The sequence below is a fragment of the Ochotona princeps genome, chromosome 13 (genome assembly GCF_030435755.1).
Source record: "Ochotona princeps isolate mOchPri1 chromosome 13, mOchPri1.hap1, whole genome shotgun sequence".
NCBI classification, from domain to species: Eukaryota; Metazoa; Chordata; class Mammalia; order Lagomorpha; family Ochotonidae; genus Ochotona; species Ochotona princeps.
In genome coordinates, this window is record NC_080844.1 from 60,101,503 (window position 1) to 60,245,681 (window position 144,179).

At 47.7% G+C, this 144,179-nt stretch overlaps 1 protein-coding gene across 2 annotated transcripts; it reads right to left on the reverse strand.

Moving 5' to 3' along the window:
• Positions 1 to 29,401: 29,401 nt before the first annotated feature.
• Positions 29,402 to 99,938, reverse strand: CACUL1 (CDK2 associated cullin domain 1). Of its 2 annotated transcripts, none has more exons than XM_058672062.1 (9): positions 99,153 to 99,938; positions 72,464 to 72,590; positions 69,794 to 69,896; positions 44,858 to 44,953; positions 41,168 to 41,270; positions 39,123 to 39,212; positions 35,347 to 35,485; positions 29,990 to 30,033; positions 29,402 to 29,629 (listed from the first exon to the last, which is right to left on the reverse strand). In XM_058672062.1, exons 1-9 carry the CDS (start codon positions 99,511 to 99,513, stop codon positions 29,442 to 29,444), a joined length of 1,251 nt encoding a protein of 416 aa, XP_058528045.1. In that variant the 5' UTR covers positions 99,514 to 99,938; the 3' UTR covers positions 29,402 to 29,441. The 2 variants fall into 2 exon arrangements, with proteins under 2 accessions (XP_058528045.1, XP_058528046.1); XM_058672063.1 differs by having other exon boundaries at positions 29,402 to 29,633; positions 99,153 to 99,935.
• Between the last annotated feature and the right edge of the window lie 44,241 nt (positions 99,939 to 144,179).

The window sequence follows — 144,179 nt, forward strand, 5'->3', positions numbered from 1 at the left end:
TACAGAGTTCCCAGAGATGTTTCTTCTGCCAGTGTCTTCATTTTTTTTTTTAATGAAAACACACAATATACAAGGCATCGCCTAGCTCTCTGAGTACTGTCAGATATTTATATAACTGGCCATCCTGGGAGAGGTCTAGGGGTCTCCAAGAAGTTCATGGAAGACATGTACAATTAAAACAACTCCACATGGATTTCATGGGAATTCACATGGATTTCACAATTTTTGTCATCTAAATAAAGTCACCTTTTAATTCTATTTTCTACTGTCATACCAGGACGCAAGGCATTCTGGCTTCTGTTTCTTCCTTTCATGTTCTTAATCCTACTTACTGCTGTGACAGCCAAATCCAGATGTAGCCATCTCAGGGGCTCACTCTGCTGGGTGCAGCCCCTGGCCAGCGGCCTCCCTCCTTCATGAGAGCAGGTAGAGACGGGACTCCCAGGCCTGGCCAAGCTCCTGGTGGTACCAAGCCCCTGGCTGTGCTGGAGGCTTCTCCATCTTTCCTGCATCTAGGTGCTCAGATGGATTCTTCCAGGCACATTTAGGCAGATCCGTCTGTGTCATTCACAAACTCCCCTGGAGGGAACCCAGACTGTGTAAACGGGACCACGACGAAATCATCTTGATTTCTTCATGGAAATGTCACCCGTCACAGACAGCATCTTGGTCGGCCAGGTTCCTTTTTATTTCATGTTCTCCCGTGCATGGTATGCATATGTGCCAGGAACATGCACACGTATTCATGTGTACGTGTCTGTGTGTGCGTGTATAACTTCAAGTGTCAGGTGGGAAGTGAACCAAACACAGTAGTTCATGTCCTCTTTGCAAATGTCTGTTTCCCTCTCCTGTATTTCCCCCTGAAGGCGTACACTCTGATGGCCCCATGCACATCCTTCAATAGCTGTGCATATCCTTGACATTAAGTGATGCAGGCTTGGAAAGAGGCTGTATTTACATAAACATTATGGTGTTATAAATCTTATTGTGAGTAACCATTTTCTCATTCAACACCATGTGTTTAAAGTCTTCTCCATTTTTGCAGCATGTGCTTCTGGCTCATAGTCTGTGACAGAGGCTTTGCACTCCGGAGAAGACAGGATGAACCATGAGGAACGTGGCACTTCCAATTATACCACAAAAGATAAGTTGGATAAACTGCTTCCCTCTGTCCTTGGACACGAGTTGTTGTTATAGCTGAATCTGTGCTAAGCTGCTTTTCTAGGCAGCCCCAAACCCTCAGTGGCCTCATAAGGGTAGTTTCTTGACCTTCATGAAACATCTTGGAGGGGCTCCCTAGGCCAGGGAGGGCCCTGCCATCCTCCACCACTGCTCTCAGATGTCCCTGAGAGCAGGAGGAATGACAGGGCCTAGGTAGCACATTCCCAACACTATCCACAGAAAGATACACACACACAAAAAAAAGACAGCGGGGTGCCCATGGCCCAGCTGGCCAGGGTGCTTTGGGAATACAGCCCCATCCATTCAGCTGCAATGTGTTCCAGGTGGAAGAAGGAAAGGGAGGCTGCATGGGGACTGCTGGGTGGGCTGTGCCTCTCACCCCCTCCCACAAGCCAGTGGTCAGGCCAGGAACCGTGCAATGGACAACACAGTCCCCTGACCACGCGGCCCCCAAAGCCCTGTCAGAGGCTGCCGTGTGAGTGCACAGGGAAGAGTACTGCACAAAGGTCATGGACAGACAGGCTTATTTGGGTGCAAAATTTTTCTCTTAAGGTTTATTTGAAAGGCAGAGTTACACAGACAGATCAAGATCAACATCTTCTATTTCCGAGCGGCTGCAACAGCCAGGGCTGGGCTAGGCTGACATTAGGAGTCTAGAACTCCTTCCAGGTCTCACAGGTGCGTGCAGCGGCCCAAGCACTTGGGCCACCTTCCACTGCTTTCCCCGGAGCATTAGCAGGGAGCTGAATCAATAGTAGAACAGCCAGGATTCTAAATGAGACTCATATAAGATGCCAGTATTGCAGGCAACAGCTCAATCTTTTGCACCACAATGCCAGCTCCATGGTCCAAAAAATTCTTGAAACTGGGGCTGGCATGATAGCTCTACTGGCTAATCCTCCACCTCCATGTGCCAGGTGTCCCAGCTGCTCCACTTCCCATCCAGTTCCCTGCTTATGGCCTGGGAAAGCAGTGGAGGATGGCCCGAGCCTTGGGACCCTGTCTCCATGTGGGAGACCTGGGGGAAAGCTTTTGGCTCCTGGCTTCTGATCAGCCCAGCTCCGGCCATTGTGGCTACTTGGGGAGTGAACCAGCACGTGGGAGGTGATTCCCTCTGTCTTTCCTTCTCTCTGTAAATCTATTTTTCCAATAGAAAAGAGGACTAATTTTTATTGGAAAGTCAGATATACAGAGAGGAGGAGAGACAGAGAGGAAGATCTTCTGTCCACTGATTCACTCCCCAAGTGGCTGCAATGGCAGGAGCTGTGCCGATCCAAAGCCAGGAGCCTCCTCTGGGTCTCCCATGCAGGTGCAGGGTCCTAAGGTTTTGGGCCATCCTTGACTGCCTTCCCAGGCCACAGGCAGGGAGCTGGATGGGAATCGGACAGCCAGGATTAGAACTGACACCCATATGGGATTCTGGAGCTTGCAAGACAAGGACTTTAGCCACTAGGCTACTGTGCCAGGGCCTGAGGAATACTTTTTTAAGTGGAGGCTTAACCTGCAGCATCGCAATGCCAGCCCTTCCTATGGATTTGTTGGCAATTCCTGGACTGAGTTTTCAAGTTTTTGTTATGCTAAAGTAAAACTACCTTTTAATTTCATTTTTCCACAGGCCTTTTGAAATTCCCTTGTAGCTGGCCCTCCGCCTTCCTGGGTTTTTTCTCTTTACTTCCACCCTGCTTTTCTCATCTAATCTCTGTGCCTTAGAGAACAGATGTTATGCACAGTCCTCTGCATCTTAAGTACAAGGGTTCCTAAAGAACAACTGCTTGTTTGCTCGATGGAGAGAGACAGAGGAGAAGGAGGCTGGGAGAGCAACTCTTCTAGACGTGATGGAGATGGAGAGGGTGATGGGAGGAGCCTTAGCAGGAAGGAGGGAGGCTGTCGGCACTGACCTGTTCCCCACTTCCTGCCCTCCCAGAAAGCCTTGCCTTTGCCAAGTGCAGTTGCCATTTAGACAGCAGGGGTGCGGGAAAGATGGGCCACACACAGGGCACTGAGCCCAGGGGGACTGTGGGGTAGGGGCAGAGCTGTCCTGGAGACCCATGGATTGGAGTTGGAGATTCCTCCTATTTGCAGAGTTGCGAAGAGAGAGTTGCTGGCAACACGGGCTCCTAGGTGCACTGGCTGCTATGAGCGCATCCATGGCACCCAGGCAGATCCCACAGAGAAAGACAAGACCAGCACAGGAGTTAAGGCAAGAGGCTACTGACAGAGGAGGAGCCTGAAGCCAGGCTGGACCCCAGCCAAGGTCACCCTGTTGCTCAGTGGCAGAGCCCGGAGAGAGGCCCATTCTCCTGGTGCTTTTCAGCTGTGCCCAGGGCGTCCCTGGGACACTGACGGCCAGCAGCATTCAGCTGGGTCCCCGGATGTCCGTGACGTGCCTCTTTGGCCCCCTTAGAGAGTCCCAGGCTGCTGTGCAGGCACAGAGGGAAGGCTGTTTGGAACCCACCGTCAACTCAGCAAACCCAGATTAGCTCACAAAAGCAGCAAAAAGCTGAGCAGAGCCTCTTGCTCTGTCCCCTGGGCCGCCTCCTCTCATTTTCGCCTAGTGCTTCAGGTTTACCTTGGGGGGTGGTTACGTGTTTGGCCTCCTTGTCCCATCAGACCGCCAGGAACAGCACTCTATCCTTGCCCTGCTGCCCAGGACATCCTGTTCCTGCTGCTGAAATGAAATCCGGGTGTAAATGACCTGCTGACTTACAGCCGCAGGCAGCTGCTCGGAGGAGCAATCCAACCCGTGGGAAGGAGGCCCAGCAGGCGCAGCTTCTACAGAACAGATCTGTGTAACGTTTGTTTGCTTTCCCACTTGATACCCTCAATGGCTTTGGCACCCAGGCCAACTCCGCGGGTGGAGGAGTTTGGCTGTGACCAGTGAGCTTGGGTTGTGTATTCCAGGAGAGTCCAACTCAAGAGATCAAAGGAGCTACAGGTTTGGCTCTGTCTTCAGCCCCGCCCAGGGCCCCTCCACTGAGCTCATTCCCACCAGCACAGCTGGCTTAACGTGGCTCAGGCAGCAGGCTGTGCGGCTAAGCGTGCTTTGAGCCAAGAGAGCTCCGGACAGACCCAGAGCTCAAGACTGTGCAGCACAGACCCCAAACATCAGACCCCACACAGGGTCCCAGGACCCAACCCGGAGAAGCGGCAGGAGTGGGAAGCTAACTCACTGCCACCCCTGCCAGTGACACAGAATGTGATGCCCAGAAGACATGAGGAATGCCTGAGCAGGGCTGCTGAATGTGCTGAGTGTGGGCACAGTTTTGGTGGCTGGAAAGCAGGGGGTATTTGGGGGTTGGTGGGCACTGGAGAGGGTGACTTGGGAAATATTCTTCAAAACCTCTTGCTTTGGCGTGTGTGTGGGAGCAGCAGGCCAGGGGCTGGGAGCATGACCTCCAACAGTATGACCCCTTCCTGCTGGGTTACGCTGGGGGAACCTCTGGCCACTCTGAGCCTGTAGCTTGAGGTGTCTAATAGGCCTTGCATGCCAGAGCTGCCGTGAATCTACAAGCAGCCCACGCAAAGGGCTGTGTGCAGGTTCCAGCCTGGACTTCGAGCTCAGTTAGTGTTTGCACCAGCTTTTCTGGGTGCCCTCACAGCTGTCTGCCTGCCTCATTTCCACCTCATCGCAGCTCTAAGAAGAGATCTTTACACCCACTTTACAGATAGGCAAACTGAGGTTTTGTGAGCCTGAATGAGTCACCAAAGGCTGGAGGCAGGGAGCCTGGCTGAAACAGGGACCATGAGCACCTGCATGCCTCATGTGAGGGCATCCAGCACTCTAGGACATCACAGCAGGGCGCCCGGCGGCACAAGTGGAGGCACATGCCCATCTCAGGTAAGAGTGTGGATTAGAGTCAGGTTGCTGGGCTCTGTCCCAGGGTCACCATGTAATTCCTGCTCCCACCACCGGGCTCCTCTTAAACTGCTCATTTTTTGTTTGTTTGTTTGTTTCCTGAAGTTTCATCGCTTTTTAGCACAGGATCGCAAATTAAAAGCCTGGAAGACAAGCAGCAATGCAATCAGGCCAGAATTAGAATCAGTCTTCAAGGCTGGTTTTGACAAGTGCCGCAAGCAATGAGTTACTGAGCAGGTTGAGAGGGGGCGGGAGCATTGGCCAGCCCTAGAGTGCTTCCACATCCCAGGAAAAGCACTGTGTGGCAATACAAAATGCTTTCCTTTCCAGTGGCTCAATGGCAAACTCTGATCCAATCACGGGACTCACCAGAGAAGCATGTGACAAAGCCACAATGAAGACAGCCAATCCCGCACCAGGACACTGGGTCGCTGCCAGCTCCTCCTCAGCTGCCGTTCATGCTGACCCTGGCAAGCAGTGCTAATGCCTCAAGTCGTTCTAATCCTGCTACCCATGGGAGGACCTGGATTGTGTCCCTGGCTTCCTGCTTTGGCCTGGCCCCACACCCCTACACCTTCACCCCCTAGCCACTGAGGGCAATCTCTCTAGATCCATATGTGTCTTTAAATTGATGCCAAGCACACACCACAAAGATAGCAAGTGTCAGCAAACTATACAAAAGTACCCAATGCTTCTGAAGCAATCTTAAAGCTTCAGCAGTGTGGACCAACTCAGAATACAGAGATGGGGGGTCCCGCTTTTATTTTTCAAGGGTTCCAGGTCTGAGGTAGAGAGTCTTGTCCCTGGGCTATCAGCGAATTGCATGGATGTGTTGCAGGAGAGGGTTGCAAGCCCAGCAGGACCTGCTGTTCAGAGGTTGGAGGAGGGGTGCCAGCGGGGAAGGCAGAGACACCTGTACAGCCACGTTAGCAATACCAATCCTGAAGATTGTAACGGTTAAAAACATGACAAGGAAGGGTCAGGCTTTGTTCCATTTCCTAGCCTGGGGCTCAGACTGACCTGGGACCAGTGGGGTGAAGTGTGGGAATATCACACAGACGCCAGGCAGGAAACTGAAGGCACGCACGGTGTGTCAGTTAGAGAAACAAAGATTAACACAGGAGACTTGAGGGCCCAGGAAAACAGATGAACAAGATGATCCTGATTATGAAGATTTTCTTCATTAGTTCAACATTTATTCATAAGCAGAGCATAGCCCAAGTAATTGTTTATACCCCAGGTTTCTCTGTGCTAGATGTTTACTTCTGAGTGGATGATATTCAATACCTCTTGTCCTAAGGCCATCGCTTAGGCTACATCTGTGCCTCCCAGCCTGCCCTCCCATCCCCCGGGGATGCCCTCCCCACCCCTGCCTTCCCTTGCCAAATTAGGCTGGTGCTGAGTTATACGGAAGAAAAATAAGGCATGGGAATTATTGACTGGCTACCCGCCCAGCTGGCATTCACTGCAAGGGGTGGTTAATAATCAGGAAGCTAACTCATATGCGGACAACATCACCAACAATAATGCCCCTTGCCCTTGACCTAAGCTAGCTCCAGAATTCTCCCCAAAGACTTCATATTGGACAAGGAAGGCTTCCTGGGGTTAGAAGCCTTGTCGGGGGCTTGCTCCCCACCACAGGGAAAGAATAGCACCGCCCACCAGAGAACACAGGACAGAGAGCCAGGGCAACGCTGGCCACTGTGCAGGTGCTTGGAGTCCACTCTTCCTGAAGCCCTGAGCAGGAAGTGGCCAGGTCCAGCCCGCAGCGTGGCGATGCAGGTACAGGCTTGGAATGAAAGAGACAGGAATGCAAAGACCTAACAAACCTGAGCAGCTGCTCCAGAAGAGCCTGGACAAAGTCAGCCATGAGGAAGGACAGGTGTGCAGGGAGGGCAGCTGGGGGCAGGGCCAGTGCTAGAAGGAACCTGTCACAGGACTAAGGGATCTGAGTTTACTCCCTAAGACCTGGGGGATTTCCAGCTAGCAGAGTAGACAGGCTGGAACCTGTGGTGTTGCTCCACCCTGGGACAGGTATGTGAGAGTCACTGTCACTCAGCTGAGTGGGACAGAGGGGAGCTTTCCTACGCAGGTGGCATGGACTAAGCGGGCTGCTGCACCATGAGGGCAGAGAGAGCCTAGGTGCCATTGGGCTCAGCCCATTCTAAGCAAGAGAAGGAGGGGGAGAAGGGTGAGCCCCAGAGTTTTGCAAGGGACACCAGCTGAACACCCTGCATTGCTACCCTTCCCCTGCAAACAGGCAGCAGAGCCAGCTGCCTACCAGGTCACAGTGACCTCACATGGTTGCTCTCCACACCACAAAGAGGGCTCCCTGGAAACAACACCGCCATCATGTGGTCAAGCACTCACCGAGTCTGCTGCATGGAGACCTCACGGGTGAGTGGGCAGAGGGAGGAGGCCACAAGAGATCCAGCTGGAGGTGGAGCTCAAACAAACCAGCCACCCTGACTCAGAAATCTCCCTGCCTGCTTGACACATCAGAGTCCCCTCCTCCTGCCTGCCCCCCCACACATATACTGACCCCTGGATTTGTCAGGGCACAATGGGAGCAGCTGCCCAGGCCACCCTGGTCTGAGAGTCAGCCAGGACACGAGGAAGGCCAAGCAAGACCAGGGACCATGCGAAGGTCACTGGAACCCGCAGCTCCCCTAGCCTAGCAGACCCTCCTGCGATAGTGTGGAAAGAGCAGAGAGAAAAAAAGGCCTGGGAACTGATGTCACATCTGATCCACGTGCTGTGTGACCGTGGGCAAATCACTGCCCCTCTCTGGACTTACTTCTTCCTGAGATGCCCCAAAAGCCGGTTCACAGCAAATGCTCTGTGAATATTTTAAGGAAGAAGATGATAACAGTGTTAAATGAGCTGACCCATTTCCAAGGTCCTTTCCTTGGATAAACAAGTCACCTATTTCTAGCACACTGATGAAATAGTAAGAGCAGATGTTTGCATCACCCACTGTAGTCACAGCATTTCTTATTAAAACAAACAAACAAAAACCCTGCAAAGTAGATATATTGTCCCATTTGGGAGATAACACAGGGAGGCCCAGAGAGGTGGAACAGCTTCCCAAGGTCACCTAGCTCATTGGGGTGAGCTTGGATGGAAAGCACATGCTTTCATTAAACCACAGAAGCAACTCCCCAGAAAGAGAGGCGCCCTGCTCCACTTAACTCACAATGCAAACCAAAACATCCAGAGGGTGACCAGCTGTCCAGCTCACCCAGCCAGGACCAAGTGTCCAGCCAAGGGACTTTTTAAAAAGATTTATCTATTTTTATCTGCAGGGCGTCTAGAGAGCTAACAGATTTACAGAGAGAAGGGGAAACAGACCCAGAGAGGTCTTCCATAACGTAGGCACTCCACAAACGGGTGCAAAAGTTGGAGCTGAGCCAACCTGAAGCCTGAAGCTGCTTCTGCGTGTCCCACTTCGGTAGAGTCCCAAGGGCTTAGGTCATCCTCTACAACCTTCTCAGGCTATACGCAGGAAGCTGCACAGGAAGTGGAGCAGACAGCATTCAAACCATCACCCATATGGGATGCCAGAGCTACAGGCAATGATTAGCTTACCACGCCATCATGCCAGCTCCCAAGGGACTTTGAATGACAAGACTGGCGCAGTCCCCCCAGACAGAAACAGTGGGTCACTCTGCTTTTGCAAGTGGAGGGCACCCTATTGTCATTCAATTTCAATCACTCTTTGATTGTCCTTGTGATTTCTTCTTTGGCCAATGAATTGTTTAAAATGCCACTTCCTCATTTCCAAGTATCTGGAGCTGTTCTGGCTCTTGTTTTTATTTCAAGTACAATTCCACAGTTGGGGTGGCATGAAGAAGACGCTGTATTGCATTTTTAACCTGTTCATATTTCTTGTTGAGATTTGTCTTGTGGTACCACCCTCCAGCCATGTGGCATACACTACACATGCACATGGAAGGGTGTTGTGTTCTGCTGTGGTTGGCTGGAACATTCTGGAACATTTCACAGATGTGAGCTAGATCATACGGAGTGCATGCATTGTCCAGCTCTTCTCTGTTCATCAAAGATTCTTTGCTCCATCAATCGCTGGAGCAATAGGGAGAATTTCCAGCTCGGATGGAGTCAGCTCTCTCTCCCCCAAGTGCTGTCCATCACTGATATTTTGAAGCTCTGTCGCAAGTCCAAGCACATTGAGAAATGTTTAGTATGCCGATGATTGATCTTGGATTTATTTTTAGTCCGAATGAAAGGTCTCTCTGACAATGCTCTTTGTCCTGAAGTCTAGGTTAAATCATTCATGAACTCCTTTCCACCTCTCCAAGCGAGAAAGAAAAGGAAGTTTGCAGGTCCCTGCATTGCCTGACTTCCTTAAGGCAAAGATTTTCAAGCCCCCTCCCCTGCCCTGCTCCAGTATCTAGAGAGCCTTTTATACATCAATGAATTGTCTACAAGGTTCAGTCCTTCCCAGATGTGAGGCTGGCTCTGCTGCAGGGGAAAGCAGCTGTTTCTGTCAGCTCAGCTGAAGAGGCTGAGGTCTGGGCAGGAGGTGACAACCTGTCAGCTCCCTAGCCCCAGACAGCTGGGCTCCTGATAGATGATGTATGCCAGCCAACTCTATGCTAATGCTGCCATTTCAAAACCTCAGGAACACAGGCAACCTGCTTTCTTGTGTCTGCACGGGGGTATGGTCGGATAGGATGGGGCCCTGAGGTTTTGAACCTGCGGGCACCAAATCATCGATTTTTGGGGGGGCTCACTGTGATGTCAGAACTGACAGGGGGAACGGCCCTGGGGGAGAAGTGGCAAGAAGAGGAGGTGAAGGCCTCTGTTTCGCAGACAGAGAGGGAGGGAGGGGATGGTCATCGGGAGGAATGGGGAGCGGAGCCTGGAACACCACCAGAAGCCATCCCTTGAGGACTGGCACTGTGCCTTCTGCTTCCATCAAGAACGGAGGAGGCAGAAAGAGACCTCTGGCTTGGGGGTCCACACCATGGCTGATAGGGGTTCATATGCACGAATGTCAAGATCTTTGTGCACCAAAATAAGCTGAGGGAGAGAGAGAGAGAGAAAGAGAGGGAGAGAGGTTCATACCCGAAAGACTGCAACAACCAGAGCCAGGCTGGGCCAGGTCAAAGCCAGGAGCCAGGCACTCAATCCAGGTCTCCTACGGCAGGAACACTACAACTTGGGCTATTATCGCTGCCTCTCAGGGGCCGCATTAGCAGGAGACTAGAGTCAGGAGCCAGAGCGGGGAATTGAACTTGGGCACTTGGATGTGAGATTTGGATGTCTTCACCTCTGTAGGAAACATCTGCCCCACATCGGATTCTCTTTCCTTCCTCACTCCACAGGTTGGAAGCACCCAGGGCAGCCTCCATCCTAGCTCTCCTCTCGAAGTAAACCTGGAGCAACTCAGATCATCAGGACTCGGCTTCTATTGCCAAATTTATTATTTATTTTTTTCTAAGTGTGTTAGAAAAGGGAATGTTAACGGCTTCTACATTTAAGTGGAACCAACGTGAGTACTGATTACATCCTGTTTCTAGTTTTCTGTGCAATTTTGTTTCTGGAAAAGCAGGTTTCTTCAGAGAAGGTGAGTGATTCTGAAGTGGTGTTTCACATTGTGTCTCCTGCTGACACATCTACCTTTGCCTCCCAGGGGGTCCTGCCTCTCCTGAGGGCTAGGCAAGCAGGGGCTTCATCTCAGTGGGATTCGCAAGGAGAACAGCCCTGCCCCCTCAGCGACAGCAGGGAGCAGGTGGTAGCCTGCTGGGCAAGTAACAGTTCCCCCAACTCCCAGCCCCTGGAACCTGGTTCTCAGGACCAGAGGCCCCTCCAGCCTCTCCCCCAGGGTGTTCCCTCCCACAGCTGGGAGTGAGGCAAGGAGCTCAGAGGGAGAGACAGGTCCCCCCACCCTAGCACAACAAGCGTCCACACTGGCCTGCTGCAGCATGCTATCTGCTCTGCGACGTGTCTCAGGCTGCCCCGCCACTTGGATAAACTGCCCACCACACAGAGATAAGTGGGCAGTTCCTGGCTGAGCACATGCCAGCTCCCGGGCAGGTGTCTGGTGCTTGCAGTCTCCATCTCAAGCCTCCACGGGACATAGGGCTTTTTGCACCCCTGAATGTAAGCCAACAACAACTGGGAGGAGGAGGAGGATAGTGAGCCCAGCACTGCAGAAATGGGGTCAGGAGAGCACCCAGAACTAGGAAGACCCTAGGGGCTACACAAGAGTGACTGCTGGGAGTCCCACAAGGGTATGACACCCCCAGCCGGCCCCAGGGCCCCTGGGATCATCTTGATGGCCCAATTTGGTCACAATACCCACCTCCTCCCCCCGCCCCGCCCAGTGGATGAGGGCAGGGCACTTTGAAGAAAATTCGCCAAAGAGCTGCAGAGTGACCGGGGAGACACCAGTACCTCCCAAACAGATAAATGGGTTGGTTTTCATCATGACCACTTCATAAATAAGAAAATTAAGTCCCAAAAGGTTAAATCACGATTCCAGAGCCATTTACTTGGGGTAGAACCAGGGTCCCAGCTCCAATCTTTGGGCCTCAGAGTTTCTCTCATTGCACTGGTGAGTCTCCCTAATCAAGGGACCGCACAAGGCCTCCACACCCCCACCCTCCGCCCCAGGACAGGCCCTGTTTGGCAGATCTGAGAGCAGCAGCTTCCTGCCATGTCCGTGTTCCCTCAGCCCAGAGGGAAATTAGGGCTGTGACCAGGCTCAGGACGTGCTGCTGTGCCATGGGACACGGCTGGAATAATTGTCCTATTACAGCAGGTCCAGAGATGTAATTTCTCAGACCGTCTGGCTGCTGTACGTGCTTGGGAAGAACAAATTAAGATGCCCTTGGAGAGACTAATCAAATAAGAAACAGCGGACACACTCTTGAGAGCGCTGGTTCATGGACAAGCAGCCCTGGAAGCTGTTAAGGCCCCGAGCCCAGGACACGCAGGCTGTGTGCACCTGCCTGCAGCCCTCTGTTTCCACAGGCATCAGCTCCCCAGGAACCAGTGGCGGGGGAGGCGGCGGCAGCGGGAGGCATCGGGAGGCAGTGGGGGGAAGGGAGGTGACAGGAAATGGGGCTCCAAAAGGGAAGCTTTCAGCGTACACAAAATGGACACATCTGTTTCTCTCCTCAAGAGCCCAACTGATCACTCGTGGAAGAAAACACGAAGCAACCCCAGTCATTTTGCGACCGTGAAAGTAACGGGTATTCAGGCCATACTTTGCTCTTCCAGAAAGCCGAGAAGGCCTCACATCTGCAGGAGATTCGCCCTCTGAGTAGGAGCAGGTGACGTGGATCATCAGCTCCCAGGGTGGAGCAGCGGCAGTGCCACCAGCACAAGCATGGTACAACGCACGGGGCAATCCTGACCAAAGCCCAGGAGATTCCACTCCCTGCGCGACTGTCGGGCTGGGCTGGGTGTTGCTTTGTCATGGGGCTTCTCTGTGTACCGCAGATGGGCGAGCAGCATCGTGGGGCTCCGCCCGCCAGAAGCCGTAAGCATCGACATGACCCGCCCACCCCACTCTGGCCACATCCTGCCGAAGCCAGCTGCTCAATCATTGCCTGTAGTACCGCAGGTTGAGTTATCTCTTGGGACACCCAGATTTCATGTCCAAGTCCCCGGCAGCGAGTGTCCTCTCCACTTCCCAGTGAGCTTCATGCTAACACGCACCCAGGGAAGCAGCAGTCCCCAGGGCCCTGCCACCCATGGGGAAGACCTGGCCTGAATTGCTGCCCCCTGCCTCCATCCGGCCTGGCCCCTGCTATTTTCAGGGCTTTGTGCGGTGAACCAAAGGATGGAAAAGCTCTCTCTTTTTTCCCCCTTTTTCCATCTCCCCATCATCTCTCTATTTCTGTTGTTTTTTTTTTCAAACAAATTTTCAAAAATGCTTTATAGAAAACTAAATTGCGGGTGGTCTAATTTGCTGTGGGTTTTTGATACCTAAATCGTCTGCCCTCAGGATGAATCTAGTTTCCAGGCTAGACTCCTCAGCTGGGGCAGACTGGGTTGGGACACCTGCTCACCATGGCAACCTCAGTAAAATAGCTTCTGCGGGCATGAATTTCCCTCCACAAACTACTCAACAACCGATTAGCAGGATCAGTCAGGAAATCGGGTCGTCAATGACCCAAGGGCTATTAGGGAGAGAGCTCTGGGGCTCCACCCCAGGGTCAGAATTGGTACTGCAGCAATCAGTACCAATCCGGTGTCCGAGCCAGTCCCCCACTGCCCTCCAAGGACGCCTTGGGAGCAGTGGGCTTGGGCCACATTATCAGGGCAGGAGGGATGGGCAGAAGATGATCGGCATCAGGTGCCATGCCCTGAAGGTCCTATTTCCAGGCCCGGGCGTGGCTTAGATGCCAGGTGAGCACCGGCCATACTGGCAGCAGCATCTCCCCACCCCCGTTCCGCCGGCTTGTCTGTGGTTCCTTCATCTTCTCTTGGGGACCCTCGAGCACCAGCTCTGCAGACAGCCCCGCTGGGCCCTGCTGGTTGTCATCAAAGGCTGACAGTCATCACAGCAAGTCGGGAAATGCATCCCTTCCAAAGCCACCGACTGGCAGCTGGTCCAGGAAGCCTCCCACGGGGCCAATTACTTGCAGGAGAAGAACTCTGAGGGCTCGCAGGGACAGGTGCACCCAGCACCCCACCAAACACCTATGTATTGGTCTATCCCGAGTGGCTGAGCAGGTCTGGCTAGGAGGGCGTTGTCCGGGCAGAGATCCCAGGGTGGCCTCTGAGAACACCGGGGACCCCCAGACTCTGTTGGCTCCTCACTGGAAGATGCCACACAGTGCCATACTCTCAAAAACAAACAAACAAAAGAAACGCCACTGCCTCCGGGAAGCAACTCCACCTGCAGCCTGGGAAGGGAGCCTGAGCTACCAGATCTTTTGTTCCCGGAACCGAGCTGTCACCAGCATGAACCAGCAGGGGTGTGTCTGTGCCTCTGGCCCTTGCAGGGCTCAAGGGCAGCTGACCCAGTTCTCACACATTACAGTGAAGGGGATGCTAGTGACATTGCCATTTTCCACAGCAGGGAATCTGATCAGAGTTCAGGGAATTGTCCAAGGTCACATGGCCAGGAAGGGATGGAATCTGCATTTGAACCCTGGCTGCTGCCTCCAGGGCCTCCCCGTCACCCTGTTCACAGCCACCGCACTGCTGGGGCCTCAGGCCAACAGCACAGGCTGATGGCTGTGTCTAGCAGGATCCTTTTTTTTCCTCCCATGTCTGTAGGGGAGGAGGTGGGCGGGGCACTACGTCAGACCCAGACATGGAGGACAGTCACTTGCTGATGCCTTAAAGACCCCAGTGTGGGGAAGAGCATCCTGAGGGTATTATATGAGTGGTTTGGATAGTTTTGAGATATTGCTGGTTTTGTTGCTTCAGGCTGAGAAAGTCTTTCCAAAGTCCATTGGTTGACAAAGTTCACCTTAGTGTATCCACAGACCAGGAATATGCTGCAAAGCTTGGCCGGGAGAGTTGTCCAACATGTTCTGCTTTCTATCTTCTAACAAGGCAGATGATGTCTCCTGCTGGCCTAGATGAGCTGGCCATCATGTCCCCTATGTACATCTGGACATGCTGTCCACCGCCCAGTTGTCAGCAACTGAGGAGGCCCCATTCCAAAACCTATACACCAAGGACCACACATCCTATCATTTTCCCTGTGGCCAGGGTAACAGGATCTCGACACACTAATAGGACAAAGTTCTTTACAGTGAGGGACTCTGCAACCAGACTGTCCAATAGCCACTGGCCATAGGTGGCCTGGACAAGCAGGAGGGACTTGGACTTGCGCTAGCCACCTGTCAAGGTCTCCACACCCACAGGTGGCTGATGCTACCCATACTGGCCAGTGCAGATCTAGAACATACTCCTCCTGTTGGATAGCAAAGCTCTGGAGCTCTGTCCTGTTTTTCATTGTGCTTCCCTATATTTTACATCTTTCCCATTCTACAACCAAAACTGAATTGGAGTCCACTAGATTGTGTGTCACTCTACCCAAGGGTTGAACACCTGGTTGGTCCATGGTTTCCCAACCCTGACTTGTGATAAGCCCTCTGGGAAGTGGTGAAAGCTGGTCCATCTGTCGTGTTTCACAAACAAAATTGGGACCTTTCTGCCTGCAGGCACGAGGACCAGAGGCTGGACCAAGGCTGTGGCTGAAGCCCTGGACCCATGCTCGGAAGCTTTGGGACCTGCACTACTTGCAAGGACAGTCCCTGGCACATGTCAGATGCTTGGTCAGCAGCTGGTTTAGCGGGTGTGGCTGCCAGAGCTGAGGCACGCACTCTGGGGGCGGTGTGACACTGGACTTGTGCCTCACAATTCCAGGCCTCTTAGAGCTGCTGGGAGGATGAAAGGAGGCTCCAAGGACAAGGATGGAGCTTAATATGGCTGTCAAGGAATTGCAGGGGTGTGAGGTGCAGACCACTGATTCTGGAAGGACTGGGTTCCAATGTCCAAGCTGAGCCAGCCATGTCCTTAGGGAGGACTCTAGCAGCTGGCTACACAACTTGGAGCCTCTCCAGGGTCCGCTGGCCAGAAGTCCTCCCTCCAGAGTATCCAGGCTCGCCTGTCTGTGCACTGCCATCCACCCATCCCTGGCTCCTGCTTTCCCTGGGGTAGAAGATGGAGCCTGCTGCGCAGCACCCTGGAAGGTGCCCTCAGTCCCAGCCAGTGCCCTCCTGCCCAGCTTCCAGCTCTCTGTAAGTCATCCCCACGTTGTCCTCACATAACTGATGAGGCTATTTCTAACATTCAAGGCTCCGGGTGACCTGTCCCACCCTCCTGTCCAGCCAGGCACTTCATGGGCTAAGGCCCTGGCCTGTCTATTCACTGCCTATTAGCTCATCCCAGACCTGTTCTATCTCCCCTCAGGCCTGGCCTGGTGCCAACATGGCAGTGGCAACCCTTTCAGTGTCATCCTGTGCCCACACACTCACTGGCATCCTGCCGTGTCTGGCCCCGGTCCCTTTGGTAAGGAAGGGATCCAGGCTTTGTTGCTAGAACAGCCACCACAAAGCCGTGGCTTCAAGGAAATCAAGACTCCCATTCCCACCCTCAGTTGCAGAGGGCGCCAGAGGCTCCACTCCAAAGCTCACACACGATGCCAGCAAGCACTCAGCTCTCCTACCACTACCGGGCTATCCCCCAGGTTTCCATCATGTGAATCTGCAGGAGGCCAAGGAGCACCGTGGTACCCAGTAACCCCCAACCCAGGCCTGCTCCACAGGAGGACTCAGCACGGAGTGGCAGGATGGAAGAAAAAGGCCCATGACTTGGAGATTCAGACGTTGGCCTGCAGATGAGAAAAGCTCAAGATGCTGTAAGAGCTAGTCTGCAGTCTGGTGCGGGGATTTGGCACAATGGTTCTGTCACTGCTTAGGACACCTGCATCTTCTGCTGAGCTACCTGAGTTCCAGTCCCAGCTCTTCCACTGTTCACCTGCTCCCTGGAGAAAGGGGCTCAGGCAACAGTTCAGGTGCCTGAGTACCCACCACGCACATGCTGTCATGAACTGAGACCTAGACTCAGTTCTAGGTTCTTGGCTTCTGTCTGGGTCAATCCTGCTGTTGGGGGCATTTGGAGAGTGAATTAGCAGAAGGAAGATCTCTGGCCGTGTGAGTGTGTGTGTGTGTTTGTGTGTGTGTGTCCACCTTTCAAATAAAGCTGAGTCTCAGGGGTTTTCTGACCAGCAGGCCCCCGCGACCACCGAGGGGACAAGGCAGCGTGTTCCTCAGCACAAACCACCAGAGACAGTCTGATCAGGCACATCTGTTTATTGTAAAACAAGCACAAACTTATATGACTAAAAGAGGGGGTAGGCAGAAGGGTATCCTCCCACCCAACAATGTCACTAATTGGCTAGAAGGTACGTCTATCTCTCTGGACCCTCCAGTCAAGTCACAGGTCACATACAACATGTATGGCAGGCAGGTATGCTGCAGGTCAAGTTTACCACGTGTGGCTGTGGGTCAACTGAAGCTCATGCATACCATGTGTGGCTGGCAGGCAACGTGGGACCACACCAACTTCTCAGAGTTGCTTATCAAGGAAGTCCCAGCACAATTTGTCCAAGGACAGAGGAGAGATTGGGGTGCAGCCCACCACTCTCGCCTGTATGGCCAGTGATCAGACCAGGCTGAGGTCTCAGTGAGCCAAGATCACTGTCAGGGGGTTTCCACACAGGTCAAATAGGCAGGGACGACCTTCCACAGCTGAAACTAATTTTTTTTAAAACAGTTAGTCTTCAACTAGACAACATGGAAGCTAGAACCAGAGACCTTGTCCAGCCCACGTGTGCCCACAAGCAGCAAGTGCCCCTATGCACAGCTGTGTCTACTGGAGCATGAAGCTAAACAGCAGGTGGGTCAGAGTCCACGTCCACTGTGCCACCCCTAGATCAACCAAGACCGCAGCCCTTGGGGTCAGCCCCGAGTTGGATTCAGCTTTATCCCCTGGTGTAGGGACCCCCTCAACACTGCTGGATTTCTCTGGACTCCCACTGCTGGATTCCCACTGATAAGCTGGAGTGGAACCTGCTAATGTGCCTGGGAAATGCAATGGAACATGGCCCAAGCCTGTGGGCTCCTGCCATCCTGGTAGGAGACCAGGAAGAAGCTCCTGGCTCTGATTTGGCTCAGCCCTAGCTATCATGACCTTTGAAGAGTGAACTAGCAGATAGATGAAAGCTCTGTCTCTTAAAAAAAAAAAAAAGTGGGGGTGGGGAGCTGTGTGGGGAGAGGGACACTTGGGAAAAGGCTCCTGACTTCCTTCAGTCTTAGCTTCTGCCCTAGGTATTGGTTACTGGCCCCAAGCTCTATCACACTGATACAAATCACCATGGACCCAACGTGTTGATTCTGCATCTGTCCCGATTAACCCAGCACTTTCCTTGTCTAACTACCATACCTCTTCCGCGTCCCCTTCCCCAACTCCTGTAGGCCCCAGTCTCCTCTTCATTGTCCTATATGACTGATAAACATGACTTGGGCCCCCTGCTTACTGACTGTCGCTCTAATTAATTGGATCTCACAGGCAAGAGGGTTGATCAATAACAAGATGTTGCCATCCTTGTGTCTTTGACACCAAAGAGTGAAGTCACTGGCTCACCACCTTGTCTTCTCCCATGGCTCTAAATGCTTCTCAAAGCCTGCGCTCTGGCCCATTGTGCAACTCAAAGGCTTCTGACAAATCAAACTCAAATTTGGATGACACCGACAAGAAGCCTGGTCCTGAAGCCTCCACTGAGCCTCTTGGAAGGCCCTATGACATGATTTTACTGTCCCAAAACAGCAGCCCCTCTACCCAAAACTTGGCAACATAGTTACAGAGACAGAGGAAGAATTTTTCATATGCTTTTGCTCTCCACATGGAGCCGCTGGTTGGGGCTGGGCCACACCAAAGTCAGGAGCCAGAAGCTTCCTCCAGACCTCCCCCATGGTAAGAGCCCACGCACTTGAGCTGTCCTCCGCTCTGTTGCTTGTGCCAGGACATTAGCAGGGTGCTGGACCGCAAGTGGAGCACCCAGGACATGCAATGCCAATCAGCCCTGGGACAAACCTCTTCAATCAGGCTTGCCTGAGAGAACCGTAGTTCAGAGGCACCTAAGCTGTAGCCCACTCTTGGAACTCAGCTGAGCAGATGGCTGGAATGGCCAGGGGCTTCCTCCCGTCTCCTACCTAGGTTCAGGGGCCCAAATGCTTGGGCCATCCTTCACTACTTTTCCCGGGCTACCAGCAGGGCCTAGATCCAAAGCAGGGAAGCCATGCCTTGACATGATCTGGTACCCATATTGGATATCCACACAACAGGTTGTAACTTTACCTAGTACAAAATGATGGCCACTCCTTATTGTTTTTAAGATGTGTGTAATGCACCTGTCACACTAGGCAGGAAGAAATGGAGTCAACAGCAGCTGTTTTTCTATACACTCGGGTAAAATCTATTTCCTTTTTCTATCTGATGTATCATGTTTCGTTGATAACTTCTTCAACAAACACTGCCGCTTCAGTCCCTAGGGTGGTCCCATGGCCCTATGAGACTTTGTTACGGGTGTGACTAGACATCCCCAGGAGAGCTGTTCCCAGCCAGGGCCTTTGCTGCCACTGGTCTATGTCCTGCTAAGCCAAGCTCTGCGTTTCATTTCAGCTCTCTAGAGTTACTATGTTCTTTGCTGTTTCTGGATTCTAAAATTGTTCCACCACAATTGTGACATAAAAGTACACTGGTTCAATGTGAAATAATGAGAGCTAGAACTCTGTGTGTGTGTGTGTGTGTGTGTGTGTGTGTGTGTGTTAGAGAGGGGTGGTGGTAGAGGTTCACAGTTGACCAGAGGCTTTTTGGCTTCTTGTTGCCACCTCCCAAAGGTGCCCGCTCAGCACAGTCCCATGCATTGGACTCGCAGTGCAACCAAGACCCACCACCAACCACTGCTCCTGTCCTCGGGAGTGAGGCCCGGCTTCACTGAGCCATCTCTTCCGCCATTGTGAGGCTGAGCCCGGCAGCTGAGATCTAGTCAGACCTCTTCCCTCTACCATGGGGTCTCCTTCTCCTTCCCAGCTATCAATCTGAGGACATCCATGTATCCCAACTTTACCCAAAGTGAGGGAAACTAGGCTGGTAGCCTTCAGCTTGTCTTCGTCACATCTGATAACTACAGCTGCCAGTCGAAGATCCTGAGGCCAACCATACAAGGACAAAGCTAAGACCATGAGGCTGGCAGAGCAGAAAGCGGGAAGATTCTCATTGTCCTCCATGCTGTCCATTAGCTGCTGTACTCTTCAACCCTTGGCCCTCGACTTCAGGATTTCCTTGAGCTGACAAACCTCCCTGGTCATGTAAGTCAGTGGTTCTGGCACAGTAAACAAGATGATCCACAGTCACCAATGCTTCACACATGGGCCCCAAGTCAAGTGGCAGCAGCACCCGCAAGCAGGTCAGGATCCCCAAACAGGGGGTGTTGGGGAGAGCGCCCCACCACACAGGGTCGTGTGGCAGCAGCGCATCCTCTCCAGGTGTTGCAGTCTGTGCAGCCCTGGAAGCCCACTGAGTCCGAGGTTTTATTAACTTAGGAGCAGGCATCTTTACAATGGTTTCTAATGAGATGAGGAAACTGAAACTTCAAGAATGTGTTCATTATCTCATATTCTTAAAAAATACTGTCAAACCTTAAAGATGTATGTATTTTTTATTGGCAAAAAGACAAATGTTTGGACTATCCCAACCTTTCATGCAGTGAAAACTGCTTAGAATAATTTGTAATCTAGAAGGATTTTCCAAAGAAATGAAGACTTCATGTCTTCATTTCAAAATAAAGAAGACATACTAACAATGAGTAAGGAAGTGGTCATGTTTTGCGGGGAGATTCATGAACAGTATTCTGAAATGTGTAGACATGTTTACAGCTTTATAAAGAAAACCTGCTGCCAAAAACTGTCATTCATAAAGTTTCTTCAAAGTGTACATTTAACCTTGGGAATGAAATCCAAAAATAAATTCTAGCAGGTTTTTAACCCAAATGTTAGCAACGGTTAAAAAAAAAAATCCTAATAACTCAATAACAAGTTACTGACACTGGTAAAGACGGAAATTTATTATAAAGATTCCAACAAACATTTTTGTAAAATTCATGGAAGTAATTGAAACTTTTTTTTCAGTAAGTTTAGTCACTGGGATCCACAAATCTTAATGAAGTAGTAGCTTTTCAGCTACAATAGGCATTTAAAACCAAGCATTCTGAAAGAAACTTACCTGAAACCTGAACAGTTGTTTTTATGGTGCTAAAACTAGAAGTTCCAAAAATCACAAAAGCATTTGTAATCAAATGGCTGTCACTAAGGAAAACTTTTTTTTAGAAAGAACAAAATGTTTTTAACCACAAATACCACAAAAAAATATTTTTGAAGTTTTACTTCATCTTTCACATTTTCTATTTCTCCTGCCTCGTATATATTAGTAGCACATGTCCACATTTAAACATCCAAAAATATATATGTATGTATGTATGTATGTATACACACACACAGACACACACACACACACACACACACACACACACAGACACCTGCTGCAAGGGGTGCGATCTGTGGCGTTCAAAGGCAGATGGGCAGATTCACACCAGGTTTTCTGTTCCTTGCCAATGCTGGCAACCTTAGAAAATCATATTGTCTCCTGGTTTTTATAATATGTTCTTTGATTTTTTTTTTTAAGTTCATCTGGAGTTTCTTTTGGTAGATGCTATGAAAGGAACCAATTTAACTTTTTTCCAGTGAGACCTTCACTGTATAATCCATTATGGCAGGAGGGAATTCAAAAGCTACCCTTGATGCATTCTAAATTCTTACAAGTAATTTGAGTTCATTTCTATTTTAAAACTATTTCCATTAATGTTTACACCAAAAGAAAACTTTTTAAACTTCCCTTTAAAAACACAATTATTTTTGATGCAGCGGATTCCTTCTGTTTTTTTCCTTTCAAAGACTGCTTTATTTTTATACTTCCTTTGAGTTTTAAAATCATACGAAAAATAGTCTTGGTCTCTGGTTGGCTCTGCATCAAATCTGCACCCAGGACAGCAGTGTTCAAACACGATCAAAACGCTCTCTAGTGTGTGAAGGCCCCGGCTCCTCTCTGCTCACTCCCATCCAGGAACCAAACAAACTGTGGCCTGAATGTTGCTTGTCATTCTGCTCTCAATGTTTCCTCTTATTGAACTCACCCGGTCCCTGTTTTAAGTCACTCTGCCATTCATGCACACCACTGCCCAGAGCTGCATCACGTTAGAGAGAATGCTGCTACACACGTCCCTGTGCGTTTCCAAGCATCCACGCACACAAGTTTTTCTAAGTATAAACAACAGGCATTTGTTGCAAATGTCTGCATTCAACCTCACTAGATAATACTGTTTTCCCAAGTGATGCTATTTATTTGCCTGTTAACAGCAACAGATGAAGGTGCCTGTTGTCTTACCTCCCCAACTGTTGACTATTTTCTTGCTACAATTCCTGCTAGCTTGGTAGCTAAAAGACGGTATGTATACTTTCTTTCTCTCTCTGTCTCTCTCTCTCTCTACCCCCTCCCCGCTACCCCTTTTAAAGACTTATTTACCTGAAAAAGCATAATTACAGAGAGAGGGAGACTGAGATCTTCCTTCATCCCTAAATGGCCACAACAACCACAACTGGGCCAGGCTGAAGCCAGGAATCAGAAACTCCATCCTGGTCTCCCCCACATGGGTGGCAGGGGCTCAAGCACTTGGGACCATCTTCCACTGTTGTAACAGGTACATTAGCAGAGAGCTAGAGAGAAAGTGGAGAATGGATCCATTTGGGATGTTGGCACTGCATGTGGTGGCTTAACATCTGTGCCACAACAGCAGCACCTACTTAGGATGTTTAATGTCAGTTTCCAGGGTACCAACAAGACACCCTCTTGCCACATTTCTGCTGTCCACACGGAGCAGCCTTCTCTCCCAACTGGTTTTCCACAGGGCTTTGCATTCAGGTATTAACGGCAAAATGGCTACTAGGAATGTATGTGTCTTCATCCAGATTTGGGCTTTTATTATTTTTTTACTACACAGCATGGTGGGTAAACAGAAGCATTTAGAAATGAATCCAAATTATCTTTTCATCAGAGGCTTGCAGTGTGTCTTCATTACGAAATCCTTCCCTCCCCATAAAGCTAGTGTCTCCACCCTGTACAACAGAATGTTGGATTCACACAACGCCATGCCCTTAGCACCTCACTCCTGCTGTAGGAATATATGGGTGCCCTTGACCCTTGGCCCGCCCAGTATTTCAGGACCATCTTGTCAACTTCCAGAAAGAAAATCTTTGGGATTTTTATAGGAACTACAGTGATTTATGAATCAATTTAAAGAAAGAGTATCATCCACTATATCCTCTCCTTTTATTTACATCTATATATAAAGTTTGATTTTCTTTTTAACACTGTCTTCTTACTGAGGTCTAAAACTTTTTATTGTTACATATTTTCCTATTCTTATTGTAAAGTTTATTTCTTAACAACATTAAAGCTTTTAACTCATTACCATAAGTAGCTGGCACATGGAAGTGAAATTAATGTTTGCACCAGCAACACTGACAGAGTCTTATGCTTTCTAATTTGCCTTGCACATTTTCTGGCTTTTCAGCAATTCTGAAATTTTCATCTATTAGTATGTGTCTTATTATTGGTCTTCTAATAATAATAAACAAAGCTAGAATTCCTACAAAATGGATTTGGTCGGTATCTGCTATATTTCAAATACACTGTTTTGCAAAACAAAAACAAAAACAAAAACAAAAAAACAACAACCAAAAAAACCCAAAACCAAACCAAACCAAAACCCATTTATTTCCCTAATGAAGGGTGCAAGGTAATATAATATGTCTTTTGTCTGTATTCTTATGTATATATACATATATTCATCAGATTAAATTGATTAGCTGTGCTACATCAATCTATGTCCCAAATAATTTTAATAATTTGATTTTCTGAATGATCTATTAAAATATACGGCAGGTGTACTGGAAACACTCATATTGCTCTATTACACTATTTCTCCTTGTAGATGTGTCCATTTGTTTTACAGACATACTGAGGTATATTATCAGACACAATAGGTGCAGTATTTGGAACCGTTACCACCTTCTGAGTCTCCACCATGAGTGTGGGAGAGGACTTAACATTGATACAGGGAAGTACTGGGAAACAAAAAACCTACTCAAGACAAAATTACTGCTCTCAAATTTCATGCAAGACACTCTACTACCAAGCTTTTTGAAACTGAACGTTTTAGAATTTGTATTACTACGAAAAAGGACAGTAGATGGATAAATGCACATAAAACACACATAAAGCTGGTTTTAGTAGCAGAGTCCTGTAACAGTGAAAAACAGAAAACAATTTACTAAAAGATGAGGCCACATGTAAATAGCACCCTACTTGGCCAGGGCCAAAGAGAGGAGAAGAAAACTACCAGACGACTTACATGCAAAGAAAAGACCAAATCCCTGCCTGGCATGGTCTGTGGTCACCTTTCAAAAGCGGACATCACCACCACACAGCATCCAGGACAGTCCAGCCACAGACAGATATCAAGAGATCCTAAAGTTGTCAAGTAAGGCTTTAAAAAACTTACAGGGAGGGCCTGGCATGGTAGCCTAGTGGCTAAATCCTCACCTTGAATGCGCCAGGATCCCATATGGGTGCCGGTTCGAGCCCTGGCAGCTGCACCTCCCATCCAGCTCCCTGTCTGTGGCTTGGGAAAGCAGTGGGGGATGGCCTCACACCGACATGGGAAACCCAGGAGGAGCTCCTGGCTTCAGATCAGCTTAATTCCACAGCCTTTGTGTTCACCTGGGGAGTGAACCAACAGATGGAGGATCTTTCTCACCATGTCTCTTTCTCTCTGTATATCTGCCTTTCCAATAAAAATAAATCTTAAGAAAAAATCCAATGTAGATTACTAATTCCACAGCGAGAGAAAACAAACGATTACAGAAAAAACACAGTATAATCAATGAAAAAAATCCCACATCAGTTTTAGGTAAAAAAAAAAAAAAAAAAAACAAAAAACAAAAAACTATCTGAAAAACAAAACCGCATCAGCTGAGCAACAGGAGAGACCGCACATGGCTGTGTCTCTGTCCACTGCGTCTGTCGGCAGGCCCTGTGACTGCACATGCGCTTACACACAGTCTGCCTTTATCATTAGCACAGGGGTCAAGATGGACACTCACCAGCAGCCTGACTATGACGCTGAGGGCGATTACCATTGAGGAAATCTCTCAACCTTCTATAGTGTAACAACATGCCAGTAAATCACTTATCAAGGCCTGGGACAAGACATACAAAGTAACAAGGCCAAAGAGATCGGCACAACATTTCCTTAACCACAAGGTTTTAGAGTGACAGCACACACCTTAAAACAGAGGATGATTCAAAACCTACTCAGAGTCCAAGGTCAGAGCCAAAGGCAGTGGCTTGGTATACCAGGTCAGTGGGAGTTTTCACCCACCATTTTGTTTTCCTTGGTATGAGTAAAAACAGCTGATGTCCAGAACACTGAGCTTACCAGGCCTCTCTCTCTCTCTCTCTTTCTCTCTCTCTCTCTCTCTCTCTTTCTCTCTCTCACCCCTGAGGGATTATACTGCAGCACTTCCTCCCTGTGCTGGCCATGCTGGTGGGTGGCAGAACCTCTTGCCTGCATCTGACCTCCAAGTCACTCGAAAGCATCCCTTCCTACCACAGCTACAACAGTGACAAATGGGACTACTGAGGGCAAGTCAACCGCCGTCTGTGTAAAACAGAAAACCCCAAACCCTCCAAACAGAATATATCTACAGCCAATTGCATTTAGTACATAGTCAAAACATGGGAATGACATGTGAGAATCAATACAAAACATTTATTTTTCCAAACCACAGAATTCTTAATCCCAGAGCCACACTATAAATTTTCCAGAAGTAAGTCGTTAACATTTCTCTAAACAATGCAGTCCAACCAACCGAGTTATTTCCAGCCAGCGGGGAAGGGTGTGATCTTGCCAGGATGGAGTCTGTTGGATTCTGCAGCCACCCAGCTCTCACAGGAGTTCTACCAGGGTCTTGGCTGGCAGGGGAAGGGAGGTGGCAGCAGCTGGAATCCACAGTGGGGACAGAAGAGGACTCACTTTCCTTTGAACAGGGCTCCCTTCATATGGCCTGGTGGCCAGAAAGAGGGTGATGGGGAGGAATTCAACAGGAAAATATTTCTGTACCAATTCTCCTAATTTCATTATAACCTCTGATAAAAGCCAACTTCATCTGAGGCAATGTTATTAAACCGTAATCATACCAGAAAGGTCCTGTGAGTCTCTCAGAAGTATCAGTCAAGGGACCCACATTCTAACCTTGAATTCTCATCTCCTTCTGAGACCTAGACATAGATTAAAGTAAAAAAAAATTTGCAAGCAAAAAAGTTCAATGAGATACTCTAGAAAAAAATCATGTCAGAACACCCCACACAATGAGCGGGCGGGTAGCTAACCGTGGAGTCTTTGCTTTGCTTTGTAGCTATAAAGTTTTCTAATTTCTCAAGTTAGTGTATATTCATAAAACAATGCTCAGCTATTTTAGTAATAGCTGCTTATTAAGAAGTTAAATTTACCTCAAGGGCAATGCCTCCTGCATAATAATCATTAAAAATATGGGGGGTCGGACTAGGGAGAGGGGGAAGCAGATAAAGAAAACACTGCCAGCCTCAGCCACAAGATAAATCTGGAAGGGCCACTGTTCACAGGGAAAGGAAAGAGGATTATCTTACTGCTATGCTACAGGTGCTCCTGCTCACTCTACAACTGCAGAAACCAATTCTGCTTTCTGATCACCATCCTCTCTGCTTGTATATGTACAGCCCGCAGCTCTGCAGCGTTCCTTCTGTGCCGAAAAACCTTCAGATGCCTTGTGTGGTCAGTACAAATACTGCAAGGTGATCCAAGTGCAAACTCTTCCTGAGCAACTATTCATGTGTGCAAATCTGCAAATGGACAGAAAGCATAGTGTGCAGCCAGGGGACAGCAGGTGCAGGTGTGAGCACTGGATATGGGATTGCAAAATCATGGCCACAGACATCACTCTCCAGCAACCTCCTCTGTCCTAGACCCCACATGAAGGAAACAATTGCCATGAACTTGGAAAAGGGACAGAAGTAGGTATTCCACAAAATAATACTCAACACACGTATGCAGGCTTCTGTCTTTTCTCTACCACTAACTCAGACTGGGAACTATTACGCTAAGAGTCACAGCACAGGTTTTTGCTTTCTGTCCGGAGATGACAAAGGAGTAATTCTTTTGGATTAGGGCATGGCTGGTGACAGCAGAGGTCATGAGGTGACACCATGGCAGAAGCTTAAGGTTGACCTTTAAAATCCATAGCATCTCTCAAAACAATTATCTATGCAACATTATTTCACGATGACTGACCTGGTCTTCATTTTAAGGGTTTAGTTTCAGGTTGAACATAAATAGGTCAGTCAGCTAAGCCAAGTCAACTGCATGTGTTAACTAACCAATCAACCTACAGGCATAAGATTCTGGCTTTAGTAACCTAGGCCTTCAGTGACTGGGTACAGCAGCCAACAGCTAACAGGGATGGGTAACTGCACACTATGTCGGCAACAATACAAGTCACAAAGGGAAGCAAACACCTCCGGCCAACAGTGCTCCGACAATACAAGGCAGGGACGCAATTGATCCTCTTTTATGTTGCAAAAGAAGAATTTTGGCAAGAATCCCAGTAAATAAGGAAAGTCATTTTCAATTTAAAATAATTTTAAAAAGTGGTCTTTATACTGTCATGTACTTCAAGGAGGCAAGGTGCTGGGAGAGTTACCTTCCAATCACAGCTTAGTGGGAGCAAATCCCAAATCATATCACAGCTACTCTGCAAACATTTAGGAAAAATAAGTTTTGCAAACCTTACTTCATCCACTTTTTGTTAACATAAATAAGAAGAACATAAACTATTTCTCTATTCACTTGATGCAAAAACATTCAGATTTCAATGCCAACTGACAAACTATAACGCTTTATGGGGAAAATTTTGTTATTGACCAAAAAAGACTGCTCTCTCTGAGAGAAGATATTTGGGTGTGAGCATACTGAAGGAGTCATCTGCATTTAAAGGAACATTAAATTTAACCTCTTTTCAAAACAATATTTGCACAGCAGAAAATTCTGTGAGGGTGTTATCTGTACGTGTGCAGAAAGCATTCCACTGGGAAGTGAACTTGGAGTGCATGACAAAATGAGATGCTTCTTGGTACTACGATGTTAGGGATGCAGCAAATCGAGCTGCAAAGGCGTAATGAGAACTTGCTATGTTCTCCCAGTTAAGTATTTCAGAGTTCATCAAAACAATGCAAGACGCTCATGTACTTAATGAGTACAATTCAAGTCCTTTGCCACAACTCTGGGTGATAAATACTTAAACTGGACAATCTTTACTTTCATTTTTTTTTTAATCATTAGATGTCCCATTCCCAGTTCTAATTATTCTACCACCCCCCTCCCCCAAAACACTCAACAGAATGGGCAGCGGCAGTCAAGAACCCACCACCTTCTGTGTGACAATGCTCCTGGTCTGTGCCCTCACCCCAGTCCTGAGGAGATGGACAGTACTAGTCTGATGGAGCCCCTAGGAGTGAACCCTGTGTTTCACTCAGATACTAAGAAAATTTCGAGCAGTATGTTTCTCCCTTTCCACAGCTTCCTCTTTTCCTTTGTCTTTCAAAAACCCCCGGGATAATCTTCAGTGTCTTCTAAGGAGACTGGAACAGCACTGTGGGTGTGGGGCAACAGGAAACAGCTCAGCTGCAACGGGAAGGCAGCCTGCAAACAACAGAGCTACTACTTCCCCATCACAGCCAAACATAACATACAAAAGATGCAGACTACAGACCTGCCGTAAGTACTCAGACCATCCATTTAAAATACAAACTCTCAGGAACCCTGCACCGCTGCTTTCGTCTGGATTTAGGAACTATAGCTGCTTCTCACAGGCCACAGGAGACAGTTCTTACTGTTGGATAATTCCCAGCAATTTTGAAAGGAACATTTTCATGCTGGAGTACCATCCCCTAAACATGAGTCCCATTCCCCCAAAACTACGACAGCTAACAGAGGGAATGGAAATGCTCTGGTCCCCAAAAAGACACGACCTGGCAAAGCACAGGGACACCTGATCACTGTGAAACACCTCTCTATTTTCTCACTTAATGAGCATCTTGCCACAAAGTCATACTTGACATGTTAGTGAGTCTGGGATGCCACAAACTTCTCCAGGAAGCATGACGATACGGTCACACAGCTGCAAAGTGCACAAAGCTCAAGGCACAGAGTAGAAACAAGTTGTGAACTGATGGGGGGAAGTAGAGAAAGCGGAGTTAGCATTTTCCTTTTACAAGGCTTCCTAATGCTGAACAAAGACCAAGTCTTTGAAAAGCAATTGCTTTGAGTATGGGTATTGTATATCTACAAATACTGTATTGTAATAACCGGCTTGGTTTTAAAGCAAAAAGTATCCGTCATGGGAAATCAATACGCTGAAGTGCCAAGTCCACACATGAACAAAACAAGTGCTTAACAACAACAACAACAACAAAAAAAAGAGAGAGAGAGAGAGAGAGACAGAGATTCTTCCACTCATATTCTCATATTTTTGGAGGAAGCTGCTGAATTTGGCTGTCAGATTTCACTTAGCAAGGGTCACTTTCCAAGATGCTTGCTACCACACACTCTGTAGTAAAGTCATGAAAAGATTGTCCTATTTCAAAATCACCCCCAAGTCTAGCAGCAACTGTTTTATGTTTTTTGTTAGTTTTTTTGTTATTTAAAATTGCAAACCAAAGTAAGAGGTCCGGCATCTTCTTCCGACAGCAGTTCTGCGCCTGTGCGCCTGAGCATGGCAGGCCCCGCTGTGCTCTGAATAGTCTCCAGTGTGTCCTCCTCAGGACGGGAAGAAGGCTCAGGACATTCACTATCTGTAACCCCTGGAACTTGCACATGCTGACGAACTGTCTGGAAAAAAAGCACAGCAGACACGAAAAAGGATGCATGGCAGATAGCATTTAAGACGGGCAAGGCGCTACTCAGTCAACACCCAGGCCCCTCGCAAAAGAATCTGGAGAAAAAAAAAAAAAAAAACCTCAAAACCATGTGAAAACGCATCAGGATTATCAAGAATCGAGTCATTAGCACAGTCATTATCCCTTCTGGGTGGGAACAAAGAGCTGTGGTGGCCTCTGGCCTCTGCCTGGAACCAGCATGACCACACTGATTGCAGGGCAGCCTGTGCTTGACCGCCACGGTGCCCCAGAAACTCTACACACCCATCCCACCAAACACTCAAGGACAAAATGAACGCCATTACTTACTATAGGCCAACTCATCCCCAGCTCTCTTCCGGGACTGGTCACCTCTAGGGGTAGGAAAACAAGTGGCCGTCAGCAAAGCGCCAATCTGATTCTGCACACACCAACAGCACAAGGAATGACATCATTGGTAACACAAACACAGTGGCCATCTTAGTTCTAACCCAGCAACTGTTTTAAAGCAGTTCAACCTGAGCAGAGTCATTTATCGCCTGAATAAAAACAGTGTGGTTTTTGAAGTATGGAAAGAACATCTATACAGATGCTTTATAGTAAGAGGCAGAAATGGGTTTGGACTAACACACGCCTGAAGATAAACCAAGTGCTGCTATCAATACTTGTAGGCAATTGCATACGGTGAAAACCTCAAACACGGAACAGAAAGGACAACATCAACTGTTACCCTAAAAGCTCCAATGGAACCAAAACTGCTCAAAGTCTTTCAAAATTCCCAGAACTTCAATGCCCCGTAACACCTTTTGTGGATGAGGAACATGAACGTTTACATGTTATTAACCACTTCACCCTCAAACAAGGACATGCGACTCTGCTTTACAGTTAGGCTCTGTGCTACGTGTCAACCGAAGCTTTGTCTCTCTGGCTTCTCACCCACTAACCAACTGATGCGTGAGTGAGTGCTAATGATCGTGTCACTAGCTCTCCTGGCGGCTTGTATGCAGCTGATCCCTTCCTCTGAATCACTGTTTCCCCTTCAGGCTCCCCCTGTGGTGGCTCTGCCAGTACTCTGTGTTGGGCCAGCCAGCCTTCTGCATGCACGTTCCTCTTCAGCCCAAGACGGGAGTGACACCAGACCTGCAGCTTTAAATGCTCACCCACGCCAGTACTTTCCAGGACTACATTTCTGGCGCTGACCTGTAGGTCCTACTGCTACATCATCGGTTCCCTGCAGGATTTAGATACACTGCCAACTTTTCATGGTCCAGAAAACAGGGTTGATTCCACTCCTTGCTCAGTGCTCCACTTTCAACCAATGGTATCACCATTTATCCAGCTACTCAGGCCCAAACACAATCCAAAGACAACCAACCCCTCAACTCCCCAGCTACAGGCCCAATCTTCATCCGACTGCACATGCCTCATGTTCATCAAAAGCCCAGGAGATCCTATACAAAAACACTGGTGAGATTAGCTCATACCTCTGATAAAAGTCCTTTGGTGGCTAGCCATCAATTCTAACTCATCTTCCCAGCCCTGACCCAGCTCCCTGTTTCTCACCAACCTCATTTCTTCCACTCTCTACCCCTACTCACAACCAAGCAGCCTCCCTGGCTCTCGGTCTCAGCATCCTTAAACACCATTTCCTCCACTTGTGATGCTTGTGTCCCCCAGGCAGCCACTTGACTCTATCATCATCTTCTATGTGTCCCCAACCAAACTCAACTGTCCCCTCCTAAGAAGCCTTCTTATTAAGTTAGCTAGACCAGCACTCACTCATGCCCACACCACACACTCACTATTTTAGTTTTCTTCACAGCACTTATTACTAGTATTTATATTTTTACAATTACTGTCTCCCAGCAATATGATATAAATTTCATGAAAACAGGAACTCATCTGTCATATTCACACAGTGCCTCCCACACTACCAGACATTCAATAAATATCTTGCGAATTAAAACAATTACTGAGCAGCCTACATTATGGCGCAGTGAGGCTCAGCTGTTGCCTACAATACCCGCAACCCACACTAGAGCACTGGTTCAACTTCCAGCCGCTCCACTTTGGATCCAGCTCTCTGCCAAAGAGCCTGGAAAGGCAGTGGAAGATGGCCCGAGGGCTTGGACCCATGCCACCCACAAGGAGACCCCAATGGAGCTACCGGCTCTTGGCTTCAGATTTCAGCTTGGCCCAGCCCTGGTCATTATAGACATCTGGAAGGTGAATTAGCAGATGGAAGGCCTTTCTCATTCCCTCTAGCAACCTGACTTCCACTAAGAGTAACACAACTCCTTAATTTATACCAAAAGTCCCAGGCATTTCCTTGACTACAATCAAGTTGGCTTTGGCTGGCCAGTGCCATGTTAACCAGCTAGTGCATGTCAATCTTACAAAGATAACGTTGTGTAAGGTTACTGAGAGAGTCATTTACTCATCTCATCCCAAGCCTGACATAAGAAGGACTATACACAAATAGACCTGCCCTCTCTTCTTTCCTTCCAGTTCTGAAATAGGATTAGAACATCTCTGGACATGTTTAAACACGGTTTGTTCCCAAAGGTATATTAGGATGCTCAGAAAGGTGCTAAGCTACATTCCTAAGACTTCTCAGAAATATCTATTAATACACTCAACTCTAAAATAAAAAAAAATTCATATAAAATATGGATAAAAGCATAAAAGACTTCAAAACAATGGCAAGCCTAAAAATACCAGTTATTTCTGTTATTTGGATTTTCCACATCCCCCAAAGGACCAGGTGTTAGGTTTGAGCTCCAAAGTCTTATGTTAATGGAACTGGGGGTGAAGGAAGGAACTAAAACCAGTGATGGTATTTGGAGATGGGCCTTTGGGAAGTAACTTAACAGGACAGGAATTAAACCCTGGTGGCTTTCATATATATATATGAAAGTCAGATTTTCAAAGAGAATGAAACACAAAGATCTTCCATCTGCTGGTTCACTCCCCAGTAGCCACAAATGGCTGGGGCTGAGCTGATCCAAAGCCATGAGCAAGGAGCTTCTTCTGAGTCTCCCATGCGGGTCCCAAGGCTTTGAGCCATCCTCAACTGCTTTCCCAGGCCACAAGCAGGGAACCAGAAGGGAAATGGAGCAGCTGGGATATGAACTGACATCCAAATGGGATGCTGGCATATGTAAGGCAAGGACTTTTAGCTACTAAGTTACCATGCCGCCCCTCATCACCAGCTCTTTTTTTAAGTTATTTATTTAAAGATTCAGATTTGTGACAAAGGCTTTTAAAAAAAATTGATATATTAAAAAAAAAAGATCTATTACAGAAAAAGACAAAGGGTCAGAGAGAGAGAAAGAGACAGAGACAGAGAGAACTACCCAATGGTTCATTCCCCAAATGGCCACCAGCCAGAGCTGAGTTAGTCTGAAGTTATGAGTCTAAGCACTTAGGCCATTTTCCACTGCTTTCCCAGGCACTTTAACAGAAAGTTGGAATGGAAGGGAAGCAGCCAGGACTTAAACAGTACCCCACTTAGGATGCTGGTGCTGCAGGCAGCTTCACCCACTATGCCAGCCCCCGCGGTGGCTTTCTAACAGACCCCCACCTGGAGACTGCCAACAGCACAGCCATCATCAGGGCCCAAGGCAATAGGATCTGCCCAATCTTGGGCCAAGAACCTCCAAACCGATGAGCCAAAACAAACTGTTTCTCTTTATAAAGTTGGGTACCTCCTAGTTTCATTGTAATATTTCATTGGGTGCCTCGTAATTTCATTGTAATAGCAAAAAGCTGGATGACATGGTTATATGCAAATTACTTTGAATTTAAAGTAACTCGAACAGCTTTTAAATATTTAAGGAGAAACTCCTGACTATAATTCAAAATACATAAGCCACACAAAAAAAAGCCCTGGAAATCTGTTACAGTTGCACAAAAACAAAAGTACTTCTGCACGACTCAAAATAACTATGCAGCCAAAGTCAAAGGCCAAGCTGAGAAGGTCTCTGGCCTAGAGTAGACGATCAATGGCTTCATCGGACAACGCTCCTGGAATCAAGGAAGGAAGGAAGGCTGTAAACAGGAAGATGAGCAAAGCACAGCAACAGTTTGTACAAAAAGAAATGAAACAGAGGAAAACATGCCAAGTCTCATTCATAACAAGAGAAATGAAAACTAAACTAATTTGATTACATCTGTTTGACTGGCAACAATCCAACTGCTGTAACAGTCTGTGAAAGCAAGGGCAGGCAGACAACCACATACTGAAATTCTGCTGGTGGATGTGCAAAACGCATCACCCCTGGAGGGTAATTCGGCAAGACTGATCAAAATTACAGCTGCATTTGCCCTTGACCTAGTCGGAGATAGTCACACAACAAGTGCAAAATTACGTATTTTCAAGGTAATTAACCAGAACATCATCTCTAATAGCACAAGACTAGAAACAAATCATGAATGATTATTCAATAGGGTAGGGACGGATAGGAAAATAAGCAGGAACCATAATTCTCATGCACTTTCTTCCACTTTTTAAGTACATATTATTCTTCAAAACTGATTAAGTAAAATTAACAAGGCATTAAATGGCTTCCCTCTGTATATGAAAATAATATACTCCATTTCTGCAGGAAAACTAGCTGTTTCACACTATTTCCCATGTTCTTCCCAACCACAAGAAAGTCAAGTATCCACGGCCACCAATACAGCTTCTCTGAGCCTTTCCAGGAGGTTGCCAGTTCCAGGTAACTGAGCCTCCTATCACACAAGTACAGATGCTACCACAACAGAAGAAGAATAAATGGTAATTTCTGGACCAAAAGCACATCACCTGCTTCTGTCATGCTCTGTGCCGAAACTGGAGACTTACTGACCCGAATCTGGTCAAGGCTAGCTTTCTCAAATTTAATTTGGTCTGAGAAACTTTGAATGACAAGTGTGCATTCTAGGTCCTAGCCAGGCAACTAAGTCAACACTCAGCCTCCTACATGTGGGAACAGACACGCCCAAACAGCCCAGGTGTCTTCCTTCCTACAGTTTGCTTCCATGATGCCAAGAACACAAATAGATCACATAAAAGTGCCAAGAGTCCAGAATCTGAAAATACATGACATTACTGCACCTCCACTGATTTGGTGACAAAACAGGTGTTTTTTTCTACAGGGAATCACAGGGATTTTACGTTTATTACAGTTGCAAAATGTATTTTGCAGGATTTTCTGGAATGTGACCAAGATAACAGATTACAAAAATTTTACAAAATTGGCAAACTGAAACAAGGGGGCAAATGTTCTAAACAAGTATGCAGAACTACCCTATTGTCCCAATAACAAACAGCTAGAAGTTAGGGGAAATTTAAATCAAAACAAAACAAAAATTAAATCCACTTTGCTATTTTCCTCCCAAAGGATAACTAATCATACAGCTTCAGCGCATTCTTCCACACGCAGGCCTAGAGTACAGGACAACCACACTGACCACACTGACCACACTGACCACACTGGAGAAGCCCCTGGAGGTCTGGGAAGCACACAGATGGAAGCGCACGTCACAGGATCAAACCCCAGACAAGGAGCTCACCAGCTCTGCCCGCAGCTCAGACAGACCCCTGAGGACCCAAGCCTATTCTAAGGACCGAAGCCTCTCCCCCTGCACGCCACACTGGGCTCAGGAAGACATGCTTTGTCGCTGAGGAATGAAGATCCACTTGCCTTGTGAAACCGTTCTGAATGAGTTCTCTTTGAAGCTTCTGGTCTTGAGCAGCATATTCTGAAAGTTCAGACTCTACCGCCGGAGGGAGGATATTGGGAATAAATTTAGAAAACAGAGTTGGAGCCATCTGAACCCACTCTGTGAGGGAAGAAAAAAAGATTCACCAGAGAAATTACACACATTGAATTAAACGCTAAATAGAAAGTTTCAGTTTTACTCAAAGACAAAAATATTAATTAAACTAAATCTAAAGGGGGCAGGGATAAGCACTGTCATTCTAGCACAGAAAAAAAGCTAAATTTCCTTTCTGAAAAGAGTTAACTGTATAAAGAAAACAGACATTTCTATATTTCACAGGTTTAACAACTTAGTGAAAATCTTTAGGAAATTTTTCAATCTGAACATGGTTAAAACATGAATGAGTTCACCAAAGAGTTCTGAGTAGGAGAGGTCCTGATAACCAAGAGGACCGGTGGGAACAGCAGCCCCTCAGCTAGCCATGCAAACACGGCAGGAGCCTAACCAAGAGAACAAGTAATACAGTAGATCTGCATTAAAACAAGGAGGGTGGGGTGAACATTTAAGTGAGCTAGAAATAAACATGTTTCTATGTTTCTATGTTAAACATGTTTCTATGTTAAACAAAAGCAAACTAAATGTATATCATCACAAGAGAATTAAATATTTATCAAATTAGTAAGAATAAGATTCACATGATAACCTATAAAAAGGGCAAACAGAAGACATGGGAAAATATGTGCACCAGACAAGACAAAAACAAGTTAGCTCATTTATTATAAAGAATTTGTGGGCCCGGCGGTGTGGCCCAGCAGCTAAAGTCCTCGCCTTGAACGCCCCAGGATCCCTTATGGCCACCAGTTCTAATCCCGGCAGCTCCACTTCCCATCCAGCTCCCTGCTTGTGGCCTGAGAAAGCAGTCAAGGACAGCCCAAAGCCTTGGGACCCTGCACCTGCATGGGAGACCTGGAGGAAGCTCCTGACTCCTGGCTTTGGATCGTCACAGCACTGGCCATTGAGCTCACTTGGGGAGTCAATCATTGGATGGAAGATCTTCCTTCCTTTCTGTCTCTCCTCCTCTCTGTATATCTGACTTTGCAACAGAAATAAATAAATAAAGCTTTAAAATAAAAAAAAAGGAATTTGTATAAACCAATATAATTAGGTAAATGCGTGAAGGCAGGACTCAATAGTTTACAAGAAGAAAGTGAACAGAACTAAGTTACCCAGTTAATATTGAGAACAATTCAAACTGAAATTAGCCCTGTGAATGTTGAATATACACACCGTCCCTTCACATGGGTGCAGGCTGCACCCAGCACTCCCTCCCTGCTACCTCGCTACCATGCTCTCCCCTCTGAGTTGCTTTCATCTAGCCCTTTCAGATTGGAAAATATTTTGGCTGGACATATCAAAAACTGTAAAAAGAGGGGAAAAAGCCAATGCTAGCCCAGTAAACTCACTTTAAAAAAAGTTGTAATCTGAATAAAAAATGTAAAATCTGGATATACCACACTCACTGCTGTGTGTTGGAACAATGAAAGTGCAAGAGCAAACATGTCGTTCAGAACATGAGGTACCACGCATGGCACCACGGCCAGCTCCCTCCCCGTGCACGCGCTCCCAGCCAACTGCTCCCAGCAGCATCAGCTTAGCTCAGGAAGAAGCTCAACAGCACGCTGACAGCAGCAGAAGCCCAACCTTCCAGTCACCTTACAGAACTTGAGTCACTCAAACTAAGATGCAGAAACAAGCAAATGATGTGTTTTTCCTAACTGAATCTCTAAAATCCAGACACAAACACATCCAAAATTTATTTTGATGACCAAAAAGTCATCAGAGTCTGCACAAGGTGAACGCCCAGGAATCTACAATTTAAAAAATGCTCTGAGGGCCCGGCACGGTGGCCTACCAGCTAAAGTCCTTGCTTTGCATGTGCCAGCATCCCATATGGGCACCGGTTCTAATCCCGGCAGCTCCACTTCCCATCCAGCTCGTTTGTGGCTTGGGAAAGCAGTAGAGGACGGCCCAAAGCTTTGAGACCCTGCACCCATGTGGGAGATCCGGAAGAAGTTCCTGGCTCCTGGCTTCAGATTGGCTCTAGCGCTCTGGCCATTGCAGCCACTTGGGAAATTTATCAACAGACGGAAAATCTTTCTCTCTGTATATCTGACTTTCCAATAAAAAAAATAAATACAAATATTTTTTAAAAACATTCTGAGGCAATTCAAATGAAATCACACAAAGACCATCACCTGAGACCCAGGGCAACAGAAGAGATTTCTTCATTTAAAATTCATCTCTTAAAATACTCTAACCTTAATCTGTTAAGTGAATGAAACTGCTTTTACAAGCCAAGAACATAGCAGGTACTGGCAAGACATGAAAATGTCAAAATATGTTTGAAATACCTCTGAAATTGCCCAGGGGAGCAAAAGGTTAGTCTGTGATCGAATTCCCTTTTCAAAGTGACAATTCCCAACTACAGATTCTCCTCACAAGTAGTGTAAATCCTAGTACTAGAATTTGAACGTAGACAAAACAGCGTTTAAGTGAACATGTTTTCTGCCCTTGGTAATCTTGATTTTGCTATTTTATGGCTTGGGAGTGTGACACAGCTGCCTTTCTGGGAGGCAGATTGGTTACACTGCACTTGAATACTTTCTAACATAAAAGAGAAAACCAAATTATCCATAACCTAGCATCAAAAAACTGTCAGCCATTTTCACCGCAATTCATTAAAGTAAAATTCAAAATTCTAAGAAACTAGTTTATTGGACACGTGCAGGTATTTTCGTTATTTTATAAAAGCAGTTAACTCACAGAAGAAATTCCCCAAGATCTGACTCAAATTCAAGTAGCAACAGTTGACTACTCTAGAAGTCACTGACTGCTTCTAAAAGCCCAACAGAAAACAAAGAATGTCTCAGATCTGGTTTCTATTGCAGCAAGTTAAATTTTGACATACCTTTTAAATTTAGCAAAGAAACAATCAAGCTGTCACTGAAACCATTAAACTTACATGTAATAACAGCAGTCAATATTTGCACGGTTATTTTGTTATCAGACACTGTGTTAAGCTCTTTATATCATGTTTTGTTTCACATTTAGCTCTCAAACAACAAAATTTTCACAAAAAAGCACTTGCTGCGGAAGGTGTCCTTCCTGCTGCCAATGCGCTAACAGCCTACCCTCAGAACTTCCACCATCTGTCCACACATTTTTTTTCAACTGGTAGACAAGTTTGAGGTTCTGGCTTATAAACCAGGAAGAAACACACAAAAGCACTTTTGGATTCCTTTAAATTGACCAGTTTTGAATCTACTACTCTGAACACTGCGATCTATGATTTTTGGTTTGCTCGTGATTCTCTGTCCACCAAACACCCTGATGAAATGAACCCACCTTTACTAACACTCCTGACTCCGCGAGCCACAGCACAGACCCAATGGGGCCGAGACTGTGCTTCACAGTGCTGCCATGTGGGATAAAGCAACATTTTATACAAAGTGCACCCTACAATTTGTTTTTTATTTCATTCCCAGGTACAGTAAAAAACAAACCAGCTGATTTTCACCAGAGGAGAAAGAACTCACAGTGAGTGAGCTTTCTGTTCACAGTTCATAGTAATGAGTACCTTTCTCTCTCTCTCTCTTTTTTTTTTTTTGCTATAGCAAGTCCACACCTGTGTCCACACCACCATCTGGGATATGACTGTAACGCTGTCAAAATCCAGAGACAAATGCCAAGTGTTTACCTGGTCTGAGAGTATACAGGCCTTTCACAATATTCGCCATAGTTGAAGGTGTGACCTGAAAGGGTGTTGACTGGGCTTCTAAAAGTAAAGCTGAAAAGGAAGAGAAGACAGCTTAAAAAGCAGCTAATACTTGTTAAAATTCTTCTGTTCCTATTTCTCCAAAGATTAACGGGTAAACAAGTGCACAACAACAACAGTTCAGGAACACAAAGCATAAAATCAGATTTCTTCTTTAAACAAAGAATGTCTGCTACATTTGGACTTACATCAGAAATCCACTGCTCAAGTTTATCTGTCAGGCTTATCATTCATAGATGGTTATAATTTTGAACAAAATAATACATTTCAAAGAGGACAGATGTCAAACACATAAAATCGCTAAACGGCAACATTTGAAAGTTGAAATTATAAATGTTAAGTTCAGAAAGTCTCTTCTGCTCAGACCGTTTTAGCACGTAGTCAAATCCAAGCTCTCTTTTCACTAACCCAACTCGCCCCAATCTTTTTCAAAATTATACTTATGTGAAAGGCAGAGTTCACAGAGAGAGAAGAGACAGAGAGATCCATCTCCATTTGCTAGTCTGATTTCCAAATGGCTGTTTCAGCCAGAGTCAGTCTGGTCGAAAACCAGGAGCTAGGATGTTCTTCCGGGTTGTCCAGGGTCACCATCCACTATCAGCAGGAAGCAGGAAGCAGGTCACCATCCACCATCAGCAGGAAGATGGATCAGAAGTGGAGCACCCAGGGCCGGCAGCCCTTGGGAAAGCAGGTGCCCACCTCACCTGGCTGTTCCACTTCAGATCCAGCTTCCTACTGGTGAGTCTGGAAGGCAGACCATGGCCCAAACTCTTGGGCCCTGCCAGCCATGGTGGGAGACTCTTGGATGGAGTTCCAGGCTCCTGGCTTCAGCTTGGCCCAGCCCTGGCTGTTGCAACCATCTGGGGAGTGAACCAGTAAAAAAGTATCTCCTTTTTCTCTTCTTTCTTTCTTTTCAAAATGGCTGTGTGCTATTGCACAAAGAAAGTAAAAGCATGATGTCAACAATAGAGAGCATCCTTAAAAAAAAAACCAGCCAGAATATGCCATAAATATGACATAAAAAGGCAGATCATATTCCTAAGATTCTAGGCTTCTATTCTACTTCTGGGATCTTTTGGAAACTTACTAACAAAACATATATTATCTTCATCTATATTATTTCCCTTCTAAAATAAACTGACTCACTATTGAACAATTATTTTTCTTCATTTAAAATGAAGAGTTTGTGGTCAAAGAAAAATTCTTTTGTAGATTCTGGTAAAAGTTTATTGTGATAGAAACTAAGATTAATAAGAAAGCAAGAAAAAAACAGTCTGAAAACTCAAAAATGGGCTAAGTTCTTAAAACCTGATTTGATGACATACTGCATAAAATATGAGCTTTGAGAACATACTAAAATTTCTAAACCTCATTTGGAGAAACATAGTCCTTTAGCGAAAAGAAGATGAAGTGCAATCTACTAGGAGGGAAGCTGGGAATGGGGAGGAAGGAGAAACCTACTGAGCTGGCACTTAGATCAGCTTACTTCATTTTCCACATGGCCACATGGAGCAGTCTAGAAATCTTAACTCAAAGAGAAACCAATATAGTTCTACAAAAGGTCATGATGCTTGCCTAAAATACACACTTCATAAATGATGAAACCGGATTAGCAAGTGGCTTCTGAGCTACAGATGGAATCTGTACCAGCACTGCAAAGACAGAACACTGTCCTCCTAAAGCCGATCTCCTAAGGCGGCAAGGCTGGGCCAGGGGACAAGCATTGGGCCAGACTCAAGGGCCCTATCTGATAACGTGGCTACACACTGCTCCTAGCTCACTGGGCAGCCTTCAGTCAGATTTACAATCCCTCAATGTTTCTCCTTATAGCAGAGTGAACTTCAAGATTTCCAGGCAGAAGATGTTTATATCGCGGTTTATTTATATGCCAACACTCTCAGAACAAAAGAAAAAGGAAAAAATATTGCCAAGTGTCATCACAGCCCAAAGTAGGTTGAGTTACTTACGCATCAGGCTGTAAATGTGCTTTTCTGCAACATGTTCCGTAAACAGCTTTATAAGGTCATCTCTTAAGTCTCTGTTAAGCTTGGTTTCGATGTAAAACTTATTCTGAAAAAGAAAAAGAAAAGATTTTGTGTTTATCAGGTATGAAACAATTAGTCTAACAAATCGAAGTACAAAATATTTCAGGAGAAAATGCAAAAAGGCATCGCATAGGACCAAAAAACCCACCATCAGACAACATGAACCCCGCCAGTCTTAGTTACACATCCTGAATGGAATTAACAGTATAAAAAGATCAAATGCCTCAAGAGAAGACTGTACAAACATTAGGCAATCACACCCTGCATGTCTGCACCTTCTACAACATTCTACCACAAGACCACCATCCACAACCCTGCTGTTCCAGATCAGTGTCAAGAGAGCCAGTGTTCCAGTTCTGTCCTAGCAAACTCATAACTTGCTTGGGAAGACAGCAGAGAATGATCCAAGTATGTGGGACTCTGCCACCCACATGGGAGGCCCGGAAGGAATTCTCGGCTCCTGGTTTTGGCTGGGCCCAGAGCTGGCTGTTGTGGCCATTTTGGGGCATTAACCAGTAGATGGACAAACAATTATTAAAAAGTAAAAATACTGTTTCATCTAAAGACAACATCTGGAAACTCTAATAAAAAGTGTCCCCCATTTGTCATGATTTTGTCCGTGCTCTAGGCTCCCACACACGGTTCATCTGCGGGTACTCAACAGGGACCATCTTTGGCTCACAGATACAGGGTAGCCCAATCAAAATGAAACCTAGACTTGAGAAAAACTTTCCCTTTTCTTCAAATTTACCCATCCTCCAGTTTACTCCCAAATGGCCAAAGTGACCAGAGCTGAGCCGGTTGGAAGCCAGGTGCTTCTTCCGGTCTCGCAAGGTGGGTGCACAGGACTGCGCACTTGCACCATCCTCTGCTGGTTTCCCCGGAGCATTATCAGGGAGCTGGATCAGAAGTGAATAGCTGAGACTCAAACGAGCACCCATACGGGATGTCAGCACTGCAGACGGGGGCTTTATTCACAACACCACAGTGCTGTTTCTGGACTAGTTTCTTATATAACGAAACACACGTGGAAAGCAAAAACAAAACCTGGGTCCTAACACCACTGCTGAATCATATACTCCAACAGCCTGGAAACTGTCTTGTTTCTGCAGTTTTATTACAGGAAACAAGACTTTTCCTTACTATCTCAAATCACTTTAAATCCAGTTTTTAGGGCCCGGCGGCGTGGCCTAGTGCCCAAAGTCCTCACCTTGAATGCACCGGGATCCCATATGGTCGCCTGTTCTAATCCTGGCAGCCCTACTTCCCATCCAGCTCCCTGCTTGTGGCCTGAGAAAGCAGTCAAGGACAGCCCAAAGCCTTGGGACCCTGCACCCGCATGGGAGACCTGGAGGAGCTCCTGGCTCCCAGCTTCGGATCAGCGCAGCACCGGCTGTTGTGGTCACTTGGGGAGTGAATCATCGGACGGAAGATCTTCCTCTCTGTCTCTCCTCCTCTCTGTATATCTGACTTTGCAATAAAAATAATAAATCTTTAAAAATAAATAAATAAAACAAGTTTTCTGTCTCTGTTGTGAAGGTATTTCACCTAACATGATTAGCCAATCAAAAGAGCTCGAATTTCTTCACGCTTCATTGTTAGCTCAATGTATGAATAGAAAACACAAAGGGAATATGAACCAGTTGTTCACTTAATTTCTCTTACTTCTTAATAGTTTTTCTCTCTAAAAAATTATGGAAGAAAGAGTCACATGGCTAAAAAATAAAAGCAAGCAAAAGGATACACAACTAAATGAACTCCTCCACTGCAGACTAGCCCTTATTTCCCCTAGAGGTCCCACTGTTCTCTGGGGGCTAAAATGCTCCCTGCATTCACGTACACGCTTCCCCTTCAATCCCCACAAGAACAGACACTTGCTTCTGCATCTAAAGTTGTATCCTGGAAATTTTTTCACTTAAAGACTATGGAGGGCCCAGCGGCATGGCCTAAAGTTCTCGCCTTGAACGCCCCAGGATCCCTATGGGCACCAATTCTAATCCCGGCAGCTCCACTTCCCATCCAGCTCCCTGCTTGTGGCCTGGGAAAACAGTTGAGGACGGCCCAATGCCTTGGGACCCTGCACCTGCGTGGGGGACCCGGAAGAGGTTCCTGGTTCCCAGCTTCAGATCGGCACAGAACTGGCCGTTGTGGCTCACTTGGGGAGTGAATCATCGGACAGAAGATCTTCCTGTCTCTCCTTCTCTCTGTATATCTGACTTTGTAATAAAATAAATAAATCTTTAAAAAAAAAAGAATATGGAGACATGTCATTATTTTAATTATGTGGTTACCTACTGTATTTTCCGTAAACTATTTAAATTCCAGTGGCAATTTTTCTGCATTTATAATGTTCTTCTCTCCCAGCATCAAGTGCTATGTAAGATCTTAGTGCTTAATGTGCCCTTCCTATGCTTTAGTAAACAACCAGAACTGAATCTCTAACCTGAAACTCTAACCTGACTACACCTCTTCAAATAAGAGGGCATTTAACTATTCAGTGACAGTAACATTAAGTTTCAATATTCTAAACAAAACACATGTATCTGAGCTCTGTATCTTTCAAAAAGAATCTATTATGGCAACAGAGTCTCAATTTATTCTCTAGTTTAATGACCTAATTGCTAAAATTATCGGAGCCATATTTCCAACAAAAATATGTTCTTTGATAATACTTAAAAATATTGTTCTTTGGTATCTGTGACTACACAGGACAGTTTGATTATACCCATGATGGTCTAACATTTCAAAATATGTTTTAAAATAATTTATTTTTTCAACAATGTAATGCCAAATTAAGTCTGTCTATCTTCTGGACAATAAAAATAATTTAAACAACAAAATTTCACAAGTAATTCAGAGGCAAAGCCACACCCTTGATCTAAATGGAAAGTTGCTGCCAAACTTCTTTTCACAATCAAAGGTCCCCTGGAGATTTTGCTAGGTGCAAGAAGTCCAAAGTTCATTTGTTGTTAAATAACAAAATCCCCAGGATATTTCCATAAAGATTAAGAGAGTAACAATGGCACTACAGGAATGTATAAATCACTTCGCTGTCTTATTTTATCTGAATTTTGTTTTTACAAATTAATCAGTTAGCTTCTTCCTTAAATTCAAGCCATGACAATCTGGTCTTTTTCATAGGGAGCCACCCACCCAACCTGCCTCCTGGTAAATGCCGTGAAATGGCAGACAGAGAAGACAATGGAAGGGTATTTCATTGTTCTACTTATCGTGGGAGGACTTACCTGCATTTGTCACATGGATATTTTTAGATACACTGCTTTCTGATGACAAGAAATACATATCTTACATATCTTTGTTGTTCCAGAGCCACGGAAAGCATCATGCACATGGCAGAAACGAAACAAGTGCTCACTGGGTGACTGCTAATCATTAATGTCTACTTGTCTGCTTAGCAATTTTTACTTAGGACATTTTAAAGAAGGAAAAAATAGATAATTCGTCAGATAGATGTAACTATGAAACATTATTGAAATAACTTACTTCATAAAATGCAAATCACATAAAATATAGAAAAGGAAAAAAACAGACCATGCTTAACTTTTAACCACTCCGCCAACGCTTAGAAAGAAGGAAACCCCTCTAACTTACCATATATATGAAAAGAGGCACAATGCTCTGCAATGCTCCCATGTACTGTCCAAGAGCTATATTAAATCTTTCAATATAGAGATCTGGTGGGCTGGCCTGCAAGAGAGAACGCAGGGTCATCACTCCAGGGTGCCAAGGAGAAGGTCTCCCACCTCAATCTGTAACGCAGACTAACAGGAACCCCAAATCCACACTGATGCACAAGAAAAATGGGGTGCTTATATCCAGACGACTTCCTTACTTCAAAATCTTCTACATAAAAACCAAGGTTTAGTTATCTATCATAAAAACTCTGTAACTTTAACTCATTACATTCAGATCTACCTTCTTCATAAGTAAAAAGATGCATTCAAATTTTAAGATAAACTATGTGTTTTTAACATTACTACTGAATTACACTGACACCCTCTATGTGAACCAAACTACATCTGGGCCTGGATTGGAGGCAAAGGGAATCCAAAGAAGTGGTACAGGGTTACTATGCTAATAAGCTGGTTAATAAATCTTTATAATCACTTCAGGCACAGCAACATTCTGAGTTCTGTGCTAACTTGATTTTTTTTTTAAAGATTTATTTATTTTATTACAACCAGATATACAGAGAGGAGGAGAGACAGAGAGGAAGATCTTCCGTCGGATGATTCACTCCCCAAGTGAGCCACAACGGGCCGGTGCACGCCGATCCGAAGCCGGGAACCTGGAACCTCTTCCAGTTCTCCCACATGGGTGCAGGGTCCCAAAGCTTTGGGCCGTCCTCCACTGCTTTCCCAGGCCACAAGCAGGGAGCTGGATGGGAAGTGGAGCTGCCGGGATTAGAACCGGCGCCCATATGGGATCCCAGTGCGTTCAAGGCGAGGACTTTGTGCTAACTTGATTTTAAACTACTCGTGTAGCTAACCAATCACTAACATCAGCTAGAAAGCAAGTGCCCAAATGGTCCACAGCTACCTAGAACAGTATAGTACATGCCTCAGATTTAAATTATTCTTACAAAGTACCATGTCATAAGACCATCAAAAGAAAACACTTCTGACCTCACTGTGTGTCTTCTACTCAATGGCTAGGTTATGACCTAAAATTAATGCTCAAACCATACCTCCTCGTTCAGCCATATTGAGATGGAAGTAATTAAGATTACATAAAGTCATATGGTATGGCTCAGATCCCACAGGATTAAGAAGAAACATTCCAACTAGGTGGTCAGCCTAGCTGTTAGGGTGCCTGCACCCCACATTGGAAAGCTCCACCTTCTCTCCAGTGCAGGTCCTGAGAGGCAAGCAGTGATAATAACCTCAGTATTTAGGTTCCTGCCACCTACAGGGGGAGACCTGGATAGCATGCCCGGCTCCTGGCTCAGTCTGGTCCTGGTCCAGTCCTGTTCACTGTTGGTGTTACGAAGACTGAACAGATGGGAGCTCACACTCTGTGGGGAGTGGGGTGCTGAAGCCGCTCTGGGATTGAGAGCGGCCATTGCAAGATGGCGGCTGGCACAGGGCCAGGAGGCGGAGTTGGTCTCACCAGCAGGTAAACAGGAAGTCACAGGGATAGGCTAATGCCCTCGCTGTAATTACTGGCCTATCACGTAGCACCAAGTGGACCCACGGGGAGAAGTGATTGGTGGATAAAGATATAAAAGTAGCCGGTAAAAGCTAGGCGTAGACGACAGACTAACGGATGATGGACGGAGGACGGACAGACGAACGAATGAACAAGAGCAACGACGACGAAGACGGGACCAGGGGAAGAAGGATGGGCGGGAAGAAGGCTGGAAAAGCGGGGAGGAAGTCCAACAGGGACAGGGGCAGCGGAGAGAAGGATTTAAACGCAGCCACTTTGGGCAGTGAGGGGTCCGGTTGCAGTTCCGGATTTTCCCAGACCCTCAAGAGTGTACATCGTCATTTTAGTGTCACTGCTGGGCGGCGACACTCTACGTAGCTCACTCTCCATTTCTTTAAGACATCAAAAAAATTATTTGAGCTCTCCCCTGCCCTCATTGTGTGGCTCAGAGAAAAGGCTGCATGGAGACTGCGAGTGAAGATGGCCATCCACGAGCCTGGAGGACAGCTCTCCCCAGGAACTGGATCGCTAGTTCCTTGACCTGAGACACACATTTCTGCTGTTTAACTCATCTAGCATGTGATATTTCATTAAGGCAACCAAAGCTAAAACACTGAGTTTTACAAGTGAATTCATGTATCATTTCACTTTTTCTCTAAAGATCAATCGAGTACCATTTCAATATGAAGCACCTAAAAGGGCCAGTGATTTTCCTAAGATTGATAGTGTTAACAAATGAAAGACTCAAATCTTCCAAACAAGAATGTGTTGTTGGGCCAAGGTTTTGTGAGATGAACTTGGTACAAAATATCATGCAAACACAACTGGTTATACAAGGTCTGATCTGTAGCAGTCTCCTAATCTGATAATCACATCTTACACAGAAGCCAAGATATTAAGAAATGCCATAATGAAAGATTTCTGAACCGTAAATGAGATTATGAAACTATAGCTAAGTAGCCTTAGAAATTTCTAAATGTTCCAAATATTTTAAAATCAAACTCCATTTTTTCCAGTAGCACTTAGCAGCACAGAACATATACAGGCAACCATCTTCCCATGGCTAGTCTCCTCAACAACACATGAGCCCCGCAGCCTGTAGGGGGCACCACTCTTCCTTCCCCAGTGGGAGACTGCCACTAACGTCAAGCTCCCTGAAGGCGAGACCATGCGTCTCACCTGCTTATCTTTTTTTTATTATTATTATATTTTGACAATCTTTACATAGTAAATTATGGTAAAAAAAAAAAAAAAGGTTCAGGGGCTATAGGGAAGTGGGTAAGACTATTATGTTCATACTGTTTCCTTCTTGTATATGAGGTAAAGGGGGATACTAAGGGAGAAGCCCCACCCAGTTTCCCACCCACCCCAAGTCCCGGATGTGGGGCATGCTCTGAGATACTTGTTCAAGTGGTTTTGATATTTCACCAGTTATGAATCGCTGCCAGTCTCGCCACTCTAAGCACGATGAGATCATTGAAGAATCCACTGATTGACATAGTCCATCATAGAGTCTCCATTTGCCCAGTATTTCATTGCCAACATTTAGCTGAGGTGGTTGATTGACTTGTTCTTTCTTCTGTGTTTTCTTGGCTAGGGTTCTGAGTCCAGCAGTTCGATTGGGGAGATCCCCAAAGAAACTTTGAGGTAATCCCAGACTAGATTCTTGTATGTTCTAGCAAGCACAGGGCCCGGCACAGTCCATCTCCATGATCAGCAGCTGGTGGTTGCAATTGCTGGGTTGGTTCTATTTTCAGTCCCGACTTCCACTGGAACCAATGGGTGTTTCAGTCCATCCTGGTTCTGCCCAGCACATACTAGGCCCTTATATCAACCAGTGGGAGCTGCAGCCTAGTCAGAGCGACCCACAATAACCCCCACCAGGCCCGCCCTCACCCTGGTTTGCCAATATGTGTAGCAGACTAGTCCAGTCTGTCCCATATCCCATTTGGCTCTTGCACATGTCAATGGGTATTAAAGCTTAGTTCCATCTAACCAGCTCAACTATCCAGCCCTCACGGATGTTGTAGAGTGCCTCTCTGTCTAGACACCCCAGCCCCTGTCCTAGTTCTCATGCCCTCCCGCGGGAGTATAACCCAAGAGGGGGGAACCCACTATTTCCCTCCCAGGTCTCTCTATCCCGGCTTATGCACTCTTCGGGAGGTTCTATGGTTTGACTTGACAGAATTAGCCCCCAGTGCCAGCTTCTGCCAGCTGATGCTGCGGGTAAGCCCAAACAACCCTCACCACTCTAATTTATGCTTGCACCAGCAGGAATAATCCGCCCAGCCTGGCTTTTCCCTGATCTAGTCCACATGGGGCGCACATCACCTGCTTATCTCCAATGTAAGTGGAGAGCCTGCAGCAGGGCAGATACACAGATAAAATTATTTTTCTTAAGGACAGACTGTTATCCAAATCTAAATTTTACAATTTAAGCCTGGCATTATAGAAAAGCAGGTAAAACCTGCAGTGGTTTGAGTTCTGGCCGTCCCGCTTCTGAGCCAGCTCCCTGCTAACAGGCTGAAAACCAAGTGCCTGAAGACCTTGAAGAAACTCCCGGCTTCGGCGTGACCCAGCCCCAGCCTCGGCAGTCATTTGGGAAGTATCATAGCCCGCCTGTTTTACTACTTAACAAGGCTGTGGATTAATTAGCTTGTTTAGCCCTCTGGATTTCAATTTCTACAATCTAAAGAGACAAAATACTAATTGTTCTACTTTCAAAATCTACTGCTAGGACATGGAAAATGTCAAATAAAAATAATATACCAAAAAGTTCACAGAATTAAAGATTTAACAAATAAAGTTATTTTACATTAAGTCTCATCAAATTCAAGCTATTTCCCTAAGTGACGCCACCAGCCATTTAGTCCATCCCTGAAGAACTAAGGGCCCTCAGAATTTCACCATGACACTGCAGTCTGCTTTTCACATTACTAAAAAAAACGGGTGCCCTTTCCCATCAACACTTTCATAAGCTCACCCCCATCTGGAATCAGGAATGAGCGACAGCACTGTTAAGTAGACAAAGATGCTGTAGAATTTCCAAAGTTTTTGTGCTAAAGCTCTGGCCTTCTCACAACATTCTCAGAACAAGCAGATGTTGTGCTTCGGCCCTCCAGAAAGCCAACAAGGACAATGCTTTAGGCATCACAAGAAACTGTGGCCGGGAGCCTCACCCCGACCTTCACATCGGCTCTGCTTGCCCCATGGCGGCCGGGAGCCTCACCCCCGACCTTCACACCGGCTCTGCCTGGATGCTGCCGACAGCGGCCGGGAGCCTCACCCCTGACCTTCACACCGGCTCTGCCTGCCCCACGGCGGCCGGGAGCCTCACGCCCGACCTTCACACCGGCTCTGCCTGGATGCTGCCGACAGCGGCCGGGAGCCTCACCCCGACCTTCACACCGGCTCTGCCTGCCCCACGGCGGCCGGGAGCCTCACGCCCGACCTTCACACTGGCTCTGCCTGCTGACAGCTTACTGCTTCAACTGCTCTTTGTCCTCAGCATCACACTGCTTCAGCCACGCTCCAATTCCTCTGACTATCCTTGGGGAAAACATTTCAGGATCTTGAACCTACGGGTTAAAACTGCATCCTAAGTTCTTGGTCTGGTGCACTTGGACAGCCACTAAGCAGGAAGCTTGCTCTGCTCAGTTAGAATTGTTCAAGAATGAGCCAACTGAGAAGATGCATGGCATTGTTTCTGCTGTTAATGACCCAGCTTCAACGACCAATAACCGTGACGTGAACGCTCAGCCACTGAGGGCTTGCTTCATTACCAAGTCAGATCATCCTTTCCCTTTTTTGTCTTTTTCTTTTTTTAAAATTTTCATTGGAAAGACAGATATACAGAGAGAAGGAGATACAGATAGAAAGATCTTCTATCCACTGGTTCACTCCCCAAGTGACCACAATGGCTGGAGCTGAGTCAATCCAAAGCCAGGAGCCAGGAGTCTCCTCCAGGTCTACCACAAGAATGCAGGGTCCCAAGGCTCTGGGCCGTCCTCGACTGCCCTCCTAGGCCACAAGCAGAGAGCTGGATGGGAAGTGGAGCAGCTGGGATTAGAACTAGCACCCATGTAAGATCTTAGCTACTAGGCTATGGGTGCAGGGCCCAGCTCATCCCTTCTTTAACACAGGTTGTCCACTGGGGGAACTGTCCCCATAAGCAATGGTTTTACCATTCTCCCACTCAACCTTCACTGTAAACTTGATATTCATTCTCCCTCTCGCAGAATTCACGTTGCTCTGAAAGGGTCTCTTTACTGCCATCTTGTACTTCTCTGGATCCTAACGAGATACATTATAGCAAGTTAATGCTTTCAGTGTGAAAAAATCATTTTGCTGTGAAAATTTTTTTGAAATCTGATCTATATTCATTATATATTTTTTCATAAATGCTTCGAAGATTGGGTATACATACATATGAATCAATTAACAGTAAAAATTCCTTTCTGAATTAACTACTCATTTATCTAATATTTAAACAAAAATCCGCAAGTTTATTTTTACTTGAAAGGCAGATTTATAAAGAAAAGGAGAGATGGAGAGAGGTTATTTTCCATCCAGTGGTTCATTCCCCAAATGGCAGGAGCTGAGCTGATCCAAAACCAGGAGCCAGGAGCTTCCTCTGGTTCTTTCATAGGTACAGGGCCAAATACCATGAGCCATCCTCTGCTGCTTTCTCGGGCCATAAGCAGGGAGTCAGATCCTTAGTGGGACAGATGGGACACAAATCAGCAGGTCCACATGGGGTGCTGACACCACAGTGGAGGATGAGCCTGCTAGACTACCTTGCCAGCCCCCAAATCCAATACATTTTAAAAAGCATACTTTGCTAGCTAAAAAGTTGGGAAAAATAAGTTACACATTATAATCACAGTTTTAAGTACAACTAATGCACAGGATCATATCTAATATCTTCCTCTAAACTGCTTCACAGATCACTGGAAATGAAAACCCAGCATTCAAAGAATAAACTTTGAAGTATTATTAAAAAGTTATTGCACTAACTTTCCCCTTAGACATAAGAGACATATTATCCAAAAGTTTTAAAGTAAGAACCTCACGGCCAACATTGTGCTATATAGCAGGTTTAGCCAGTCGCCCCATACAGACCCAGGTTCAAGTCCTAGCTGTTCCACATCTGATCCAGCTCCCTGCTAATGCACCGGAAAGCAGTGGATCAGAGTTCAAGTCCCAGGACCCCTGCCACCCATGTGGGAGACCTGGAAGAAGATCCCGACTCCTGGCTTTGGCCTGGCCCAGCCCTGGCCATTGCAGCCATTTGAGGAGTGAACCAGCGTATCTCTTTCTCTCCAACCATACCATCCCTTTTCTCTGTAACTTAGCCTCTGAAATAAATAAGTCTTTAGAATAAAATTTCTCTTTCTTCACAAGGTCTCAAAGGTTATAAGAATTAAAAGTTACTCGATGTACTGAATCAAAAGTCAGAACACTTAGCTTTTTTTTACTTTTACATTTAATGTAGTACTTATTCAAAACCTTTTAAATGATGGGTCTATAAATTATGTAAGTCTTCTAAGACAAATCCAATTTCTTTCCTAGGACTCTAGAAATAAATGTCATTTTCAAAACCTAGCTAAATTATTCCTCCCTAAATGTTAAGTCCAGTATACTCTGTGCCTCAATGGGGAAACCAGTACGGATTTGATTATTTCAAGACAATAGTATTTAGCTTAGATATTAAATGTAATAGTGACTATAAGCAAGATTCCTTTTTTCTCAAACAAGGGGGAAAAAAGCTACCAGAAAAATATTATTACACTACTCTTGTTTTAACTTTTCCTCAGATATCTTGAAATTTGCAATAATGGCAGAAGGACATATTTCCATTCTTACTTGTGACAAATAATGAATTGACTGTGGCACAGTGAGTTAAGACACCACCTAGGACACTGGCATTCCATGTGGGCACCGGTTCGAGCCCTAGCTGTTTGCTGACCATCCAGCTCTCTGTTGATGAGCCTGGGAAGCAGCGGAAGATGCCCTCCCCACACAGGATATAGGGACAGAGCGCCAGAGTCTTGTCTTCACGCCAGCCCAGCCCCAGCTATCAGAGCCATTTGGGGAGTAAAAACGGATGGAAGATTTCGCTTTCTCTGTAACTCTGCCCTTAAAATTAAAATAAATAAATAAATAAGAAGGAGAAGGAGAAAGTGTCAGATGAGGTGGGAAGTGAGTACTGTGGCACAGAGTGTTAAGCTGCTGCCTATGACGCTAGTGTTCCATAGGAGAACCAGATTCAAGGCCCAGCTCTTCCACTTATAATTCAACTCCCTGATAATGTACCTGGGAAAGCAGTGTGAAATGGCCCAAGTACTTGGATCCCTGCCACCCAAATGGAGGACCAGGATAGAGTTCCAGGCTCCTGGCAAATGTGTGACCGTTTAGGGAGTGAACAAGCAGACAGAAGACTCTAACCCTGCCTTTTTAAAAAAGATTTATTTATTTTTATTGGAAAGGCAGATAGACAAAGAGAAAGAGTTACAGAGAAAGCTCTTCCATCTACTGGTTGACTCCCCAAGTGGTTGCACTAGCCGGAGCTGAACTGATCTGAAGCCAAGAAAGAAGAGCTTCTCTCGGGTCTCCCACATGGGTGCAGGGTCCCAAGGCCATCCTCTCATCTGCCTTCCTAGGCCACAACAAGGGAGCTGGACCTTAACATTGATATAAAAACTATAAATGAGAGACCTGTTTTCACTCATAATATTAAAACCTTACCTAATCTGTTACTTTGAACAAATCTTTATACATACATTTTTTTAAAGATTTATTTTATTTTTACTAAAAAATGAGATATACAAAGAGAAGGAGAGACAGAAAAGATCATCTCTGGTCCGCTGATTCGCTCCCCAAGTGGCTGCAACAGCTGGAGCTGAGCCGATCTGAAGTCAAGAACCCAGAGCCTCTTCTGGGTCTCCCACACGGGTGCAGGGTCCCAGGACTAGGGCCGTCCTTGACTGCTTTCCCAGGCCACAAGCAGAGAGCCGGATGGGAAGCAGGGCTGCCGGGATTAGAACAGGCACCCATACGGGTTCCTAGCACATTCAAGGTAAGGACTTTAGCCTCTAAGCTACTGCATCGGGCCCTGTGCATAAATTTTATAACTTCATACATGAGTCATTAGGAAAATGCTAATTCACCTGAGTTAAATCCCAACACAGCTGCACAGAGCAACACCATCTCAGGTGAGGAGACTAAGTGTGTTATAGTAGTTGACACAAATATTCCTAAATCCTAAAACCCACTGCAAAGTTTAAATTTTATTTATTAGTAACAAACCTTGTCAGTTGAAGAAAGAGACTTAATTTCACTCGTTTCTGAGCCAAAGCTAAATCTCTAGATCAGTTTGTCAGTCATTCAAGTAACAAAAGCGTTTCAGTGTGGGTGGGGTACTCAAATGAAAACTCACACAGCCATGCAAAGTGTTTCTCAAACAACCACTGCAGTTTGGTATGCACTTGCCCTTCTTGAGAGAGTATGCAAAGTCACAATTTAATATCACCGCAGGAAGGCGGCAGCTCTTCCCACTGCAGCTCAGCACCGGAGCTAACAGCGACGCTGTGACAATATCAGCAATTTCAGAACCCAGTCTGGATTTTCAGAAACCCTGCAAGGATTTCGGGAGTGCTCACAAGTTCATAAACAACTTAGAGAACATACTTCAAAGACACTTTTTCTTCTAAATTCAATATCTTAATTAATGTTTAGTCAGATCCCATACTGGCATCTTGTCACTAATCTAGTTACTAGTCAATGCTGCAACGAAGAACTTCATAGAGAAGTTATTTTGTGAACAGTAAAATTTTAGAAAATTTTTAACCTGAAAGAGAATGTATTTATCTTATTCATTTTAAAAGAAAACATATCTGATGTTATCTATATACATATATGTAAATACACACACACACCAGGGCATTTTTACACTTCTGTTTTCCTGTGTGTATGTGTTTTTAACTAATATGGATTACACCATGACCTCCTCTACCTTAGCTATATGTGTCAACATCTCTCTCAGACCAAGTCTCTTTACATGACATAAGCCTAACAAGTGTCTGGCCGTGTCACTGCCCACCTCGCCAGGCTCCCACTACTGGCCCTCAGGCTGCACTTGGCTGTTTTCTACTCAGAGCTGCAGGGTCACTTTGAATCCCGATAAGCACTGGGATTCAGCAAAACACCATCTTACTATATTTACCTTAAGATGCACTGTGCTCCTTTGGTCGGAACAAAAATTCCAGCCTCTGGAACAGTGTGGCATTTCCACAGGCTCACAGCCCTCAGGGAGAATCGTTTTCCAGTTCTCACCAGGGTCTCCTTAGCAGCTGCACAATCTCTGGCGGCATTTCAAGGCCCCGCCTGGGAACTTTCTGGAAGTGTTTAATGAGAACTCCAGGGGCTTCAGAGAATAGCTGAGCTGGCCCAGCAGCTACAAGGCCCTTCGAGACCTGTCCCTTAGGCTTCTTTTTAACTCGGAAAGGAGACAAGAGGAAGGAACTGCGCAGGGGTCAAGAAGGATGACAGGCGGCGCCCGTCCACCTACCCAACAGAGCACACGGACTGGATGACAAGAAACAATTTAGCACAAACCACACTGGAATTAGTAAAAAGACCTCACATCACCTGATGTCAGACTACAGTGAGTTTTCTCCTAAAGTCAACAGCTTCTCGCCTAGTGTAAAATTTTTCTTCTAAGTCATTTAAAAAGCTGTGGAGTTTCACCCAGCTTAGACTACAGAAGCATCAAGACATCATCACTTCCACCTTTATGTTCAGAAAAGGCTGGGGAAGCCTAAATCATCAGGTTTTGAACACAAGTTTCTTTCTTACCCTCACAATGTCCAAGTGAAATGAATTTCAATGAGTAGGCAGCCCCTCTAAGGCAAGAAAGGCTATACTATTTCACTACTGGTACTGGCGACCGCAAAAGCAGGTGAAAGGGGGCGACCACAGCAGGTTAAGCCATGGCTTCTGATCTTGGCATCATATCTGGGAGCCCCCGATCCAGCTCTCTGCTAATGCATTGGGGAAGGGAGCAGCAGGCCCGAGTAGTTGCGACAGGATGGAGCTCCGAGTCACTGGCCTGTCCCAGTCGCAGCTGTTGCAACTATTTGCAGAGTGAACCAGCAGGTAAAAATTCTCTATCCCTTCCTCTGTCACTCTAACCTTTCAAACAAATCAATATATATAAGTAGGCAGGAAAAAGAGACGATTCTTAAAAGCCAAGCGTGAACCAAGAGTATAGGATTCCTAGAAGCTTCAACACGGGAAGGCCCCAGCTCCTCATCAACTTTCCCACAGGCTTCCAAGATCCTGGAGAAAGCTGGGGTGGCAAAGGGGAACTGAGAGCACCAATTTCATGGACAGACGTGCTGGGTCTGTCTAGGAATGAAGATGATGCAGGACTACTGAAGAAATCCACGAATGCTACACTCGGTCCACCACTGGTTTAAAAACAAAAAAGGTGGTGAGAGGCTGCCAATGCCAAACACACAGCCTGTGTCTTAGAACCTTCTGTTCAAAGCAAACGCCATTCACTGCAGGGAAGGGGGAAGACAGCCCCTGCACCCTAGTGACCCTTCTGTGATCCGAGGTGAAAGCTGTCACTGCTGCAAGATGGGCATACCCAGCAGTCCTCCTGGGCTCGTATGATCAGCAAGGTCAAGAATGCACTCCTGCTGCGTTCCTGCACTATTCAAACCAAAATTACACTTCTGTGGAGACAAGAGCAAGAAGCTGGCTCACTCCCAAGGGCCATCGCAGGCAGCTGTTTTCCCAAGAAAACACCAAATAAATTTGGTCACCACAAGAAGCACAGAAAGGAAAGCGTCTTAATGTAGGCCAGGCACCAACAATCTAGAGCCTGCAGGGCCAATCTGGCCATCTAGTTTTACAAAGAAAAATTGTATTAAATCAGAGCAAAGTGCACTCATTCACATGGTACAACAGCAGCCCCGACTATTCTGACAGAGGCTTGTGAGACCCATCAAGACATTTACTATCAGTCCAGCTAACTCCTGGACAGACCTTCAACCAAGAAGGAAGAGACTACATGTAAACAGTCTAGGTGGATGGGAACACTGAGACAGCCCCACTCCTGGCCTCAGGGAACAGGGACTACCTATGACTTAGGCATGTGCAAGACAGCCCCTCAAATATACACACAACACCTGCCCCGCCTCTGCCACCTTCATGTCACATTAAGCATGTAACAATGACCATTCACCACTAACGCGAGACAACACAAAGGAACAATCTCTGCCCCCTCCCTATGCAGCCAAGGCCTGTAAGAGCCGAGAGCAGAGCAGAAGCACCGAAAAGAATCCACCTAAATCATACTAAGAACAGGGCAAAGACAGCCCACCACTGGCAATATTAGCGTAACACAACAATAACTCCCAATCCAGCTCAACACTGTTGTACTAGCTCAACTCCTCATGCTAACAACCTGGCAGAACAGTGTAGCCCTTTCTAGGCATAAACATTACCCATTCATCTCAGTCTCTACTTTCTATACACAACGTCCAACAGTTAAAAACTAAGAAACACCCAAAAAGGCAAGAAAATACAACCCTCTGTCAAGAATGAACATGGGACAGGTGCTTGGTTTGGCACATAGAGGTTAAGATACTACCTATGGGACCCCCTGCACAACAGCCTACTGGCTAAATCCTCTCCTTGAATGCACCAGCATCCCATATAGGTGCCGGTTCATATCCTAGCTGCTACACTTCCCATCCAGCTTCCTGCTTGTGAAAAGCAGTGAAGCATGACCCAGAGCCTTGGGCTCCTGCACCCACGTGGGAGACCTGGAAGAAGCTCCCAGTTTCGGATCAGCTCAGCTCTGGCCCATGCGACCACTTAGGGAGTGAACCAGCAGATGAAAGATCTTTCTGTCTCCTTCTCTCTGTAAAATCTGACTTTCCAATAAAAATAAAATCTTAAAAAAAAAAAAAAGCATTCCATTAAAAAAAAAAAAAAGATCCTACCTGGGACCTTGTCATCCCAAGCAGAGTCTGGTGTGAGTGTCAGCTCTGCTTCTGATCCAGCTTCCTGCTGATGTGCACCCTGGGAAGCAAGCAGATGGTGGCTCCAGGACTTGGAGCCCTGGTACTAGTGTGACAGACATAGGCTGAGTGCCAGGCTCCTGGCTTCTGCCTGGCCAAACCCCAGCTTTGTTGCACTTCTCGGGAGTAAACCAGCAGATGGAAGCTTCAGATGCAAAAGTAATCCACATGATGACACTGTCTTACGCAGACTTTAGAATAAGTACACTTCATATTTAAAGCGACCCAACAGACAAAGTAGACAACACGAGCAAAAAGATGGGGAATTTAACAGAGACAGAGTTAAATTTTTTCACTTTTTTCACTTTTTTCACTTTCTTCATGATCTTTCAGCATTTATTACTAAAGGACCTGGTCTCAATCTCAAGGATCCTAACACTATTTTCCACATCAAATTATTCGCCTCTTCACGACTGATTTAGCACAATCAACTAGCGTTCGCCATGGCTGAGTCTAGCCAGCTTATTCCATGAGTCTGGAGCAATGCAACATTGGACCCCCTGTTGAGGCCCCAGCAGCAATCCATGCCATCTGGGTGCATCAGTGTGAATACACACAAGTGGAATTCCCTCCCAAAGAGACAAATACATCTAACATTCCATTGCTACTCTTGCTGTGCTGATATTATTTCCATAACAAAATAATACCCAACGTTAGTAAGCTATAGACAAGACAGCTTAATCAAGGGCTTTTTATTCAAGATTAAAAGAGAGAAGGTAGAAGACAGAGACAAGAGTTAACACTAAGATTATCTACATGTGCGTCCCGTCTCTCAACGGCTCCTCGGGCCTGGGGCTTGTAGTGGCTTAAGCAACACTTGAGATAACATACACCACACAGGACTGCCTGGTTCAAGGCCTGGCGACTGGACTATGGCACCTGAAACGATGTCCCAAAACCCCAGGTCCCTGCCGCCCACAGAGGAGACCCAAATGGAGGTCCCGGCTCCGGCTTCTGTCTGCCCCAGGCCCAGCTGCTAGGGTATCCGGAGAGTGAGCCAGTGAAAGGCTGACGACTCTCTTTGTGTGTCTGCTTCCCAACCTTTCAAGTATAAATAAATAAGGAAATCTGTAAAAAGTTAACTACTACTGTAACTTCTACTGCAACCACATAAAAAACTGCTCCATGTATTTCTAAAACAAGGCTTTTCTCATTTCCCAAACACTACTGAGGCTTGAACAATGAACTGACCTTTAGTCTGGCTTCTGGGATCCTTTCTCCACATACTCATGAGCTGTTTTGGGTTCTAATTCTAAATTTCTCTGAGTGGCCAGGAAACACTGAGCAGCTAAATAAAGTTTAAGGACTGAATGGATAAAATATCATCAAAAATCAGATAAATCAGGATAACTGCTTGTTTTTCTAAACAGCTCATCTTCTAATACCTAGCAAACACTGCAACATATCACTACTTGCTTATTTTTTTAAAGATTTATTTACTTTTATTGGAATGGCAGATTGACAGAGAAAGAGAGGGAGAGACAGAAAGAGATCTTCCATCTGCTGGTTCACTCCTCAAATGGCCACAATGGCCAGCGCTGGGCCAGTCCAAAGCTAAGAGCTTGGAGCTTCCTCTCGGTCTCTCATATGGGTGCAGGTGCCCAAGGACTTAGGCCATCTTTCATTTCCCCAGGCCATTATCAGAGGGGTGGTTTGGAAGTGGAGCAGCAGAGCTTAAATCAGTGCCCATATGGGAAGCAAGCATTACAGGCAGAGGTTTAATCTACTGTGCCACAGTGTCATTCCCTATTTGTTTATGAAAGGAAAGTTTCCCCCTTTCCTAAGTATATAGTCACTTCAAAGCACATGGTCTATTTTAAAAAGAACACAAAAAATAACTATACTCTTCATACTATGATAATAAATGCATAGTAACTGGCTATTACTAAATGATTTTATTCCCCTGCTCTTTACACATTCTAGTTCCTAATTTCATGATGTTGTTTCTGCTGGACTGTGTGATGTGGATGCTTCTCACAATCTCATCTGCAAAGCAGGAACGTGCTTTTCATCAACTTCGACGCACTTTTTTTTTAAATTATTCTTACACAGTTGATTAAGGTACAAAGGGTCAAGGGCTACAGGAAAGTAAGTAAGACCATTGCTTCCACATTATTTTTTTCGCCTATATCTGGGGGTCAGGGGAGAAGCAAAGAGAAAAACCCCACCCAGCCTCCTACCCATCCCATGTCCCCGACGTGAGGCACGCTCCGAGCAGTTTTGATAGTTCAACAGTTCTGAATTGCTGCCAGTCTCGCCGTTCTAATCGTGATGAAACCTATTCAGGATCCACTGGCTGACAGTTTCTTCATGGTTGGGGTTCTGAGATGAGCAGTTCAGCTGGAGGGATCTCCAAAGAAACTTCGTCTGAGATGATCCCAGACCTGATTCTTGTATGTACTTGCCAGTACAGGGTCTGACACAGTCCACAGCCCAAATCACCTTGTGCACATGCTGGTGGTTGCAATTGCTGGGTCAGTTCTGTTTCTAGCCCTGTCTTCCATGTGAACCAACGAGTGTTGCAGTCCAGCCCGATCCTGCCCACTTCATACTCGGCCCTCCTGCAAACCAGTGGGAGCTGCAGCCTAGTTGGGGCGACTTCCCATAACCCCCACAAGCCCTGACCCCTACCCTGGTTCCCATGTTTGCCAGGATGTACCGCAAACTTGTTCAGTCTGTCCCACATCCCATTTAGCTCTTGTACCTGTCAATGGGCACTGAAGCCAAGTTCAACCCAACCAACCCTACTATCCAGCCCACACACATACTGGCGGGTGCCTTTCTGTCTAGCCACCCCTGTCCCTGTCCTGGTTTTTGTGCTCTCCAGTGGGAGTGGTAACCCAAGAGGGAGGTGCCCACTATTTCCCTACTAGGCCACTCCCCCTCCCGGATTATGCACCCTCCAGGTGGTTCTGGAGTTTAACTTGACAGACCCGAGGGCCAGCCTTTGCCAGCTGATGCTGCGGCAAAGCCCAACCAACCCTCACCCACTCTAATTTTGGCTTGCACAAGTCAGAACAGTCAGCCCAGCCTAACTTTTCCCTGATCTAGCTCACATGAGGCCAACAGGTGTTGCAGTCCTACCTGGTCTGGTCTGCCCCCATTCCAACTCACGCTCTCCAGTGGGAGTGGTTGTTCAGCAGGGGAGCCCACATTCCCCCTGCCAGCTTTGCCCCCTCCCTCCCTGGTTCTCACGTGTCTGTTTGGGCGCTGCAGCCACATCTGGTATGGCTCACCTCACGCTGGCATTCCGTAATGTGCACTGGTTTGTGTCATGACCGAACCTGGCCCGACCCACACTCTATTCTGGTGCTTGGATTTGCCAGCGGGTGATGTGAACTGGTTCAGCTTGGTCTGCCCCCGACCTATGCCAAATGTATGCCAGTGGGTATCTTTCTCTGGCCTGGTCTGGGTTGCTCCCTATCATGATTCTTGTGCTCACCTACAGGGACTGTGTCCCAACAGAGGTATTTCCCAAGCTCCTCCATCAGAACCTCTCCCTATGCCAGATCGTGCGCGTACTGGTGGGTCTGGTCCATCGCCAGCCCTCATTGCTGGTCTTCAGTCCATTCCAATTTTTCCTTTTGGATGATTCAGCCCAGCCAAGCTCGTCCATACCCAGACACTGCTCACACATGGCTCAGTAGGGGCAGAGACCTAGCCTAGTCCATCCTACATCTACCCTGGTTCTCCAGAGCACCAGATGGTGCTGGCGTCTAACCCGACTAGGTATACCCAGCCCCAGTTCACACTTGTGCCAAGGGAGATTGCAGCCATATCCAGACCAGAACGCAGCCCCCACTCCAGGCCCACACTCACCAGTGGGAACCCCAACCCAGCAATGGTGTACTATCACAGCTGAGCCTATTCCCAGCACTAGATTACACGCACGCCAATAGTTGCTCTGTCCCAGTTGGCTTAGCCCCTCTCCTGTCTCAGCATTTGCTTTCGATGCTGTGGCCTAGTATCCCTGGCTCATGCAGACCAGCCGGTGTAAGAGCCTAGGTCAGCATGACCTGTGCTCTATCCTGACTTCTCTTCTTCCTTGTGAGTTGAGGTTTGCTCCACCCTGCCCGGTCCACCCCTTCCAGTTGCAGCTCGGCCTACCCCACATCCTATTTTAGGATGCACATTCGGGTTCTGCTGCCTTGACCTGCCCAGACTGTTGTCGGTTCCTTTACCCATAAGTAATGGCAGGTTCCATGGTCACACCTAGCTCAGCCCATCACCACCCAGCTCATGAGCTAACCATTGGGACTTATATTTCCACAGGGTTTGGCCCACACTTCCCCCACAGAATCGACCCCCGGACCTGGTTCTCTCACATGCTGAATAGTGTCTGGACCCTGCCAAGTGTGACCCGTCCACTGTTCCACCACCCAGTCAGGTACTGGTACCTAGCCCTACCAGACAGGCCCCCATCCATAGCTTTGGTGTGGACTGGCATGTGGCAGTCAGTGATGCTCTACACTAACAGCCCATCTCAGGATTCCCATTTGGGCTGGTGAATCAGTCTGGCCCAAACAGATCTTATGGACTCTCCCCTCCAAACCACCAGGTCTCAGTCCCCACATTTATCAGAAAGTTCCGTGACGTTGCTGCTGGGAATCACCCAGAATTTATCCGTCACCTTCACTCACGCTGGCCTTATCCACGGGTGTCCCTAGGCAGCAATTAGATATCCTAAAAACCCCAGAGCTCGATGCCCAAAGCCTAGGACTTTTGGCCTGAGTCCCCAGCATTGAGTCCGGCCTGGCTGGGGTACCCCACAGCCACCACACTGCAAGGAGCTGCTTTGGCCCCAACCCCACGGCCGAACTTTGAAGCATTTTTACCAGCTCTCTGTCCAGGCCCTGGTGTATGTGAAGCCCTACGAGGTGAATGAGAAGCAGATAGGGTCCCTGTCTCCCGAAGATGGCAGTGAACTTTACAAAAGAGGCCTACAGCATCACAGTTACAATGTCTCACTGCTAAATGCTGAAATAACAACAACTTGGATAACAACAAGTGCTTTCAAAGTTCTGGTTTCAACTGAAAAATAAATCCCCAAGGGCCTGCAGTGGGGCATAACAGGTAAGGCCTCAGTGTGCCACCTATGACACCAGCATCATGTGGGCACCAGTGCATGTCCTGGCTGCCTCTTTGTGACCCAGCTCCCTGCCTACAGTCAAGTAAAGCAGCACAAGGGGGACCAAGAATGTGGGCCCCAGCCAATCACAAAGCAAACCCAAAGTTCCACCTGACCTAGCCCTGGCCACTGCGGCCATCTGGGAAGTGACACAGCCAGTGGAGGGTTTCACTCTGGGTGTTTCTTCCTCTAACTCTGACTTTCAAACAAATAATCTCCAATTAATTTCTCAGAAAAACTTCCAGTAAAATATACATGTGAAACTGAAAAGCTGTTTCATTTTCATTTTACTTAAAATTAGGAAGATCACAAATAACAGCAATTTGTAGGAGGATAGCCTAAAAAAATTCCATAATCCAAGATCACAAATTATGTGCATTTGAAAAACATACATAAAACTTCAGATCACCGGTTGAGTCATGCTGCCACCCACAGGACATAAAGCAAATAGCAAAGCAACCTCTGCCCTGGTTGTAAGCACCAGGACTCCGGCTCGGCTCATGAGCAATCCTTCAAACTGCAATTTGGTGTGTGTGAAGAGAACCAAGGCTAAGTATAACTGATCATGATTCAGCATCCACCCATTTCCCCTATCAGAATTAGTTTCAGAGAAAAAAAGGATATATTAAGCCTAACACAAAGTTAGCAAGTTACCAAAAGTACTTGTTTATGAAAAGGATAGTTTAGATGTAATTGGTTAACATTTTTATTAAATTTATTCATTAATTACATTGTGTTGTAATTTCATAGGAACTGGGATTCTCCCCACACTTCCCCAAACCCTCCCCCCATGGTGGGTTCCTCCACCTTGTTGCATAACCATAGTTCAAGTTCAGTTGAGATTCCCTCTTAGCAAGCATATGCAAAGTATAGAGTCCAACAGGTTAACATTTTTAATAAAACACAGTTGACAATTACTCAAACTACTGTAAATTTGTCCCTATCTGAAGAGCAGGCCCAATAAATGGCCCACCTCCTCCCGGGACTCAGCCGCGCCCCCTCCCAGGATGGGTCGCTCCCTGGAATGTGACTGTCCTGGCTTCAGAACCAAAGCTGGGCTCACGCAGGGCTTGCAGGGGGTGTGCGCAGTGCAAGTCCCAGAGCAACACCCAGAAACCAAAGCACTGCAAAACTCCTCGGCAAATGTGCCACTGAACTGTAAAGCCACTCTACCAAAACAAGACACTTTCACTTAGTGAAAGTGAGAATACATTCTTAATAAGCAAATTAACAAACACATTACTTGGGGGAAAAGGCCTCACTAGGATTGCCCCGGGGTATGGATGCAGTCAAAGGAAGTGGCACCTAAGACAGTTTCAAGAGCTAAGGATTCACATGCATTCAACTCAATCTCCACATTCTAGGGGGCAGAACAAAATACTGGGATGTCCACCCAAACGCTTACTGCTACGTCAGAAAAGAACAATTTCCCCATGATTTAAAATAAAAAACTTAGATTAACAAAATGTTCCATATCCACCTACTAGAATATTTCACCATTAAAAAGGAATCAAGTATTAATGATGCTGTAACTTGGTGAACCTTGAAAGCATTATGCAAGCTAATGGAGACAGGTACATACACCCCACATGTTAAGCAAAACAGGCAGTGGAGATGGAAACAACAGGCCGCTATTTGTGGGAGAAAACGTACAACTATTCCCATGAAGTTCCTCACGAATTCAGATTACGTCATGTTATCACATCACTTCCTCTAACAGAATTATGAGCGGATAAGAAACCATCCTAGGCCCTCGAAGCTCGCGCTGGACCCCGGCACTGCAGGAAGCGACTGGCACTGTAAAGCCCTACGTCTGCAGACTCGCTGCCTCACGTCTCATCCTTTCCTACTCCCAGCAACCTCTTCACCCCATGTCATCTTGAAGCAACCCAAAGCATTAAAGGGCTTCTACAATTTATCTCCAACCTGCTTTTCACCTTTTTCTCCCAACCTCCCTGTAACATCGCACAACCCACATTGGCATGATCACTCCTGATTAGCAGTGTGTCCCTTTGCTCAGCAAGCCCTTCCAGCCCAATACATCTCCGCATCCCCCAAACTCACTCCTCACACTTACATAGTTATAGCTGCATTCCCCTTAATTTCCTGACTCTCATCATTCCACACTTTTTTTTTTTTAATTTAAAAGGCAGAGTTACACAAAGGAGAGACAGGAAGATCTTCCATGCATTGGTTCACTCCCCAAATGGCCACAACGGCTAAAGTTGAGCCAACTCGAAGCCAGGCGCCAGGAACTTCCGCTGGGTCTCCCAAGAGGGTGTAGGGTCCCAAGAGGCATTGGGTCACCCTCCACTGCTGCCCTAGGCCATAAGCAGGGAGCTGGATGGGAAGTGGAGAAGCCCAGCATAGAAGGTGCTGCACATGTAAACTAAGGCTACCACGCCAGTCCACCTTCCTACCATGCTAGCGGCACCTTCCCTACACTGCTTCAGGCTCACAGTTCCCTATTTTTTGGCCTGTCTACTACTAACAGAAATTGTGAATTGTGACTTTTAATTTCATTTGTTAATCTTTGTCTAATTCCTTGAGGCACCCCAGGAAATAGCAGTCACAGATGAAGATGCAATCTAAAACCTGAGACAGAAACAGCTTTGAACGAAAGGGCATCGAGTCAGATGTCAGACCTTCACAAGAAGCTACCTAAATGCACAGAGAGGGAGGGGGAGGGCCGAGCCCGCACCACGCAGTGATCCCCACAGGCTTCAGCTCAACTTCCAAAACTAATCAGTGTTATTTACTCAACTGGAGCCCAATTTTCTCTCCATGGTCACCCATTTCCATTCATCTGTACACTGAAAAATAGAAAATTCGTGCTTTGAGGTTCTGGAGATGATAGGCAAAAAGGAATACAGAACTCATGATCATATTCAAAGAAGAGAGGAATTAAGACTGGAGGGGAGAATGACATTTGAAAAAAAGTTAGGACAAAACATATCACCAGTTTTAAATAATCCAGCAGGGCCCAGCGCCATGGCCTGCCACCTAAAGTCCTAGCATTGAACATGCCGGGATACCATGTGGACCCTGGTTCTAATTCCGGCAACCCCACTTCCCATCCAGCTCCCTGCCTGTGCCTGGGAAGGCAGTTGAGGACAGCCCAAAGTCTTGGGACACTGCACCCACATGAGACCTGGGGGAAGTTCCTGGCTCCTGGCTTTGGATTGGCGCAGTTCCAGGCATGGCCACTTGGGGAGTGATTCATTGGACAGAAGATGTTCCTCTCTGTATATCCGACTTTCCAATAAAAATAAAATAAATCTTAAAAAAAATCCAGCAACAAACCAAAGGAAAGAAAAACATCCAGTGGAACATAACAGAAAGAGAATACTAAGTGAGTTTAACTATGTGTTAAACGGTTCTATTAATGTAACAAAAAGAACAACACTTTCTAAGGTCACCAAATTATTGGAAAAGTCATTGTTTCCACAATGAAAGAACTGTGGTTTCTCTTCAAAGACACAGCAAGTTAGATTATGCTTTCATATAAAATAATTAGGTCCGCTAAATTAATATTGTAAAAATCACCAAAACCAACACTCCGTTTCAGTCAACACCAGAAGTTAACTGGAAAACATGGAACATTCTTTCACATAATACTCTGCATTTCCCCCACAAGATAACGCTTTGGGATAGAGACACAGTCTAACATAAAAACTGTTCCACCCCGAAGCTGGTTCAGATGCCCTCAACACAGGCTCACATCCTGGTAGGATCAACTCACTGATTTATTCAACTCTGCGACTAAATTTAGGTTATATGCAAATGCAATGCACCCCACACTCCTGTATTGGGTCACAGCTACAACTCATTATGAAAACCAGAGCTATATACAAAACTCTCCACCTGATCATTTCTGATTCATAACAGCAGCCATGTCCTCTTGTCCCTAACTTACAACAGCGGCCCTCAGGTCTCCATGAAACAAAGATCACAATGTCAGGCCACATACTTGAAATGCTGAATGAATTAAGAAAGCACCCAAGCGTCTGAAAAACAAAGATAAGTGGTCATCTGAGCCTGACTATCCTACTCGCTCTACTGTGATAGGTCAAATTTAGCTGCTAAGCATTCATCCAATAAACATTTGCTGAGTTGTAATCCTGCCAGACACCAGGGAGAAAACAAGACAGGGCCCCTGCCCTCAAAGGAATGCCTGTGCAGCAGTCAGACACAGAACCAGGACCAATCAAACCCCATCACTGTCCAACACAACGTTGTACTGCCAAGATGCTGAGTTCACGGAAAAAATGCCAAAAATCTGTTCTGTTCTACTTTGTGGGCAAGGCAAGAGTTCTAGGAAGACTTTACAAGGGTGCACAAAAGGGAGTTTACTAGAAAAGAATGAGAAAGCATTTGCCAGGCCAGAAGCAGAAGGGAAAACATAACCTCACAATTTAGTATAAGGAATTACAGATATTTTAGTAAAGCCATTTCTATTTATTTATTTATTTATTGCAAAGTCAGATATACAGAGAGGAGGAGAGACAGAGAGGAAAATCTTCCATCCAATGATTCACTCCCCAAGTGAGCCACAACGGCCAGTGCTGCACTGATCCAAAGCCAGGAGCCAGGAACTTTCTCTCAGGTCTCCCACATGGGTGCAGGGTCCCAATGCTCTGGGCCGTCCTCGACTGCTTTCCCAGGCCACAAGCAGGGAGCTGGATGGGAATTGGAGCTGCCGGGATTAGAACTGGCGCCCATATGGGATCCCGGGGCGTTCAAGGCGAGGACTTTAGCCGCTAGGCCATAGCGCCAGGCCCAGATGTGGTTTATTTCTAGAATCAGTATGTATCTTTAATTTGAGCAGTGATATCCTATACGAATGTTTGTTTTCCTTCAAAATGCTCTCTTTTGCAAGATTCTACAGTAACTATTAATAGAGTAGAGTGATCAGAAACACGAGAGCCTGGGTGGGACTCTGGCCTCAGTCCTGTCACTCAGCAGTTGTATGCTTATTGACTAAATGTGCTAACATCATCTTACAGAGTCTCTCAACATTAAAAGGAAATGGCTTGGGCCCATAGCCGTGGCCTAGCAGCTAAAGTCCTCGCTTGAACGCTGAACGCACCGGGATCCCTTATGGACGCCGGTTCTAATCCCGGTTGCCCCACTTCCCATCCAGCTCCCTGCTTGCGGCCTGGGAAAGCAGTCAAGGACGGCCCAGAGCCTTGGGACCCTGCACTCGCGTGTGAGACCCGGAAGAGGTTCCTGGTTCCTGGCTTTGGATCGGCGCAGCACCGGCCGTTGCGATCACTTGGGGAGTGAAACATCCAACGGAAGATCTTCCTCTCTGTCTCTCCTCCTCTCTGTATATCCGACTTAGTAATAAAAATAAACAAATCTTTTTTTAAAAAAAAAAAGAAATAAACCACATCCTCTGGTTTCATATCATAATTCACCTGTACCTTTATTGATAGTTGTAAAAATAGGAATATCCACAAGATACCAATTTATGCTTTAATCTTTAAAAAAAATCATCGCCCTCCCAATATAAAAGTAAAAATTACTAAATTTCATAATATGTTGTACCACCAGGGTGAAGAGGAACAGACACTGCTATGGGAGTGATGGGAGTAGTATTCTGTGACCCACAAATGGATGCAGTGAATGGCACAATATACAAGACTCACCACTCACTGCAGTACTCTTAGCAATACCCCCAAATCAGACACAATGCAAACATTCTACCAAAAACTGGTCAAATACATCAAGGCAAATTAATAAGGCAGGGCAATCAGCTGAGACAAGCATTTTCCTAAAACATCTGAGAGATGTCAGTGACCCGGATGAGGGAACTGCCGAGTAAACAGAAGGTGACAGTCAGTAGGGAAATGAACGAGTTCAGGCAAGGATTGTGGAGAGGACAGGAGCGGGGATTAAGTGAGAGAACCAGCCTACGCAAAATCCCTGCTTCTCTCAGGGACTCTTTCAAAACAAACACATAAATCTGAAAACATGAGTCCATGAATAATCTGCAAGTTTCACCTATAATTTATATACAATGCCTAGGTTCAAAATATAAAATTACTAAAAACTCTGTATTTAGTGAATACTAACAACTGTCGAACTATATATTTGACTGATTTACTGAAGAAAAATAAAAGCTCGTTAGGACAAGTGTTTTTGGTAAATCAGACTAGGGTACTTCAGACTATAAAGTAAATGAGGAAGAATATTCAAGCCCAGAAACACTCTAGCTCTTGCTAGAAACTGTGATTATTTCAGAACTATTACAACGCCTTCTGATTGTGGTGTGGAAATTTACTGCTGAGTGTATCTGAGATATCACGTTACTTCTATATCACAACTAAAACGAGATCTGGCGATGACATAAACATAGTAGCTGACCTTCAAGCCCTGGGAGCTTTACTCAGAAGAATCAAGAATCCAGATGTTACTTGAAGCAAGAGACCCTCTGTCAGGGCCGCTACTGTGTCCTTGAGGGTGAAGCCACCCACACCCTACGTGGGCGCCAGGTCACGTCCCAGCTGCTCCTATTCAGCTTCCTGCTAAAGGTTTGGAAAAAGCAATGGAAGATGCCCCAAGTACTTGGGCCCCTGCCACCCAGTGGGAGACCTGAAGGAAACTCCTGGCTCCTAGCTTCAAGTCTGGCTCACACCCAGCTGCTGCTGCAGAACTTGGAAAATCTGTTTCTTCCTCTAACTCTTTCAAATAATTTTTTTTAAAGGCCTTTTACTATGTATCCTAGATTTAGAGAAAAATCTGTTCATCTACAGAGACTGGCCATAAAATGTTACCTTTGGTTATTTACCCCAACAAATATTAGAAATTAAGGAGGCAGAAGTTTCAGAGAAAAGTTAACATGTACACATATTCTTATAACAATCACAAAATATTAACAGAGAAAATTAAGGTTTTAAATAAAAGAAATGATCACATGTTAATCACTGGACTCAATAAATGTCTGTAAATACAGTCAATCTAAACATTTTCACAATTTGTTAAACCTTCAAACACATAATCTATTTCAAGATTAGATGATTCGGTCAACACCTATTCAATGATTTATATAAACCTGCACCACAGTCAAATTAACAGCTTCTAAATGTATTAGATAGGATAATTCCAACCAGTCAAAAATCTCAAGGAACCAAACATCATGCAATCATTCTTTACCTGCAGCTCCTTGGAGACTCTCTCTAAGTGATTAGTTATCTTTTTCATCAGATCACTGTACATCTGTTCCGAGTGCTGCTGGCATACACACTTATACACACAACTGAAAAACAAACAAAAACTAAGTGAATGACAAAAGCACTTAACACAGTCTAGAGTTAAAGCACTATACTGATGCACAGCCACTGATCAAATCATCAGTTCAGGCCTAAAAAGTGACTGATTACAACTCTGAAATTAAAATTGGCTCTCTCCCAATCCATGTTCAGGTAGAAAACATGAAAAACAAGGACAAATAATATCTTTGCAAGAGTCGATTACATTTTTTATTAATCACTACTAGGTAATCTAACAGCAGGTGATAAATCTATAGTCTGAATAGAGCAACAATTCAGCCAGGTGCTCTCAATGCTTTCCTAATGAGTATCAGAATAAGCAGGTGTGTCACACAAAGCTGCCCGCCTCATTTTGTTATTTGCTCATTCCATTTACCAGCAACTGAGGAACAAAACAGAGTTAGAACTATTTGTTCATATCGAATTTCTCACTTTTAAGCTGTTGAAATTTCATGCAGTTTGCTCATAGGTAACACAGAGTAGCAAATTCTGAAAGATAAAATTGATATAAATCTAAGAAATCTGAGCCAGGTAACAGAGTTGCAAATAGTGACTTGAGGAACACCCAAAGCAAAGTTTTAAAATACAGATTCTAAATGAATAACTGAATATTTAAAAATTATATTCATTTAAAACAGTATTTTTGAAGACTAGTGAGATTTCTTTAATAATTTTACTTTTAAAAAATGAAAACTCAGTGTTAAAGTATTTTTTTGTTATATTAGAAGATATTAAGATAAACATTTCTTTAATGAACAGGTGATTTCACTCATTTGATTCATAAGTGAAATATACTAGGCATTTTGATAGCTCTTAGGCCTCAGAATTTTTCCAGTCAATGTTTCTGATTGGCTAAAATGAAACTTTAATTAGAAACATTCAATTTTGTTTTCATTTATAAAATTTATTCCAAGTTAAAAATATACATATGTTGGGCCCGGAGCCGTGGCCTAGCGGCTAAAGTCCTCGCCTTGAACGCCCCGGGATCCCATATGGGCGCCAGTTCTAATCCCGGCAGCTCCAATTCCCATCCAGCTCCCTGCTTGTGGCCTGGGAAAGCAGTCGAGGACGGCCCAGAGCCTTGGGACCCTGCACCCGCGTGCGAGACCCGGAAGAGGTTCATGGTTCCCGGCTTTGGATCGGCGCAGCACCGGCCGTTGCGATCACTTGGGGAGTGAAACATCCAACGGAAGATCTTCCTCTCTGTCTCTCCTCCTCTCTGTATATCCGGCTTTCCAATAATAATAAATTTAAATATATATATATCTATATATAGATATAGATATATATATATGAATATATACAGCACATGTGTATTTCAGAAACATTATACGTGTATATACATGCATGTTTATATACTTGAGTTTCTCAGGTTGAATTTCTGTCAAGGATTTTAAAAATGAGATGGCAAAATGGGACTGAATTATTTATCAGATTTGATATATAGATTCTGTATATCACTAAACTTTTAAAAAAGTCAAATGCTATGTGGTTTAGTAGGCTGCTAGTACATATCTTAAGATTTGAGTTTATGGGCCCAGCGCCATGGCCTAGCGGCTAAAGTCCTCGCCTTGAAAGCCCTGGGATCCCATATGGGCGCCCTGGTTCTAATCCCGGCAGCTCCACTTCCCATCCAGCTCCCTGCTTGTGGCCTGGGAAAGCAGTCGAGGACGGCCCAATGCATTGGGACACTGCACCCGCGTGGGAGACCCGGAAGAGGTTCCAGGTTCCCGGCATCGGATCGGCGCGCACTGGCCCGTTGTGGCTCACTTGGGGAGTGAATCATCGGAAGGAAGATCTTCCTCTCTGTCTTTCCTCCTCCGTGTATATCTGGCTGTAATAAAATGAATAAATCTTTAAAAAAAAAAAAAAAGATTTGAGTTTATACACACCAAATTACCTGTTTAAATGGTGCTCATTTGTTACTCTCACAGGAAACATGACTATGATAATAATGATACAGATTCTACCAATATGTCACACTACTTTTCCATCAAAACTGGGTGCTTGGTACTCTAATGTGACTCATAAAGTACTTGTGGAAGGCAGAGGATGAAGAGTGGATTACCTGACATTCCGTACCAGTGCACTGTTTACACTTTCTTTTAAAAAGCTAAATATAAAAATCGCAGTAGTTTGTTGCATATATATGTATATAGTTGTAAAAGGTATTCACTTTTCTACAGTGAACATATTTTTTTTAACTTGATTTAATAAAAACACTGATTTGGGGGAAAAAAAACTGTATGCAAGCAGCAACAGGTTAACCTAGAGTCTCCCTCTGAGACAATCTATGTGTCCCTGCACCATGGTCAGGCCCTCCTGTTTCATTAGCTGACCTCCACAGTGTCTGCCTCCTGGGCGAGATGAGTGCCAAGATGAGGTGAGAATCTCACAGAGTGTGGTTGACTACCATGGTCTGAAAACCACTCCACTCAAGAGGTATAAAGCAGACCTCCAATCAACAGAGGGTACAGGCATACACAGCCTCATGCTGCTGTTAGTCACACATACGGGCACCCTTTCCAGCCACGCCCACTCAGCCCCGACTTACCTGTATATCTGCTCATAGGAGATGGGGATGTAGTCACCCGGACTCTGGGTTAACAGCTGATCTATGGCACCATCCAACTTGGGCCAGTATGTGCTCTTGTAATCTTCAATAGTTATAACATTCATCACTGAAAGCCAAAGGAGAAATAAATATCACTAGGTGCCACACAGAAAACACCCACAGATCACAGCATTCTTGCAGCCTGACTACATAGTGACATCCATCATCTAACTATATCCCAGTTCAAGTTAAAAAAACACCAGCTTCCCACCCATGCAGACCCTGGCACACGGTGGCGATGGCTCCCAGCACCCTGTAGAAGAGCTGGCCTGTGTGCTGAGCCCCCACCAGCCAGCCCTAACAATGGTGGACATCTGGAGCGTGTCTGCTTCTCAGAAAAACATGAAAAAATGTGTTTTAAACTTTGTGAAAAGCCATCTGGTTAGAGCCATTAATCATGAGTTTAAAAGGAATTATTATGAATCTGCCCATCTTTAAAAGTCACAATTAAAGCAGCAAATATCACTGGTTTCCATCCCAGGTTTGTTTTTTTAAAGGTTCTGTTGCCATCATCATTCTCAAACATGTCTGTCCCCAAACACACAGACCCTATGGTCAACCAGTGAGCCACAGCCAAGTCCTAGGAAACTGAATGCCACGCAATCACTGTAGACGCCCTTGGGAAAATGTACATTAAGAAAGGACCATGGGGAAATGCTATAGCCACGAGAGGTGACAGCACTCATGCCGAGACCCGTGGCAGCACCAGCACCTCTGAGACTCAACCAGAGCTGTTCTATCTGATTCTCCCTTTCTTCAACTTGTTGAACTCCCAAAAGCCACTGTCTGCAACCTTCCATCGAAGGCCTACCCTACTGTGGACAGGCTCTTACTGCTTCACCAGTACAGGCTCCCAGAAGTTACAACAGCTGCTCCTAACCATCCAGGAGTGACACACTCCACAAGAGGGACATACTAATGTTAAGAAAGGGACACCTTGGACAGACTGTGTCATCAGCAGCAATCAGCCCAGAAGATGGGAGCCAACAACTGAACAGTCGAGATGAGTATGACTTCTCAAAAGAGTATATAGCTAGGTCTCGGCACAGAGTATATAGCCAGGCAAAACAACGCTTTTCCCAGCAACCTACACTTACAGCACTACTTCCAAACCTCAGCCATTCAGACCCATGTCTCTTCCCTGTGTACCATCAGCATCATTTCTAGTTTACTTTTGCTTTTACTTACAATTATTTTAATGGCTATTTGAGGAATGGGGTACCAATTCATACAATATGGTATAATTTTAAATGCATTGTGCTAAGGAGAAGACTGCCAGACCCAAAGGTTATAAGATGGCCACAAAAGCAGCACCACGGGGGTGAAGACTATGGCTGCTAGGAGCTAAAAGGCTGTACAGGGACTGTATGGGACATCCCAGGGCAATGGAGCGCTCTGTGGGGACCTGTGGGAGTGAATATAAAACATCATACACTTCTCAACACAACTGTACTACATTAAGTAAATCAATGCACGTAATTTTTTTTAAAAGCAGCCAGCCTGTGGTGGTAAAGATAGAATGCAATCTATGAGACATAAATCTGATTACAATGAATCACACAGCCCCCCAAGGAAGTGTATGAGAAAGAAAACCAGAAATGTTCATGGGCACACATGTGTGCAAACACATGAGGCAGCAAACAAGAGGTTAGGTGACACAGGGCCTTACAGGACACTACAGACACTCCACTTTACTCTGAGCCCTGGAGGCCTCAGGAGGGTTCTGAGGGAGTAAGTACTCTGCTTGGGCTGCACATGAAAACTTCCAGCTGCTGGGTAGAGAAAAAACTGTGTGAGGAGACTGGAGCTGACAGCAGGACTGGGCCAGTTGGTGGCCCTGAGGATGACAAGGACAAGGCAGATTCTGAAATGCTTTTATTTTTATGGGAAAAGTAGAATTACAGAGAGGGAACACGCAGTGAGAGAGAGAGAGATCTTTCATCCACTGGTTCATTTCCCAAATGGCAGCAACTACATCAGTCTGAAACCAGGAGCCTAGAGCTTCTTCCAGGTCTCCCTCATTGGTGCAGCAGCTCAAGAACTACCTGGGCCATCCTCTGCTGCCTTTGCAGGACATTAGCAGGGAGCTAGAAAGGAAGTGAAGCAGCTGGGACTCAAACTGGTCCCCATATGGGATGCTGGCACTGCAGGTAGAAGCTTAGCTTGCTACACCCTAGTGCCAGTCCCACATTCCGAAATGTTTACAGGTAAAACCAACAAGATTTCCTGATGGGTTACATGTAAGACTGGAGCAAAGTGTCAAATTTCACTCCAAAGTTTTTGGTCTGAGCACCAGAGGATGAAGTTGTCATGTACAAGGATGAAAAAGACTACAGGGAAAGCCTGTTTTGTCTGGAGGTAGAAGAGACAACGTGGGTGCCCTGGCTGTTCACCCTGCTCACTCCTAGGAGCACGGGGCCTCAGGGCTCTGACTGCAGGATGATCAATGCCACGCAGGACTCAGGATGACAACTACAGAGGCTCTCCCTGTTCTTACGGGAGACAGCTCTGAAACATTGTCCAAGGCAACTGAGCTCCACAAGGGTTTACCAGTGCCCTTACCTTCCCTGTCTCACTTCCTCAAACAGCCCTACGGGTACTTCCTGGTCCCCTCAGCACTGAAAAACCACTTGTGCTTAAAAGGCAGGGGGGAGAGTTACAACCTATTAAAAACAAAGTCTATCATTTGCACCAAGAAGAAAGCATTACCAAAACAATTACAGTATTATGAAATACTAGCTAACATTAAGCAGTGCTCAGCCACCTGATAAAGGTACAAGGTCTGAAGGCTGTTTTGCCCAGTTGAAAAGAGAGATTTGGCAGATGTTGATAAATGTTACAAATAGTAAGTATGCTCCAAAATATATACGTCATCAGAAGCAGCCAAAGACAACTGAAAAAAAACCTGCAAACTCCCACTATGATTCTCCATTATGCATCCCGTATCACTGTACCATTAAGCCACATCCAAGCTGGGACTGCAAAAAGGTAAGCGAAATGCTAAAGCAAGCTGCAGGTGCAGAAAGGCCAGGAATTAATTAACATGCAGTCCCATCGCTCAGCCACCTGTGGAGGCGGCTGGCCCGGGCTGGGAAGCACTACTCCTCCTTCAGCACAGGCTTCCAGTCTTGGCAAGTCCTCAAAGGAGGAGGCCTCAAGTCTGCAGCAGCAAGGACAGCATGCAAACTCCCTATGGGCAATGACTGCTGGTGTCCCAAAGATCCCGCACACAAGCTTTAGAGCAGGCGCTTAGCACAGTAGTTAAGACATCACTAGAGATGCCTGAATCCCTAGTGCATGGGATCATTTCTGATTCCAGTTTCCAGCTAATTTGCACCTCTTGGGAGGGAGGCAGCAGGTGACGGCTCAAAATGTCCCTCGCATGGGAGACCTGAGTTCCTGGCTTCAGCCTGGACCAGAGAAGTACTTGTGGACCTTCAGAGAAAGAACCAGAAGATGGAAGATTGTCTATCTCCTCTATCTCTTTTCCCCCTCGTCCTCTGTGCCTTTCAAATAAAAAGAAAATAAAGGTTTGAAAAGTTAATGTTTGACTTTAAAATACCTATAACAGGGCCTGGCGGCTTGGCCTAGTGGCTGAAGTTCTCGCCTTGAATGTGCCGGGATCCCATATGAGTGCTGGTTCTAGTCCCGGCAGCTCCACTTCCCATCCAGCTCCCTGCTTGTGGCCTGGGAAAGCAGTTGAGGACGGGCCAAAGCTTTGGGACCCTGCACCCACGTGAGAGACCCGGAAGAAGTTCCTGGCTCCTGGCTTCGGATTGGCGCAGCACCCGTTGTTGCAGTCACTTGGGGAATGAATCATCGGATGGAAGATCTTCCTCTCTGTCTCTCCTCCTCCTCTCTGTATATCTGCCTTACCAATAAAAATAAATCTTTAAAAAAAATACCTATAACATTTTTTAAACATGAGAAAATCATGAGTAACAGTAGAGAAGTTTAAGAACTATTTGTTTACACACACACAGAACCAATTGAGTTGTACTTGCATGCTAGCTGCTCCACTTCCCACCCAGCTCCGTTTGTGGCCTGCAAAAGCACTGGAGAATGTCCCAAAGCCTCGGACCCTGCCACCCACATGGCAGAACAGGAAGAAGGTCCTGGCTCCAGGCTCTAGACTGGTTCAGCTCTGGAGTTCCCTAGTATGAAAATAACGGGTTAATTTTCAAGGCACTATAAATGCCTCCACGGGCAAGGCAAGCAACACCAATGAGGAAAGCAGGCCTGGTGGAACTTCAAGAAACAAGACAGCACAACGCCTCCTGGAGATACTCAGGTGGGAAAACGTGCGAATCTTTGTGCAAGCCATCATGGCACCAGGCTCAGGCTTACACACATTTGTAACACAAGCTCACACAACGTAAATCCTACAGATAAAGTGGTCTGACTTTTACTATAATAAAAGGAAGCTAAGATTATAACACACAGGGCCCGGCGCCATGGCCTAGCAGCTAAAGTCCTTGCCTTGCATGTGCTGGGATCCCATATGGACGCTGGTTTTAATCCCAGCAGCTCCACTTCCCATCCAGCTCCCTGCTTGTGGCCTGGGAAAGCAGTTGAGAACAGCCCAAAACTGGGGACTCTGCACCTATGTGGGAGATCGGGAAGAAGTTCCTGGCTCCTGGCTTTGGATCAGCATAGCACTGGCCATTGCACTCACTTGGGGAATGAATTATCAGACAGAAAATCTTTCTGTCTCTCCTCCTCTCTGTATATCTGACTTTCCAATAAAAATAAATCTTTAAAAAAAAAAGGCTAAAACACATAGAATAGCAAATATTTAAGGTTTACAAAATATTACCAATTGCTAGTAAACAGGAAAACTACCGCAGATTCATAATTCATACCAGGAAGGGATTAGCAATCAAAATCAATCATCAAAACATGACAGGTGTTTATTGCCGACATCCCTCTAGGCAGACGGAAGTCCCACAGAGAAGGTCTGAGCTGCAGCTCTCAGTGGTGCATGAGCCATGCTAGGCACACAATAACGTCTGTAAAGGGAATGATTTCCTGAGTTCTAACAAACACCTTAAAGAAAGACAATCAGCAGCAAACACATACTAGCTGTTTCCAACTTTAAATTATATATGATTTCACACAAGCTAAAGCAAATCAGGTTTGCCCTACAAAATAATCCTTGAGGTTTTTGGCCAAATGATTTGTTTGGTAAGGGGAGGATGGAGTCAGACATTACAGACATTACAGCAGGCATTAATTCACACTCAATATACCGTGAAAGCCCATTACTACCTCCTGCCTACTCCTCTCATCACGGGCAGCCAGGGCAGCCGTCCCCAGTGCACACCGCCAGGCCCAGCCCGACTCACTGGGTTCAAAGCAGCACCCAGGACTCATGAATAAGCCTCCCCCAGGTGACTGCCAACCTTCTGCAAGTGGGGACCACTGCTAATGGTACAGATACTCATATCAGAGAAAATGTTACAAGGCTGGCTAGGAATTGTTTAATAGTTAAAGATTTCTAAAATTACATTCTTCTAGACTCCTCCCCTACCTAAAAAGCCATCTTAATTTAGAATAAACTAAGATTACAATGGCAACTATAAAACAAATGAAGGCTAATTTAGCAGGCTCAATTGTGTCTGAAATGTAAGAACTTTCTAGTTAAACTATAACTAATGACAACTAGACAATCTGAAAGAAGGGCACGGGAGAAAAGAGCGCTAACTCCAGGCAGTGTGTTACCTAGAGGATGACAACTCCTCCTTGCCATGCTGTGCCCAGCTAGTAAATCTATGTTGTCCAAACATGAGCGCTGGGCAGAATGTTCTGTACCCTTTAGCACAAGCAGATGGCTGAATTCTTTCAAGTACTAGAGAGAAGCTGAAGGCCAACAACAGCACCTGCAGGAGGGAAGCCCTGGGTGACGCAGAAAGGGAATGGTCACAGCAGAGAAGCAGAATCCGAATACAACTGTGAACTCTAATGAACAAACGAGAGGGGGATGACAAAAAGAAAACTCCCAGCGAGCACACTGGTCTAGCGGCTAATACACCGAGTGCAATGTTCGCAGCTCAGAGTACTGAGGTTCAAGTCTCAGCTGTGCCTCCAACCCAACCTTCCTGCTGATGCAGACCCTCAGGGGCAGCAGGCCACAGCTGCCACTCCCATGGGAGCCCTGCGCGCATTCTTCTGCAGACACCCAAGGGGTGATCTAGCAGAAGGAAAAACTCACTCTTGCATGCTCTCTCTCTCTCTCTAAGGGAAAACTCCCTCTTTCTCTCTCTCTGCCTCTCAAATAAAAATAAATAAAACGAAAAAAGCTTTATAAATAATGAAAAACTTTACAAAGGAAAACTAGCACATATTTTCCCAAAAGGAAGATAACTCAACAGTAGCAAAGGAGACAGCAATGCACAGCTGCTAAGAAAACTGACTAGTTTTTTTTAAAAAGTTGACAAATAGTTTTATTTAAATATCTTTTCCCTTAATTGAAGAAAAGAACAAAACCTGCATCACCTAACCTGGTACATTTTGACTTGCCAACTGAAAAGGGCAGTGAATGCTAACTCCCAATAAAGGGCAGTGAATGCTAACTCCCAATAAAGGGCAGTGAATGCTAACTTCCAATAAAGGGTAGTGAATGCTAACTCCCAATAAAGGGCAGTGAATGCTAACTCCCAACAAAGCAGGCCAAAGCCTGTGAAAAGCTGTGTGCTTTTGGTGGGTGTGTGTGGGGGGGGGGCGGTTTCTAGCCTTCCAGGTTCATGGTTTGCACAACTCAACTGAAACATTACCAAGTGCAATCTCCATATCTGCTGGTCATCATGAGGTCACCTTACAGCATCGGGAAAATCTGGTAAATAACCAAAAATGCTGGTCTTGTTTTGATTACGTGTAAGCTCTCATTAACTCATTCTTCAAGGGTTTATGTTCTCCACCCTCTTGGCTTGCAACCTACCAACTATATGATTTGCTTGGCCTTGCCTCAAAAGCACACACTGTAACTCAAAGCAATGTGCTGCCTGGACAGCCACACATGTTCAACTAGTGGAAATGTAATACAAAAGTTAAAACTTCCTTTATAACTATTACTTAACAAAACAAAACAAAAAATTCCAAACCTAACTGCAGTGGTCTACTGGCAAGACTGATTTCTCTGTTCCCTTGGAATATTTACTGGCACCCCTTTCCACAATTTAGAAACAATTTTAAAAGAAGAAATAACAATCATTCTCAGAACTGTCAAATGAAAAAAACAAAACATGTTTGCACCAAATGTTTTTCATTTGTTTTTAATTTTGCATATCACAAAATTCAAGTTATTCAGAATTCAAGCTAAAAGGTATTGGCGCAACTGAGATTACACAGGTATAAACCATACTAATTGCAAGTCTGTAATCATTTTTAAATCATATGACAGCTTCCAAGATGTGAAGAAGTCCATCTCTCCTTGGCAGTAAGTTCTTGAAGTAGTAGAATGAGGGAGGCTGCTAAGCCGATATCAGCAATGTGCCAACTACCTGCCCTACAAGACTGAGAAGTTCAGGACTTAATGACAGGACATAACAACCATCACAGGCCGACTTGGAATGCACGGAAGTAGGTTGGTGCATAAAGTTTGTAGATTTAACAATAAAAGAGAGGAGAGAGAAAGAAGCATTAAGCTGTAGAAAAGTGAAAGATAAAGGCTTAGGATTTTAGAGACTTGGCATAGGAGAGGTATGAGGCATATGACTGGCGAACTACAGAAGTCAAATTTCAACGTAAGACAACAAACGGGATATACTGGAGTTTGGGACACAGACATCCCACACAGGATTTGTCCTGCTCTCTTCCCAATAACAGCTTTCTGCTAATGCACACCCTAGGAGGCAACAAGTGATGGTCAATGGGTCCTTGGAACCCTCAAGAGACCTGGGTGGAATTCCAGTCCTAGCCCAGCACTGATACCTCTGGGCATTTGGAAACACAGTGGTGGTAATATGGGAGGGGGCAGTTTTCTGTCAACCTCACAAATAAACTCATTTTTTAAAAATTGCTCAAACATCTATCCTTGTTCCTTCTAATTCCAGAATGTCCACAGCCAAAGGTAACACACTTTACATCTTTTCTACTTACCCACCCCCTCACCCTCTCAGATGCAGATCCTTCTCAGGGAAACTCACTACTCCAGGAGAGGAGATGCCTGTGTCCTAACCAGCCTGAAGTGAATCCTAACACCAAAGCTGCAAGATCCTCTCAGAACACGAGCGACCAGCCAGCCTTCCCACCACCAGGACTCACACTCTCAACCCCGAGGGAGCCAAACAGGACCTGAGGCCCAAGCAGACACAATTCCGAGACTAGAAGGAAACTGTTTTCTTTCCATTCAGATGACAACTTAATAAATAAATGCAAACACTGAAGGAAAATGTTTTAGACTCGTTTAACAATTTGATCTATTTGGAATTAAATGAGGTCATTCTGTCTAATTTTCTACATTCAAGGAAGAATACATTACAATTCTATCACAAAAAAAAAACTTCCGTTTAAACTATTACTATCCTCCAAAAGATAACATTTTTAAAAAAACACTGAATAAAAATAATCCAGATATTCTTTTATTTAAAAAGATTTATTTTTATTAGAAAGGCAGATATATAGAGAGGACAGACCGAGAGGAAAATCTTCCATCTGTTGATTCATTCCCCAAGTGGCTGCAATGGCTGGAGCTGAGCCAATCCTAAGCCGGGAGCCAGGAGCTTCTTCCTAGTCTCCCAGCTGGTGGCAGGGTCCCAAGACCCTGGGTTGTCTTCTACTGCTTTCCCAGGCCACAAGCAGAAAGCTGATGGGAAGTGGAGCAGCCGGGACATGAACCGGCGCCCACATGGGATGCCAGTGCTTGCAGGCACAGGATTAGCTGGTTGACCCATCACACCAGCTCCAAAAAAATTCTTTCAACTGACTTCTTAAGGCATTTCACAAACACCAGTGACAGGTACATGATGCATTTAATGCAGCTGTTGTCTGGGGTTGCTGCTGCTGTGCGTTAAGCTGTAGCCTCTGGTGCTGTGCCCTGTTAGAGGACCAGCAGAGTCCCAGCCGCTTCACTTTCAAACGCAACTAATGCACCTGGGAAAGCAGCAGAGGCAGCCCGAGCGCTTAGTTCCGACTACCCACGTGGGAGACTCAGATGCAGTTCCAGGTTCCTGGCTTCAGTCTGGTCCAGCCCCGACTGCTGTGGCCATTTGAGAATGGAAGATCTTTTTCTCTCCGAGTTAGTAACTCCTTCAAATAAATACATCAATCTTAAAAAATGTTCAGCAAATATTTATACAATTTTAAGTAAGGTACAATAGCAAAGTTCTACATGAAAGAGAATGTAATCTGAGTACACTTTGGGCCCCACAGTGATTCTTTACATTGCTATGATGCAGACACCGCTTCCTGGATAAACAAAAACTTCTGCCGCCAAGAACTGGAGAAGCAAGGTATGTAAAAGTGTGAGCAAACAAAATTAATTTAATGATAGAAGTCAACTGACAACATTTATGACTAATTAAACAGCAACATTAACAACTGATATGTGTATAAATTCTAGAAAACACAACTAAATGGATCACAGATGACTAACTTTGGTAGCAGGTCCAGGAATGGGAAGGAGTAAGGCAGTGAATCATGGATTCTCGTTATGTCATTTATATAATTTGAGTTTTTAAAAGACAAGCTGGTATACGTCTAACAAAGGTAAGGTTTCCTCAGTTTTGTTTTTTAATAGTAAAATCCGATTTACAAGAAGAGGATCTTCCATCAACTGGTTCGCAAAGGCCAGAGCTGAGCCAATCCGAAGCCAGGAGCCAGGAGCTTCTTCCAGGTCTCCCACGCGGCTGCAAGGTTCCAAGGTTTTGGGCCATCCTAGAATGCTTTCCCAGGCCACAAGTAGAGAGCTCTGGTGTTAGGATTCACTTCAGGCTGGTTAGGACACAGGCATCTCCTCTCCTGGAGTAGTGAGTTTCCCTGAGAAGGATCTGCATCTGAGAGGGTGAGGGGGTGGGTAAGTAGAAAAGATGTAAAGTGTGTTACCTTTGGCTGTGGACATTCTGGAATTAGAAGGAACAAGGATAGATGTTTGAGCAATTTTTAAAAAATGAGTTTATTTGTGAGGTTGACAGAAAACTGCCCCCTCCCATATTACTACCACTGTGTTTCCAAATGCCCAGAGGTATCAGTGCTGGGCTAGGACTGGAATTCCACCCGGGTCTCTTGAGGGTTCCAAGGACCCATTGACCATCACTTGTTGCCTCCTAGGGTGTGCATTAGCAGAAAGCTGTTATTGGGAAGAGAGCAGGACAAATCCTGTGTGGGATGTCTGTGTCCCAAACTCCAGTATATCCCGTTTGTTGTCTTACGTTGAAATTTGACTTCTGTAGTTCGCCAGTCATATGCCTCATACCTCTCCTATGCCAAGTCTCTAAAACCCTAAGCCTTTATCTTTCACTTTTCTACAGCTTAATGCTTCTTTCTCTCTCCTCTCTTTTATTGTTAAATCTACAAACTTTATGCACCAACCTACTTCCGTGCATTCCAAGTCGGCCTGTGATGGTTGTTATGTCCTGTCATTAAGTCCTGAACTTCTCAGTCTTGTAGGGCAGGTAGTTGGCACATTGCTGATATCGGCTTAGCAGCCTCCCTCATTCTACTACTTCAAGAACTTACTGCCAAGGAGAGATGGACTTCTTCACATCTTGGAAGCTGTGCTGATCCAAAGCCAGGAACCAGGAAACTCCTTCAGGTCTCCCGCACGGGTGCAAGGTCCCAAGGCTTTGGGCCGTCCTCGACTGCTTTCCAGGGCCACAAGCAGGGAGCTGGATGGGAAGTGGAGCTGCCGGGATTAGAACTGGTGTGCATATGGGATCGCGGGGCGTTCACGGCAAGGATTTTGGCTGCTCGGCCACTGTGCCGCCGAGCCCATTTCTCATTGTTTTTTAAGGTCAAAGAGTTTTTTAAGGTCAAAGAGTCCCAAATCCTCAGAAACAACTAAATTAGAATTCAATTTTTTTCTTTCAGGATTTCGAACATTTCAGGGCAAAGGAAATGAGAACACTCAGGACTTCCTGTTTCTGAATCTATCTACTCGAATATTCCACAGGCACCTTACGAGAGACAGGCACATGTACACTACTATTTCTTCTGGATGGGGTCAAAGGCAGTCAGTTACCCAACCAAACAAACCAGCTACCTTGACTCTTGAACCTGCTCTCTCCCCTGAAACTTTGTAGATTCTGTCTCTAAATTCATCTCCACAATCTGAAACTTCCCGTTTTGCAAAGCTCTATTTGTTCAGGAATTCATCTCTTGCCTAGACTACAATAATCACGCCCCCCTAACTCTGCTCTAGGGCTCCACTCACAAACTAAGGACAGGTTCTACCAAGCTGACTGCCTCGTTAGCCTTGAGAGGCTCCCATCCCTACAGAAGAAAGCCCCTCCTCCAACCAGTCCTTCACTCTCCAGCCCGCCCTCTCGCCCCAGGCTGGGTCAGTGCTACCCCTGCATCGTACCCTGCAGTCCAAGAACAGTGTCACCTGTGGATCTCTGGCACAGGCTGCCCCACAGCAAACAGCTAAGCAAACACCTATTCAGTGTCATGAAGATTCCCTCCTCCCTGTAGGCACCGAAGTAATTGCAATGCAACATTTAATCATAATGTACCATAATTATCACTCTCTCCATCAACTTCCACATTAAACTGTCTCACTCATTACCAGAGGCCAAAATATTGCCATGGCGCACAAAATTAGCAATACTTGTTGGATACAATGCCATTCAGATCTCATCTGCACACCTGCAACTATGTATTATGGATCCATGGACGTTAACAGCCAGATTTCTGCAAAAGTCACAAAATAAGATTAGCTAGTTTGAGGGCCCAGCGTGATAGCATAGTGGTTAAAGTCCTCGCCTTGAACGCACCTGGATCTCATATGGGCACCAGTTCTAATCCCGGCAGCCCCACTTCCCATCCAGCTCCCTGCTTGTGGCCTGGGAAAGCAGTCAAGGTCGGCCCAAAGCCTTGGGACCCTGCACCCGCGTGAGAGATCCGGAAGAGCTCCTGGCTCCTGGCTTCGGATTGGCTCAGCTCCAGACGTTGCGGTCACTTGGGGAGTGAGTCATCAGACAGAAGATCTTCCTCTCTGTCTCTTTTCATCTCTGTATATCTGCCTTTCCAATAAAAATAAATCTTTTAAAAAAATCAGCTAGTCTGATCCACCAAGATACACAACAAAGCACTATCAGTAACAAACTTTTATACAGACTAAAGAGTTTACAATGTGAGTTACAGAGCAACACTTCACAGAGGAAGCAAGCAGCATATTTTCTTGAGGGATTTGGAACCGAGTGTCACATAAACATTAAATGTGGCTTTCTCTTTCATTTTCAATGTCAATTTGTGTAATGCATGGCAAAAAGTAAACAAATAAAAGATATTCATTGAGATCCTGAGGCTCAGGGACATGCGCTATGGCACAGCAGGTTACATGGGGCCAGCGTCCTACATGGGCATCACCTTGAGTCCCAGCTGCACTACTTCCGATCCAGCTCCCTGCTTATAGGCCTGCGAAAGCAGAAGGTGGCCCAAATACCTGAGACCATGCACCTACTTGGGAGACCAGAAGCAGCCCAGGCTCCAGGCTTCAGACCAGCCATTCAGGAGTGAATCAGCAGACAGAAGCTTCTCTATCTCTTCTCTCTGTGAAAATCTGCCTTGACGTTCCTCCAGTGCATTGGTGTCACTGTGGCGCTTGGCACACACAGCTCTGTCACGCTGGGAGGAGACACCAAACCACCTCCCGGTTGCTGCTGTGCAAAGACCTAACTACACAACTGATCTTGTGGGAGAGTCAACCCCTCTGCAAACTGGCAAGTAGGACCCAATCAACTAAAAGACAACTTCATTCAGGAGTGAGTTGAATTAGTTAGCACTTTGAATCAATTCAAACACCAATTTTAACACACTTTTGAAAGCAGGTAATTTTAAAAAAATGATTTCACTTCACTAAGTTCAACCTAAATACTATGAAGCTTTTATTCACCTGGGGAAGACAACTCCCCCTCGGTGCTCCAGATTGGGTACATGAGCTGGCTTGGGTCACGGCACATATCCTCCATCAGCCCAAGAGCCCTTCATTGGGGCACTGCCTGCATCTCTGACTCCCCCCAGCACAGGCAGGGAGCCACTGCGCACATGAGGATGTGCGGCATTCTGACATGCTGCATCTGAATAAAAACTGAATCCCACGTGTTCTTGTCGCTTCTTTTTGCCTCTACCAAAAATGGCAGGACTGGGAAAGAGCTGCCTACTCTTCAGAAATGACATATGTAGAGGCCCAGCCAACAGCCAGCCACCAACCCTTGGCGGTTCTGGAAACTCCTGAGATTTGGAGGTATTCCATAGAATGATAAGACAGAGTGAAAAGTTAAACTAAATGATCACACTTTCCAAATTAGGGTCCACCAAAAAGATGCATTTGAGTGCAACTGCAAGGCCAAATTGAGGCCAAAACAATATCACTATTGCTGCTAGTTCTGCAAAGTATAGCTGTGACATGAAAAGTTGTCTCTAAACCTGTGGCAGACAAGTCCTGCTGTCTGGCCACCAGCCTCAGCGAGGAGGGAGACAACTGTGACGAAGCAACTTTGGGAGAATAGCCGTGGGCCTTTTTCCTCTCCCCGCTCATGTTATCTGAAAGGTAGACAGCTCTTACCCACTCATTCCCCAAATGCCGACACAGCCAGGGCTGGGTCAGAGTCAAGACCAGGAGCCCAGAACTCAACTCAGGTCTCCCATGTGGATGGCAGGAGCTCATCACTGAAGCCAGATTTTTAAAAAATATTTATTTTTTATTTGAGTTACAGACAGGAGGGGGAGAGGGCATGGCGGGGGGGGGGGGGGGAGAGACGGACAGAGGCAGAGATTTCTTCCACCTGCTGGTTCATTCCCTAAATGGCTGCAAAAGCTACAGCCAGGTCAGGTCAAAGCCAGGGGCTTCTTCTAGGTCTCCCAGATGGGAGCAGGGGCTCAAGCACCTAGACAAGCACATCAGCTTGTCACTTTCCCAGGCACATCAACAGGGACCTGGATTGGAAGTAGAGCACCCGGGACTCAAACTGGCACCCATATGGTATGCCAGCCACCACAGATGGTGTTTTCACCTGGTATGCCACAACACTGGTCCCTCCAGTGCCACTGCCCACCACTGGAAAACATAATTCTAGAAGTGCACAGCATGTAATAACTAAGTTACTTAATTTATCACCTGTGGACATCTAAAACAAAGCTCTCGAAGACAATTCGGCAAACTGCTTTGGTAATTATGAGCCATGAAAAATACAAGGACTCTGCAGTGAGCTGTCTGATCCGATAAATGGAAAACTTAAAAGAGCATGAGTAACAGCTCAGAGAACGACCGACCGAAGAGTACGCATGACCACATCAATGGCTCTCTTCATTCTTACAGAAACCAGATTATCACAGTAAAAAATGAGGAACAGGATGACTCTACAGTGTATCTTGGTAACTCTTAGTGAAAGCAAAGGCATTGATTGTGAAATCAATTGGACACTGAGACTCAAAAATGGGCCCATTTTGCATTAATCTAAGAATCCTGACCTCACCAAAAAACTCTGATCCTCCCACAAAGCCAGGCTAACCTAACCGAGTGAAGGCACTGGCATATTATCAGCAACTTGGCAAGGAAGGTTCTCCCATGCCTTGCCTCTCATTAGTCTTTATGTTTCTAGATCCCTAGCCAGATCAATTTCCCACAGGGGCAAGCACTACACCTAAAGCAACAAGAGACAGTTGACATTCCTAATAAACATAAGATTTAAGTCTCTTATTCTGGCAGAAACCTGAGAATACATGTGGCAACGGATTCTGAATAAGGAAGAAACGACTTTAGATAACACGTAAGTTACCAAAAGGAATGTACTTCCTGAAGATCTTTATTCACTGTACCACCCAGGGGAATCAGCAAGGAGCTGGACAGGAAGTGGAACAGCCAACACCCATATGGGACGTTGGCACCACAGGCAGTGGCTTTACAGCTCTGGCCCCTAAAGGAAGTTCCTAAGATGAACACAAAAATAAGAATGCAAACCAAGATCCAGGGCCCAGCGCAGTAGGCTAGCAGCTAAAGTCCTCATCTTGCATGCACCAATATCCCATATGGGCACCGGTTCTAATCCCAGCAGCCCCACTTCCCATCCAGCTCCCTGTTTGTGGCCTGGGAAAGCAGTGGAGGACGGTCCAAAGCCTTGGGAGCCTGTACCCACGTGGGAGACCAGAAAAAAGCTCCTGGTTCCTGGCTTCAGATCATTGCAGCTCCAGGCATTGTGGCCAACTGGGGAGTCAATCAACAGATGGAAGATCTTCCTCTCTGCCTCTCCTCCTCCTCTGTTTATCCGACTTTCCAATAAAAATAAAACAGATCTTAAAAAAAAAAAAAAAACAGATCCACTCAAATGTAAGAAATGATTAACTATTTATATACATATAAATAACTTATTTTCTAGTTTTTTTATTATCCTTTATTATTATTCTGTTTACATGAAATACCTAAAATAGGTCCACCTATAGAGATAGAAAGTGGACTGGTAGATTTCAGGGCAGGGAGAAGAAAGGAATGGGGAATAACTGATGGGCGTGGACTGTTATTGTGGAAACCAAATTTTTTGGAACTAGATAGAGGGGTGGTTCAGTACAGTGGATATTCAAAATGCCACTGAATGATTCACTTTTAAAGAGGTTAATTGTTACATGAACTTTGATTTACATTTTAAAAGTGGTTTCAAAGAAAGTAACAGTATGCTTCAATAACTGTGTAAGTATAAATAAGTAAAATACGACATATAAAAGTGAAATGTACATTATCAATGCCTGACAACAGCAGCACAACGAACAGGAGCAGCAAGATGGAAGTATACCATCTCAGGCTTTCACACTGTGCATGGAGTGGCCTAATGCTATTTAAATGTACAGTGTTACATAAATCCCAGAGTAACCACCAAAGGGTAAAGAACATGCACTATGCGGAGGCAGAAATCAAAACGAAGACAAGAGAGAAAGAACAGAGAGACAGACAGAATCCACAAGACAACAGATTTAAACCCTATTACACTGGCAAGTACATTAAACATGAAGCACCACAGTCCAGAAAATTAAACTGTCATTTGCAAGACAGGCATCCCAGGTGAGCACAGGTTCAAATCCTGGCTGCTCCACTTCCAGTCCGCCTTCCTGCTAACATGCCAGAAGACAACAGAAAATGGCCCTTGCCAGCAATATGGGAGACCCAGAAGAAGATCCTAGCTTCGGCACGGCCCAACTCCAGCTATTGCAGCCATTTGGAGTGAACACTGTATAAAAGATATCTCTCGGGCCCAGCGGCGTGGCCTAGCGGCTAAAGTCCTCGCCTTGAACGCCCTGGGATCCCATGTGGGCGCCGGTTCTAATCTCAGCAGCTCCACTTCCCATCCAGCTCCCTGCTTGTGGCCTGGGAAAGCAGTTGAGGATGACCCAATGCTTTGGGACACTGCACCCGCGTGGGAGACCAGGAAGAGGTTCCAGATTCCCGGCTTCAGATCGGCGCGCACTGGCCCGTTGCGGCTCACTTGGGGAGTGAATCATCAGACGGAAGATCTTCCTCTCTGTCTTTCCTCCTCTGTGTATATCTGGCTGTAATAAAATGAATAAATCTTTAAAAAAAAAAAAAGATATCTCTCCCGCAGCACCCCTTCTCTCAGTAACCCTGCATTTCAAATAAATTTTTAAAATCTTATAAACTATAATAATCAAAAAAATCCAGAATGCATATCAGAAACAGTAGTAAAAACAGATATTTCAACACAACAAAATTAACTCAAGAAGCTGATCCTAAATACGACACACTTACCCATGACACTTACCCATGACAAATCATGGGTAAGTGATACCAATACATACACATTTATGGCCAGCCATTTGCTTTTTATAAGCTGCCTAAGCAACTCCATACGGAAAAGACAGTGCTTTCAATAAATATTGCTGACACAACTGAGTATCTACAGGGAAAAAAGGGAACTCCAATCTTTATTTCACATTATATACAGATAAATTCATAACTCAGAACACAGATCTAAACATACAAGCTTTTAAAACCACATAAAAGCGAAAGAAATTCTTTCTGACTTTGAAGATAAACAAATATGTCTTAGGACACAGAACACAGATGCCAAAGAAGAAAAAATCTTTAATTACTGGCATATCAGTAATCTGCCCTTCAGGAAGAGGGAGGGAGGGAATGAGAGAAAGAGGAAGGAGGAGGGAGAGAGGGAAGAAGGGAGGGAGAGCGGAGTCCTCTGCGCTTCGGAAGGGGCCCCCGCGCCCCCGCGCGCCCGCGTCCCCAGGACGTGCTCGCCCCTTGTTCTCTTCCCCTTTGCCCGTTCACTTCACAAATAAAACTTCTCTGTTTGCAAGCGGGGCGGGGGGGGGGGGCGGGAAGGAGAAGTAGAAGAAACAGAGGAAGGACAGAGGGGAAGAAAGGACAGGGAGAGGCAGAGAAGGCAAGGGACGGGAGAAGGAAAAGCAAGCCATCAGGCAGCCAGCTATGGGGAGAAAAATAGTTGTAACACATATTTCCTGGAAAATGTGTACCTAAAATTTACAAAGATTTTTTTCAACATAATAATAGACAACCCCAAAACAAACAAAAGATTAAACAGGTTCTTAAAATTATAAGGCAGGCCAGTAATCTCAGAAAAAGCCAACAGTACAGATAAAAGGGAAATGCAAAACAGACCCGCAATGAAACACCACTATTCAACCTCTAGCCCGCACAATATCCCTAAGTGTGGCGTCCCTGGAACTGCTCTTCATCAATGGTAGAAACATGCAATGTTGCAATTACTCTGGAAAATTGCTGGGCAACTTCTCAGAGCTAACAGGTAACTGATACCTAACCAAGGAATTGCACTTGTCAGTATTTCTAGGGAAACATACATATATTTCCATGCTAAACCTAACATGTGGCTGTTTGTTGCAGTTTTACTCATAATAGCAAAACTGGAGACAACTGAAATCATCACAAATAACACATGGCATGTCTAAAAAAAGGCTACTTTTATTCACCCATAAGGAAAAGCAATAAATTAATGGTACAATCAAGAACAGGAAAGAATAAAAAATAAGGTAAGGGGAAAAAAGCCAAGGAACCAATAATACAGATGATATCATTTTGTCCATATAAAATCCTGCAGGGGGGGCCCAGCGGCGTGGCCTAGCAACTAAAGTCCTCGCCTTGAAAGCCCCGGGATCCCATATGGGCGCCGGTTCTAATCCCGGCAGCTCCACTTCCCATCCAGCTCCCTGCTTGTGGCCTGGGAAAGCAGTTGAGGACAGCCCAATGCTTTGGGACACTGCACCCGCGTGGGAGACCAGGAAGAGGTTCCTGGTTCCCGGCTTCCGATCGGCGCGCATCGGCCTGTTGTGGCTCACTTGGGGAGTGAATCATCGGACGGAAGATCTTCCTCTCTGTCTCTCCTCCTCTGTGTATATCTGGCTGTAATAAAATGAATAAATCTTAAAAAAAAAAAATCCTGCAGGGACACATCACTGCACGCAGAGGGGTGGGGTTACTGCCTGCAAAGGGACATGAGGAAATGTTTATCTCTGCACTGTCGTGGCCACTGCCGGACACACAGGCCTCCATGGGCTTAGCACTCCCTTACGTCACTGTTGTGCCAAGAATGTAAGGCCTGACCAAAAATTCTTAGACCTGAGCCATTCTGCACCAGATAATCTTCAAAGCTGACGTAACATCTCCTGGTCTACTTAACACTTCCATAGAAGCAAGATTCCCTGAGTGCAACATTCTCTAGCTAACACCCACACCCATATGCCACACAGCATTAGTTGGGCCACAGTGCCAAGGGGGACTTGGCGCTATGGACGCCGATGCGCACAGAGTGATTCTCGAGTACCTGCTTTGTCTCTGACCGAGTGTCTCCAGGTGAAGCTTCCACCAGCATCCTGTTAGTAACAGGTCAGGCGCGGCGCAGTGGCCTAGCAGCTAAAGTCCTCACTTTGAACGCGCCGGGATCCCATATGGGCGCCAGTTCTAATCCCGGCAGCCCCACTTCCCATCCAGCTCCCTGCTTGTGCCCTGGGAAAGCAGTTAAGGATGGCCCAACGCCTTGGGACCCTGCACCTGCGTGGGAAACCCACAAGAGGCTCCAGGTTCCTGGCTTCAGATTGGCATGATTCTGGCCATTGTGGCCGCTTGGGGAGTCAATCAGTGGATGGAAGATCTTCCTCTCTGTCTCTCCTCCTCTCTGTATATCTGACTTTTCGATGAAAATAAATATATGAATCTTTAAAAAAAAAAGTGAGCATGAATAATCATGCAAGAGGCAGCAGGGCCAGAGTGGTTAGCAAAATGGCTTGCTGTGCTGGTGCCCAACCATAGCATATAACCAGGCAGTGCACAAAGGGATCACTTGATTAGAACAGCGGGAGGGGAAACTCAAACAGAAGTCTCCTTGGAGCGACCACAGTGGAGAGTCATGGAACTAACACCCACTTAGTTCACTAACACCCAGACTGAACCTACCACCAGACAAAATCTAGTGTGAATTCCATTATGGAAGGACCCCATGCAAGTGCTTTAACAGCATTTTAAAAGCCATCGTCCTAACCTTTTCCAACAAAACATGAAGCTATTTATTATAAACAGCACACTTGGAAAATGGAAATTGTCCAGACTTATCACTTATTATTTATTTTTACTTATGTGAAAAGCAGAAAAACTGAGTGAGCTCTTTCATCTATCTGCTGGTTCACTCAAATGTTTATAGCAACCAGGACTAGGCCAAACCAAAGCCAAGAGCCCAGAACTCCACCAGGGTGCCCCACCCAGGTGGCAGGACCCAACTACACGAACCAGCACAGGATGCCCAGCTGTAGGAGACCAGACCGAAGTCAGAGTCAGGACTCAAATCCAAGCAGTCCAGTAAGGGTGTGGGCAACCCAAGAGATGTCCTAAGCTGCTGACGGGCATCTGTGCTGCTCAGACCTTTCCAAGATTACTCCACACTACAGGCCAACATTAACCCTCACAGCCCAGCACGTCACTGCGTCAGAGTGGGGCTTACAGGCGTCATGTGATAAACAATGTTTTGACCTTGCTCCACCTCACAGTGGGGCCGTTGACTCTTATAATCCTATTCTGTTAATTTTTTCAGCTTGTAAACAGTTAATGACTCCTTGGTCTACAACGTTATCAGTGCAGGATGAGTCAAGTGGAATCCCCCAGATGCGCACCAGAGCAGCAAACAGCACATCACAACGGGAGTTAGAGAACACTACTGAATTCAAAGACTTCAACGATACAAATTATTAGGACATTCTAATTTTACCAGTGTATTTAGTCAGAGAAGATAGGCTTTGGAGGAGTGGATTACAGGACATCAAACCCAGGGAAGGGGGGTTGGTAGGGTCATGGCTAGCAAGTCATCACCTGCAACAGCAGCATCCCACACGGGAAGCAGTTCAAGTCCCAGATAGAGAGTGAAGCAGTGGACAATCTCTCTCCATAATTCTAACTTTAAATAAACATTAAAGAAGGAGAAGAAGAAAAAAGAAGGAATATAAAACCAACACCACTTGGAGCTCATGCTGAAGAGGTAAAGCTGCCTCCTGCAATGCCAGCATCCCAAAGGAGTGCTGGTTTGAGCCCCAGCGGCTCCAATTCCAATCTAGCTACCTGACAGACCAAGTACTTCAGCCCCCTGCCACCCACAAGGGAGACCCAGACAAAGCCTGGCCCAGTGCTTGGCTGTCGCAGCCATCTGGACAGTGAACCACTAGGTAGATAAACCTCTCTCTCTCGTTCTCTCTCGCTCTCTTGCTCTCTGTCTCATATTTGCCCTCAGTCTCATTCTCTCAGTCTTGCCCTCTCTAACTCTCCAGGATGGGCACCATCCCATATGGTTGCTGGTTCAAGTATGGCTGCTCCACTCCTGATCCAGGCTCCCTATTAATGTGCCTAAGAAAACAGTGGAAGATGGCTCATGTCCCTGGGCCCCTGCATCACCTGGGAAACCCAAAAGAAGCTTCTGGATCCTGGTTTTGGACTGGAGAAGCTCCAGCAATAGCAGCCGTTTGGGGAATGAACCAGCAGACCGAAGATCTGTTGCCTTTCTCCCCATCCGCTCTAGCCAGTTCTTCCCAGTAAATCTTTGAGGAGGGAAGAAAATAGTGGTGTAGTTGTTATCTGGTTGAGTAGTTAATGTGCCATTTGGGATGCCTACATCCCATATCAGAATGCCAGCTCCCAGTCCTGGCTCCAACTCTGACTCATTTCCTGGCTCATGCCTTGAGGCCCTGCCACCCACATGGAAGATGTGGACTAAGTCAGGAGCTTCTGGTCCTGCCTAGTCCCACTGCTGCATGTTGCTGGCATTTGGGGAGTGAACCTTGGATAGAAGAGATTTATTACTTCTTTGCCTTTCAAATATTACATAAAGCAAAAGCAAAAAAAAAACCACCCCAGTGGTAAATCCTGTTGTAGTTGTTTACTGCTTCACATAAGCCCTATTCATCACAACAAATCAATCCCAACCCTGGTACCTGCTATGAATCCACCAAGGTAACAAATTCCCTCCTCTACTACAAAAACAAAGATCACCAAAAGCTACGTCTACGCTGTAGCTCACAGCAAACCTTCACTGTCAGAGCTACAGGAAAGCTGCAGTTAGCTGGGTGCCACGTCTCACAGCCTCAGGGCGTCAACATGGAGGCTGCCACTCCTACCACAAAGTACGATCTCCCATATTCCCATGTGTCCACAACACTTGGCATCATTTAGTTTTCTAGTTCTGTTAATCAAACCAGTAAAAAAGACATTCCATTCCTTAATCTGCCTGATTATTAATAATTGCATCACTTTTTAAATTTGTTAAGATTTCTATTCTGCAAATGCCCTATTAATGGCCACCGCCCATTTTTCTACGGCGGTTGCTGCCCTCGTATTGTTGATATAAGTCCCTTATCTAGTTACAAATTAATGTCTTGTAAATTGCAGGCAGCATTGTCTTCTCTCATCCTTTCATATTAATTGCTGAACAAAAATGCTTATATCAAAATCATTAAATTTTTACCTTTACAAGCTTCAAACTCTGGAAGTCCTTCCTTGTCCCTAGTGAAAGAGCTTCCTCACTACCTTCTGTTCAGAGTAGTTCTGTCCACACTTATGTTTCTAATTCAGATTCCATCCTATTTATGGTTTTTTTTTTTAAATATTTATTTTTATTACAAAGTCAGATATGCAGAAAGGCGGAGAGACAGAGAGGAAGGTCTTCATCCAACGGTTCACTGCCTAAGTAACCACAACAGTTGGAGCTGAGCCAATCCAAAGCCAGGAGCCTGAAGCCTCTTTCAGTTCTCCCACGTGGGTGCGGGGTCCCAAGGCTTTGGGCCATCCTCGACTGCTTTCCCAGGCCACAAGCAGCGAACTGTATGGGAAGTGGGGCTGCTGGGATTAGAACTAGCACCCATATGGGATCCTGGCACATTCAAGGCGAGGACTTCAGCTGCTAGGCCACCACACCAAGGCCCTGTGTTTTTTTTTTTTTCTCCTCCAGGTAACAAGCCACTCTAACATGACTCTCCGGTGAGTTATAACACCTGAATCTTAAATTCCCCACACACAGCCATTTTCATCAGCCCCCTTCACTACTTTTCTATTTTTATTTGTCTGTCTGTTTTTATTACTACAACCTTGAAATCAAACTTCTGATAAGGCAAACTTCCACCAAAACAAATCTTTTATCTTTGGTTATATACAAACTTATTCCACCTGCCACAGACATCTTAGATGCCAATTATTAAGTTTCTCAAGACAAATCAAATGTAACTTGATGAGACTAACAGTGAGCAACTTGATGACTAGAAATATGAAAACATGCAATTATTTAGACTCATTCCTGGTTCTTTAGTCAGCTTCGAAATGTTTCTCCTTGGGGATGACACTGTGACTCAGGGCACTAAGATACCACCTGTAATTCTAGCATCCTATATGGGTGCCAGTTTGAGTCCCAGCTGCCACACTTCTGATCCAGCTCCCCCACTTCCTTTTTGTCAATTTATTTTTTTGGGGAAAGGAGAAAGTCAGATTTGCACAGAGAGGAAAGACAGAGAAAGATCCTTCGTCTGCTGGTTCACTCCCCAAGTGATCACAACAGCCGAAGCTGAGCTGATTCTCAGCCAGGAGCCTCCTCTGGTCTCCCATACAGGTGCAGCGTCCCAAGGCTTTGGGCCGCCCTTGACTGCTTTCCCAGGCCACAAGCAAGGAGTTGGATGCAAGTGGAGCAGTCAGGACACGAACTGGCACCCATATGGGATCCCAGCACATGCAAGGTGAGGACTTTAGGCACCAGGGTACTGCGCCGGGCCCTCCAGCTCCCTTCTAATACACCTGGGAAAGCAGAAGATGGTCCAAATGCTTGGGCCCTGTGCCCACATGGGAACCTCGATGAAGCTTCTGGCTCCTGGTTTCTGCCTGACCCCAGCTCCGGCCATTGCGGCCACTTAGGATGTGAACCACCAGATGGAAGATCTTTCTCTCTGCCTTTCCTTCTCTCTGTATATCTGCCTTTGCAATAAAAATAAAATCTTAAAAACAAACAAAAAAAACCAACATAAAAGAAACTTCTTAGAAAACTATGAACTTTAAAAGTTGGTATCAGAGTAAATGGTTTGAACTCATATTTTGTAAACCGAAGTGATCACGAACCTCCTGTTTTGAAAACTCTGGATCCAGGTACGCTTAAAGTGAGCTGTTCAGACTTAAAGAAAGACCCACACTTAGGGTCCTAGAACAAACTCCATGGAGCACCAAACTTTGTGACACACTGCTGCTTCGAGAAGGCAATGTCTTGAGTAAGATTTTCATTCCTACGTTAAGCGGAAGCAGACCTGTAATTTTTTCTTCTTCTATGTCCTGTCTAGTTTTAGAGTCAAGACTAACCTCATCACTTGAATTTGCCATCTCCTCCAGAGCTTGTAGGATTGTTATTGATTCTAGGACACAAAGCATGGGTCAACATCCATCTGTTTATGTAATCCATCTGCTATATAGACTACAGAAGAATGATCTCAGTTGATGCCATAAAATCATTGTGACGCTATTTATGATTAAAACAAAAACACATGACACCTTCCTAAAACTCATTACCCAAACCTACCACAAATAGTACTTACTGAAGAAATTTGATAATTTGCTTTTAGATTGCTTACTAACTAGCAATAAATAACTAATGAAGATAATTAAAAGTATATACAATAACAAAGCTATACATTGTAGGAAATAGCCCAAGAATGCCTGATATCTTTTTTTAAAAGATTTATTTTTACTGGAAAGCGTTGTAGAACCAGACCTCTGTGCTAAGGAAACTGGCTTTAGTGCTGAGAACTCATTCAGCGTTCGAAAAACAGCAATTGTAGACTGAGCACAAAAGGCTTTGTCAAACCCAACAACTGTTCTTAAAGATTAAGGCAGACCCTCTTGTAAAAGTGATCAAGGAGGGCCCGGCGGTGTGGCCTAGCGGCTGGAGTCCTCGCCTTGGGCGCCCCGGGATCCCATATGGGCGCCGGTTCTGACCCCGGCAGCTCCACTTCCCATCTAGCTCCCTGTTTGTGGCCTGGGAGGGCAGTCGAGGACGGCCCAAGGCTTTGGGACCCTGCACCCGCGTGGGAGACCCGGAGGAGGTTCCTGGTTCCTGGCACTGGATCGGCGCGCACCGGCCCGTTGCGGTCACTTGGGGAGTGAAACATTGATTGGAGGATCTTCCTCTCTGTCTCTCCTCCTCTCTGTATATCAGGCTTTCCAATAATAATAAAATCTTAAAAAAAAAAAAAAGTGATCAAGGAAGAACAGATGCAAATGAATGAAAAATGAACTCTAACTGCAAATACCAGATTTAAAAAAAACAAAAAACAAAAAACGGGGCCTGGTGCGATAGTGTAGTGCTTAAAGTCCTTGCCTTGCATGCGCCGGGATCCCATATGGGCGCCAGTTCTAATCCTGGCAGCCCAGCTTCCCATCCAGCTCCCTGCTTGTGGCCTGGGAAAGCAGCAAAGGACAGCCCAAAGCCTTGGGACCCTGCACCTGTGTGGGAGACCTGGAAGAGCTCCTGGCTTTGGATTGGCTCAGCTCCGGCTGTTGTTGCTGTCACTTGGAGAGTGAACCATTGGACAGAAGATCTTCCTCTCTGTCTCTCTTCCTCTCTGTATGTCTGCCTTTCCAATAAAATTAAATAAATCTTAAAAATAAATAAATAAATAAATAAGAATCTTATAGAGCTCAGCGCAACAGCCTAGTGGCTAAACCCTGGCTTTGCACCCACTAGAGTTCCATCTGGCTGCCGGTCCATGTCCTGGCTGCTCCACTGCCCATCCAGCTCCCTGCTTGTGGCCTGGGAAAGCAGTCGAGGACGGCCCAATGCATTGGGACCCTGCACCCGCGTGGGAGACCCACAACACAGCCTACCACGCACAAACTCTACCACATCAATGCTATTTTCACTTGTACACAACAGAGAAAAATCATACAAATCTTACCAATCCATTCCTACGCATCTATGACTAAGGCATTATTTGAAGGTAAGTGTGCTGTACACACACACAGAAATCTGTGTGAAGCTGGAACTATGGGAATGTGTCTGAATCCCAGCAGGCGACTATGTGCAGAGCTAACCAGACCATTACTGGTACAGCTTGATAAAACCAGTACACAGAAATAAGACCGCCATCGTTGCACCAGGTCCCGCTGGAAACCTGCAGCGATGATAAAATCCCAGCTCCGGTGGTCACATTACTCTACCATTCCACCCCACCAAAACTGCTTCTAAAAGCACCTTCTTGCCTCACTACAGAAGCCTACAGCATAGCCGGGGACCATCTCCCACTGACACCTTCCTGTCCACACCAGGCACATGAACCTTGCGTTTGGACACTTGCTCTGTGGCTTACTGGGACTGCGGCCTCTAAAAAGTGATCTTACACAGCAACAGCCTCCAGCCGGGCGCCCCAGCCCCCACTGCAATAGGAAGGAACTCAGCCACTTCCCCAGCCCAAGGGAAGATCGCCACGCAGATTCTACAGGTTAACTTCCAAGTTCGCGGACTCGTTAAACACAATAGCTAAAACCGTAGGGGCACAAGCTGCCACGCTGCGCCTGCCCTGGCTGCATACACGAGCCTGTCCCCCTAACGGAGCTCAGACGGCCTTCTTCACCCCCTCACCTTCGTGGGCCCAACTTTAGGGGGTGGAGAGGGGGCGCAGTAAAGGAAGCACTTCCTAAGGTGGGGGACAGCCAGCTGTGGTCAGGATCGCGTCTGTAGGGCACCTGGGGGCTGTGTGATTGCCGGCCAGGTAATTCTAAAAGCCAGGGCAGCAGGCACCCGAAGAGGCAGGAGGGGGATGTGGGGGAACCCCAGGCCCGAAACAAAGAGAGAGGGGCTGCTCCCGCCGGGGGTGGACGGGGTGGACAGGGGGTGGACAGGGTAGACGCGGCGCCCGCGTCGGGAGGAGAAAAGCGAAGACGGCCGGGGGCGAGGCGGCAGGCCCGACTCACAGAACTTGGAGGTGGAGGTGTTGATGTTGATGGTGGAGCTGGGATTGGGGGCGGGCGCCGCCTTGGCCACCGTGGCGGCCGTGTCGCAGCTCTTCAACATCATGATCACCCCGTTGGCCTCGGGCGGCGGTCCCATCGAGAGTCCCTCCTTGGGGCCTTTCCTGTCCACCGAGGCCGCGGGCACCGCCAGCAGGTGTCCTCCCGGAGGCTCTCGCACAGGGGCCGGGATCGACGCCGGCGGCGGCGGGGGTGGCGGAGGCTGCCGGAAGCCGTCCACGGCGGCCTCCCAGTTGTTGTGGTTCTGGTCGTCCATCATCGCCTCGTAGCTGCCCCCCTCCTCCTCCTCCATGCTCTCCTCCATCCTGCTGGGGGCCCCCCGGCACCCGTCCGCCTCACAGGCACCTGCCGCCCGGTCTCAGCCCTGGGCCACAGGGCACCGCAGCCTCCTGGGTCTCACATGGCCGGGGCCGGGAAGGGAGCGACGAGGAAGCCAGAGGGGCCCGGGGCCTCTCGCAGTGCGCGGGGGCCGATTCGCTCCTGCCGACGGCGGTGGGCGCTCCGGGGCGCTTGCTCTGGGAGAGGCAAGTCGCAAAGCGGCGGCGGCGCCTTCACGACATTTTACGGCAGCTTCCCACAGCCGTTGGAAAGGGCGCCGGGGGCGCGGCCGGCGGGGCACGTGGTGCGCGAGAGGAGCGGAGCGCAGGCCGAGCGCAGAGGGGCGGGCGCCAGCGCGTCACCTCACTCTGCAGGACCGGGGCACGGCCCGCCTGGGCGCCGCGCCACGGCTTCCGACCCTGGAGCAGCCTCACGTGATAATGCGGTGTGGCTGCGCACGCGCGTTCGGAACCTGGTTACCAGGACAACGGGAATCTGGCCGGCTGTGGAGGAGGCGAGCGGCCGGTGCCTCGGTGCTCCACCTTGGCGGCCGCGCGTCGTCATAATCAACGGCGGAACTGCTTGTCGACCCCGGTCTCCGACACGCAAAGCCAAAAATAAAAACCTAACCGTCACCGCGGGGTGGCGAAAGAGAAAAAAAAGCGTCTGCAGGATTCGTGAATATCTTTTATAGTCCCTTAATTCCTGTACACAAAAACTAAAACTGTAGCAACTTCAGAGGGATGATGAAGCTTCCTCAGGTCCCTCACAAATGTGTCTAAAATTGAAGTTCTAGTGTGGGAGAGCACCGAAAGCTGAAGGAGAAAATGTATGCCAGTTATAATTCATTCCGCAAATACATTTGGGTTCTTCAGTCTCAGCAGGAGCGGCGTGGGAGAATGGGGGTAAGTTGTTAGAACAGCACCACGTGAAGGGAGCACTTCAGCCACGAAGTCGTTACCACTGGAGGACTGCAGCACCCACGCGTGTCGGACGTCTCTCGGGGCGCGTTCCCACTTCGTTCGCACCGTAGCTAATAGAACGCTCTTACCAATCACTTCAATTCCCGGTGTTGCTGCCTCATATTAACCAATGATACCGTTGGACGAATCAGCACGCTTTGAATTCTCTGCCTTTGAGATATTTGGAGCTAAACATTTTTAGAACTGCATTAAATGCTGGGAGAGGGGAGAACATATCACTTTGGAATTCCATCTGAGGACCAGGCGTGGTAGCCTATTAACTGAAGTCCTCACCTTGCAATTGCCAGGGTCCTATATGGGTGCCAGTTCTAATTTCGGCTGCCCTGCTTCCCATCCAGCTGTGGCCTGGGAAAGCAGTCGAGGATGGCCCAAAGCCTTGGGACCCTGCACCCATGTGGGAGACCCGGAGAAAGCTCCTGGCTGCTCAGATCAGTTCAGCTCCATCCATTGCGGCTACTTGGGGAGTGAACCAGCAGGTGGAGGATCTTTGTCTCTTCTTTATTCTGTAAAATCTGACTTTCCAATAAAAAATCTTAAAAAAAATTCCATATGAAGCAAAAGAAAGAAAAGAAATGGGAAAGGGAAGACAAAAAAATTTTTTTTTTCAAACAACTGACTGCCAAGTCCGGCGCGATGGCCTCATGGCTAAAGTCCTCGCCTTGCATGAGCCAGAATCCCATATGGACAAGGGTTCTAATCCCGGGAGCCCCACTTCCCATCCAGCTCCTTGCCTGTGGCCTGGGAAAGCAGTCAAGAATGGCCCAAAACTTTGAGACCCTGCACTCATGTGGGAGACCCGGAAGAAGCTATTAGCTCCTGCTTCAGATTGGCGCAGCACCAGCTGTTGCTGTTAGTTTGGGAGTGAATCATTGGATGGAAGCTCTTCCTGTCTGTCTCTCCTCCTCTCTGTAGATCTGACTTTGTAATAAAAATAAAAGAAGTATTTTTTTAAAACTGATTGCCAACAGACTCCAAGTGGGCAGGAGGGATGAGGATTGACTAAGGATAAGGAGACGTCTCTACATAATAGAAGTTCAGGACACAGGGAAGTCACATGTGAGTCCCTAATAACATGACTGGAAATATACAAAGAAATGACGGAAATACAAGAAGGAGCCATTGGGGACGGGGACGGGGGTGGGGGGAACAGAGTTGTTGAGATCAGCTCATTCTGGATTATCTGGATCAATCCAATGACAAGTGCCCTTGTAAGAAAAAGGCAGAAGGGGAAATGTGAGAAGACACCAACAAAAGTGTCCACAGAAGCAAAGCTGGGGGTGATGCCGATGAACCAGGGGCCCTGCACCCCCAACACCCACTCAGAACTTTAGACCAGTGCTGCATTTTCTCCTAGAGCCTCCAGAGGGCACATGACGCTGCTGACACCTTAACCAGATTTACAGCTTTCAGAACTGAGCAAGACCACACTTGGGTTGCATGGAGCCCCCCACTGTGGCAATTTGTGACAGCAGCCCCAGGGAAACTAGCAGAGGTCAGGCAGAGCTCGGAAGTCCTTAAGGGAAGGTACTGTCAGAGTTAAGTACCACGATTATCAAGCTTCATCTTCTCTGTGTAGAACATTGCTCCACCAGCTGCAAAACACACATTCCTCTTCAGAATCTGGAAAAGGCTTACAAACATGGAACATCCAAGACCGCAAAGCAAGTCTCCACATGCCTGGTGCAACCACATCCTCTGGTCTCTGTGCAGCCGAGTTAATCCATAACTAAAAGATAACTCTTAAGCCTCAGTACTTGTATTGAGAAAACATTTAGGACTAAAGGGATAGATACTATCCCAGTGCTTGTATAACATCCTCACTGGGTCCTGCTCTGAGGAGTTCCAGCAGTGCACTGGGAAACACTGACCCCTTCAGGGGCGTGCTGTCCGGATATTTGGTGAAGCATATTGTTATGGAACAAGCTAACCAGCTGGACCTCACTGACAAAGTGTAACATCCTTAGTAGGAAACATAGCCACTGAAGCAAATAGACACATCCATAGCTGATTGATTCAATGGTATTAAGAGACACTGTTACTCTAAACTTTAAAAAGTTACTAAAAAAATTTTTGATGGTTTGCTCTGGAATGTCAAGATAGAGTACAAACATTAACGACACTAACACACTAGTAGGCACATAAAAATGACTACAACCTTCCACAGTCAGATAGATATTTGCCAACTTGCTTGGCTTTCTGGTTGGTTCCAGGTTCTCTCTTGGCTGTTTCATTAAAACAGGTTATGATATATAGATATATGTCAGTCTATACAGAAAGAGAACATAAAGGATCAACATTAGTTCTGTAGGGATAATGAATAAATGCTTTTTAAGATTCATTTATTTTTATTGGAAAGGCAGATTTACAGAGAAAAGGAGAAATAGAGAGGAAGATCTTCCATCTGTTAGTTCACTTTCCAAGTGGCTGCAAAGGCTGGAGCTGAGCCAATCCAAAGCCAGGAGCCTCTTCTGGGTCTCCCACGTGGGTGCAGGGTCCCAAGGCTTTGAGCTGTCCTCTACTGCTTTCCCAGGCAACAAGCAGGGAACCAGAAGGAAAGTGATGCAGCTGGGACATAAACCAGTGTCCATATGGAATCCCAGCGCATGCAAGGTGAGGACTTTAGCCCCGAGGCTATCGTACCAGGCCCTTCAGATGGTTTTCATCCTTGCATCTTTGTTGTTGTTTTTATTCACAAAGAGTGTATATATGTATTTTAAAAGATTTATTTGTTTTTATTTGGAAGAGAGAGAGACAGAGAGAGATCTTCCATCTGCTGGTTTATACCTCAAATGGCCACAATGGCCAAAGCTGGGAGCCAGGAGCCTCTCCCACATGGGTGCTGGGGCCAAGGACTCAGGTCCTTCTCCTGTGACAGCCCAGACAATAGAAAATGACAACAGTAAGGCTAGGTCTGCTGAAGCATGTCTGGGACACATCCTTAACCTGATGTTTGCCATGATCTTTGGTTCTTGGAAAGTCCTGGAAGGGGAATGAGTCCATAGCACAGGATGGTATCTCATTGCAGAAGGAGATCTTGCTTTTCTTCCGCAGTCCAGGCAGGAAATTGATTGACCCAAATTGTTTTCTGCAAATAGGACCTGTTTGCCTAGTTCTGCCTAGTTCTGTAAATAGGACCTGTTTGCCTAGTTCTGTTGTTCCCTACTAGGTAAGATGCAAATCTCACTGACTGGAAAGCTTAAAGTGCATGAAGCTGGGCCTGGCATGATGGTGTAGCACCAGGATCCCATATGGGCGCCAGTTCTAAACGGCCACTCTGCTTTCCATCCAGCTCCCTGCTTGTGGCCTGGGAAAGCAGGTGAGGACGGTTCAAAGCCTTGGGACCCTGCACCCGTGTGGGAAGAAGCTCTGGGCTCCTGGCTTCGGATTGGCTCAGTTCCAGCTGTTGTGGCTGCTTCAGGAGTGAACCATCGGACAGAAGATCTTCCTCTCTTTCTTCCTCTCTGTATATCTACCTCTTCTATAAATAAGTCTTTAAAAAAAATAAAATACATGAAGCTTACACAGAGTATCTGTGCTCCATACCACTACAGTTGATTAGATCATTTGTATTGTGTGCTGTGTAAGCTTGGTTGATTGAATGATTTGCATCATGTACAAGTGCTCTCTTAGTTAACTGGATGATCATTGCTTAAGAACCCCTGGACATGGCTGATCCGGGCTCTCCCCTCTTCCATTGTGGTGGTTTGGGACAGTCCACTGGCCAATGAATAAAGACTCATGAGCTCCTAAGAGTCTGCCTGGGACACATTTCGGGGATAGAACCATTAGCTCACAACATTCCAACTGCCTGGTCCCAGGCCATTAGCAGGGAGCTAGATCAGAAGTGGAGCCACCAGGATTTGCACAGGCACCCATATGGGATGCAGACACCACAGTGAGAGGCTTAGCTTGCTATGCCACATCACCCATTCCTGTTATTTTCCTTATCAGACAAAAACTTCCAAACCTTCAAAAGATTTAAAAATGAATAAGAACAACATTGTAAAGGTATGAATTGGAGTTTCTTTTGGCTGCTATAAACAAATCTCAAGTAAAAAATGCTTGAAAAGCAAGGTCTAGGCGGGCAGACGTGAGGCATGGCTCAGCGTGTGCCAGCGCTCTGCTTCTCCCTTCCTCTACCTCCCTCTTGACGCATCTGCATATTTCTCCCTAGGCTGATACAAAATGGCTGCCACAGCCCCGGCCTCTTGTATCTGGACCACAAGGTTGTTGCCATACCCCTACCAACAACACAGCTTTGGGTAGGCAGCAATATTGAGCAGAAGAGGGCCCAGGAATTCCAGTAGCTCTCTGTTCTGATTTCTCCCCAGGAACCGTTCACAAACTTCTCAGTGGCCCAGTGGCCCAGTTCTGATGCAGCCACACAACACACTTGAGTCAGATTCTGGGACCAGGTTTATGGGGAGATTCCTGGGAAACAAGGCCCACCCCAGGATCCCAGAACACAATGTTCTTCAGTTGAGAGTGAAAGGGGGGAATACAAGAGCAAACATTGCCATTCATCTGGGAAGTTTCAAGGGTTCCGGGAAAGCAACAATGCCTGTTACAGGACTTTAGGTTGGGCAGAGCAGAAGTGACTCCACCAGCTTGCAGAAGTCAAACTGACACTCCCATCCAGGAATGTCTGGAATGCCAAATCACTCTGACCTTATCACTGCGCAGGTCAACACCCAGCACAAAGAGAACACTCCTGCAAAAACCAAGGAAGGCCCGCCTTCTCCCAAGAGAAGATTGAAAGCCCCATGCTGTCAGCCTGGGTGCCCTTCCCCCCATGTAGTCACCTACCGTGTGGCAGTGAGCCTGGGCCATCTGCCACCAGGGAGCAGTTTTTCAGACTTTCCCCTGGCTAATAAAACTCTGTGCCTGAACTAAAAGCCCACCTCTCCCACTCATTCTCAATCGCCTCTAAACCTAACAAGACTCAAGTCCTTAAACCCCTGAACCCTTCTGCAGCCTGCCCTCACCCGGCCTCCTCATTGCCTCACCTTCGTAAACTCTTCCCTAATCCACAGTTATGCAAAGTTGTATACAGAAATCAAGAAAGATATAACTGATATGCATTTAATTACAAAATCCGTATGTGACCAGTTGCCTAATTCTCTCCCTGAGAACTAGCTTTTGTGTGTACAACATAGAAACAGATGATTTCACTTGATTGCTATTTTACTAGTGATTATGTGGAAAAATGAAGGAAAATGTTAAAATGCAACTTTGAAGCAAATAAAACTCTACCTGGCTAAAGGAGAGTGAATACTTGCTGAAGCCTTAGACTGCACTGCATCACACAGCATCGACAGAGATGAATTGTGAGTGTGCAGTGCAGTTGGAAGTCACTGGAATGATCTTGATTAGAAGGTAACAGGATCACATGTGTGTCAATAGTTCCATGCTGGAGTTGCCCCCCTGAGATTGCCACTCACGGTGCAGCCACTCAGGGAAGTCTTGTCTCTACTTCTTTCCATATAGGATTTTTTTTTTTAAAGATTTTATTATTATTGGAAAGCCGGATATACAGTGAGGAGGAGAGACAGAGAGGAAGATCTTCCATCCGATGTTTCACTCCCCAAGTAAGCCGCAACGGCCGGTGCGCGCCGATCCGAAGCCGGGAACCAGGAACCTCTTCCGGGTCTCCCACGCGGGTGCAGTGTCCCAAAGCATTGGGCCGTCCTCGACTGCTTTCCCAGGCCACAAGCAGGGAGCTGGATGGGAAGTGCAGCTGCCGGGATTAGAACCAGCGCCCATATGGGATCCCGGGGCGTTCAAGGCGAGGACTTTAGCCGCTAGGCCACGCCGCCGGGCCCTCCATATAGGATTTTGTTCCTTCCCTTTATAAAAGCTGTAAAGGAGTTATTCGAATATCCCACCCTGGACCGGCACTATTTCACCTTCCTCACAGCTCATGAAATTTGCGCCAGTCCAGCCATCCACCAATCAGATGCAACCCGGCATTTCACTTGAGAATCCCACCCCTAATCTCCCAGCCCCTTTCCCAACTCCACCCGCTTACCAATAATTCTTAGCAATCACCTGTGATGGTCTCAGGCACCAACCCTTGGAGCCTGCCCTCAATCTTTCCCAATTCCCACCCCCCCACACACACCTTGCAGGCTCACCTGAATGACATAAAGGCCCCCAGGAGCGGCTCTGTCTCCCTCTCTTCTCCTTCCATTCCCCCTTCCTCCTCCTTCCTCCTTGCCTTCCCACCACCTCTGCCCTGTTCCTGCCCCGCTGGAATAAACTTCCTAAGATACTTCGTTGCATCTGGTGTTTTCAGCTCATGGTACAAGAACCAGGCTGTAGGAATTAGCTGCGCGTAATAATGTAAAACTAGAACTTTAACTTTCTAAATAACTAACAAAAGTCCTAGCATCTAAACCCTAAATTCCATCCTAGCAGGAAGACAGAGATAATATTGCACAGTCTCTCATAAGCCTGGTGAATTTAGGAGCTGGGGAAATCCACGTAGTCCGTAGAAGGTGACCCAAAATAAGGCTTCTTTTCTAACATCTTGTTGCAGGCCTGTTCCACTCAAACATTCACAAGCATTTCTGTAGCCAAACACTGAGCGGGGACCATACAGCACACAAGAGAAAAGGCACTTCCACCCTTCATGATGTTTCCATTCCCCTGAGGAACCAAGCATTGAACAATTGACCACATGCGCCAAAGCAGGACAGAGCTACTGACTGCTATGGTTGGGGTGTGGCTTGCTCCCTAAGAGAGCTCATGTGTTAGAAGGTTGGTCCCAGAATGATGCCATTGGGAGTTAGTGTGGAACCTGCCAGGAAATCCTTAGGTCAATTGGTCCAGGGAGGGTCTCCTGGGACCCTAGAATCTAGCTTCTTGTTTTGTAATGTGGTTTCTGTCTTGCACATATGCTCCCACCACTGTGACACCGCCCGTCCGTGAAGTTCTGACCAGAGTGGAGCTAGTGCTGGCACCAAGTAAACTAAATAAACCCCTCACCATTATAAAATTTGACTCCCTCAGATACTTTATTTACAGTCATGAAGAATGAACTAATACAACGGGGAAGGAAAACATTAGGTGCTGTGACTCAAATATCCTTCCAATGAAACCCTCTTGTGCCTTAAACAGAATTAGTATGAAAAACATGACAGACTCATCGGGCCCATGGCTTGTTTGGCCAAGAGAAACAGGAGGCAAAGTCCTTAGAAGCGAGAAGCTCTCCCCTCAGAGAAGCCACTTCCTGGAGCTGCAGTTCAGAGAACTCTGCAGGGTGGTACACACACACACACACACACACTTGGTCAAGGAGCAAAGAGGCACCTTTGCCATTTGGGATTCAATCCTGACAGCGCACAGCACAACCACACAATCGGGATCAACAGCTTTTCTGCACTCTGACCTCAGACCAGACCTCATCTGGTCGCCATGGAGCCTCTGGGTGGACGGGTGACACACGGGCAGTGGCTGCCTCAGAGAGCAGGAAGGGCTGTGCAACTGAACACTTAACTGAGAGAGAAAACAAATTCATTAACTTTGCAAATCCTTTTCACTTGGCATTTAATGTGATAGATTCTTGCATAATGAAGTATCATATCCCAGTTGTGCCAAATGTCCATTTTTGTGTTCTAATAAATGGTCCAGGAGCTACTTTGCTGTGTTAAAGCAATTTAATTTAATTTAGACAAGATTGATGAGATGCACTGGAAGACTTGGTGAAACAATAGAAGATCCTCAAATATGAGTAAATTGTGGTCTAGTGTGGGAAATGAAATTACTTTAGAATATACACTATCTCCAAGTTGTTTGGTATGAACTGTTGCTTTTTTTTTTTCTTTTTAAGGAAAATTTCAATTTTTATATGACCATGTAGAAGATGCATATATAATTTCCCCAAAGCCTCCCTGACTTTCTATAGAAACTATTTTTAGATATTATAAATCAAACTGTAACCTGGATAAATATTTTAGCAAATTGAGTAACATGCTGCTATTAATTTTCTTCTGAGATACCAGACTTGAATAATTTGAAAGAAAAATATTTTTAAATATTGTATGGATCTTAGTGTTACATTAGGAGACAGTGAAGTCCATGATAGCAGAAGCATAATTTCATTTACATAATTTACATAATGAAATTCAAGTATTTCTTGCTATTTTTGGTGAACATAGATGATCGTTTACAGTTTAGCTCCATCAAAATTCTTGAGCATGATATACTAAGTTCAAGGTTCATTGCTCATCTAAGTATTGCTTTGAGAAATCAATTAGCAGTGCTAGCTGTTCTGGCCTGAGTGAAAAAGAGCTTTTCCATTTGGAAATTAGTTTCCATTTGGAAATCAATGAAAAACATTCTAAGAACCACAATGTCCCAGAAAGGTGGTCTGATTTTGTCAAAATTGCCTTCGTGACAACGACAGGAAGGGGTATAGAGACAGAGGTTATGCAGAAATGGAAGGACGCGGGTGTGAATGACCAGATCAGGAGCCAGTCCACACAGAGCAGGTGGAGAAAGCCCAGTGGAATGAGCCTCTTGGAACCGGAGAGGAAAGAGCAGGAACATAAAAGAAGCAGCGACGCCGACAGGAAGAACACCAATACAACCTCCCTTTGGAAGGAATACAGGACGTGAGGAACAAGTGCTCCTCTAAGAGATCACAGGGATCCCATATGGACACCAGTTCTAATCCCCGCAGCCCCACTTACCATCCAGCTCCCTGCTTGTGGCCTGGGAAAGCAGCCGAGGAGGCTCCTGGCTTCAGATTGGCTCAGTTCCAGCCTTTGCTGCTGCTTAGGGAGTGAACCATCAGATGAAGATCTTCCTCTCTTCCTCTCTGTGTATCTGCCTTTCCAATAAAAATAAATAATAAATCTTTAAAAACAAAAAAAGAAATCACAGGATAGTCATACTTGCATGATAACTGAGTAAAGGTGAGGACCAAGAAAAAACACATTTAAAAATACACTGATCAGGGGACAGTGCTGTGGCATGGTGGGTAAATAAGGCTGCTTACCTATGGGTAAGGCTGCCCCACTTCTCATCCAGCTTCCTGCTAACACACCAGAGAGAACAGCAGAAGATAACTCAAGTACATTAGCCCCTGCACCCATGTGGGAGACCTGAAGAAGCTCCTGGCTTCACACTAGCCCAGCTCAGCCACTGTGGCCATTTGGAGAACGAACAAATGATGAAAGTTATCTCTCTGTCTCTCCTCTCATTCTTTGTAACTTTTTCAAACACATTAAAATTTTTTTAAAGATTTATTTTAATTTTTATCGCAAAATCAGATATACAGAGAGGAGGAGAGACAGAGAGGAAGATTTCTGTCCGATGATTCACTCCCCAAGTGACCACAACGGCCAATGCTGCGCGGATCCGAAGCCAGGAGCTTCCTCTAGGTCTCCCACACCGGTGCAGAGTCCCAAGGCTTTCGGAAGTCCTCGACTGCTTTCCCAGGCCACAAGCAGGGAGCTGGATGGGAAGCAAGGATGCCAGGATTAGAACAGGCACCCATATGGGATTCTGGCATGATCAAGGTGAGGACTTTAGCTGCTAGGCCACCATGCCAGACCCTCAAATAAACTAAATTTTTAAAGAATGTGCTGATCATGGAGCAGAGTTCTAGAAGGCACAGTGAGAAATTGTATCGGATAAAGATGTAGATGAGGATTCACGAGTTTAATAAAAGGCATTGCTTTGGGGCCCAGCTCAGTAGCCTAGCGATTACAAGTCCTCGTCTTAACATGCACCAGGATCCCATATGGATGTCCCAGCCACCCCACTTCTCATCAAGCTCCCTGCCTGTGGCCTGGGAAAGCAGTCAAGGATGGTCCAAAGCCTTGGAATCCTGAACCCAAGTGGGCGATTTGAAAGAAGCTCCTGACTCCTGGCTTCAGATCAGCGCAGCTCCGGCTGTGGTAGCCACTTGGGAAGTAGTGAATCAGTGGACAGAAGATCCTCCTCTCCATCTCTCTTCCTCTCTGTGCATATGTCTTTCCAATAAAAATCAATAAATCTTTAAAAAGTGGAGTTGCTTTTCCCAACTGTAGGCAATCGCCTAGGCTGTCTTGTACCTAGGCAAGTGTTACACTGCTAGGAGAAAAGCAGCCAATAGCTGATGGGTACTCTGAGCCTGGCTAATGCCAAGTTTGTGTTAACTATATCAGTGTGCCAACACAGTTGCTTATTTTTTTTAAGATATGTGGGGAAGGCAGGGACTCCTGGGCCAAGCATGCCACCCTAATCACTAGGTGGCGATGGGGAGACGGGGCTGTAGACATGTTAGAGTGGGAGTAGCTGAGGGCATATTTGACAGGAAAGGAATGACTGCTTGGGGGCTTGCATGCACCAGAACACTGCACTTGCAGGTAAGCAAGGGAACTGAGACAGAGTGATTAAGAAGGGGAAAGCTGAAGATCATGTCTGGGTCAGACCAAGGCAACTGCCCACATGGGAGACATAGGTTGAGCTAACTAGTATCACCCACCACCCACTAACCCATGCAAACGTTGGGACCAAGGGGCATGCCAGGATGGGCTAGGTCATAGTATCCGCGAGCCAATATTAGGGCAGGGGGTGGGCCGTGTCATGCTGGGCCGCAGCAAGCATGCACAATGATTCTGTAGGGGACTTCTGGGCTCACTTCTGTGGGACTGTAGCACTCACAGATTTGAGTGAGAGGTGGGGGTGGTGACAGGACGAGCCAGGGTGGACAGCAGAATTCACATGATAGGAATTCACCTGAAACAGGAGCTGGGGCTGGACCAAGCTATAGTACTCATTAGCCAGCATTTTGGTTAGGTTGGGGAGTGGGCCAGGCTGGGCTAGGCTGCCACACCTGCTGGAGAGAGAGTCAGAATGAGTGCAGGACAACCAGGCTAGGCCACAACACCAGCTGGAAAATGTCGAGACTTGGAGCAAGCCATGTCAGGGTCAGGCTGTACCCCAAAACCCCCATGGCAGGTACAAGATCCAGAGCTAGGAGTGGGCCTGGTAAGGGAACTGTGGGCATTCCCTTGCTGGGCTGCAGTTCCCATTAGTGAGCATAAGATCCAGGACTAGGGGTTGGCCAGACTGGTCAAGATGGCAGCATCCATCAGCTTATGGGTGAGCTGGGTCTGGGGGCATGTTGGGCTGAGCTAAGCTGCAGCATCCATGGGTGTGTATGAGATCCAGATGAGACATGGGACAGGCCAGGTTGGGCCACTGCACATGTCAGCATATGCAAAACCCAGGCCTGGGAGAAGACCTGATGATGGATATTGGAGGGTTGCCCCAACTAGCCTGCAGTACCTGCTGGTATGCATGAGGACCAGGCACGTGGCAGCCTGGGCTAGGCTAGGTCACCAGCACATGTCAGTTCACAGGAGAGATGGTGCTGAAGGCAGAACTGACCAGGCAGCTGCATCCAGGTATGTGTCCTGCTGGTACAGGTGACAGATTGAACCTGAGCCTGCACTAGCTGGCACACACAAGAGTCAAGTCTGAAGTCACCCCAGGCAAAGTACTTTGGAGGACTCTCCAACTAGATTACTGGACTCAAATTTCAGCCATAGGGAAACTCACAAGATACGTGTTCCTACCTTGGAAAGCACGTATGGGACTGGAACCCCTCGGCTGCTGATACCTGTGCAGTGGACAGCATGCCCAGACACACACAGGGAATATGGTAGCCAGCTCATCTAGGCCAGCAGAGGATGACAAGTGCCTCATCAGAGGATGGAAAGCAGAACTCTCCTGACCAAGCTTTGCAGCCAGTGTCTCTGTCTACAGATGCACACAGAGGTGGACTCAGTCAGCCAAGAGACCTTGGAAAACTTTTCTCAAACCTGGAGCAACGAAGCTGATGATGTCTAAGAACTATCAAAACCACTCAAGTAACACCCCAGAACACTTCTCCCCACATCAAGGCATCTAAGGCGCCATTTGATGACTGTCCCCCACTCCCAGGGTGCTGATGTAGTTTCACAAGAACCAGTGGCCCACTGCTGCTGCATCCCCATCCCAAGCAGATCAGGAGAATAAAAGGAAAATAACTAAAACATCTGCCCCACCCGCCTTCCTCTGTACCTTGACCCTCCCCACCCTAATCAGATGCTCACATGGGCACACATCCCTCTCAACAATATTACAAACAAAATTAAAATTTTAAAATGCATTGAGTAATGAAAGCATTGAATGGCTCTGTGTGTCCAGTCCTGATGGAAGCTTAGAGGAAGAGGGTACCTGGGCTTAATGCAGTCAGCAGTGGCCCACAAAAGAGGTCCTGACTGGGGTTGAAACACTGGGCTGGCCCTCTGTCATCAGCCAGCACTGGTGAGTGCCATGGGCATGTCTGTGGTTGGCAGCAATGAACACAAGACACCTGCTTCTTCACGGCCAGTCAATCCAGGAAATGCTCACTGGCATTCCAGGTGGTTGGACCAAGAAATTTCATGAGTTGGTGCCAACATTGTCAATGAATTAGTCCTGGGAGAGACGGGAGCAGGTGGGAGGATGGGCGGCACTATGGCCACACTGATTACCCCCAGGAAAGTTGGTATCATCTAGCTTGTCCTGTTGAAGAAGAGGCAGATACAAGCGAGTCTCGACTCCCTTCATTTCACCCACAATCAGCACGCTCATATACCACAACACACATGGCTTCCACACGCTAACCCCATACACTGCCGGCCCGGGCAGAGTGGTGCTTCCTGCCAGCAGATGGCTCAGCTTTGGCAGCACTGCAGTCCTCATCTGATCAACAGTAGATGTTTATGAAAATTGCACATTGCTGCCTCATTGTCTCGTAAAAATGAGTGGAAAACAGTGAACTGGGTGAACTGATACCAGTGATTTTTTTTAAAAGTTATAGAGCCACCGCTTGTGACCATGAGATCCACCTGTTCAACTGGCAGACATTCAGTTGTCCTCAAAATTTCAAGGAGCATGTTTTGTGAGGAAGCAGGGGCCACTGGAAATGAAAACCTCTTTCCTACAGCAATGTCTCTGAACCTGATAGGAAGGCAAGTGGCAAGGGCATTTAGGGTGGTTGCATGATTCCAGGCCAGGGAAGGGATGTAACAGCTACCGTGCACCCCCTATGCACATTGGCTCACAGCAGGGGTTTGTCCTCTGGCCTTGGACCTGTTCTTAAAACCAGTGCTGGTCTGGGAGCCATGACAGCCAAAGCCCAAGACAACTTGTCCACAAGGCCAGGATAGCACGAATTCCAATGTTAGCCGTATTAAGACCCCAAAGAACACTGACGTGTAATCACAGCAAGCAAGCGTGCAGGACATGTCAACTAAACGACAGACACGACACTGAGCACTCTCTGAAGACCATTTCACCTCACTACGCAGGGCCCTGTGAGGAGAAAGCCGAGGTGAAGCGAGAGGATCAGGAGATTCCCAAGGCCCAAGGTGAGGAAGGCAAGCACAGCCAGACTCACAGCTTGTCCACACGTGCATGACATGACATTACAGAAGCGCACCGCTCATCACATGAAGCAAAAAAAAAAAAAAAAGCAGGGCTGACCGAGGTATCACACAGCCCTGGGGAAGCCAGGGAGGGGCCCCTGGGGAGCAGCAGGATAGTCACTTTCAAGACAGTTGCTATAATGAAGCCGTAGGACCCAAGGACTTAGATCACCTTCCACCACCATCTCAGGTCATAAGCAGGAAACTGAACTGGAAGTGGAACAGTCCGAGACAAGAACCGGTGCACATATGGGTTGCCAGGGCTGTGCGGTGGAGAATGAGCCTGATGAGCTGCTGTACTGGCCCCAGGAAGGAGTGTTATCCGCCTTCCCCCCCAGCTCCCCATCCTTTCTCTCTGTGTTCCCTGGTGCAGTGGTCTGGATTTTGTGCTCTTACCTTTCTTTCTGCCTGACTTTGCTTTATCCTGTTAGCAACACTACTTCTGTCATTGGCAGAATTACCAAGATGGAAGACAGATCTGATGGCGACTCAAGGATCAATTATTCGTGGCTGGATTCCCTTGGCCATCTCACTGCAGATTTATAAAGGACTCAACGAGACCTGCTTCGGGTATGGCCATACTGGTTGCAGGCAGCCTAGCCTACTCCTTTTACCCATGACTCTGAGGCAACAGGAACCATGAGAAATCCAGGAAAGATTTGCTAGATGAATCTTGATCTGCCTCAGCCAATCATGGTGATTTCTTGGGAATAATGTTTGGCTTAAGAACAGGTCTACGTGGTCTGGCATGATAGCCTAGTGGCTAAAGTCCTCACCTTTCATGCACTGTGATCCCATAGGGGCACCAGTTTGTGTCCTGGATGCTCCACTTTCCATCCAGCTCTCTGCTTGCGGCCTGGGAAAGCAGTTCCAAAGGCCTTGGAACCCTGCATCCACGTGGGAGACCCAGCAGCAGTTCCTGGCCTCAGAATGGCTCAGTTCCGCCTATTGTGAACACTTGGGGAACAAACCAGCAGATGGAAGATCTTTGCCTTCTCTCTCTCTCTCTCTCTCTCTCTCTATATATATATATATATATATATATATGTATATATGTATATATGTATATATATATACACACACACAAAGCAAGTCCATGTTGAGACCAGAGCAGTGGCATAGCCAGCTAATGCTCTGCCTGAAGCAGCAGCATCTCCTATGGACACTGGTTCTAGTCCCGGCTGTCCCACTTTCATTCAGCTCCCTGCCAATGGCCTAAGAAAGCATCAGAGGATGACCTGTAAGTCCCTGAACCCCTATATTCATGTGGAAGACGGGAAGAAGCTCTTGGCTCCCCCTTCAGACTGATCCGACTCTGGCTGTTGCAGAGAGATCTTGTGCTTTCCTTCTCACTCTCTTTTTCTCTCTGTCTTCCCTCCACCGCTGTAACTTTGACTTTCTCTCTCTTTTTTAATTTTTTTTTTAACTGAAAAGTCAGAGTTACAGAGAGGGAGAGACAGAGAAGAAAGATCTTTCATCTGCTGGTTCACTCCCCAAGTGGCCACAACAGCCAGAGCTGAGCCAATCCGAAGCCAGGAGCCAGGAGCTTCTTCCAGGTCTCCCATGCCGGTGCAGGGGCCCAAGACTTTGGGCCGTCCTCAACTGCTTTCCCAGGCCACAAGCAGGAAGCTGGATGGGGATGGGAAGAGGAACAGCCAGAATTAGAACCAGCGTTCATATGGAATATTACCGCATGCAAGGTGAGGATTTAATGCTATTGCGCCAGGCCCATAAATTGGACTTTCAAGTTAAAAAAAATGAATCTTAAAAAACAGAAACCAAAACCAAAAACAGGTCTGTGTTACGATCTTGAAAATCATGAGAAGTCTGCTGAGGTCCAAGAGATACAAGGAAGGACTGTTCCCTGCTGGGGAGCAGGAGAGCTTGCAGCTGTAATAACCATCACATAACCAGGCAGATACCACCCTGAGCAGGGAAGCCAGTGAGCTGGAGTTGCCAAAGCAAGAAGATGGAGTAAGTTTGGGTCCTTGAGGATGTTCTGAAAGCAAGCCGCCACCCTTAGAGCTATCTTACCTCTTGGCTTTTTCTTACGTGAGGCTTTAAGTCCCCTTGACGTTGCGCCATGTTCACTCGGATTCCCTTTTCTATGCAGCTGAAAGTACCCCTATACAATAGCCCAGCAGTTCCATGGTCCTTGCCACCAGTGAGACACAGACTGGGGCCAAATGTGTATCAGCTTGGGGGAACAGCGGCAGGGGTGCCTGGGGAACTCAGCCAGCCCATTACTACATCCCAAACCTAGAGCGCCAAATGAAAGTGAGTGGGACGTTACTTGTCTAACGAACTTTTTCTGAGGCCAGAAAGTGTCAAAGCACTTTACAATCAAGCCTAATTGAAAACAACAGCTCTTTAATCTAAATTTACAACATAATCAGCCTCCTGGTTTCCCAATTATAATTAAATTAGATTGGCAGTGTATTTCATAGATGCTAATTAAAAGTACCAGAAGAAAAAGCTCCCTTTGGTAAGCACGGTGTGTGCTCGCTCCCTGCTAGAGCCAAGGATGAGCATGCTTCCAGGGCCAGGAGCTGGGAGCCCTGGGTTCTGCTCCCACCTCTGCTCCAATTGGCTCTGTGACCTTACACATTCCTCATTTTGCCCTTGAGAGTCTCTATCTTGTTACTCAAAATATTTCCATCAAAGGGATTCTTGGGGGGAAAGCATTTGACGTAAAACAAAGTGTCACTGATTAATTCTGCCTGTTCTTCTCCATCAAATTACTAAAATCCTACAGTTCACACTTTTTTTGGTGTTCAGGAATAGAGGCATTGATCACCAAAGGATGAACGAACCCAAACAGGCAAGATATTGACTGCTAAAGCATTACCCAACCCCAACAACCCACGGGCCCCCTAAATTTCCCAGGCAGGAAACTGAATTCAGCAGCAGGGCAAACTCCTCAGCTCTCACTTAAGATGTGGCCCAGGAGGAAACGAGCAATGTGTCTCCTAAGAGGGTGGAGGAATCTTGGGCCAGGAATCCAAGTGGGGTCTGATGGAGGGGCAGTGCTCACAAACTTCTGGGCACCTGCTAAGCCAAGTATCCCAGTTGCAGGTGACTGCATCCTGTGCGCCTGGGAAACACAGGAATGCAAGTGTTCATACCATACAGGTGTGGACAAGTGTTCATACCGTACAGGTGTGGACAAGTGTTCGTACCGTACAGCTGTGGACAAGTGTTCGTACCGTACAGCTGTGGACAAGTGTTCATACCATACAGGTGTGGACAAGTGTTCGTACCATACAGGTGTGGACAAGCGTTCATACCGTACAGCTGTGGACAAGTGTTCATACCATACAGGTGTGGACAAGTGTCTGTCTCAGGCTGCTCTCCACCCTTTGTTCCTCTTCAGCCCCCTCTGGCCTGCTTGCTAACGGCCATCCAAAGATTAATGTGTCCAGGCCTGAGTGTTATCTAATCAGGATGAAGCCCCAGGCAGGTGATGTTTTGTTTTGTTTTGTTTTCCCTTCCCATTGGAAAGTCAGATTTACAGAGAGGAAGATCTTCTGTCCAATGGTTCACTCCCCAGGTGGCTGCAACAGCTGGTGCTGAGCCGATCCAAACCCAGGAGACAGGAGGTTCTTCTAGGTCTCCCACACAGGTGCAGGGTCCTAAAGCTTTGGCCCATCTTCTACTGCTTTCCCAGAGCACAATCAGGAAGCTGGATGGGAAGTAGGAATAGCCAGGACAGGAACCACTGCCCATCTGGGACCCCTATGCGTGCAAGGTGAGGACTTTAGCCAGTAGACTACCGCACCAGGCAGGTTCTTCAAGACAATCTTACACAACCTTTCCCTTCATTGGGCTTAGTGGCACAAGAAACAATGGTAGGGGACAGGGGGTGCCAGCAGAGTGTGTGGGCTGTCCATTCCTGCTTCACCCCCTGGGGAGGAAACCAAGCTTTCCCTTCCCCTGCAAGGCCCAATACAGGATGACTCCCTGTACTCACCAGCCTGTCCAATAGCCAAGCACTTTACTGGTCAAAGCTTCTAGTTTGGGAGTTCTGCAAGGTGCAGCAAGTGCAAGGGCCTTGTGAAAGCCAAGCTTTGGGAACAGAACTACTGTTTGTCCCTGCCTTCCTTCATCCTTCAATTCTACTGGCTCAAGGAAAAAAGCTGAAGTATTGCATCTGACTTTCAAGAAGTGGTCCTTCCAAAGAGAAGCTGTACTTTGAAACTCCAACACTGGGAGCCACATAAACCTCTTTCCTTCAATATCACTTTGCCTCGGGTATTTTATTACAGTGTCAACGTTATGGTTTAAATAGGATTTGGCTCCCCAAATTAGTAGACATTAAATTCTGAAGTTCAATGTTAACAATGAATGGGTGAATGGATGAAATTTGAAGACTTCATCTCATTATGGTGGCGGGAAGGTGGGAGGCCTGCAGGCAACTGGGGATGGACCTTCACTGGGCAGACCAGCACTGGTTTAAGGATGGTTCTCCCAACAGAGTGGGTTACATCAGCAAAGCATGCTCCCTGTGCCTCCCTCTGTTTCCTTGCTCACCGTGGGCTCAGCCCTCCACCATCTCCGGCCTCACATGATGCCTGAATCCTTGGCACTGCCTGACGTCAGACTGGGAGCTTCAAAACTCAGGGCCCAGGCACTACTTCCTGACCAAGCAGCATCCTGGTTTTTAGCTAATGTAACACAGATGGAATGCAGATTCATACACATTGTAAGAATAGGTATTCTGGGGCAGAGTTCTGACATGCAGGTTAAACTGCTGCCTATAGCATCAGCCCCCCATCAGGGCTCTCACTGCTCCACTTCCAATCCAGCAACCTGCTATGTGCCTGGGAAAGCAATAGAAGACAGCCTAAGTCTTAGGGCTGCTGCACCCATGTGGGAGACCTGGAAGAAGCTCCTGGCTCCTAGCTCCTGGCTCCTGGCACAGCCTACTCACCCCATCCATGGTGGCCATTTGGGGAGCAAGCCTAAAGATAGAAGACCTCTCTTTCTCTCTTGTAACTCTACCTTTCAAATAAATAAAATGCTTTAAAAAAAAAAAAAAAAAAGATATGTTGGGCTCGACACAGTAGCCTAGCAGCTAAAGTCCTTGCCTTGCATGTGCCAGGCTCCCATATGGGCCAGTTCATGTTCTGGCAGCCCAGCTTCCCATCCAGCTCCCTGCCTGTGGCCTGGGAAAGCAGTGAGGACAGCCCAAAAGCTTGGGACTCTGCACCCATGCGGGAGACCCAGAAGAGGCTCCTGGCTTCAGGTCAGCTCAACTCTGGCTATTGTGGGCGCTTGGGGAGTGAATCAACAGACAGAAAATCTTCTCTGTCTCTCTTCCTCTCTGTATATCTGACTTTCCAATAATTATAAAACATAAATCTTAAAAAAATTATGTTATTCTTAAAACTTAAATTATCTCTTACTGAAGGCAGTACCTACTTTATGGTTTAGGGAAAGCTTGCAAGTTAAAAGGCAGTTGAACTTGGGTTTGACGTGGGTTTGATGTACTGTGTAACTCGAGCAAGTTATCCAACATTTATGAATTTTAGTTTCCTGATTTACTAAATAATAAAAACCTAAGGTTTCAAGAATTGAACTAACAAATTTTTGCTTCATGTTTACTATGACCTGATGTTAGAGATGGGGCTGAAGAGGTGGAGGATATTTGTAAAGAATGCAATTTCAAAATAGCTTATTTTAGCACAGGCTCTTTTTTTTTTCTTTAACATGGAAAATGCGTATCGTGAGAAAAGTATGCATGGATTTCACAAAAAATGTTTGCACCCAAATCAACTCATACTTTTAATTCCATTTTCCCACAAACGTTCTGAAGTAACGTCACAGCAGGGGGAGGAAAAGGCAGGCAAGGCTTCCACCCGGATGGAGCTTGTTGTCCGATGGGTGGGAGCTGATGAGATAAACAAAGAGGCCAAGAGAACATCGAGCATACCCAGCGTGCTGCATGGAAAACCACAGCTTCAGTGGAGGACTGGTTGGAAGCATAACCTCATGCAAGGATCTCAGCCCCCGCTCCCCCCAGCTGCCACCAGCGTCTCCTTGCTCATCGGACAGGAGCTTGTCCTTAGCAAGGCCCCAGGGGCCCAGCAGGCAGTCTGTGCACAGATCCCACCTGTCTGGTCTGTTCTTTGTCTCTCTTGTCTACCTGCGAGTGGCTGGGGGGCAGAATGGACACCGACAGCAGGCCTCACGTGGGCTGCCATCAGCAGGCCTGTTGGCGGCAGAGGCCCTGCCTGGCACAGACCCGCCAACTGAGCTGGCTTCGCTCTTTTGCTTAATGAGCACCACCTGGGTCCCAGGGACTGTAACTGGCATCGGTTGGTTCTCATTGAGCCCAAGCTGGAGCGGTACCCTGGCTCCCCTCCCAGGCGGCCTCAGGAGCAGCCAGCTCCCAGGCTGTGGCTTCTCCTTCTCATGACCTGCACTGGTGACCTCTGCCTGACCAGGCAGCACCCACAGTTGCCACCATGATGAGAAATCTGGTTCCTGGCACTAAGCGACCAGAAAGCAGCCACCAGCGTGCACTCACACGCACGGAGGGGCCTGATAAACTCGGGACAACTTAAGCAGTGGAGAGACTCTGACAATGCCATACCTACTTTTCATTCCGTATAGGACTGGCAGCCTAGAACTGGCAGTGTTGCATGCTCTGTAAGTGACAGCTGTGCAGACAGGGAGTATGAGAGAGTTCAAATCCATGTCGGTTGTCTGGGGCTTTGAATGCGGACAGATAACATGACCTGCTTAAGCTCTGACCCTTTTTGAAATGGGTAAGATAACTTAGTACGCACGTCAGATTCTAGAAAAATGACTCAGTGCAACAATCCATGTAAACACACGCTTGCTAGAAATCACTTTCATTCCTTCAACAAATGGTTTTGCATAGGGTAAAATGAAGGCTCTTTTAAAAGTTTATGGAAAATGAACATTATAGGAAAACAATGCATGGATTTCACAATTGCTTTGTACCACAAGGAAGTTATCTTTTAGCTCTATTTTTCCACAAACTCTTGTTTTTTTAAGATTTATTTTATTTTTATTGCAAAGTCAGATATACAGAGAGGAGGCTCAGAGACAGAGAGGAAGGTCTGTTGAATCACTCCCGAAGTGGCCGCAATGGCCAGAGCTGTGCTGATCTGAAGCCAGGAGCCAGGAGCTTCTTCCGGGTCTCCCACGAGGGTGCAGGGTCCCAAGACTTTGGACCGTCCTTGACTGCTTTCCCAGGCCACAAGCAGAGAGCTGGATGGGAAGTGGAGCTGCCTGGATTAGAACAGGTGTCCATATGGGATTCTGGTGTTCATATGGGATCCCGGCGCTTTCCAAGCGAGGACTCCAACCACTAGGCCGTGCTGCTCCTGTATTTTCTGTCTCCTCCAACTCAGGGCCGTTCACATAACACATCCCCTTTCTGACGGGCTGGCCTCCAACTTCCCCACGCCAGTGGCCTCCAATCAGGGACGCACGGAGTCTTCCTCTTCCTTTGCTCTGAACTTCCCCGTCTGTGACCTGCCCTGGACTTTCTGCTCTAAGGAGTCCGTGTTCTCAAGGGAGTGGGTTTCACATGTTTCCACAGTAGAGACCGTGGCTTTCTGAGAGACAGAGGGGAAGGTAGAAACTACCACCCTAACAGAGTTAATGTCTCTGTTAGAACTAATGTCACAAGACAGTGGTGACCTTCGGAGCCAGATAAGTCAGCTTTCAAGACCTTCAACAATCTTGCTGTCTTTCCCATGCCTCTGACCACTCTGAGAAGCACCATTTGCTTCCCCTCTCAGGAGTTGCCCTTCCCACCAGACACGCACTCAGGGAACCCTTCATGAACTGCTGTGGTTTGCTGACTGACGCATGGAGCAGCACATCAGGTAACTGCAGCCAACCAGACGTGTTCCTTCAGAGGCCATGCTGCCTGCGTCACGCACAGCCACGGCCGTCTGGGGGCCGTCCTTCAGCGGGTCTTGGGGCCGTGCCTCACTGTTTAGCACACTTTCCCTAAAGATTTTTGTTCCCAGGCCTGGCACATTGGTTCAGTGGTTAAGTCCTCACCTTGCAAGCACCACGAATCCGTATGAGTGCCGGCTCATTTCCCAGCTGCTCCACTTCCCACCCAACTTCCTGCTTATGGCCTGGCAAAGCAGTGGAGGATGGCCCAAAGCCTAGGGACCCTGCACCCACATGCAAGACCTGGAAGAAGCTCCTGGCTCCTGGCTTCAGATCGGCTCAGCTCTAGTCATTTGGGGAGTGAACCATCGGATGGAAGATCTTTTTCTCTGACTCTCCCTCTCTGTAAAACCTGATTTTCCAATAAAAATAAATAAATAAGTAAGTAAATAAATAAATAAGTAAATAAATAAATAAATAAATAAATAAGAAAGAAAGAAAAATACTGTTCCCTACAGCTTTAGTTCCTCCACTCAGAGCAATCGGAGTGGAAGAGGGAGGTGCAGGAGCCCTGCTTGCGTGCTCATATTTCTAGCCAGGTGAGGTCTCGTAGTGCACAGTGCTTCTAAGAGAATCTTTGAAGATGGGCTTAAACATGTTCACCACAGTAGCTGTCTCTGCCCCGTGGCTGTAACAGGCAGGGAAGCACTCCTCCCTGCCTTACACAGTGAGGCGGGGCCCCCTGGAGGGCAGCGGCAGAACTTCACATTCAACTCCTTGGTCCCTTGGCAACGGGCAGTCCTTTCGAAGACATTTTGGGGCCTGTTGCCCTGGGCGTGCTTCGGATAGGTAGGGTGACCTTAAGCTTCGTTTTCATAGTAACAGCTAAATTACACAAAGTCGAGTGAACCCACAAGTGTTGCCCACTGGAGTACCTTCCCTGGTAGACAGCACTTTCAGGAAATACATTCAGGAGTTATTGGGTTTCATCTAAACTTGCTGATGGCTTACGCAACTCCACCTCTCCCCCTCCTCCCACCTGGCACTCAACAGAGCAACACAGGTGACCCAAGATAGAAACAAACCAGCAAAACCGGAAATACCAATCAAACTTTCTCCTGCCCCTGGACGCCTCCCTTGAAAAGTCTCTCTCCTACCCACTGCCTCACATATTCCTTTGTCATCTGGCAAACCTCAATGGTCGACTCCTCTCCAAAACCTTGCCATGGACCCAGAAACAGAACTGCTGTTCTGAGACTGAGAGTCCAAGAGAGCAGCCAAGAGGGGCAGCAGAGAGACCCTGGCTGTGGGCAGGGAGATTCTGTTGCCCAGCACAAGTGCCCTAGAAGGACTATCTGTACATGGCGAGTTTGTGTCCTCCACCACAGAGTCACAGGTTCGCCCGCTGGAGGGAAGAGGACAAGACCAACACAGCAAAAACAAAGGCATCAAGGAGACATGAGCAGTAAGAAGTGGAGACACATGACCTCAGGGCGGGAGCTTAGCTGGAACAATCACTGGATTTTACATTTCTCATAACATGCTTAGCAATCCACATTTCCCAGAAGCATTGCAAAGCCATTGCTTTGGCAACATGAGAGAATTTCCAGATACAGTATTAGGGGGGAAACACGACCTGTTTCTCTGCTGGGTGGAGCCCAGCTCCATTGGACGGCACACTGAGACCCGTCCTGCAGCGGCCCCAGTGAGTTATTCCTTACTTAGGAGCACTTTCCATTCCATTCTGCTAGTCCTGGCCACTGTGATCTCCACATCTTGTCTCCCACACCTGCCCCTTTCCCCGACTTGGGTCACCCCAGAGCTCAGCCTTGCCGAGGCCAGAAAAGCAACAAAGACAGACACTACTCCAGGCAACAGCCACCACGCACCTGCCCAAGGCAGTCCTTTAGAGAAGCTGCGTCTCCAGTCTAAGAAAATCTGACCCTTAAGCAAATCAGCTAGCAGGTGTCACGTATGGCTGAAAGTATACAGCAATTCAAGGATTACAATAATTCCTGCAATTCGTGTCCTTTTCCGTCAAAGTGAAATTGCACTTTGCTTGAAGTCAGAAGAAACTAAGAGATGCCTGCTTTCAGGAGTTGGCATTCAGTAGAAAAAGTGAGAACAAATTGCCACAATAAGGTGAAGGGCAGCTTCCACCACGCAAGCAGGCAGGAGGACCACTGACTGAGGGCCCGAGGATCAGGGAATGTCTGAACGACTTCCATTTAAACACTAAATGCACAGGAAACACTGTTTGTAGACAGTCTTCCACTCTTGTAAGTGTGAAAATGGGTATAAAATGAACTGTACACAAGTAGAGCGAGCGGCTTACACGTTGTAAGCACTGTCCGATTCAGCAGCGTGTGCACCGTAGAAGGGTACCTGACCTAGGGTAAAGCAGGGACTGCAAGCCAGCTCCATGCCCTGCTTCAGGGCTGTTCACACGGAAGACCCGGGGTGCCTGTGGCAGTGACCCTGATTCTGAGAGGTAGAAAGCCCACTGCATTGAGATCAAACATGGACAGTGTTCACTCTCCTGCAGTCGGTTATCCATGAAGTCCAGTGAAATCCAGCCAGAGACGCCCACCTGGGAAGCAAGTGGATCCGGCGAAGGTAATTGACACTGTGTTATCCCAGCACTCTCTCCTGCTTCTGACTTCCCACTTGCTTTTGGAGAACCACCTGGGCAGTTTGAACACAGACAGCCTGGCAGGTCACACTCTGGGGGCGGTTCAGAGCAGGTCTGATATGGTTCCAGAAGGCAGGTTCAGGGTGTCCGTGCATAAAACACTCCAGGAATCCTCTCCCAGCTCTGCCTTCCCAGGGTGACTCAGAGAGGTTGTGGGTGTGGCCTGCTCCCTCTCAGAAGATGTCCCTCTCTGCTGGGCCCTGGGGAGGGGACTCACTCCTAACTACACACCAATAGCACACACCGCTTCTTTTTTCTTACCCCCACATTTTCCTCAATCTGCTCATTCAGTCACTCACAGACACACTCGTTTATTCTGCAATCTCCTTGCGCAAGACTCCATCTAGGCACTGGGCAATGCACTCACAAATGTACTCAACTCAGCCCCACGAGTGGGGACAGCAGATGGCCTAGGTCAGGAAAGGACAAAATGAAACACCCCTCAGAAGAGTGGTGGTAGGCATGCTGGGGCAGAGCGACCCTCAGGCCAGGCCAGAAGGAGAAGGGGACTGGAGTGTGGAGAGCAGATTGGCAGGGCCCAAGGCCAGGCAGAGCAAGGGTGAAGGTTCCCAGGTCTCCCCACGGCCTGGGGGGGAACCTGGGTGTCGGAAGCCTGCTGAGAGAGCAAGGCTGCACACACAGCATAGCCTGTGAAGCAGTGACAGGTGCAACTTTCCCACACCCACACCCTTTGACCCCTCAGTTCTATTGCAAGACACCCCCCTCCAAAAGCACTCACAGGAAAGCGTCAAGTGTCTGCCACCCCCCTCAAGCTGGACACAGAGTCAGTGACCCCTGAGCTGGCCCCATCGATTCTAATCTGTCAGAACTGTGCAATGACTGAAGCAAGGAGTCAGGTGTCTCGGGCTGAAGCCACAATAAATGGAACCGTGGCCACGTGGGATCCCACAGACTGCACTCTGCTGAATCCAGGTGGAGAATCCAGGTGGAGAATCCCAAGATAATTCCATGCAGACTTAGGTGCAACATGTGGGGAACCTCAAGGAGAAAAGTTGGGGAGGGCCAGAGGAACTTCTAGCCTGCCTTCTAGATCTTTCTAAAACTGTTCTAACATTTTCAATCATGTGCAGGTGTTTTATTTAAAGAGCCACAGGAAGGAAGAAAGGCAGGCAGGCAGGCAGGCAGGGCTGACAGGAAGCAGCTCAGTCCTCCCCAGCCCTGGCTACTGTGACAGATGCCCCAAAGGGAAGTTAGCGGGGGGCCCACTGCAGGGGCAGTTACCTGGCTTTGTGCCATAGGGCATTAGGACACCAGCTGTCCGTGGACCCAAAGCAGGAAAGGCGACTCCTTTAGTCAGAAATATTTGCCTCCATTCAGCAACTCAACTGTTGAATATGTTGTACTGGCACACTGTTTTGAACACCCACTACGTGCTGGCACAACACCAGGCCTAAGGCAGGGCAAACACAGATGTCACCAGTAACAAAGTAAACATGAACACTGCTCACAGCTGCAGGTGTAGCCGGACGAGGGGAGGCAGGGACACTGTGTAGCCTGAAGACAGAGCAGCTTCCTGGAGGAGATGGGCATGGATGTGTGGATGGTCCAGGCCAGGAGGACAGCTTGAGAACTGGGAAACAGACAAGAAGCACGCCCGTGCCAGCAAGGATGGAACCCAGCACGCCCGTGCCAGCAAGGATGGAACCCAGCACGCCCGAGGATGGAGAGGCGGGAGAGAAAGCCAGGAGGTAGCTCTGCTGTGCTGGCAGGCATTCCACATCCTCGGGCCCAGTTCCCATCACCACAGTGGAGCTAAACTCTGTGAGCCCTGCCGGGGTCTGAGCAGGGGAACAAGGCTCAGAGATATGTATGAGGCTCGTGTCAATGGTCAAGTTCAAGTGCCCAAGATGTAGGGCAGGGAAGGGCTCTGGCAGCCAAGTCCTCCACGCTGGTCTCACACAGCCGGGTTGGCAGGCTGGGCTCAGGGACAGATGCAGTAGGCTCACAGGGCACTGTGTCATTCAGCTTCAGTTCCCTGTTCCCCTGCAACCTGGAGCAGGGTCCCCACTCTGGCTGCTATTTCAGGTGACTCGATGCAGTTGCTCCCAGAACCCCAGCCTACAGTCACCATCCTGGCCATCCTGTGACAGACAACGCAGCAAATACTGTCCACGGGCAGGCACTCAGCATGGCATTAGGGCTGCTGCTTGGGATGCCAGCGGCCTGTATCACAGCACCTGGATTTGCATCCCAGCTCCACTTCCAATGTGAGTTCCCGTGAACGCACACCCTGGGAGGCAGTAGGCTGGGTCCCTGGCACCCCATGTGGGAGGCATGCATTCAATCCAGGCTCCAGGTTTTGGTCTGGCCCAGCCTTGGCATGCAGGGAATGAACCAGCAGATGGAAGATTCCTTCCTTCTTGCTGTCACCCTCTATCCCTTCCAAATAAAAATAAATGCATGAAAGGCAGTCGCTACTCTACACAGAGAAGTAGCCAGGAATATGAGCTTCAACATCACCTGAGTCACAAAGTCTCCTTGGCCTCTCTGAAGGAAGTACCCTAGAAATTCTCAAATCTCCAACCCCAAGTTGGCTCTTTGATTCTACACAAGTTACACCTCATGTGAGGCTGAGAGCATGCATCCCTACAGTAGACACCATCACCTCCAACTGTGGACCCACTACCTGCAGCCACACATCACGCCGGGGTCTCTGCCTCACAGCTCCGTGCAGATGAATCAGAGAAGCTGAACTCCACCCCTACCCTGCCCAGGCAACCCTACCACGAGTCCCTGCAAAGCCAGTGCCCCAAATGTGCCAGATAGTGTTCACAGGGATTTGACACAAAGCTAACAGGCCCCTAAGACTGCATGCAGGGTCCTCTCTCAGTTCCTCCACTTGCAAGCTGCACGCTCCAGGACAGGTTAATGAAACTGTATGAGCCCCTGCAATGATAGCATGATATACTACTGTAAGTCTTCTGAGGACGAAATGAGCTCCTATCTGGAAATGAGAAAAATTGCATATGGATGCTCAAACAGCCCAAACAGCATCCATGACAGACATGAAAGCGGCATGTGGCAAAGCCACATGATTGGGTATTATCTGATGATAAGAATCGAGTTGTGATCTATTGCTATAAAGGTGATCACACGTGCTGCATTAAACATGAAGATCACATGTCACAAATTCCATGAACAGGCAATGGCCAGAACAGGGACAGGAAATAGATTCAGTGGGGTTGGCATTGTGGTATAGAGGGTTAGGTGGGCCCTGTCACCCTCTTAGGAGACCCAGGTTGAGTTCCAGGTTCCTGGCTTCAGCTTGGCCCAACCCCAACTGTTGTAGGTATTTGAGTGAACCAGTGTAGTTATTTGAGGATAGAAGATCTTGAGGTTCTTTCTCTGCCTCTCTCTCTCTTTCTATCTCTCGCCCTTTGTGTCTGTGTACCTTTCAAATGAAATGAAACTAAGTACATATTAAGACCTTTTGTAAATTCCCAGGATGATACCTAGCTCATATCAAGGACTACACAAACACCAACTTCTGTGATTCAGAGCTGAGGAACAGAAGCAAACAAGATGGGCAGGTGCACGCTCCGAAAACCAGTGTCTACCCAAATTCACAGGTTGGAATCCTAGCCCCCAAAGAGTGGGTTTGAGAGGTCCAGTCTCTAGGGAGGGTTAGGCTGGGGAGGCAGATCCTTCAACCTTGGGACTGGTGTCCTTATCAAGGTCCTAGGGAGACCCAACAATGTGGGGACACATGAACCAGGAAGGGCCTGCAGGACTTTCCATCGCCCACATGGTGCCCAATGGTGCCCTCTTGCTACAGTGGACTAGATGGGCTGGGACAGCAGGTGTCCTGTTCCCGAAGCAGTGTGCTTGGCATGCAGCTGGCTCAGGGCTGGCATCCCCCTCACCCGATTGCTTCCTGTGAAGAGGTGACTCAGGATGTCCACCTGGCCTTCTTGTCCCTTCATGAACTCAGGCTCTCGTGACCCACATACGAATGCACCATCAAGCTGAGCTGCTGTGCAGACCACGGAGCTCTGATATTGGCTCATTTTGCTTCTGGATCTCCTCAACTCTTGGGTTTCCCACTTAGTCTCAGGATCTTAGAAGTCTGGGATCCAGAGCCAGCATGATGGTTCACTGGCTAATCCTCCCCCCGCAAGTGCCAGCACCCATATGGGTCAGTTCATATCCTGGCTGCTCCATTTCCCATCCAGCAACCTGCTTGTGTCCTGGGAAAGCAGCAGAGCAAGGCCCAAAGCCTTGGGACCCTGTGCCCAGGTGGGTACCTCTTCACTCCATGCTCTGCTTTGGACTTCACAACGCACCTGCTGCTCCAGGTTGAACCTTCAGCTCTCCTGGAAACACTAGGTTCCACCCAGGGATGAGACAGTGACAATGAAGTGGGACCACTCTGTCCTCCAGGCACTGCCAAGGTCCCAAGTGCACCAGTCCCTGGAACACAGAATGCAGGGGACTGTGACTAGGAGATGAACCAAGAGTAGAGCTTGTCCCTAGGCTGCACACAGGCTTCCCTCCAGTTGCTGGTGGATCACATGTTGGCTTCTGTGAGGGGCCCAGGGCAGGTCAAGGAGGTGCAGCAGCAAGGTGCCACCTCTGGGACACCCCAGGAACAACCCTGGTACCAGGCAAACTGCAACAGCTGATCACTATGGTTGCACAGCTTAGTAAGAGAGGAGCCTTCCCATGTCGGTTCTCCCAGGAGGCAATGACTTTCTGAGTGTTCCCTTCCCCCTCCTCCTCCCCTCCTCCCTCCTGCTCTTTCTCTCCTTCAGTGCTAGTAACAGAGAGTTAGCCTAGCAACAACAATGATGGGAAAAGAGCAGGAACCCTGGCAGCCAGCACTTGAGCACACCCCAAGCCTGGGGAGCTGTGTCCCACGAGGACCTGCGCAGGGCACCTGCCTCCCTGCTCCTGGGGACACAGCCAGCTCCCCGTCCGTCTGCACCTGCCACAATTGCTCTGTCACCCCTAGTTTGTGCCTCCAAGTAACACACCTGCTGGGGTGACAGCAGTCATCCATCTTCCAGCACAGACAACCAATGGTCATCAGGTGGAATGAAGCCAGCAGAATAGAGACAGGTGGCCACAGCTGCAGGTCGGGGGCCAGTGTGGCGGGTGCAGCCGACTCCCACAGACTTGGGAAGATGGTGATGACACCACACACAGGAGCCAGACAGTCAGAGCCATCAGCATGTGGCAAGCAGTTGGCTTTCCTCCCCATCCCCATGGCACTTCCTGGAGCCAGCCGGTCCATCTGGAAGGGATGGGCCACAGGGTGTGAATGCACAGGAGGCCACGGCTGCCAGGGACAAGTACCCACGAGGTGAGTGAGATTACAAGCTGGCCCATGGTGCTCCTGGGGTGAGAGGGGCCTTTGGCCCGCCCCTCAGAAGGGGACATGAACCTGTGTATTGTGATTACTGTGACCTAGTAGGTCTTGCCCTTGAACTTGTCTCCCTACCCTGCCTTCTTGCGTTCCTCTAGGAGGTGTGACAGTGTGATCTCACAGCTAGACTGTGTGCTCACTGCCTCTGTGCGGTCAGAGAGCACTCAAGAGGGGCAGCAGGAAGTGCATGTGTCACTCAGGGAGGAGTTGGAGCAGGACGGGAGCGGGCACGAGGACAGCTGCAAAGAGCCGGACGCAGACAGACTCCGCACAGTAAACACCCTGGATCTGGCATCGGACTACTCAGGTTCAAATCACCTCAGGTGGCCTTGGATGAAATTACTTAACTTCTCAGAACCTTCAAAGGGTTACAATAAAAATGAAGACAGCATACAGACAGAGCCAGAAAGAGGAACCACGACTCCTACTGGAAATTGTAACCGTTCCGCTTTGGTATTAGGACTATCACCTCTAGGAAGTTCGTGAGGATTTCATTCAGGCTTCCAAAAGCACCTCTTGGGGCAAGAGATAGTAGGGGAGGGTACGTGAGGTGGACGGAAGATGAAGCGCAGGAACAAGCATGCATGCTGCACACACCTGGCTACCCCTTGCCTCATTCTGTCCACCCAGCAACCCTCAAAATGAGGACTTCTGGTTGACCCAACAAAACAGTGACTCAGCCACTGGATCTGTGCTTGACCTGTTTGCTGTTGGAACTTGCAAGGTCAAAGAACTCAGCAAGTGGCTACTTGGCAAGGACTTGGGCTGCTGAGCTCTGGGTAGATGCGCCTTGTTGCACATCCCTCCAACTATGGGCTTGGAGCACTGCACTGTGCTCTCCCGGAACAGTGAGGACAAGGGAAAGCTGTGGCCAGGGGGCACGCAGGAGCTGGTGCCACCTGTCACAGGTGGGCCAGGTGACAGACGTGGCTTTTCCACTGGGCAGGTTTACAGGACAAGCAGTCAGGGTGGGGCTTCTGGAATGATCTGCGTGGCTCCCACAAGTGGCTGGTGGCCATAGCAAAGGGAAATGTGGAGCTCTGTACCTGCCCCAGTGGGAATCAGCTCCAGGGGGACTTTTCAAAGCTCCTCCCCTCGTCGCACAGAAGCAGTTTCCAGGCAGAGAAGCCCAGTGCTCCCCACTTCACCTTCCCAGCATCAGCCTCTCTTACCCTCTTTTCCCTTCTCTGGGAGTCCCTGGTCAACAGAGGAGAAAGACAGTACAGCCACACAGTGCCCAGCTCATAGCAGCTGGTCTGAGGATTCACCTGCCACAAAGTGTCTCTCCCGTGCCCGTCCACCCAAAAGTCAGCAAGTCCATGGTGCTAGTCCCTGCCTCCTTGCTGAGCCAGGTGTCTGCGATCCCAGACTCTCCAGCCCCTCATCCACGCCTGCTCCACTTACAGCCAGCAGGGCACAGCGGAGTTGGCAACAGGCCCTGGACATCCGGCTGAGTGGGGTTCCAAGAGGCTCTCACAAAGAAAGATAGACTTGGGGTGGGAGTTAAGTGGCAGAACTTCCCGGAGATGTCACCCTACCACCAAGTTACTTCTCTTGTGGGCCTCTCACTTCTGGGGTGCAAAGCCCATTCTTCCAATCATTCAGGCCAAACCTTGGGACCAGAACCTCTTTCTGGCGAACCCACTTGCAACCTGTCAACAAATCCTTCCGACTCCCCCTTTCAAAGCCATTCCCCCTCAAGCTGTCCACTGGCTCAGCCTCCCACAGCCATTGCCCCGTGCAGCAGCCACAGTGAGCTCTTGTGACATTCAGCTGTGCCACTCCTCTCCAGTGGCTTCCAATCCCAAGTCATACCCATGACTTCTCAGGACCCATGGGCCCTGGGCCCTGGCAGCCCTCAGACCTCCTGCTGCCATCCCCACCAGCCAGCACCATAGCATCTTCTGCAGCACCCTGGGGTGAAGGCTGTGATGCTCCATTCAGACACAAAGGAGCAGCTCCAGCCGATGGATGGACCACTCTGCCCAGTGCAGCCTCATATGCAGGGCATGGCTCCTCCCTGACAGCCCCAGGGGCCTGGGCCATCCCTGCTGGCGGGGGGAAGGCCTGTCTGGGTCAAGCTGGGCTGCTGTCAGGAGACGCCACAAGGCAGCTGGCTTATTGACAATGGGAATTAACTTGGGAAGTTCGAGATCAAAGCCAGCCGACTCAGAATCTGGGAGGGCCTATTTCGTGCTCACAGATGGCAGCTTCTCAGTGTGTAGAAGGGGCTGGGGTCTTCGTTGGTCTTTCTTAACTGGATGCTGATCCCATTCCTCCCAAGGGCTCACACACCTCACCCTGAGATGGAGATAGGGGTGCGGTGCCTTCAGGGACCACCGAGGCCTCCCATGGGGCTACATCTTGAAGTTCAACCCCTCCTTCACTCCATCCCTGCTTCTTGCAGGTGTCCATCATCAGCCTCTTGGAACCAGGACTGCATCAGGCTTCGTGGAACTGGCTGCTTCACACCCTCCACATAGCCACGCAGCTGTGGGCACCTTCACTACTGCTCCATGACTCAGTTTTCCCAGCTGCGCAGATGGCTGGCTATAATAGGGCTGTTACAAGGAGTAAACCAGCTCACACTCAAAGCCCTTAGCAGTGCCCAGGACCGGGAAATGCTCAAAATCAGTAAGTATTATTATATCTTGGTTGTCCCCTCAAGAGAGTTCTGGGGTTTGCCCTACTCCCCTCTTGCACGGGAGCCACCTCCTCACACAAGGGTTTGCACCCCAGTTTCTCTGGCCTCAGAAGGCCTCACTTGGTAGGTGTTAGGGCACATTGTGTGGGACAAAAGAGAAAGGAGCTGGGTGGAGCCACAGGCACTTAGTCAAGGCTGAGAACCTATGATTCCCCAAATGAAGGCGCAGGGCTTGTCCCAGGCTGAATAAGAGCCCACACTAGGAATGCACTTCCATGGGAAAAAGCTGAGGTTCTGGGTCAGCCCTGGATTTCATCCTGAGCCTGTCACCCACCAGTGTGTGTGTCCCGGCCAAGTCAGTGTGTTCCTAGCATCCTCGGTGTCTGAATTCAGAAGCAGGGCTCACAGTGGTACCTGTTTCTCTGTTGAAAGGAATCAGACATGCTTGCCCCTGTATTGTAATGAGCAGTAACATCCTCCTGCCACCTCTGCATCAGTCAGCTACAGCCGCGGAACAAATACTATGCACCTTGTGGCTTAAAGCAGCAGTGCATTCTTCTGCACTTAAGCAGTGGGGACCAGAGGGAGTGGCACAGAGCAGCAGCAGGGTGATAGCGCATCCTCTGATGTCTCCATCCCTCCTTCCATGTCTGCTGGCAGAGCCGGGACCCTGCATCAGCTCAGGCTGCAGCGCCTTCTGCCTCTGTCTTCAGGGCCTCTCACATGCTCTCTCCAGCCTGGCAGCTTCGGCATGGCCAGGCCTCTTCTCTACAGGCTCATGGTCCTGTGAGCGGAGGAATAGCTGGAAGCGGGGCTCCCTTTTAGGATCGGGCCTTGGACGTCACTCACTACACTCAGTTGGTCGAGGTAGCCACAGATGCCTTCTCAAGGTTCCTACTGCTCCAGCTGTCTTTGGAAAGTTCCATCTGCCCCACATCTGGCCCACTGTGGCTCTGAGCTGGCACCTGCTCTCCCCAGAGGCTCAGCAGGAGAGAGCAGAGTGATGCTGCTGCTCTCCTCCCTCCGCCTCCCCTCCCTGGGCCTGGTACCTGCTCCTGTGGAAATGGACAGGGCACATCTGAGTCTCAGGCTCCACTCCAGCCTTCCAGGCCCTGACTATGCACAGTCTGCCATGGATCTACTAGGAACTGCTAGGGCCAACCTCTTGCCCTTGGCCAGTCAGAGCCTCCTGCCTGCCCTGGGCAGGGCTGGGGCCTGCACAGCTTGCAGGGGAACGCAGGAAGGCCTGCTCTAGGCCTTCAAGAAGCCAGATAGATATCTCCATTGTCTGAAAGCCACAGCCACTCCCGGGGCTTCTAATTATTGCCAATTGCTGCCTGCCATTTGTCAGGGGAAGCAAAAGACCAAATAGAAGGAACATTCTCACAGTGCCTGCCTGAGACCCGGAAGGTGCGGTGGTGCCCACAGAAGGCTGCTGCCTCCCAGACAGAAGCTGCTGTGCAGACTGCAGGACGTGCCTGCACTGGAATCGGCTGGAAACCCAGGAAGACAGATGAACAGGCAGCAGAGCACACCTGTCCACCCACCATGGGCACTTTCTACATTGTATGTAACAAGGGGCTCCTCTAAGGACCCTGGCAATGGGCTGACTGGGAAATGTGGAAGAACCTCAATGATGTCGCCAGACTGTCACCAGCTGCAACCAGACTGTGCAGCCTTCTCCATCTCTCAGGTCTTCATAACTTCAACCAGTCCTGTGTAATACCACAGCATCTCTCAGTCATCTCTGGCTGCAACTGGCAACCAGCTCAGAAACTTCTTTGTGCTTCACAATGGCACATTGCCCTTATAGCGCCCCTCTGCACAGCCCAGCCATGCAAAATGGGAACATCCCACATGGATGCAAAGGAGATTCAGCTCGGGCCCTTTATACGAGAAGTTTTCCCACTGGGCAGCTCTGGCCCAGCCTGGCTCTTGCCTGGCCTCCCCCTCCTTCTCCTCCAGCCAGGATGGAGCTGAAGGAGGAAATGGCTGGGCCAGCGAGGGACGGCACTTGATTCTGAGGCTGGCCTCTTGAGCACTGTGCTTGCAACCCTCAGGGCACCTGGAGGACATCAGTCGCGGCCCTGCCAAGTGAGATCAACCTCTCCGGCCTTGGCAGCCCAGTCCCCTGGAACCTGCACTCCAGGGACATGGAGAAGCTAGATCAACCCAACGTCTGTCTCTGCTGTGACCTCTATGGGCGAGATGGCCTTACAGCAGCTGTCCTCCTTGGAGTACCTACGGACGCCTCACCTTTGCTGGCCCTTCGCAATGTGTAGTGTCCAAGTAGCAGGTCCCTAGGGACAGCAACAAGGAGTAGAAAGGAAGGGCAGCTGGCAAAGAGTCAAAGTTAAAATTGGGTTGGCCTCCAGCAAGCAAACACCTGGAGCCCGCCCCATGGCCATGGTCGCAGTGCCTTCTGCTTGGCTGGCCTCTCCCCACTGCCCCGTGCCCAGACCTGCCCAGGAGCTTTTTCACCCTCCGTTAGCTACCATCTGGCCATGTTGTTGGGAGCCTGGAGGAAGGCCAGGAGCTGGCACAGGCAGAGCATGGAGACTGCAGGCCTGTGTGCGGGGTCTAGCTCAGGGGACCTGGACTGTCTCCTGATTTGATGGCAGGGGTGGCTTCCAGCTGCATGGAGAGTGGCCTCCCAGAGCCGACAGATGGACAGCCCTGGAGGGAGGCACCTGGCAGGGCCATGTTGTCGTTAAACGCAGCTCATTAGGTTTTATCAGCAAGTTGCTGTGCTCTTGGCAGGATCACACCTGCCCCCAGCAGGCGCAGCCAACACAAGTCCTAGGAAGGCAGGAGGGGAGGCCAGAGTGGCAGGCTTGATCCCGTGGGCTGTCACCCCTTTCCAGACCTCAGAGACTTCCTCTCTGTGTGAGGATCACAGGGAAACTCTGGCAGGAAAGTTGGCACACCACACCGATGACAGGAAACTCCACATGGTACCCTCTCTGGGGCAGGTGGCTGAGAGGGCAGCCAAGACAGGAGGGCAGGGCCAGGGCTGTCCTCCCACAGATTTTGAGCAGGCCACACTGGGCACTCTGCAGTTCCTAATGTCCCAGAGAGTGACTACCTTAGGCCTTGCAGGCCAAAAGCCCAAAGCAGGGACATTGTGTAGGCAACTGTCTAAATAGAAGATTTAACCATTTAAAAAATGCAGAAACCAGAACAGCATTAAGTCACTACCTGCAATGCCAGCGTTCCACATGGGCAACACGTGGAGTCCTGGCTACTTCGTTCCCATCGAGCTCCCTGCTCATGTGCCTGGGGAAGCAACAGAAGATGACCCAAGTTTTTGGGCCCCTGTGTCTACCTGGTAGACTCGGAAAAAGTTCCTGGCTCCTGCCTTCAGTCTGTGCAGCCACAGCTATTGCAGCTGTTTGGTGAGTGATTCACTAGATGAAAGACATCTCTCTCTCTCCCTTTCTCTCTCTCCCCACCGCCACCCATTTCTTCCGTCTCACCACCCTCCCTCTCCTGGTCTGTAACTTTTTCAAATAAATAAATCTTGACAGAAGCATTTCTTACCATACATGTCTCTAAACAACAGATATTGGCCCAGATCTGGGCATCAGTTTGCCACCCTTGGACTTTAACCTCCAGGGTGAGGAAGCCAGCAGAAGGAGCCATTGCAGCTCCTTCCAAAATCAGACAAGCCCAGATGTGGTGCCACATGGCCCCGCGGACACCTCTCTCAGCCACAACCCCTTCATGGGGGCACTGGACCTGCCCTCACATATGCCAGTCTCTCTCCAGCTCTAGCTTGGCACAAGGGGCCAGGAGAGCCTCCGTCCACCCCACTTTGCACAATGCCATGGCCACCCAGTCATTCCAGAGCTCACTTGTTCCCCTGGGTCCTCTGCAGCCACCTGATCTCTGTGTAGGACTTGCTCTCACTGCTGCCCATGGATGACAATATAACTGCCCCGTGGAGACCCCCGCTGTGCTTGGGCTGGCCAGGGCCCTAACACCCCCGGTCCTGTGCTCTGGGCAGTGCTGGCCTGAGCACTCCACACTACTGCAGAGTTACATCTCTTAGTTCTAAGCCAACTCCTTAGTCCTCAGGAAAGCCCACTTCAAGTTTCCAAACCCACTCTCAGCTGCTCTATGGAAGCCTCCTGCTGGGCCCAGCACCTACTCCATGATACTGGGAACACCCAGCAGAAAGGAGCCTGCCACACTAGCAGGAGTCAGTGGCTTCTTCCTGAGTATTCGAGGACATACTGGTCACCAGCTAAAACTATGGGGACACACCTGAGTTCACTCTGTAAGCCAGACTACACATTGCATGATTCTGAAATAAGGATTCACTTGTTCTCAATCAATTCTGATGTTGTCTGTGTAAAGCTTCAAGTTAAAAGAAGTGCTGTCATGTGTCAGAACTGGGCCTGCTCAGTGGAAAAGGCAGAACAGGGGATGGCGGGCCCAGATGTACACAGAGGATATGGCAGCCCATCAGAGTACCATGGCAGAGCAAGGAGAGCAGAACAAATTGGACAACCACCCCAGCCAAACAATGACAGCAAATATCTGGGTGAACGGAGACTCTAGGGTGCACTGACTCCAAGGTCAGCCAGCGGACCTTGGAAGGATTTCCCCATCCTTGGATTGGCAAGATCGACAGCATGTCAGAACTATCGAAACCACTTGAGCAGAACCCTTGCAACATGCTCCACATCAGGGACCCTGGGTTGCCATCAGGTGGCCATTCCCCATCTCCACGTGCTGGGGCAGTTGGGAGGCTGGATGTGGCTTCTCTCTCCCTTCTCCAGGATACAGGAGGGGGGCAAAGTAAGTTTGAAGACATTGGTCTCACCCACTTTCCCCTAACCCTCAATTTTTCCCACCCTAATCAACTATGTAAAAATCAGCAAAAATAAAAAAATTTAAAACACTGAAGCACTCCCCGAAGCACTCCATTAGACCTTGTTCTCAATGCTCAGAGCACCATGAGTCACAAGAGCTCAGACAGGAAGCCCCAGTGTCCATCAGCAGCTGGCTAGAGAAGTCCATCAGGAATAATTCTGTGATGGAATACTACTCAGGAATAAACAAGATGAACCAGGCCTGGCATGGTAGCCTAGCAGCTAAAGTCCTCGCCTTGAACATGCCAGGATCCCATATCGGTGCCAGTTCTAATCCCGGCAGCCCCATTTCCCATCCAGCTCCCTGCCTGTGGCCTGGGAAAGCAGTCAAGGACGGCTAGAAGCCTTGGGACCCTGTACCCATGTGGGAGATCAGGAAGAGGCTCTGAGATCCTAGCTCCGAATTGGCTCAGCTCCAGCCATTGTGGCCACTTGGGGAGTGAATCAGCAGATGGAAGATCTTCCTCTCTGTCTCTCCTGCTCTCTGTATATCTGACTTTCCAACACGAATAAATAAATACATTTTTAAAAAGACAAGAGAAACCACACATACGTATAATAGTGAGAGTGAATAGCATGGATTGAGGGAACAGCAAAACCCAGCCAAGGTACCAAGTGAGCTCCCCTGTGCCTCTTGCCAGCCAGTGCCAGCCTCTGTGAGAAGGAGGCACAGGGGAGCCTCCCGGAGTGCTGGGAAAAATCTAGATCTCTCAAAGTGCTGGTTCTACGGGTGCATACACATGCAGGTTTGTTCAGATGTGCACTTAATATCTGAGCACATGGTGGGGCAGAACTCTGTTTCGGGAGGTAAAGCTACCACCTGCAGTGCCAGCATATCTGTATGGGAGGGATCTGGTTTGAGTCCCAGCTGCTCCACTTTCAATTCAGCTCCCTGCTAATGTGCCTGGGAAGGCAACAGAAGATGGCCCAGATCCTTGAAACCCTGCACCCACATAGGAAACCCAAAAAAAGTTCCTGGCCCCTAGCTTCAGTTTGGCACAGTCCCAGGCCCTTTGGGGAGTGAAGAGCAGATGAAAGATCTCTCCCTCTGTCTCTTGTCCCTCTCCATAATTTTGCTTTTCAAATAAATAAATAAATCTTTTTAAAAAAAGGTTTGAGCACTTGACATTTAAAGTTCATTTTTCTTTGAAGTTAAACTTCAATTAAAAATATATTTTTCTACTCCTTCCTCAAAGAATCCTCTGAGAACTATGTGACAATGAGTGTGGACAAGGACAACTTAAATGGCCACAGTCTCCAGAGAGGGCTGACAGGTGAGTTCAGAATCCTGGGCCCCTGTTCCCCAAGGCATCTACCCTTGGGCCTAACTTCTCTTCCTGTTCTTTGTCAGGATGGTTTCAACCAGGAAGGAAAGTGGTAGCCAAAGTTGGCCTTGAGTGGCAGCTAGCCAACCACTGCACTTCAGTTCCCTAGATGTGGAACCCAGCAGAAAAGGCTGCCAATGGCCCCCTCCAAGGCAGAGCCCCCGAGTGTGGGCACCACGAAAGTGAGGGGTGCAAGGGGCCAGCACCAAAGCCTAGTGGCTAAAGTCCTCACCTTGCATCTGCTGGGATTCCATACAGGTGCTGGTTTGTGTCCTGGGTGTTCTACTTTCCATCCAGCTCCCTGCTTGTGGTCTGGGCAAGCAGTAAATGAAGGTCCAAGATCTTGGGACTCTATACCTACATGGGAGACCCAAAATAAGCTCCTGCTTTGAATAGGCTCAGTGCCAGCTATTGCGGCCACTTGGGGAGTAAATCATTACACGGAAGCTCTTCCTCTCTGTATCTCCTTCTCTCTGTATATCTGCCTTTCCAATAAAAATTTCAAAATCTTTTTTAAAAGGCTGTAAGTCCTACCAGCCCACACTGCAAGCAAGCCTTGTGGAGGTGAAAGGGTCCAGGTTAAGTTTACGGCCACGTGACATTGGAGTTACGGGTCATACCTTCCCAAAGCTTGGGGCTTCTCATCTGAATCTTCTCTCAAGTCCCGCTGGAACAGACATCTACGCCTGGGCCTAAAGTAGTCACTGGCAGAGAGAGCCAGGCCATTGCTCATCCCCACCCCACCCAGAAGGCAGATGGCACCCCATCCATGAGCACAGTCATGCTCTGTTGGAAGGAAGGAGGTGGGAATGGATACTGCGTTGGAAACCCACAGGCTACCAGGCCTCACGGGAGCTTCTGTTGCTTAACCTCAGCATTCTTTTTAACTGGAGATATTATACCATGAAAATGAGTCACTGCCTCCTTTTGCTGAAGGCTGGTGGATTATGCACATCCCATCACGACTCCCAGAGAGACACGGGTGTGAGGAGGGGTGAGGCTGCCCTCAGAACGGCACAACATCATCCCAGCAAGGGCTGGCATGCTGTGCTGACGGAGAGGGGCTGGGTGATGGCTCAGCGCAGAAAGCTAGTCATGGATAACTCCTGTTCATGTCACTGTGGGACAGGTACACTGCTAAGACGCGAGGGAGACACCCAAACACATAGAGGGAGGAGACCTAACCAAAATGCCCGTTTCCCGGCTCCTGCTGGACACTGAAATGGTTCCGGCAGCCCAGGAATGCCTGCCCAGGGAACAGGGTCCCAGCAATCCGACTGCAGCTGAGTCTCCTTGCTCTCAGCCTTGGTTTCTTCTCTTGCAAAAATCAGCATGTAATCTCAAGGCCAAGGCTCCTGCAGCTCTAATCATCTACGATTGTAAATTCTCACCACAAATAGTAAGCCAAACCCACCCAGAGAACTGACATGGCCTACCTCCTGGGTCTGAGCTCCGTCCTTCCAATCAGTTACAGTAACATGGTGGTGATGATGATGGCGGTGGTAGCAGTATCCATTCCCACCTCCTTCCTTCCAGCTCTTTGCTACACTCCATTTGTTGCTCTGCACTCATATCAGCTAATCGCATCCTCACTTGTGGGGCAGGTAGTTTTCTTACTGCAGGGTCACAGACGAGGCAAGGGCAGCTAAGGGAGAACACTAGGGGAGGCCACTTCTGTGTCCTAAACTGTGGCCCCCACCCCCAATGCATACACAAATTCTGTACTTGTCATTTTTTCATTACTTTAACCAAAAAGCCCCAGAGGAGCTTCTGGACAAGGACGAGGTCTATTTTGGCTTATAGCTTGGAGGGTCACATCGAGATGGGGTGGCCCCCTGGCCTGGCATCTGGTGGAGGTAGAGCAAGTGCCACCTGGTGAGCTAGGAAACATGTTACTACCCGAACCCTTGGGTGAGCTCCCCTTAAAATGCTTGCAACTTAAGTGATCACTTCCTATGGAACCCGCCTTCAGACACCCCTAACCTATCAACCATCAGCATACAACTTTGGGGGTTACAGTCTGCCTAAGTTTGGGGAGCCAAGTCCTATTGAATGCATAACAAAGCCCTAACCCTCAGTGTAAGTGAATTCAGAGACGCGGCCTGCGGGAGGTAAGTAAGACGAAATCAGGGACTGGTGCAGTGGGGCGGCAGGTTAAGCCACTTGCAACGCCAGCATCTCATATCAGAGCACCATTTCCGGTCCCGGGTGCTCCTCGTGCAATCTGGCACCCTGCTCGGGCACCAGGGAAAGCACTGGAAGACACCGCAAGCAGCTGGGCCCCGTCACTCCCGTGGGAGACCCAGGCTCCTGGCTTCAGCCCGGCCCCGCCCTAGAGGGTCCAGCCTTGTGGGCAGTGAACCAGCAGATGGAGCATCTCTCTCCCTCTCTGTTACTCTGATTTTCAATAAACAATTTTTTTTTAGAAAAAAAAATTCCAGGTGGTTGGCATCCTCCCAGGAAATGAGAGAGATATCTGAATGTCCTTCTAAACAGGACACAGCCAGACTGTAGCCATGTGCAAGCCCAGGGGTCCTCAGAAGAAGCCAGTTTTCCCTACACTTATCTTGGGTTTCCAGCTTCCAGAACCAAGAGGAAACGTCTGACGTTGAAGTCACCCAATCCGCGGCACATGGCAGCCCACATGGGATAACATGTGCTCCCTTCCGGGCAGAGCCACTATTTGGACCAGGTATCAGACCCTGGAGACCTGTTCTTGAGGATCCCATGGCCCATGACTCAACTCTTTGGAGAGTTGCGGAGTGGCTGGCTCGGTGAGCACCGCACACAGACAGCTCCTCCTTCCTCTGAACAACAAAGCATGCTCCATGCTGGACTGGCCGAGACCCACATCGGGATGGGAATGGTCCCAGGGAAATATGGGCCAGTGCTCAGTGGGTGGTTAGACCATCTGGGCAATTTGCACAGTGGGTGATGCTTACAATGGCTGCAGGCACCAAGGAGATTTGGGTAAAAGATGGCCATTGTCTCACCATCTGCGTCCTAGGGAATGAAACCAAGCAGACCTGGGCTGACATCCTGCCTCCCTCCCAGGTGGGGGACCCTGAACAAGCCAGTTTCTCCCCAGAGCCTGTTTCTCCATCCATCCACACAGCCATCCTCATCACCACACTGTTGCTAGGATGCGAGGACCAAAGATGGAGCACACAGGGAACTGCACCACTGATGGCCTGAATTTGGTAATCCAGAGCCCAGGGACCGCCTCCTGTCCCCTTAGCTTCATCAAAGAGAAACTTGCAGTCACCAATCCCCTGGCAGGCAGCCACTGGCCCTTTCTGGAAGAAGCCACGTATGAATTATAGATCACAGCCGCTTCTCTCAGCTGCTGTTCTGGCACGTGCCTCCCCGCGGGCAAAGGCATATGCCAGCTCAGAGGGCCGCAGAGGCCCCCAGGGGCCTCTTCTCTCTCAGCAGTGCCCACCTCAAGAGCCTGCCCTCCTTCTCCCAAACAACAAAAGTGTGCCTTTGGGCTCTAGTGCTAAGGGGCTGCTCCGGAAGGCTTTGAGTGGGCCTCTGGGGCGTGAAGTTGGCACGGAACACACTCATTTTCTGAGCAAGGAGGGCCCAGAAAGGAAGCAGCAGGGGTCTCTTTAAGACTTTGAGGGGGAAAGGGAGAGGTCTGTCTGCCCAGGGTCTTAAACAAGATTGCTTGGCTCCTGTCCTGCAGTTCCACCCTCCCCACCACCAGTCACCCACGCCCGCATTTCCTCTCCTTCTCCAAGCCCTCTCCCAGGAGTCCCAACCAAGGCAGGGCTGGGACAAGCAACTGCAGATCTACACCCCCACCAGAAGACTAGCAAGGCCTGGGGTCTGGAGCCTGGGCCTGGTGCTGTCCCCGCCACGCAGGGAAGTCCTACTCCATCTTCCTCATCACTGGAAAGAGACACCAATAGCTCCTAGGTGGCTGGGAGGACACCACATCCAACCGCACCATCCCAGGTGTCAGCCAACCTGGGCTTCCCAGGGCAGAAACTCAAGGGGCCTGAGGGTTGACACTTGCTGCCTGAGGCACCTTGCTGACCTCACCCATGGTCCAGTTCTTGGCCATGCATGTGGGTGACCCCGAAGGAAGCACACGGCCCTCCAGCTCCTGACATTGGTACCTACCTCCAGGGTGGTGAGGGAGAAACAGGGCTCATCCTGCGGGGTCAGGGGCACTGTCCGTGGCTTCGGTCAAACCCTCCACTCCCCTGGTGAGGTGGATCCCTCATCATTCCCATCAGCGTCTCAAGCTGCCCTAGGGGTGGACTACTCAGTGGCTGATGCTCACGGTATGGCACCGGCATGGCACCAGCATGGCACCAGCATGCACCTGGGGAGCTAAACATCTCTCTGGTTATTTCAAGTCCCTGCAAAACACGCCCAGTGTTCTCCTGATGCCCTCGCTGCCATCTTGTCTCGGAAACACAGAATGGGAGGTTACCCCAAAGCCATGGATCCTGAAGTACTCAGCACACACACCCCACCCCATCCTCCTCTCTTGGACTGCAGTGCTGAAAACAACAGCCACAGTATCCCTGCTTCCACCAAGTTAAATGGTGAGGAAAATTAGGGAATGGCTAAGATGTTAATCAATGTTTGCCTTGCCCGTGGATAAAAAAAAGAGATTCCTCCTCCTGCTTGTCCCTAATTGAGGATATTAATTATCTTCAGTTATATGTTAGCAAATTAATTACAGACTAATGAAGTTAAAGGAGGTCATTTGTTAAGGAAAACTGATTACATATTGTTATCCCTGGGGGACTGCATGGATGGCCACTGTTGTGGAGTGGCTCCACAAATGAGGCCCGAATCACGACCTCTGAGGTCGCCCAGCCAACGGCAGGAGCTGCACACACAGCAGCCCTGAGGGACTCACTTGGTTAGGCAGCTCCAGGCTCAGAGGTAGGAGCTCCCACCCCTGGTTCACACCCCAAATGGCCTGGGTTGGGCCAGCTGGAAGCTGGGAGCCAGAAACCCCAGCTGAGTCCCCCACGTGGGCCAGCTTCTGCTGTCTTCCCAGGTGCATTAGCAGGGAGCCAGATTGGAAGTGGAGCAGCTGGGACTCAAATCAGTGCTCTAATTCACCCTGTTGGGAAACAGCCTATCCCAGCCTCCTCCACATGCTGATCAATGAAATGTGAGGCAGAGGTTACCAGTGTGACTTCTGAGGAAACGTCTGGTTTTTGCTCTTACTTCCTACTCTCTTCCCTGTGTAGAATGCAAATGTGATGGCTGGAGCTCCAGCAACCATCGTGGAGCAGAGGCAACCTTGAGGACGGACCATCCACCAATGATGGCAAGCATGGTGAGTTAAACTGCTGCTTGCAGCGCCAACATCCCATATGGGTACTGGTGGAGTCCGAGCTGCTCCACTTTCACTCCTGTTTTCTGAAGGTGCCCCTGGAGAGCAGTGGAG

Bases quoted from the DNA above. Each gene is read 5' to 3' on its own strand.
- CACUL1 (XM_058672062.1), bottom strand. From the start codon at position 99,513: ATGGAGGAGAGCATGGAGGAGGAGGAGGGGGGCAGCTACGAGGCGATG. The intron at 69,897-72,463 runs GTAAGTCGGGGC...TTTGTTTTTCAG, and splicing joins TCCTATGAGCAGATATACAG to TTGTGTGTATAAGTGTGTAT. The intron at 30,034-35,346 runs GCAAGTGGATCT...TCCTACCCCTAG, and splicing joins ATTCAGAACGGTTTCACAAG to AGGTGACCAGTCCCGGAAGA.